This window comes from Fistularia commersonii, chromosome 1 (assembly GCF_037954325.1).
Source record: "Fistularia commersonii isolate RoL2024-O1a breed Wild chromosome 1, RoL_Fcom_v1.0, whole genome shotgun sequence".
NCBI lineage: Eukaryota > Metazoa > Chordata > Actinopteri > Syngnathiformes > Fistulariidae > Fistularia > Fistularia commersonii.
In genome coordinates, this window is record NC_141284.1 from 15,831,326 (window position 1) to 15,975,504 (window position 144,179).

The window sequence follows — 144,179 nt, forward strand, 5'->3', positions numbered from 1 at the left end:
TTCAGTAGTTGGAGGTGCAACGTCACTACTCTCAGGTGGTGAGGTCAATCACGTGGGGGTGGGGGTAGGGGTGGGGTCAAACGGTGACGTCATTGCGCAAGATGACGTCACTTTTCGAAAGTTTCCTCAAAATCATAAAATCCAGGGATTTAACAGACGAGGCTCGCCTTTTTGTGTACTGTGACCTTCGGGGAAATTTGGGGTGGGGGGGGGGTGGGGGGGTCCTCGAAGGTCGAACTCCGCCGGATTGCTGTGTTTTCCGGGTTCTGCTGCCGGGGAAGGGCGGCGCCGCAGGTGGAGGCGGCGGCGGAGGTCACCCCCACCAGCAGCCAACAGAGGAGCCAGTGTGCGGAGACTCCCAGGTGCCAAACACACACACACACACACGCACACGCACACGCACAACCCGCCGAAGGACGAAGCACGGAACGATCGAAACAGGGAAGTTGAGCTTCGAGCCGGAGGCCACCATGTTCAGCTGGGTGAAGCAGGAGCAAGGCGGACGCAACAAGGACGGGGAGATGTACCAGACCGTAACCGAGGGGCTGCAGAGCCTCTACACCAGGAAGCTGCTGCCGCTGGAGGAGACTTACCTCTTCCACGACTTCCACTCCCCGGCGTTGGAGGCCGCGGACTTCCAGAGCAAACCCATGGTGCTGCTGGTGGGCCAGTACTCCACCGGGAAGACCACCTTTATCAGGTACAGGGAAAAACGACCTTGTCGCGGGACATGAACGCACCGAACTGCTGCTTCCAAACCTATCCATTTAAACCCCCCGTGAAAACTTCCGTGGGAAAAAAAAAAAATCACTGAAAGCGGGAGAAATCCGGACGTGAAGCCGCCGGTGCTGCAGCCGCCGAGCATCCGTCTGGGTTAAAACCGGTGGAACCGATTGACATCTGCAGGAAGATAAAAGTGTTAGAATCGGACGCCCGGGAAGAACCGCGTCTCCCGGGAGCTCTCCGGATCGGAGACGGAACCAATTCAACCCTAAATCTTTCTTTATACGGTCCCCTTTCAATGCAGTAGCAGAAAAAACCTAAATTGAGCCTTTTTTCAACGGAGTTCGGCGCGTGTTACACTTAATGAGCTTTGGGTTATTAATAAGGTCTAGAGTTGAATTCTAGCGGTGTGCGTATTCGTACACACGCCGAATTTAACGTGCGTGTTTTTTGACTGTGACTGTTAAAACGACCCCCCCCCCCCCCCGCAGCAACGCATTTAAACAAATAACCATCACGACCACGGCGCGTCCGGTTAAAGTGCACCAAGGCGACGCACGTTAGAACCGGGTGACCCCCGAGGCCTGCGGGTGCGGGATGCGGGTCCGGGATGCGGTTTCGGGTCCCCGGAGCGGAGGGGGAGGTTGGTGGGGCGGTTCGGTGACTCAGGGTCAGCGATCCTCCATTGTTTCCTGGCCGCTTCTTTATTTTGAAGCTCCGACGGACACCGATACTTCCCGTGTCCCTCGGACCCGCAGCCGCCAGGGCGGAGGACGCTGCGTTAGAATTCGCCGTATTCCGACCGGAAAACGTCCGGTTTTAATCCCCAACCAGGACCCGCCTTTTCATCATTTCAAACTGCGGATTAACATCTTTTTTTATAAAAAAGTTGGGACAATGTTTCGGCTCAAAGATCCGCACATTATGAGGGAAGAATATATTTGAATTCATTGGGATTCGCAGCAACGCCTCACTGTCTAATTGTATATTTAATGTTTGGATCTGTTTAATAGTCGTACTACCGTAGTATCTAAATGTATTTGAAAATGAAGAAAAAAGTCTCAGTTTACTGAGAATAAATAATGTAAGACAAGATAGTTCTTTATTGATTTATCATTTAAGATAATTCCGATTTTCAATTTTAATTTCCTCTAAAAAAAATAACACATTTGACTTTTCAAGTGACTGATCACCACTTAAGTTCAAATTCAAGACTTTGTTCATCTTAATATATTCCTTTTCACAATTTCTTTTTCTACCAGTTATTCTGGGGATGATATTGCGGTCTTTAGGCCGCGCTCCCGGGCACTGGCAGCAGGATCCTTAGTTTTTACAGGACAAGCCGTGGCTCGTTCCTCGTCTCCTCCTTCCTGTCAATAACTTCACGTCAGCAGCAACTGCTTCAGTCGCCGCTTCTGCAAACCCTCCCTTCTTTTTGAATAAATTGTAGAATAGGAAGGTTGGTTCCGCAGAATGTTGTGTAATCCGGTTGCTGCCGCTCCATACTTTTTCCTCAAAGGTATTCAGTTTGTCTACAAACCTTTATTCAAACTGGAAATACAATGAAAGCCGTAGATGTGCAGCAGAAGCAGACCTGGCGGTGACATTTTGAGCCCCAACAGGTTCTCACCTTGTCACTCAGAATAATCTGACCGGCAGAGCCTCAGGGTTTTAATCCCCGTCTGACTGTCGGTGTGAAGATTTATTCCTTCTCTAACTGGTTTAGTTGTCAAGGCTGTCAGGGTGTGTGTGTGTGTGTCCTCACATCTCCTTCCCTGATTGATCAATCATCCAATCACCTGACCCCTCATGGCATCACCTTAGGTGTCGAAGGTTGCGACAAGTTAAAGAAACTAAGCACAAATAGGCCTCTTCAAAATGACTGACTTAATTTCATCAGGTAGTCTGTTGCTAATGGAAATAATTTCCCTGCTCAGTTTTCCTTTCTCTAGTTGTTCATCTCACTTCAGTCCTGTGTGTTTTTTCCTGGTTGTCAGAGGGTTATTAGGTATAAGTTCTCTCCAGCTTGTAGTTTTTGCATTTTTTCATTTGTTATTGACAGATTTTTTTTTTCAGAGTTTTGATTCTCGGGGGCCATTTCTGTCTCCGCCTGGCTTGTGGGGCAAAAAAAAAATGCCCCTGGTGGGAGACTGAACCACAGATATGGTGCAACAGGTTACCAACGTTTCCAAAATAAACTGAGAGGTTTGTACCGACGGCACATCAGGAAGGAAAGGTCAGATGTGGCCACTCTTATCACTCCTCTGCAGACTGTGTGTATGTGTGCGCGCGCGCGTGTGTGTGTGTGTGTGTGTGTGTGTGTGTGTGTGTGTGTGTCTCTGTCTCTGGAGAGTGAGTGAGAGAGAGTGCTGTGCACAAATATCCACATCGTGGCAGTGAACCAACCTGCTATTGGCTGCTGCTGCTGCAGAGAAATACAGTTGACTGTTGCCAAACTGTGTGTGAGTTTGAGGTACCGCCCTGCCCGAAGGAATGCTGTGAATCATGGGAACTAAAAGAATTCAATGAATCATGGGAGCAGGTTGCCAGTAAAGTTATTTTTTCTTAGATTTTTTTTTTTGTTGAAGTGCAAATTGCTGCAGATGGACCAACAGCTGGCCTTTGGATCCCAGACTGGCCGCTGGGTGGGATCTGATGGACCAGCTTGCATGATTGTTGGTAGAGATTTTAGTATCTTAATGGTGGCGTTTTAATTTCATTTTTGAAAAGTAGGAGAACCATAATGCTGATATATTATCTGACTATGTTAAGTTTATTTTCTAGTTGTTGCTGAAAGTCTTTCTTTGAGAAAGAAAAGTCCAATCAGCAACACTTTTACTGTTAAATGTAATGAAATAACCTAAAAAAATCAGCATGAAATAACCCCAGCATCGACAAAACGGTTTCAGAGGCCTGCAAGAAATTTCCAGTAATTATTGATAAACCACAGAGAGCAAAAGAAAACAAATATATAAAACAAACGAAAAAAAAACAATTTGAAAAAGAATCAGAAACAATGTGGAAATCAGCACGGCATAAACTCAACCATGACCTGAAAAGCAGCTGAAATTTCTCCGAAAATTGAAAAACAATGACCAATCAATAAACACGACAACAGTAAAGTCTTTAAAAGAATCCACAGCAAAAACTTGGACCTTTGGTTTTATTATCATTGATATAAAGAAAATGAACTCCCGGAGGTGTTGAACATGGACTTGGACGGCTTTAAACCTCTGAAGAACAATTCAACCCTGTGTTAGCAAGCAACACAATGCTAAGCTAACTCTGCCATAGAAGCGGGTCTTGTTATAGCTGGTTGGGTTCATCGTTTGATGTTTGACATCAGATGGCGTCATGTGACAACGATGTCGGTTATTTCCAGACTTCAGCTGCCCCCCAACCCCGATCGGTCAAACTGGACAACATTAACCGTCTCCGAGCTTTGAAGCCTTCTGTGAAAACAGGAAGTCACAGGACACCTCAGCAGCCATTTTTCACTTTTTCACTCTTCCTTCCTTCCAGTCTCTTACTCCATTCCAACCAGACAGTCAAAGTCAAGATGAAACGCCGGCTGGGTTTGGTTTTGGGGTCAAAGGTCAACTCTCACATTAAGAGAAAACTGTCTGAAACCCTTGACGTTTGAGACCACGTGAAAAGAGATTTGGGTTTTAACTTTTTTTTTTTTTTTTTAAACCGGGTCAAAGCTATTGAGGACAGGAGAGATAGAGCAGCAGGAAAGAAACAACTCGTACTGTCAGAAAGTTCACACTGTCGGAAAAACATTTCTGTTTAATGCATTGCAGAATCGTGTGAAAAACTTTGTTTTTTGAACTCAGAGACAACCATTTCACTTCGAGAAGAGAGTGATTTGGTGCTGCTTTGTGTTGTTATGAACTAACTTTACTAACTGAAACGAACTGGGAGCTAAAATATCATCCGAAACACGTAAACTAAACTGCCCTTCAATAACTAGATGTTAATTTTCAGCACGAAGAACAATTCGGGGCCAGCTTGCTATAAGTAATGCCCAGGAGCTAAAAATGTATACCATTTACCTTAAGGAAGCTTTATTAAAGGATTGCCTGATCTTAATGTTGAGCTAAAAGAACTTCAATGTTGATTTCAAACTATAAGAAACGTCTCCGACCTAATATACAAACTAATGTAAATAGAGGGCAGAATTTGAGATAAAATAGCAATGAGCTAAAACAACAACAAACTCTTCATAATTTGTTTATAACCTTTTAAGTTGACAAATGACCTTTTGTTAAAATAGACATACTTCTTACTGATGTGCCTGTCACCCCCTTCAGGTACCTTCTGGAGCAGGATTTCCCGGGGATGCGCATCGGTCCAGAGCCAACGACGGATGGGTTCATCGCTGTGATGTATGGAGAGAATGAAGGCATCGTCCCCGGCAACGCCTTGGTGGTCGACCCCAAGAAGCCCTTCAGGAAGCTCAATGCCTTCGGTAACTCCTTCCTCAACAGGTAACGCTCAAACAATTTTTTTTAAAACGCCTTCATGATGGGACAGCACAGTGTCTTCAGCCAGCAATATTCTCAATCACAAAATTAGTGATGTCCTTCATTTGTGGTATAAATTCGACACATGTCCAAAATGTCACATCTGTCATATCCGTCGGGTGAATTTGAAGTTCTGTCTTTGTGAGTCAGACGTTAATGTAGTTTCTAAACTTTATTTATAAACACATGAGTAAAATTTTAAGAAGCAGAGAGAAAGGAAAGTGACTAATGCCCCCCTCAAGCAAGGTTCTGCCAATTAATGGTCTAGTTCTTCTACCTCTGTGGCTGCTTGAGGACAGAGATGTTTTTTGTAAAAAAAAAACCATCATCAACTGGATGCTTTGTTTTCTTTGGGGAGGCAGAAATTTGTTCGTTTGATTGGTCGTCAGTTGAGCGCGGTGCCTCTGTCTGTTCTGTGGAAGTTGCTGATAGAACTCAGAGATGAAGAAGGTCTTCATCCATCCGGCGTGAATTTCCCTCTCCTTTTCCCCATGTTTGGTCCTGATCCTGCCGTCGTCCAATTAGCTCTCGGACAGTCAGGCTCGAGAGAAAAGAAGCTGTGAAACAGAGTTAACAGTGGGACAAATCTGTACGTGAAGGAAATAGTATTTTATTTGATATTAATATGTACATAGAAGCATCCATTTATTCATATCAGACTCATGTCCAAAAGAGAAAACACCTCCCCATTAAGAACATAGAAGGTAACCTTTGACTCTGCAAGTGCTTCTATTATTGTGAGTTTAAACCATGCCCTCCACCTTCCTGGAAGTAACCTCTTGATCCCCCAGACATGTAAACTGTCACATTCCTGGATGTCAGTTTGTAGCTAAAAACACTTTAAGCTTCCTGCATCCAGAAATGTTTCTATAGGTGGGAGCAGGGAAGCCGGCGAGGAGGTTGCGGGACCCTCCACTCCTCTGGTCCCGCTGTCATGGAGGAATCTGCACAATAACTTATTGTTTCCAGGGGGGAAATGTTTCTGCGTCACCACGTGTCAATACCAGCGCCACGCTGTTCCTGCTGCCAGCTCGCCGCTCGACTCGCACTGGGAGACAATTTATGCCCATGTGCTTAATTTAGCTTGCGGGGCAGTTGAGAGGTCAGACATGTTGACATCACACACAGAGATTTTTCAGTTTCATTTGACCTGTTTTCGGCATGTGACACCATCGTGGCTGGAACCCTGGTGGGAAACAATGCAAACACATTCCACTTGTGATTTCATTTTTATTTCAGTGTGAACTTTCAGAACCATTTTCCGATTAACAATTAATAGGAAGAAAGGTGGACCCAGAGGGCAGCCCTGTGGCACACCTTCGTTCAGTCCACATTGGGAGGTTCCCAATCTGTTCTATTATTATTTTCAGGTCCACGGTATTTACCAAAACCTGATTTTAATGGTTTCCATGTAAAGAAATTGATCATCAGTTCTGTCAGTACATTTTGAAAAGATTGGTAGACTTGATACAGGTATGTTGTCAGTCTTGATTTTGAACAAGTCAGAGATAGGATTAAAATCGGAAGTCCTCTGTTCAAACTATGTTTCAACGCCCCAGTTAGAATCTGCTACCAGAATAGATTCATTTTTTTATCAGGCAGGAAACTGCAGAGATACTTACTGTGTGTGTGTGTGTGTGTGTGTGTGTGTGTGTGTGTGTGTGTGTGTGTGTGTGTGTGTGTGTGTGTGTGTGTGTGTGTGTGTGTGTGTGTCCAGGTTCATCTGCTCTCAGATGTCCAATCAGGTCCTTCAGAGCATCAGCATCATTGACACACCGGGTATCCTGTCAGGGGAGAAGCAGCGAATCAGCAGAGGTCAGTGTGTGTGTGTGTGTTCAGTGTGTGTGTGTGTGTGAGCGCGCGCACGCTGTTATTGTTGCATAATGGTCCTTGAGATTCCCACACTTCCTCATATTGTACAAGAGCTCATTCAGTCATCACTCAACATGTTCGTCTAAAGTTCAGTGCAGCTGCAGAGGTCAGAGTTTGTGCGTGCACGTGTGTGCATCTTTGTGTGTGTGACAGAGAGTCAGACACAATTTCTTGGACATTGCTCTCTGAGTCAGACTGAACAAATTCAAGTCAGTGGAGTTGAGGCTCCGAGAGCAAGAGCGCTCAGTTTGTTGATTCATCAGCTTCACGGAGTGACTGTCAGACTGACTTCAGAGTCAGTTTGAAGAAAAAGAACATGATAGAAAAGTTTCCCTGACAATTCACCTGAAAAGAATACAAAAGACTTTCTTCTTCTTCTTCTTTCGGCTTTTCCCGTCAGGGGTCGCCACAGCGAGTCAACCTTCTCCATCTAACCCTATTCTCTGTATCTTCCTCTCTCACACCAGCTACCTTCATATCCTCTCTCACTACGTCCATAAATCTTCTCTTTGGTCTTCCTCGAGACCTATTGCCTGGCAGCTCCATTTCCAGCATCCGTCTACCAATATATTCACTATCTCTTCTCTGTACATGACCGAACCATCTCAGTCTGGCTTCTCTGACCTTACAACTCCTTAAAAACCTCTGAATCCTCCAGGAGGCGTTTCTGTTGCTGCCCTGCAGGTGACTCCTCTGCATCAAAATATTTCATCCAGTATTTTCTCGCTCGAATTTCCAAAATGATGACGTGAAAACCCGCTGACAGGAAGAACTTTTTTTTTTTTTTTTTTGCAGACGTAGAAATATGAAAAACACCATCTTGACTTAACATGAGTTAAAGGGTTAATGTGGACATGGAACTTGGCAACAGCTGCTGGTTGGTTCTAGCTGTGAGTCCGTTGTGAAACATCGGTCTTTGAGGAGAGGCGGGACACTCTTGTGAAATCCTCGATCCATCCTTTTTTTTCGCTTCCCGTTTAGCCGCCTGGTTCCTCTTGTAGGAGGCTCACAGCACCGCTCTTTCTGCCGCCGTGTATTTCTCTGTTATTGGTTTTTGGAAATGCAGATGTGAAAGTGTCAACCACGTTTATCACATCATTACTGTCAGAGTCCTTGTGGTCACAGATGTTGTAAAATAATTTCATACATTTCTTTTCCTGTTTTTCTTTTTCTTTCAAATCACACCTCGGTAGTCATGACACGTGGAGGGGACGTTTGCCACAAGCTGCACCCTGCTGGTCAGGAGGGTCAATGCTTGCAAAAGGTCGAGGGATGGCGTGTTTACCCACGTGTGTCAGACATTCGTCAAGGGCTGTGGGTCTCTGATGATGATCAATGTGACTGATTAGCGTTTGAATAGATATATCATGAGGTTTTGTGGAAATGCTTTCGTGATGTTATGAGAGTCAATTTAAAAAAATGATGTCAGTTGATGTTTTAGAGACAAAAGGAAGAATGAGAAGGGCCTTGAGTCCGAGCCCCGGTGAGACTGGTAGGGGGCGCTCTCCTCTGGGTGAGGGTGCGTCACGGTCGTCCTCCAGACAGGAAACAAGCGGAAAGTCGACAGACAATGTCGACCAGCTGAGGGCACTGTTTGTTTTGTCTCCAAAGCTGATGGTTCCTGTTGACACACAAACACTTGGCGTAAAACCTGCTGATGGGACAAGATGGAGCTCTGTGTTTAAACGGAGAGTCACATGACGTAATCTAGATCTGGTGTGGAGGGGGGATGGATGATGGGAGGGGCCCTAAGAAGCGACCCCAGGGCGTCTCCTCCATCTGGAAGAGGTTAGAGCTGCTCAGCTGAGAATGAATTCCTCCTGAAGATTAACAGACCAAACACACACACACACACACATACGAACATACGCATGTCAGCTGCATCATGTCACGTCAGATGTGACACAGTGAATGAACTGGGAAATTCAAACTGACATTTTGTAAACAAAAATTAAAACACCGCTCCCACCAGCCAGTCATCCGTACATCACTGGAAGAACAGCAGAAAAAAAATTCACCCAGACACTTCCCAACAATCACCCAGTGACTAACCGACAGTACCAGAAGCTAATGAAGAAAAGAACTGGAAACTACCCTTTTATCATCTCGAAACAAACGAAAAATCTCTCAGAAACCAACAAATACCCACAAACTAACCGTTGAACAACCAGATATTAAACAACCATTGACCAGGAAATAACCAACAAAGAACTGGAAACTAACCTTTTAGCAACTATAAATAACCAACAAATAACCATAAACTACCAGAAACAACCTCACAATTGTCCAGCATCAAATTATTGCAAAGTCACCAGAAATTAACCAATGATTACGCAAAAACGTACCATCGTTCCCCCCTAAACTAGCCAACACTTAACTGGAAGCTAATTTGAAATAAGCGATGACCCCCTATGAGTACTTTTCAGAAATTTCCCAAAGGATTTCAAGTTGATCGATATGTTTCTGATGTTTGTGGGGTTTATGGGCTGTTCTGGGGTTGGACACCCAGTCTGTCCGTCTCCCGCTGACAGCGGGCGGGTTGTTCTGCTTTCCGCTGTATCCTGACGGAGTCTTTGGTCATATGACGCGTCCGTCCGTCATGTTCCCTCCGTATTCACTTCTTCTGTCAGTACTGCATTCTTCACCCTCCATTTCCCTCCTCTTCAGCCTGGATTACCCTCCTCCTCGGTTTCAGGGTCCAGGCCCGGTTTCTGGTTTCACTGGTCCTGATCCAGTGAAGGAACTCAGTGACCTCGGTACCACATGACATCATGGCCCGGCCGCGGTAGGCCTGCTTCCTGTGTCAGAGAAAACTAAGCTAAAATGGTTGTTGGGAAAACATTTTAATAGAAATAAGGAAGAAATCTGTTTGAAATTCATTTTGAAAATTTTCACAAGAATTCGCAAGGAAATACTATTCATTGTTAAAAGCCGGAATCCTGAACAAATAAATACAAGTTAAAGAACAAATTAAAGCTCAAAATCGAAGTTTCTGACGGATCAGTTTTTCTGCCATCATGAAATATTTTGTTTCCTGTCTGGTGTACATGAAATAAATGGTCAGGATAGACACTGGTCATGTGACCCGTTGAAGGATGTCCTCAGTCCCTTGGTTTAACCGATCCGATTGCTTTTTCAAGTCAGGTTTTATTTCTTCGGGGCAAAATCACAACAACGTTCTCTCATGACACCTTCCATGTAGAACAGGTCACGACCACGCTCTTTTAAACTTCTTCTTTGCCTTCCGACTTTTCCCTTCAGGGGTTGCCATCGCAAATCAACCTTCTCGATCTAACCCTATTCTCTAAAGCGATTTACAGAATATCAACATTCCCCCATGAGCATGCACTTGGTGACACTCTGCCCTTTTCTGGGCAGAAACCTTGGACAGATCCAAGCTCAATGGTGGCGACCTTCTGCCTCGACCAGTTGGGGTAGAAAAAGAGAGAGAGGGGCAAAAGGATACAAAGTAAGAGTGTGAAAGAGACAGAGGGGGTATGAGGGTCGGGAGGGACAGGCACAAACAATCTAATCATGCCAATAACAGCGTTAGCGCTAACGGCTACATGGTTCTATTGATATGATACAATAATGGCTCCGGTAGTCCTGAAATAAATAATGGTGGATGCCTGGCAGGGCTGTTGGAGTAGATCAAGCCACGCCCCTTTAAACCTGCAAAATGAGAGGCCAAGACTCGGGAGACGATATGAGGTTACTGCCATGCATAGGGAAGGAGGAAGTGCGTTACTGTTGGGCCGAAGGCATTTCCCCTCAGAGAGGAAGTGGAGCAAGTGAAGTAATGCGCTAAACCTCAGCACAGGGAACCCTTGTGTCACCAATCAGAGGAGTTCCTTACGTTCCACCCCCGAGTCCGCTGTTCTGGCACACTCACAAACACACCTGCAGGTCAGGTTTTTGTGTGTGTGTGTGTGTGTGTGTGTGGAGGTGGTCCGCATTCTGACACCTTCACACATGATTTATTCATGACGACACAGCTCAGCTTCACACCGGGACGTGGACACGTTCCGCTTGGGTTTCAATGTCTCTGAATAAAAACGCCCGGTTTCCCGCATCACACTCCGGTCAGCAGGGGGCGGCTTTACAGCAGGAAGGGTCATACTTCTCATATTCAAACGATTAAACAGTCTTTAAGTTAATAGAAAACTATTGTTTGGAAAAAAAATACTTGCTGGATGGCAGGATTACTAGCTGTAGTAGTAGAAGTAGTACTAGCAGTGAGTTTTTGTGGTCTTGTCACTGACCTTGTCTCTTGGGTGTGTCCTGGAAGATGATCCCTGTCGCCCAGTGAAATAGAAGCCTGTATATTTGCTGAAGGTGTGTGTGTGTGTGTGTGTGTGTGCGCATGTGCGTGCATGCGTTGTTTTGTGTAAACTATTTCAAAGGTGACCTTTAATAAACGCTGAATCGGGTGCCACAGTCATCTGCCCATCAGCTTCCACACTGCACCTCGCTGGAGGTTCCATGTTCCTTATGCAGGTTATGAAGGAACCTAAAGCGACGGTAAAAACATGTGGATGTTTTCAAAAACATGTTGCTCGTTCCTCCGTTCTCCAGACATCGGGAGCGTCTGATAGGGTACCTTTGATTTTTCTCTCCGTGACCTGTGATGTCACTTCCTGTTTGATCTACAGCTCCGAACCCCACGGACACACGATGGTTCGTTGTCTCGGGCATCGGGGAGCGCTGACTGTCCGTCTTCTGACCTCTGGCAGGTTACGATTTCTCCGAGGTTCTCCGGTGGTTTGGTGAGCGGGTGGACAGGATCATCCTGCTGTTCGACGCCCACAAGCTGGACATCTCTGACGAGTTCTCCGAGGCCATCAGGGCCTTCAAGGGACAGGATGACAAGATCCGGGTCGTCCTCAACAAGGCCGATCAGGTTCGGGCGGGTCTCCTCTTCCTCGCCTTACCTTCATCTAGATCTTCTCTTCCTCGCCTGTCCGTCTCCCTCCCCTGATTTTCATCTGGATCTCCTCTTCTCCGTCTCCTCATCCTCACGGGTTCCTCTCATCTTCTTCTCTTTCTCATCGATTGTTCCTCACCAGCTCAGCTCCTCTTCTTCCTCCTCTCCTCCCCCCAGGTGGACACACAGCAGCTGATGAGGGTGTACGGCGCCCTCATGTGGTCACTGGGCAAGGTGATCAACACCCCGGAGGTTGTGAGGGTTTACTTGGGTTCCTTCTGGTCCAAACCTCTACAGAACACGGAGAACAGGTGGGCGTGGAGACGCCGTGGGTTCTTCATTCCCTCCCTCCCTCATTCATTCATCAGTGACTGAATGAATTAGTCTACTTTTTAACAGCTGACCCATTCATTCATCCACTCTTGCGCCGTTGGAGTGAATCTGTGCATTTCGGCTGCGCCCCCAGGCGTCTGTTTGAGGCGGAGTCTCAGGACTTGTTCAGGGACATCCAGAGCCTCCCGAGGAACGCCGCGCTGAGGAAGCTCAACGACCTCATCAAGAGGGCACGCCTTGCCAAGGTGAGCCAGGAAGTGACATTCCCATAGTAGGCTGGGTTTAACCCCCCGACCCGACCGGCTTGTTTTTGTTTTTCGGGGGGGGAATGCCCTGCAATGTTCTCCAGGCCGGGAGGTTATCTTTCACAAAGCTGGACTTTTTGTGGACTGAATCTTCTGGATTCAGATCGCCGAGATTTTTCTCCCTCAGCTTATTTTCTTTAGGTTTACTTTTTTGTCTCAGGAAATTAAATATTTGGAAAGTTTTGAAATGTAGAAAAAAAAACAAACGAAAAATTCTGCAGTCATGATTAAGAGATCAGACGACAATGAAATGCAGGCTGATGATTAGAGTTGTGATGAATACTGATCAAGGTCAGAGGGAAGAAAATTCATGAAAAAGGAAAGTAACAATGGCCTGGAAAGTCACCTCCAGCTGGCTGTTAGTGCAATAAACAAGGTGGTCACACACACACACACACACACACACACACAGACAGACAGACGTCTTCAAAACATTCCTCTCACAGTGCATGGTTTTAAACGGGAATATTACTTTTCAGAAACTGACATTCCTGTCTACTGCTGTGATTTGAGGTTATTTCTGTTATCCATTATCCTATTAGCCATGTTTGTAGTTCAATAGAGGCACAGGGCATCAATACAAGCTCCGACAGAAGAATGTGAATGTTTGATGAACGCTTAGCGGAACCTCAGAAGGTTAAGAACCGAACACAGAACAATTGTGTTATAGTTTGGTGATTAAATACAGTGGAAAAACAATTTCACACCGGATGAAAAGATTTAGCCCAGATGAAAGAAAATCCCTGGATCAAAAAAAAAGAAAAAAAATAAAGAATTGGTTTGAAATACAGAAAATTGCGGAGTTCTTAAAAAATGTGCAAAAAAAACCCCGGACGTGTTCAATTCTTCTGGTTAAAACTGTGCGTGTACACGCGCGTATGTCCGTGCACATGCATACAGGTCCATGCTTACATCATCAGCTACCTGAAGAAGGAGATGCCGTCTCTGTTTGGCCGAGAGAAGAAGAAGGAGGAGCTGATCATGCGGTTGCCTGAGATCTACAGCACCCTTCAGCGAGAGCATCACATCAGCCCAGGAGACTTCCCTAATGTCTCCAAGATGCAGGTTGAGCCCCGCAGGGGGAGGAACACACACACACACACACACACACACACACACACAAACATGAACACTCACAAAGGCACTCACACACACTGATGCTGGTTTTCCGGCTCGGGGGACAGAGATTGCCTGCGTCCAGCTGCAGCCATCAGGTGTCGTGACACCAGAATGAAAAACAAACTTTTCCAGGGATTTACAAGATAAAAGCAGCCTGTCATGTTGATTATTATGCTAAATAGATTTGGAGACCCTTGTTTTATAAACTTTGAAAAGTATTTCCTGTTGAATTAGTGACACGACTAAACAGTGACAAGCTACTTTGATGAGAATTGAACATAAATCTTTGAATTCTGGTCAAAATACACCCCGTACCTGCTGACCGTGACACTTAAATGACCTGGAGGTCAAAAAAGAAAAAATGAGCAGGTTTAAAAGAGCGGATCTGACGCTGGATCAGGTTTCAGGCTTTGGAACCAGTGATTTCATTTGAATGTGAGGTTGACGGTCAGGTCTGTCTCCCCCCCTGCAGGACATGTTGCAACACTATGACTTCAGCAAGTTCCCAAGCCTGAAGATGAAGCTGATCGAGTCAGTGGACAAGATGCTGGCCAGCAAGATTGCCGTGCTGATGGCCATGATCCGCGATGAGGAGTCCAAGGCGCCGCCCGCCATGGTGTCGGGCGGAGCCTTCGACGGCTCCCAGGACGGCCCCTTCGGCCGTGGCTACGGCGAGGGTATCAGCGCCGGTGCTGACGCCGAGGACTGGATCGTGAGCCGCGACAAACACCGCTATGATGAAATCTTCTACACTCTGATGCCTATCAACGGCAGGATCACTGGTGTCAATGCCAAGAAGGAGATGATGAATTCGCGGCTGCCGAACACGGTGCTCGGAAAGATCTGGAAACTCGCCGACTGCGACCAAGACGGCATGCTTGACGACGAGGAGTTCGCGCTCGCGCAGCATCTCATTAAGATCAAGCTTGAGGGTTACGAGCTTCCCGCCGAGCTGCCCGACCACCTCGTGCCCCCCGCCCACCGCAAAAAAACAGAGGATAACGGCAAGTACAACCACGCAGAGGACTAGCAGCCCCATGTGCTGCCATGGACAATCAAGGGTTAAAGTTCACTCAGAAACTCTTTTATTTTGAAAAAGTTTCATGTCTCCTTTGTTAATGTGCTTATTTCGGTTACTAATTCAGGCGCTTTGATTGTGAAGGAGCCTCTAGTCGGAAATCCAACTCGACCGGTGACATTTAAGCCTCCTGCTACTATTCACTCCATCGTCACTGTAAAATATTTAATGATAAGTTTAAAAACCAGTATAAACTTTATTTAAACGCACAACCAGAGGATTAAGATGTGACAAAAATGTGTATTCCGGCATTTAGTGAGACAGAAGAAGGTTGGTGTTTGTCAGCGGATCGATCAAAGTTGGGTCTATTTCCTCTGGAATATTTATTTTGTAGCCAAAAGCTAGGAATAATATCCCCAGGAAACAAATTTGAATCAAAACAGGAAGAGGATCTTAATTTTCAATATTTGCTCCTCTGGTCCTCTGCTGCCCTCTGCCGACCACAGGCGCTTGTTACAGAACGTAGGTTGTGATGGTCACAACCCGGGTCGACCCCTGGGTCGCGACATAGCGACCTTCCATGTCTGTGTACCACAAACAGGACTCGGCATCACACAGCCTTTGAAACAGCAGTGACCTCAGAATTCCGGCCACATTTAATTTTGTCTGATTTATCAATTTATTTGGTGAGTCCTGCATTCAATTCTGGGTAATTCATTTTTGTGTTCTTATTTGGCTTTTGCAGAGATTCCCCTACCAGTTCTTGACAGAAATGCCTTAACCCTTTTTATGGATAAGATTTTCTTGATCTTTCTGTGAAGCTCGTATTACTTTATTTTTGGATTTTCCCATTCAAATAAGGAAGAAAATAATTTAGAATTTAACAAACTATGCCAAAAGATCATCTCTGCCGGCCTTGTGGGGAATAATATATTCCTCTGAGTTTGATCATCTTAACTGTTGTCTCCAATCGACCCTGTTTGACAAGCTGATTATTGATCAGTGATAGATCTGATCAGTTCTCAGGGAAACGTTCTGGCCCTCTGGCTTCAGGAGGTTCACATGAGACAAAAACCAAAGATGGAAAATGAAAGTGCCTTTTCTTTTTTTGATCGCTGTTTTGTCCCAACGGGTTCCAGGGACCAGGGCCCATCCTTTTAGATACCCTTTAACTGAGAATCAGGATCTTTCCATGTCAACAGTCAAGAATCAAAAACTCCTTGTACCAAACTTGCTTTTATTGCTGGTCACTTTATTGCTGGTCCTTTTTGGTTCTGGATTTTCATTTCTCGCCAGTTACTGTTTGTCCACCCCCCCAGAAAGTTCTATGGAAAAAAAACAGTCTTCCAGTCCTCCTTTATGTTTCTTCCTCCTGAATGAGAACCAGTCTGATATCATTGAATAAGGACGCAGGGACTTTGATTAAACCATATCTACACACACCCTCTGTGTCTGTGTGTGTGTGTGTGTGTGTGTGTGTGTGTGTGTGTGTGCGCGCGTGCGTGCGCGCCAGTGTGTTTAAGCTTCTTTTAAAGGGATCCCTGGTTACCAAGATGTTATTGTTCTATGTGATCAATGTTAATATAAGGGTCAAAAACCCTTCCAGTTTGAACCCAAGAGAGATGTGAGCGAAGTCAAACTGAGCTTCAAAATGAAGACCAACAAAGAGGCAAAGAAGTGAGTCGGTCAAAGTCGTCAGTCCGTGCGCGGCAATTGCGTTGCTACGCCGACAGGGAGAGAGTGTCTGTCGTAAAGAGCTCCACTTTTTTTCATCTGCTGTTCACTTTAAATACCTCTGTGAGCTGCCACCTTACCGTGGTGGGGGGGTTTTGTGCATCCCAGTGATCCTGGGAGTTGTTGGAGGCTTGATGCCCCTGGAAGGGTCCCCAAAGGCAAACAGATCCCAGGTGAGGGACTAGACAAAGTGCAGCTCAGAAGACCCTCATAAAGAACACAAACTTTGGACCTAGTTTTCCCTGGCCTGGACGCAGGCTACCAGGGCCTCCCCCTGGAGCCAGGTCTGGGGGCGGGGCTCGGCCGGGCGGGTGCAGCCCGAATGATTGCCTTGGGTCCCTCTTCCCCTTGGCCCATCACCCACAGGAAGGGCAAGGAGGGTCGGGTGCAGTGCGAGCCGGGTGGTGGCCGTGGCCGTCCGATCCTTGGCTGAGGAGGCTGGCTCTTTTCATTGTTGAGGTGGCAGAGTGGAGCTGCTGCTGTAAGGAGGTCTGTGCCTGCCAGGGGGGCAGCCCTTGTACTCTCTGGTGGACCCCAGCGGACACACCTATTTCCAGGGCTGAAGTTGCTGAAGCAGTCGAAAAGCTCCTCAGTAGCGGGGCCCCGGGATTGGACGATGTCCGCCTTGAGTTCCTCATGTCTCTGGATGCTGTAGGGCTGTCCTGGCTGACACGCCTCTGCCGCATTGTGTGGATGTCGGGCACAGAGCCTCTGGACTGGTAGATCCGGGTGGTTATCCCCCTATTTAAAAAGGGGGATCGGAGGGTTCGCTCCAACTACAGGGGGATCACGCTCCTCAGCCTCCCTGATAAGGTCTATTCGGCGGTGCTGGAGAAGAGGGTCCGCCGGGTCATTGAACCTCAGACCCAGGAGGAGCAGTGCATGTTTTCGTCCTGGTCGTGGAACAGTGGACCAGCACTATACCCTCGGCAGGGTCCTCAGGGGGCATGGGAGTTTGCCCAACCAGACTACATGCGTTTTGCGGATCTTGAAAAGGCATTTGACAGTGTCCTGCGAGCAATCCTGTGGGGGCTGCTTTGAGAGTATGGGGTACCAAACCCCGTTATACGGGCTGTTCGGTCCCTGTACGATCGGTGTTGGAGTTGGTCCGCATTGCCGGTTGTAAGTCGGACCCACTTCCGTTGAGAGTTTGGCTCTGCCAGGGCTGCCCTTCATTCGATTCTGTTCATAACGTTTATGGACAGAACTTCTAGGAGCAGCCATGGTGTCGAGCGGATCCGGTTTGGTGGCCACCGGATCGAGTCTCTGCTTTTTGCAGATGATGTGGTTCTATTGTCCTCATAAGGCCATGATCTCCAACTGATACTGGAGTGGTTCGCGGCCTAATGTGAAGCAGCCGGCAGGGTATCGGCATTTCCAAATCAGAGACCATGGTGCTCAACTGGAAACGGGTGGAATGCCCTCTCTGGGTCAGGAAAGAGGATTTGCCCCAAGTCAAGGAGTACAAGTAAGTCGGAGTTGTGTTCATGACTGAGGGAAGGATGGAGCGGGAGATCGACAGGCAGATCGGTCCGGCGTCTGCAGTGATGCAGACTCCGTGCTAGTCTGTCGTGGTGAAGAGGGAGCTGAGCCAGAAGGCAAAGCTCCCAATTTACCGATCGATTTATGCTCCCTACCTCACCTATGGTCACGAGCTGTGGGTATTGACCGAAAGAACGAGATCGTGGATACAAGCGGTCGAAATGAGTTTTCTCTGCATGGTGGCCGGACTCTCCTTTAGAGATAGGTTAAGAAGTTCAGACATCTGGGAGGAGCTCGGAGTAGAGCAACTGCTCCTCCGCATAGAGAGGAGTCAGACGAGGTGGCTCGGGCATCTGGTCGGGATGCCTGCTGGCCAAAGTTAACATGAGCAACCTGTATACGTCATCAACACAGCATGCATTGCACTATTAAAACGATGGCAGCACCCCTGGGTTAAAGTATGTGTTATAAATTGCATTTTTTTGAAAGTAATTATGATTCTTCACACTTTTTTACTACACAACAGTAAAGCATATTTATGCCTGTTGGTCGTCTTCGCCAGGGTTCTCTTTTTTTTTTTCCTTTTTTGAATTATTAATACATATCTTTGTATTTCCTCAGTTCGACAGAATTCTAAAGTTCAAAAACCTCGGAAAAGTTCTCCCTCGGGATGACTATCTGGGGTTTGTGGAATGTCAGTACGTCACTGTTGGAAAGGAAAAGTAAAAGGTTCGCTGACGCTGCAGGTTCCACGGATGAACTTTGACCCCTGAGGTATGATCAAGTGCTGTTTCAAAGGTTGGACTCACTTTGTCTCCGGGGAACCAGGTGAACGTCTTGTGACTTTGGATTGAATTCTTTATCTCCACGTTGTCGCTCCAGAGCCGGACTGCTTGCCTGGGGAAGGAAGGTACTGTATTGCCTCCTGTTCTTGAGTCCCTGCAGACAGAGCAGAACTGCTTGGAACATTCTGTTTTCAGTCCTTTGGCCTGCATTTGAGGTTTCCTGTTCAGGAAGTGGGAATAGTTCCTTCCTGGACTCAAAGTGCAGCGATGAGAGGGAAATACCTGCAAAGCGGTGACTCTGCAGGGGGTCGAGACAGAAAAGCGAGAAGGAAAGCCAAACACCAAATTTTATGCGTGACACTTTCTCTTCGTCTTAAAATAGGGTTGTGCGGTGAATCCGGTCGGTAAACCCTGGTTTGGTGTCACTCAATCGTCATGACCTTTGACCCCGAGATCATTGGATCACTTACAATAAAAATAAAATTCTGGATGTAAAGTGCTGGAAGTAATTCAGTCAAATTGATACGGGAAGTGTACAAAAACAAAAAAATAGTCGTGTTGTTTTGTTGTGTTCAAAATCAGACTAGGATTCATCCAATTGAATGGATTTGGAACTAGAAGCTGCTGGAGTCTAAGCCAGTTCTCCACAACCTGGCAGGTTTGATTTGCTTTTTGGTTGATATTTAAAAAACAATTTTGGAGATTCCTTAGAATCAATTCTTCCATACCATCAGAAACTCCAAGATGAAAAAGAGCAATATTCTGAGGGATTGCAAGAAGTTACAAGGAAACCGTCTCCTGTTCAGTTTAATTCCAGAACACAGTTTAAATTCAAAACTGTCAAGTGCAGCATGTACATTTTTTTTTTTCTTAAAGCAATCAAAGTTTACTTAAAATTTTAAAGTGCTGCATTTTTTTGCAGTTCTCATAATGCATCTCCGCCTCTTCTCCTCCTCCTACCCTTCTTTCTTCAAACCCTATCGTGACATGTGATGACGACGTCTCAGCTTCCTGGTTCCTTGTTGCGCCGGTGCTGCTAAAGGTTCTGTTCTGTGAAGGGTATCTGAGTGAAGATGAATCTCCTGAATTCTCCTTCATTTTTTGGGATTTGTTTTTTTTCTTTATATTCCCGATGTTTAAATGACACTAAAGAGTTGTATTTAATCAAATGTTAAATTATTTTCAAAGTTGAGTGAATCCACAAAGGTTATTTGATGCTTTTATTCTCTTGATCATTTTTGGCAGAGTTTATTTGACTTGACATGTTGCCGTGGTAACTCGCAGAAGCCTAAGAAAATCTCTGTAATGGATGAAAACAAAAAAGCTATGACATGATGGCCTAAAAAAAGGCTGCAGTCTGTTGTAAAAAAAAATGTATAATTTGATTCAAACGGTGGTGATTTCAGCAACAAGTTGTGAAACCGTCTTTATGTCCGATTCAAGGAAATGAAGCGAGTAAACCCAAGGTTACAGAGGCTTGATGGTGAGGTAACGGGATCGATAAGTGCTTCATCGATCACAGACCCTGGTCTTCTGCTGACAAATATTTGTTGAAACTGGGTTGGCGGTCCGCCCCCTTCTCCATTAGGCTTCCTCTCCACTGAAAGGATCGAAAGCTCCTTGCAGAGCGTGTCTAATTGGCGGGTGTTTGGAGTCACGCCATCATCGAGCATTGAAATGGGCAGCAGATCAAGACAAATCATTGAGACGCTGTTTGGTCCCACAGAGGAAGAAGAGTTGGTTCCATTATGAGAATTAAATGTCCTAGATTAACAGTTGTTAAGTCCCCTCGCTCTCCTGATTCCTGGCTGGCTTCTCTTTAGGTTCCCCCTCTTTCTCCCGCAGTCCAAAACCAGTCAGTAGGTTCATTGAGGACTCTTGAATTGTTTTTAAATGTGAATGAGAGAGTGAATGGTTGCCTGCATGCCCTGGTTAGATCCTAAGGCCTATCCTTAGTGTCTGCTGTCATTGGCTTCGCCCCCTCCTATAACCTGCTACTCAGTTATTTTATTTTTTCTTCATCTTGACTTGAAGCACAGAACTCAATAAAGTTGGTGGTGATTGATGAGTCAAAACCTGGTGAGATGGTTTACATCCAATGGTTCCTTATAAACTGACCTCTGATGACCTCTAACCCCCGACCTCTGTCTGAAAGGATGGAGGGGGACGAGGACGGAGCAGGTCGGGTCCGGCAGCTGCAGGAGCAGAGGATGGCGGTCCAGAAGAAAACCTTCACCAAGTGGATGAACAGTGTGTTCTCCAAGAATAAGGTAAAGAACAGAGAACATCGTGCTGGAAAAACGTTATGCAATGCTGTGAGTCTGGAAATGAATTTGGAAAAAAAATAAGCTGACTTTTGAATGTTGAAAATGTAAGTACCTTGATGTTGATTTAGTACTTTTACTAAAAAGAGTAAAACGTTTTAAAGTTCAATTACATGGTTTATTACAGAAAACCAAGCCCAACCCATGGTTTATTACACAGTTATGAACATGCGTATGTGTGTATTTTGACAGCTGCAGGATGAACCTCCTCAGCCTTCTCCCCTAGTGTCTCATCTTCCTGTTCGGGGTCAAACATATCTTCATTTGGAGGCTGAAACTTTCTAAGTCTGTTTTTACCTCATTCTTTTTTGTCTCCCAGTTGTCTAAGGCTCAGTGCCATTGTTGTCGCCGTCGTGACCGTGGCCACTTAAAAGCTCCGGCCAACTCCGGAGGATGTTTCCTCTGAGAGACATCCTTTTTTTTTGCGTTGTGACCTCTGTGATTTGATTCCCATCCTCAGTCCAGCAGCCACTCGGATGGCACTTTTCCAGGATGTTGTGTAACAGACTGGAGTACCAGGATGAACGCAGAGGGTGGGGCACTTCCTGCCACAGGGAGCATTTTTCATGAGTCTCAAATTAAAATAAGAAAGGAAATGTTGCTTTATGTTGTTTGGTTTGAATTAATGAGGAAGAGTAGAGGGAAGAGGAGGACAAGCTGGAGGCAAGGGAGAAGCGGGAGGAAGGAGGAGAAGAAGGTGCTTCCTGTTTGGTTCACGTTGTCTCACAGAACTGGTTTAAAAATACTTACTTTATTATAATGAAAGATGTTTCCAATATTCTACTGTATTTTATTTTTTATTTTATCCAAAAGAACTTGCCATTCATTTTATTTTATTTTATTTTATTTTATTTTATTTTATTTTATTTTATTTTATTTTATTTTATCATACATATTCAGTGCTTCTTGCATGGCTCCGGACGCTGATCTAGTAGAGTGATTAAAATAATAAATATTTCAAAACTTTAATTGTAAGTTTCCATGATTTTCTCCCGAATGGTCATGGTGGTGGACTTTTCAAAAGCGGTCAACCAGACCCCGGATCAGGGTCAGGTGACCCAGGGCTCTTGGACCCTGTCAGGGCCGAGTAATCATACTTCCAGACGCAGTGGCGTCCTGTTGGTAAAGAGAGGAAGAGGACAGGAAACTATTGTCGGCCTTCAAATTAAAAGCCCACGGGTGTGTCCGCAGGAGGAGGCGGGGCTTTCTGACGTCTACACTGAGCTGCGCAGTGGCCGGCATCTGATTCGCCTGCTTGAGCTGATCTCCAGGGAAACGCTGCCGCCACCCAGCCGCCGTTCACTGAGGGTCCACTGTCTGGAGAACAACAGCATTGCCATCAACTTCCTGAAGAGCAAGGTGATCTTGACACACACACACACACATAGACAGTGACAAAGACTCACATAGACCCACACAAACACACACAAACTAAGACAATCACATATATATGGAAGCACCATAACAAACACAGATATTCACACACACGCACACAGAGTCACAGACAAACACACCTCCAGAGACAGACACAAATAGACAGACACAGACATAGAGACACATTCAAGCACACACACACATACATACACCTCGAGAACCTAGTTGTTCTGCTGGAAAAACCAAGCAGAGAGCAGTTCTGCTGGTTTAGCAATGGTTGAACTACAGAACGGCTCCAAGTTCCCCGTGGTTCCTCTCTACATTTTCTCTCCATATTTTCTCCTGGCTGGGGTTTCTCCGGGTTCTCTATCTCAAACCCACAGTCTAAAAACAGACAGTAAGAGAAGCGAATGGTTGGACCATTGACAGCTCGGTCCAGGTTAAGCCCCGCCCAGGAGACGGCTGTGATTGTCTCCTGCTGCTTTCAAATGCAGGTTTCCCTTCCTGTGTGGTCAGATTACACTTTTACCAATAACTGTCTCTCCCCACAGATTCGGGTGGATCTGATCGGACCGGAGAATGTGGTGGATGGAGATCGGACTCTGATCCTGGGTCTCTTGTGGATCATCATCCTGCGCTTCCAGATCGGACCCATCAACGTGAACGAGGTTTGGAATCCGACCTGCAACCTCTCCTCCTCTCCTCTTCTTTCCTCACCCCCTCTTCCTTTGGCTCTCCCTCAGGAGGGTGGAGCCAGTGTTGCTCATCGATCGGCGAAAGAGGCTCTCCTGATCTGGTGTCAGAGGAAAACGGCCGGTTACCGTGGAGTCAATGTGACAGACTTTTCCTCTAGCTGGAGGGATGGACTTGCATTCAACGCCCTTATCCACGCACACAGGTGACACACACTCATCTGTGCGAGTGCATAGGCACACACACACACATACGCACATGTTAACCCTCGTGCGGTCTTAACATTGTGTTTACTCCCCTTGTCCTACGGGCCAAAAATGACCCATAAGACAATCTTTGCACCCTAGTGGTGTACAGCCCACATGGAAACATAAACAAAAAAGAAGAATCACTTTTTCTAATTATGGGGTCTCTTTAGGAAAAGTCATATAATTTCAAGTTGGAAAAAGATAGTTTAAGGTGTTTTTTCTACAGCTAAACATGGTAGTGGGTCACTTTTGACCAGCAAGACAACACAAGGGTTAATGCCCCCTCTCCCCCCACCCCTAGGCCTGACCTCTTCGATTACCGGCGTCTCAGTGGCGACGACCCCGGACCCACCCTGCAGCACGCTTTCACCCTAGCTGAGCGAGAGTTTGGCATCATGCAGCTGTTGGAGGTGGAGGACATGGTGGTTCCTCAGCCTGACGAGAAGTCCATCATGACCTACGTGTCCCTCTACTACCACTACTTCTCCAGGATGAAGCAGGGCCAGACCGTTCAGAAAAGGGTTGCCAAGGTGAGCCACACCAATATTAACTACTAACGTATTTTCACGTCCATAAGGCGCACCGTACTAAAAGGCGCAATCTCAGTTATGTGTGCCATTACTGTATTTAACACATGATTATAGGGCACGGGTTTTATATACAATCCACGACCGCACTTCCCCCTTTAACATTCTCATGATGTCCTCTACTACGTCCGCCTAACAACAACAACACACACACAAGCATACAAGGTTGCGTACTTAAAAATAGAGCGGGAGCTAAACTGAGTTTGGTTTCACATTTTTTTACCGGTAATCGTCATCAATCAAACCCATCGAAGTCCTCATCCTCTGTTTCTGATTTGAACAGTTGCGCTAAATCTCCATCAAACATGCCAGGTTTGCTTTCTTCACTGTCAGTCTCTATCCGTGCTGTGCGGCTTCTCGGAAATGACGCTAGCTTTTGCGAAAGCTCGAACAACAGTGCCAGCAGACACGTTAGCCTGAGCATCTACAATCCATTCGCAAATTGTGGCGTAACTCGCCCGGCGCTGCCTTCCACTCTTAGTGAAACCGTGGTCTCCAAGAAGACTTTTCGTACCCCGTTGTGTGTATCGCTACCGTGCAGGTCCCCTTCTTCTCCACAGTGTGACTCACCGGGATATCGAAAGTGAACGGCACATCGTCCATGTGATGTGGCTGGGCTGGATGTTCTCAGGATTGTTAAAACAACAATGTTCTGCAAAACGCACATACCCGTTCTTTTATATACAATCAACGCCCATCCTTCCCCCTATAACGTTCTCATGGTGTTCTCCACACAGGGCGCACTTCACTATAGGGCGCGCCGCACATTTTGAAGAAAATCTAAGGCTTTTATGTGCGCCTTATAGTCGTGATAATACGGTATTACCTGAGCTATTAACTAGTTATTACTGCTCTCAGTATCTGGGTTACTTGGGTTCAACAACATCAATTGTTGTTACTATTGGTATCATCCATGTCTTATTGGTTTTGTAAAGTGGGCTCCCAGGGGGCAGCACAGTAATGTTAGTAATTCTTTATTGGTGTTACTACAAAGCAGAGGAAACTCTTGGTTCTAATCTTGAATCTGAGCTTTAATTATCTCATAAGAGGCATGAAGATCCAAATAAACCATACTAAACTAAACTTCAACATTTGAAACGGCATCAAGGCATTTTGATTTATTCATGAAAAAACACTTAGATAAACACACACACACACACACACACACACACACACGCACACACACACACACACACATGTTAAATTAATTAAAATGTTATGTAGTGGTCATTAAAATCTTTTTTACCACTTCATGTATTTAAGCATTGAACTCAGGCATTCCTCTGAGTCCTCAGAATATGAATGAGTTGAAATCAACTGCTGGCGAATCATTGGCCCATCACTGGCTCCACCAGCCTGTCCTTACTTTTTGTAATCCAGTTGGCTCCGCCCCTGTTTTGCAGCCTGGATTAGTGTGGGATTAGACAGGAAGTGGCCACCTCATAGTGCGGCAGCTCATAGATCCGACCTGCACCTCAGCTGATCGACAGCCATAGCTCAACCTACCAAAGTGGCATGACAATAACAAAGCAATAACACAGCTGTAACCATTTTACAAGACTTTATTCATTTACTATATTTCATTTTGTGTGATGTTATTTAACATTTTGAGTAACATGAGTCTAGATGAAATATGTTTTATAATATACATATATATATATATATAGATATATATATATACATATGAAAGGTGGTGCAGTTGTTAGCGCTTCAGCCTCACAGCACGAAAGACCCTGATTTGATTCTGACAAAGACTGTGTGGAGCGTCTTTTCACGTTTTCTCCATCTCCGCGTGGGTTTCCACTGGGTTTCCTCCCACTTCGAATGTTGTCTGTTTTTGTATTTGTCCCTCGACCAGTCCAGTGTGTGATAGGCTCCATCCCCCCTGAGTGCAGGATAAGTAGCAGAAGAAGATGGATGGATTTTGTCATATGTACATAAAAAAACCCATCAAGGGGAAACAGAAACAATCAGAACAATTGTTGCTAATGAACTGAATGCTACCATCAACAAACTGAATGCCATCATCAGTATCTGCTTTGATTAGCACATTAGAAATTCAAATCTGATTTTATGTCATATGGAATTCAAACAAAATTCCCCTTTTTATGACACACCATATTGTGCTGTCATGGCACCGAATTAGATACATTTTTATTTTTTTCTATAAAGCTACACCCGTTCACTTTCCTGCTTGAGTCACGTGCAACACAATGCAACGTGACGTTGCCTTGCGTCACATCAATGTATTCAAATATCAATAGGTCACATGAGAAATGCAAGTCAAGGACATGGACCTGTAGTGATTGGCCGTAGTCATGTTATCACCGCAGTGTTCCGCATGCTGTTTGCCAGTCTATCCTTCAAGGCTCACAGCCGCTAATCTGATCAGATTAAAGAGTGAGAGGCTACAGCAGGAAGAAGCAACATCACGGCGAGTAAATGGCCTGAATGTCAGCACGCCACTTCCTGCAGGTCCAGGATGGAGGTTCTGGTTGGGACGGGAGGTTCCATGTGGAGTTTAGAGTGAGACTCTGGATTTTTACCCATATTTGTTTGTATGAGTTTTGGGCTGAAGCGAAAAAGTAGCAGGCTGCTCGACACTATAGCATGAAATTACTTCAGCTAAAATCTGCTGATGTTGTGTTTTGTGTGAGATGGACTGCTGTTGGGTTTTGTTGTCCTGATGTCTGCGATGGTCTGGTTCTTGGTTTTGTTGTGATGGAGAGAAAACAGCTGTAGCAGGAGCATCCACAACGCGTTATATTTTGCTCAAATGTTCCCAAATTTTCATCCAAGAGTTCGACGCGGATAATTCCGGAAAAGGTCGGTAGCTGATCCTGTCTGCCATACTCCGATATCTGATGCTTCCTTGTTCCTGAGCTATGACATCAAGACTCAAAACTTTTTCAGATGCTTACATCATAACACGTATTATCTGCTCAAAAGCCACAGAAAATGTTCTCAATTTTTTTTTCAAGATAATCCCTTAAGTCTGCATGCCTTTTTGGGACACTTACCTTTTTATGATCTAATGTCAGTGAAATGATAATAACGCCTGTGACAGGATGTATCTTTGCTCACTGGACATATGAATCCCTATTTAATATTCTTTGCAACTATGAATAAATAAACTACTATGATTTAATCTCCAGCTATATATGCTGATGACATACTATTCTGTCTAACTGTTTCCTTCTGATCATTGACCAGTTCCAGCTGAATTCTGGTTTATTTCGATGATTTTTTTATATCACCAGTGGGGTGTAAGCTGTCTCTTAATTCCATCTCTCAACGGCCTTAATCCATCATTTCTCAGGAGTATCCTTAGAAAATACTCCCAAACCCTTTCAGTATTACCTGAAGCGTTCCTGAAGATACTGTTATTTTAATTTAAACTTTTGTTAACAGACAAGCAATAATCAATATCTTTATTAATCAGTGTGTTGATTTACTGATTCCATAGCAATGGATGTGTTTAATGATGTCTCCGTGTCCGGGACAGTAGCTATGTCCACACCCATTGATGTTCACAGCAATACTCAGCAAGGATGAGTGTCCTTTCTGCTATGGAGGAACCAGAGGTGTCGTGGAACACGGCAGGTGTGTTTTTCTGCACATCAGTCCGTTTAAATGTGATGTGGCAGGTTTGTTCTGGATGTCCAGAGTGTTATAGCTTGCAGCAAGGACGTTTGCTAGGTGTGCGTCATTTGTAAATGTTTACCTGGATCACTACTGACAACCCTGTAAAACGATCTATCGGCACTTAGGGTTTATCTTTGGAGGGTAGCAGGTGGTCTGAATATGTCAAGGTGGATCAGCTCTGTCCAGATGACGAGGGTTGTACATTATGTGGGTGGGGGGTTGCCTCAGTGGTCAGTGGATAAAGAAGCAGTACAGAAGAGAATGTTCCACATGGACCCACAAGCAGGTGTGTTCAACATCGTGACAATATTTGTGTTTCCATGTGTCACCCAACAGAGAGGTTCTGGTGTCATCGCATTGAGATCCATCTCAATCAAGAAGAACCTCCTTTGAAAGAAACTTTGTCCAAAATTGACCTTGAATCCAGTCTCGGGAATCACAGACAACAAGAAAACTATATTTTATTTGAATTTCAGGCCAAATTGTTGATGCTGTCACGCTGTAAGAACCGCTATGATGATTTCCTCCTCAGATTATCGGGATCTTGATGGAACTTGATGAGATGAAGGTCCAGTATGAGAGGATGGTCACGGACCTGCTTCAATGGATCAAAACCAAGGTCAGCGGAAACACAGAGGTGGGTTGTAGGTGGGTTGGACAGAAATAACAAATCTGTGATTTTGACTGAAGGTGGTCCAGTTGGACGACCGGAAGTTCCCCAACTCTGTCAGGGAAATGCAGGTACTGATGACATCTTTCAAGACTTACAGGACAGTGGAGAAACCCCCCAAATACCAGGTAGGACAACTTCCTGCTTCATCCGCATGTATAATGTTCAAAACCCTGTATCACCAATAAAAAATCCTTCTTCCCTGTTCTTTAGGAACGAGGTGCCATCGAGGCTCATCTGTTCAGTCTGCGGACCCAGCTGGTAGCCAACAACCAGCAGGCCTACAGCCCCCCCGAGGGTGAGAACACCTAACACAGCAACGATAAAACCAACAATTACGACAACACAAAGAGCATCATTTTCGTCATATACTTTTGTGATGAAAGTTCTGCTCGTTCTTCAACCCCCTTGACTGAATGAAGGTAAAACCCTCGGTGACATCGAGAAGAGCTGGTTTTTACTGGAAAGAGCCGAACACGAGCGTGAACGAGCTCTGCAGGAAGCGCTCCTGTGCCTGGAGAACCTGGAGCAGCTTGCGCAGAAGTTTGGCCGGAAGGTAAACCTTATCGATCAGACACGCCATCTTCCTGGACCGATAATTTCAAGGTGCTGTCCTGGTGTCCACAGGCAGGGCTGAGGGAGGGTTACCTGGACGACACGTTGCGTCTGGTCCGCAGGCAGCACATCCAGCGTCTGTCCTCACTGGATGAAGCTCAGGCGGCCGGCCGCCGTCTGGAGGCCTTGATGACCGATGCTTTGGCCAGAGAACCAAGGTTCTCCGCTCTGAGAGACATGGCCGAGGCCATCCAGCGGGGAAACTACCACAGTAGGGAGCAGGTCATCAGGAGGTGAGCGGCGTAACTGCACTGTGGAAAAAAAATTGACCAAACCAGGAAAAAAATTCAAATTCAAAAATAACGTTTTCTTGAATTTGCAAAGATTGAACCTTATGCACTAATACTGCTACTACTACTACTACTACTACTACTACTATTACTACTTCTAAGTCCTCTGCTGCTGCTGTTTTTGCTACTACTCCTGCTTCTAATCCTGCTACCACAGCCATGGCACCATTAAAACTACCATCATAAGTCCTACCGCCTTCTGCTACTGTTGCTACCATTACTCCATTTATACACCTATATAACTACAAGATCTGCTTCCATCATTATAAACACTGGTAGTAGTGCTATATCTACTGATACTTCATCGTATTAATAATACTACTACTGTCGCTTCTACGCTTCAAAAGCTTTGACTACCACTGGCACTAGTGCAAATACTACTTGTGGCTCTGTATTACTTAACCCATGTACTCAAAAGGGAGGAGAACATCAGCCGCCGATGGAAGGAGCTACTGCAGCAGCTACAAGAGCAGAAGGGGCTTCTGGGAAACACAGTTGAAACTCTTAGCCTCCTGCGGGACATGGACCTTCTGTCCCAGGACCTGAAGGATCTCCAGGTGGGTTCAAAAGCCAGCCAGGAAGCAGGTGAACCAGAGAATCATATGGACATACATACAGTAGAATCTACGATCTTTGCATAGAACTATTTAAATCTTATCTTATCTTATCTTATCTTATCTTATCTTATCTTATCTTATCTTATCTTATCTTATCTTATCTTATCTTATCTGAACATACCTGGAAAAGAGCTCAACAGCAATGAACCATCCAGGAAGGAACAAGTACTTTTGAAGGTGGCTGGGAATCCCTCCAAGCTTCACTTCAGTAGGCCTCTACATTAGATCAGGGCAGCTCCAACTTCCTCTGTCATCCATGGTGGAGGAATTTAAGGTGCGAAGTGCAGAGTCATAATGACATACAGAGACTCCCAGGATGAACAAGTTAGACAAGCAGGCATCCTCACAAGTGGGCAGCTGAAAGTATGTTGGAGCTATGTAACATCATCGGAACAGCATGTACAGGAAGCCAGGGTCTTGGAACTTCCCATGCCCAGCAATGGGGGAAGGCAGGATCCATGGAGAAAAGGGCCATGATCGGGGAGGAAATATGTAACCTGGAGGAAGAAGAATGAAGGGCGAGGGCAGTGAAGCTTGCAGCCCAGGGAGCATGGACCAAATGGGACCTACCCAAGAGGAAGATCACATGGGGAGATCTATGGAGACTGGAGCCTTTCTGCCTTTTCTCATTCATGCTAAGGTCAGTGTGCGATACATTCCTGACTTGACAAACTTGCACAAGTGGGGCATGAGGGTGGCGCCATGACAAGGTGCTCATGACACTCGATGACACTCTGGAGCAGGAAAGACACAAGAAACGCCAGTCATGCGGGAGAGCAATACCATCAATCAAGTTTGTAAGGGAGGTACAAAAGCCATCAACCGCAGCAGCGACAAGAAGCAACCCGCTGCAAAAATCTCAGTCATGGGAAAAGAAGGTAGACCTGAGGGGAAGACTGAAATTCCCCCAAGTTGTCCAGACAACCCTGAGACCAGACACGGTACTGTGGTCTGAAGAGGCAAAGAAGATCATCCTCATTGCACTTACAGTCCCATGGGAAGATGGTTGTGAGCAGGAGAGAAAGAGCGCCGAATACCACGATCTCTTGCGTGACTGCTGGGGGAAGGGATGGCAGCCTCTTCTCAGTCAAGGTCAGATGTAGCGGATTCCCTGCCCAATCAGTGTGGAGAATGGTCACAGCAATTTGGGTGACAAGAAGGGAGAGAAAGACGGCAGCTTGCAGGATGTGGGAGGCAGCAGAAAGATCCTCTTGCTGTTTATGGAGAAGGAGAGAGAGGAGCTTAGGTGGAAGCCAGAAGGAGTTGATGGGCAGTGGTTTGGCCACCACTGCTGACCCACCAATGTTGAGGGTGTTGCGGATCAGGGTTGAAACACCCAATGATCGTTGGATACCGCCTGATGACATCTACTCTCCCTGGCCAAGGCTACATTCACTAAAAGTGAATGAAGGAGAAGCGGCTTTGGATGTAATTGTAATCATGTTATCATTATCTTATCTGTCAAGTGTGGCAATGGTAACTGTGTGCTGGTTAACATCCCATGTGTGGAAACAAAGGGAAATTCTTTAATTTGAGTAGTTTGTGGAAGCAGACTTCGTGGTTGTTCTTGATGATGTTCCGGATGTCTCTGCACCCTCCGTCAAGGCCCAGGCAAGCTGCTCTGAGCTGGGGAACCAGCTAGCTGAGGTGGAGTCTCTCCTCCAGAACCAGGACCTGCTGGACTCTCGGATCTCTGCTCATGGAGAAACCATCACTGTCATGGGTGCTGCCACTCTGAAGGTACGGTCACCACCCCACCATCTGAACCTTCCAGGTGAAAATTGTCTTAGTCTTCTGTTCTCCACTCAGGGGAATGTCCAGAACAGTCAGCAGCTCCAGAATAGAGTGAGAGCTCTAGATGGCCAGTACAGATCTCTGGTGGCCCTCAGCAGCAGCAGGTCCGAGTTCTCAGTAGACCATAGAATTTTTTTTCTTTTAAAACAAAGAAGAAGACCATAACTTTCCACTCCCACTCCACCCCAGGAGGAAACAGCTGGAGGCCCAGCTGCAGTTGTTTGAGTTCTTCCGTGATTGTGAGGAGCTGGATGCATGGCTTTATGAGCGTTGGCTCAGGCTGAAGAACATCGGACTGGGACGAGACCTGAACACCATTCAGATGAGCCAACAAAAACATAAGGTCAAACTGGAACTTCAACAGGAGCAGAACCAGAACACATTAAAGTTTAAATATTCCTCAGATTCCTTCTTATTATAACTGTGGGCATGTTTGTACAGTGTCTTTTTCACCAAACACTGATTGCAGGTTCTGGAGGCGGAGCTACAGGCCCAGGAGTCACTGTTCCAGGGGGTTTTAAGTCAGGGTCACGACCTGCTGAGCAGAGCGAGTCCAAACCGACCGGCCATTGATAAGTGGCTGAAAACCCTGCAGAGGCAGTGGGCTCTCCTGAATGCTGACGCCAACGTGCAGCGTGACAGACTGGAGGCCGCTGGTGCTATCAAGCAGGTAAACGAGTTATGTTTGGTTGCATGCTGAATGTAGCTAATACTGCTGTATTACAGCAAATCTGTTGATCTGTTTTCACCCCCTCTGGACAGAATGTTGGCTCTTTCAGCCTGGTTCTAGAAATATTCCACAATTCATGTCCTCAGTCAGTTTTATGACTAAAGGAACAGAATGTTGATCCTGAATCCATCATTGTTTTTAATTTCTCTCTACTATTCCTTCGACTTGTTGATCAGTCAGAGCTTGCTGGGTTGACGGCTGAGATTCTGCATGTGATCTTGCTTCCTTCGGATGTTCTAATTTTCTCCTACTCTGGTGACCAGTACTTTGCGGACACCGAGGAGGCGAACTCCTGGATGGGCGACAGGAAACCCCTGCTGACCAGCGACGACCTGGGGAAGGATGAGTCCAGCACAGCGGCACTGTTACAGCGCCACCTGCGTGTGGAGAAGGAGATGGCAGGCTATGGTGCTGAAATAAGGCGCCTTTCGGAACAGGCCAAGAATGCAGCACAGCTCACTTCTCTGATGGTGAATCCAGGAAATGTCCGAAAAGTTATATTTGACCAAAAGCATAGGTGTTGATTGAGGCTGTCACTTTATGGATCAGAACTGAAGAGGAAGATATTTAAACGTGACTGAATCTACTTGGCATTAAGAGTACCTTGGCATCTGACTATCTTCTCTTCCTGTCAAGGCGGAGCCCCAGCAAACTAACATTAACCAATATAGCGACTCATCCGGCGGGGAGGACGCCCCGGACGCGGTGACATCAACATCGGGTGTCAGTGGTGGGCAGAGCCCTGTAAGCACCCCTGCCCCGAGGGACGAAATCAAGGCCAAGATCCGGTTCCGATTCAGTCGAGGTACAAGAACCTGCGCCTCCTTGCTCCCATGATTATTGTCAGTGTCTGAAGTTGTGAAACTTTAGTAATGAATTTTTTTCACACAGAATTCCGAGTCAACTAAACTCTTAGGTTGTGAGAGGGTTATTATTTTGTTGATTGTAAGTTCTGCATTGATGGACAAGAAATTTCAAATATCTATTTTAAGGTCAATTATTGTACATGAGTCTCAAGCAGGTAGAGAGCGGGTCAGCACTCTGACCTCTAACCCACCTGGTTCTCCCTGTTTGGGTTCTCCGTGTTCTCCAGGCTAGGTTCTCTTCAGGTTCTCCTTCTTCTTCCCGCTGTCCAAAAATAGTAGGTTAATTGAAAACTGAACTGTCTGTAGTTGTGAATGAGAGTGAAAGGTCGGATGATTGACTGGTGACCCGTCTAGGTTAAATCCCGCCTCTTTCCACAGTGACAGCTTGGGAGTAACTTAAGCAAAATGTTATGTCCATTAACCATCTCTCTGAGAGTAAATCAGTTGTCTACTGTGCACCTACAGGACAGTTTCCCTGGGAACGCAATGAAATTGTGACCATTGTCAGACCAGCTGAACTGAACGATGACCGCGTTCTGGCTAGAGACGGGCGGGGAAACCAGCAGCTCCTCCCACAGACGTACCTGACCCTGCTGCCTGCTGCGGTATGACCAGCCATCAGTAGCCTCTCAACTGCTGGTAATAAAAAATATGAACAAACAGGGATTTATATGGCATAAACTTCACCCAGGCTCCGCCCAACTCACTGGGCTCCAACCATGGTGCCTCCGAGGGCTCGAGCAGGACGCTGAGTCGGAGGAGAAGTCGCAAGATGCGCAGAGGCACCGCAGAGATCCAGACGGCAGGACTGACGGACCCCCATTACCAGAGGAACACGGTGGAAACCACACAGGCTGACCTGGAGCAGCTCCACAAGAACCTGGTCCACCAAGTCCAGGTGGAACTTGTGGTCTATAGGATGAAATAAAAAGCCAACATTTAACTAAATCGATTGTCTGCAACCAGCCAATGAGTTACAGTGAAATATTTTGAATATTTACTTGGTAAAGGAGAAATCAGCCTTGTTAGTGTGAAATCATTTTATTTATAAAATTTTATTTGATTTAACTTCATTACATTGATAGCAATCATATAAAAAGCTTTTTATGATCCTTTAAATAATACTACACTAATAGTTTCAATCCTTTTTATTTTCAGCCAACAGTCACATCTTAGAATTTATTTCACCTTACAAAAACACTGAGCAATGGTAATGAATTTTTTATTGGTCCTTATTACCACTGTTTGAACTAAAGTTTGAGGTCTGATATTTCCAGAAAAAGATAAAAACTTTGGAGGAAATGGTGCTCCTTCATCGGTTCTACAATAGCTGCCAGGAGTTTGAATCCTGGATGGAAGACAAGGAGAATGTTCTGAACACCTTCTGTGCTGACGAAGGGAACCTGGAGGTGGTGCAGGCCAAATATGAGGTGAAGTACATGGTCATGTGACCGCGACTGCCTGATAGCATGTTTTTGTTTGAGAAAATTTAAGACATACCAGCTGTAAGATTTTACCGTGGACCTTCAGCTGAACCCTCTAGGCTCCTCAGTCCTGGTTCACGAGCAGTGCGACTGACTAACTCTCACTTTCCGATTCAGAACTTCTTGACAGAGCTGGCAAGTGGGAGGGGCCAGCTAGACATCCTCATCAGGACAGCGGAGGAGCTGGCCAGGAGTCGGCACAGCAGAGAGAGAGACATCCAGGCCCGGCAGGAGCAGCTCTCCATCAGGTACCAGAAGAACCCGGAGGGATGAATCTTACTATCATGACTGTTTTTTCTGAGGATTTGGACCCTGGGTGTGTCCAGGTGGGCCAGCCTCCACCGGTTGAAGGACGAGAAGGGCCATCGACTTCTTAGCACTGCGGACGTTCGCTCCTTCCTGCTGAGCTGTCAAGACACCAAGGGGCAGCTCATGGACCGTTTGTCCCGCCTGGATGCTGTGGAGATGGGCTGCACCTCCTTCACGCTACAGGCCCAGGAAAAGAACCAGCAGACGGCGCTCCGGGACATCCAGACCCTAGAAGCCAAGATTGCATACCTGAAGAATGTGGCCAAGATGTAGGGGAACGGCTTTTGCATGTGCTTGGTCTAGTTTAGATGATTAGATAGATTAGACTTCTTGTGCTTACCCACTGATACTATATCCAATTTGTACATCTGTGTTATTCCAGGAAGCAGGACTGCAGTCCAGCTGAAAGTGCTGCTATTATGAAGGAGGTGGTGGCCCTGGAGGAGCTGTTGGAGCAGGTGAGCGTTCTACTCCCCATCTGTCCTTGACTGAGGGCTGGAACTTTAACCTAGCTTGATCCTCAGCAACTAAAACACCAATGACCTTCTCTTTTAAGGTGAAGTATCAGGCAGCTGGAAGACAGCACCTTCTGCAGGAGGCTCGTAGGCTGCAGCGCTTCCAGCTGCAGGCCAAGGAGCAGCGGCGCTGGGTGGTCTCAGTTGAAGAGCGCCTCCAACAACAGGATGTGGTTGCTGATGTCGCCTCAGTTGTCACTCTGCTACAACACCACCAGGAACTGCGGTTGGAAATGGAGGAGCAGAGGACAAGGTGAGGATTGGTCGGGGAAAGGGTGGAGCAAGTGAAGAAGAGCAGAGGAAGAGGAGGAGGTTAAGAGAAGGGTGACACATTTTATTCATAATTTAAAGTGTTTTTTCATTTGCTCGTTTGTTATTCGTCATGAAATTGCAGCTTCACTGCTGCTCTCCTCTCAGGTTGGAGCAAATGGAGGCTCTGGGCCAGTCCCTTCAGGGCCTCTCACCCGATGGAAAGCCTGGAGGAATCAATATTTTGCAGACCTTGGAGGAGCTCAAAGCTCATTGGTCCAAACTGGACGAGTTGTGGGTCAGCAGGAAGCAGTACCTGGAGCAGGAGCTGGAGCTCCAGAGGCTAAACCAGGAAGGGAACAGGATTGAGGCAGCACTGTCTGGACACGAGGCCCGGCTGCGGGTCCAAGATGTTGGGGTGAGACACTCTTATTCAATTCTGACAGTCATAATAGAAACATTTTGGGTCATGTTTGTTATGTTCCTGGATTAGGACTCAGTGGATGCTGTTCACGGTATCCTTGGCCGACAGGAGGAGCAGGAGTGTCTCCTGAAGGCTTTGGACCTACAAGTTGATAAGTTCACTGACTGGAGCCGGGAGCTGGTCCATCAGAACCACTTTGCTGCAGAATTGTGAGAGAATGAATCGGAATCATTGCCACGCCGACTTCGTCTTTGGTCGGAATGACGGTTTTAACTGTAATTCCACTGTGCAGTATCCAAGAGAGGAACCGCAGCATCCAGGAGGCCAGCAGGAGGCTGAAGGAGAGCAGCCACCAGAGGAGGAGACTACTCCTGGCCTCCAAGAAATACCAGGTAAAATGACACAGGACCGGTTGGCCAATCTCAGTGCCTGGAACCGGTGCCTGCTGCCGCCTGTGCCTCCCATGTTGTTTAGCATGGACAGAAAAACCTTGGACATGATACCACGGACTTGACTCTGACATTATGGTGACCCGAGGGGACAGTGTTTGGACAATGACTTGATTTCGATTCAACTGTGAAATGACCGTGACTTGCGGTGAAGGAGTTCCAGAGGGATGCTAGCGAGCTGCTCTTGTGGATGGAGGAGAAGTCCAAGGTGGCAGAGGACGAGTCGTACCGTGATCCAACCAACGTCCTGAGGAAGCTGAAGAGACATGAAGCTTTGGAAAAGGAGATGCAGGCCAATCAGGTGTGGCTGCAGAGACTTGTCCAGGTAGGTCCACAGAGACACACATGACCTGATAGAGGTGTGTCCGGTAGTTCTTAATGAGAGTATATGCTTGTGAAGCTTGGACAGGAAATGGTGTCTGAAAGAGACCAGGACAGTCAGGGTATCAGCATAAAGTTGTCTGAGGTCAGCAGCTGCTGGAGGACACTTGAGGCAAAGATGGCAGACAGAGGGGACAAGCTGCGACAGGCGGGGCAGCAGGAGCAGCTGATGGAGCTGCTGCAGGTCTGTTAGGTTCATGTAGACGAATTAAAGCCCTTCAATGTGTGTGACTGAGATCACGGATGCTTGTCTTCCCTCGGCAGGACGCAAAACTGAAGATTGAGGCTATTCAGTGGATGCTCAACAACGCTGCCAAAGGTCACGATCTCCGCTCGAGCAGACAGCTGCTAAAGGTGAGGTTGATGTGTGGACACGGGGTCCTAGCATTGTTGCTGCTAAATGCTAGTCTTTGTTGTTTTCATTTGAAGGAGCACCAGCAGCTGGAGCAAGATGCCAATGAGCTGGCAGACAAGATCAACGCCATCGTCAGCAGAGCCAAACACCTCGCGTCTAACCACTTTGACTCGCAGCGAATCCTCCAGGAGACTGACACTTACCTTACACTGTGAGTGCTAGCTGCTAACTGTTGATCATGCGGTTTATAACTGTAAGTTACCAGGAATCACCAGATGTTTGATGCATAAGAGTGTGTCAGTTAGAAGGAACTTTGAAATGCCGACCAGAAAAATTCACCGCCTATAGAAAATGCAATGCCATGAATAATGATTCATTAAAAAAAAGAAAGACCAAAACTAAATGTTTTATGTGTGTGAAATTAAAAAAAATGAGAGTAAATGCCATTATTCCAATACCAACAATGTGATATTTGCATGATGTCTGAAAGTATTCTGGCCTTGAATGCGACAGGAAAATAGAAGTAAAAGCTTTAGGATCTGAGGAAGGATCTAAATAGTCAAGTATCATTTATTGTAAGTAATGTAGCTCATCAGTTTTTCCAGGCAGTCCTGAGGTTTTGCTCTCTTTTCTGCAGTTTCAAGTCCCTGCAGAAACCTCTGGATCGGCGTCGCGCTCAGCTCGAGGCATCGGTTCAGCTTTTTGGATTCTACCATGATGTGGCCCTGGAGCTCAACTGGATTTCAGAGCACCTCCCTGCCTCGGCATCGACCAAATATGACAAGTCTCTGGCTGGCGCTATCAGCCTGATGCAGAAACACAAGGTACGGTATTACACAGGGTGTCGTCACTTAAATTTAAATATTTACATTATTTGATGACATTCTCCTGTGTCCTTTTCGTGATTCTTGAGTCTTTTAAGCCTTAAAAGACCCAAGAATCCATAAAACCTTCTCTGACATTTATTGTCTTGTTTCAAAGATTCATTTAAGGACAATTAATTAAACAATTAATTTAAGTCATTTTGTTCTGGATATGTTGTCCTTTTGTTCTTGATTTGAATGGAGAAAAAAAAAGATTTTTTGTCCTCATGCAGGAGCTGCAGGTAGTGCTAAATGCTCATCGCAAACACCTGAACCAGGTCCTGGATTTTGGACAAACCCTGGCCAAATCAAATCAATCAGATGGGGAGGAAGTCAGTAGACGGTACAGTTTTGTTTTTTAGGTTTTCTATAAAATCAACAGTCAGAACGACTAAACGTACCCTTCAGATTTTCAGTGTCATTACATTACACAAGCTAATTAACCAGAGAATTGAGTCGTTCCTATTTTTTTTTTGTTTTACAGGTGCAGTCACCTTAGCGCAGAGTGGGAAGCACTTGAGGATTCTTGCATCAGGAGAGCTGCTCACCTGAGCGAGGCTATCACCAGAGAGCAAGTGTGTGATTAAAGATGTTTGCAGGGAACGGTAGAAGCATACAAACGCAGAGTCCTGAACCTTGTGTCTGTGTGTCTCCAGCTACTGTTGGACTGTTCTGAGCTTGAGGTCCGACTCACAGAAACTCTTCGCCTGGTGAACAGTGACGACTATGGCAAAGACCAACTAGCCACACAGAGTCTGATCAGCAAACAGCAGGTGCGATACCGATATAGATGTTCTGGGGTTGGAGATCGAGTGTTAGCGCGTTTCAATGCATAAAGCTGAATAATCCCAAAGAAGACAAACCATGTTACCCCTTGATGCTGCTCTCTGATTTCCTCTGATTGTCAAAGTCTGGGAGGGTGAAACCATTCTGAATGTGTGCTAAATCTGGATCCATGTCCTCACACTCCTGCTGTAGGTGCTGGAGGGCCAGCTGGAGGTCCTGGAGGTAGAGGTGGAGGAGTTGGGGGACCAAGTTGATCAGGCTGTGCAGAACTGGAACCTGAAGGAGCTGCAGCGGCCGTTCAGCCGCCTGAGCAGCCTGAAGCAGCAGCTGCAACACCAGGGAGCACTCAGGTATCCCACTAGAAACCTTCATACATAAACATCTAAGAACTAAGACACGAGGAAGACCGTATATGTCCATTCTGTGGCTAGTTTCACAGTGTTATGGTTGAATTAAGCCATCAGCGGTTTATATACTGTTTCCACAGTGAAGTGGAATAGGTCCTTTTTTTCTTTGACTGACTGAACTGATTCCCTATCTGGCTGATAAAAGTGACTCACCTGAAATGCGGTGATGCAGTTTTTCAAAGCAATTATAAAATCACGTTCAGAATCCAAATCACACATCGGCCGAGGAAACACATTGTTCAGGTTGATTTTGTCTCCTTTCACAGGGGTCAAAGGTTAAGAGAAGTGTTCTACCTGCATGAGTTCAGGCGGGAGTCATCAGAATTCGAGGGGTGGATGAATGAGCAGAGACAGGCAGCCGAGTCTCAAGATCTTGGCAATGACTACCAGCACGTGCAGGTGAGATCTTCAACAGAATTCTGTAGACAATAGAAATATCCCTGAATTAAGGCTCTTTCCAATGTTGGGTCAGAGACATGAGCAGGAGACGTGAGAAACAAGATAATCTGAAAAATGGAACAACGTTGCGTAGAGTAAAACCTTAACCTTAATTGATTGGACTCCTTTGTACCTGAATCTCTCAAGTCATGGAAAAGGAGATTTCTACAAGAATGATAGTCAGGTTGAAGTAAATATTTGTTTTCAATGGACGTTTCAGCTTCTTTGTGAGAAGTTCCAAGGTTTCATGAAGCAGCTGGAGGTTGGAGAGGAACGCCTGCAAGTCTGCAGTGATTTGGCATCAAGACTAATCCAAGGCAAACACCCACAGGGCAGCACCATCAGAGACACACTGCAACAGCTCAGGTGTGTCTGACTTCATCTCCGTGAAGTTCGCAATAATTCTAATTACCCAGCTGTAATTAGCTTTATTAGTTGTAATTAGCTCACTCTTAGCTTTGTCAGTGGCTAAGCTCTGAAAGATGGTGCTTCTCTAATATCATTATTTTAATTTCCTCCGTCACTTGTCAGCTATGTTGTCTTGCTTTTCAGTCAGCTCTTCTCCCACAAAGATGGGATAAATGTCCTGCTTAGTAGAAAGAAATGACCCGAAAAATGTCAAGTATATAAAATGCGCCAGTGATGAGGTGGAATGTTATGACAAATTTGAAAAATCTTTATTGGAATCCCACAAGAAATGACCTGAACAGGACTGAGCAGCAACGCTACCTAGCTCGCAAACATGCTTTCTGGTTTATGTTCAATCTGTGTGGTTACATTTCTCTATTACTTGCAAAATAAGAAAAGTCCTGGTTCCACAGAGACAGACATCTCAGTGTTCTGGGCTCAGATGTTTTGTTTTGCCTGCATGTTAGCATTTTAGCATATTTTCATCTGTTCCTCACCTTTGGTTTCCTCTCCCCTCTTTGGCTTCTCATTTCTCGGCTGCAGTGTGTGCTGGAAGGAGTTGAGGAGCGTGGCCAGGACCCGGCAGGACCAGCTGCTCAGAGCGGAGGAATGTCACAAATTCTACCAAGACTTGAGTGATGCTCTCATGCTCATCAAGGTAGATTTACCTCCCCTTGTTGCTTTTCCACGTGGTTCCACCCTGGTTCTTCAAGATGCTCTGCCATGATCTCTGTAGGAACGACAGAAGAGCATTCCGGATGATGTGGCAAAGGATTATCAAGGAGTGATGTCACAGCTAAGGAAGCATGAGGCTCTGCTGCATGAGCTCGCCATCACTGAGCAACAGGTAGAATCCATGGGCATACAAACAAGTAACATTGAGGGCTGAGTTTTCCCTTCCGCTTAAATCTTGAACTGAGATATAATTTAATCTCTGCCTGACTTTCAAGATGTAATCAGAGCGAATCGTCTTTTTTTTCCTTTTGTCTTTTCCCTTCAGGGGTCACCACAACAAATTCTCCATCTAACCCTACTCTCTGTATCCTCTTCCCTCACACCAACTTAATTTTCTCTTTCACCGCATTCATAAATCTTCTCTTTGGTCTTCCTCTAGATCTTCTGCCTGGAAGCTCCAACCCCAGCATCGTTCTACCAATATATTCACTATCCCTCCTCTGTACATGACCAAACCATCTCAGTCTGGCTTCTCTGACCTTATCTACAAAACATCTAACATGTGGTGTCCCTCTGATAGACTCATTCCTCAGCCATCTTCATCACTCCCAGAACCTCAACATCTTTATCTCTGCGACCTCCAACTCTGCTTGCTTGTCTTTTCTTCAATGCTACTGTCTCCAAACCATACAGCAATGCTTGTCTCACAACTGGCTGATATTCTTCTACCGCATAGTACCCCGAATACTTTTTTTTCCACCCGTTTTAAACTGCTTGAACCCATTTCTTCACCTGATACCAAATCAGGAGAGTAAATGGTTCATTTCAGAGTTGGGACCCTCTGCTTGAGACTAAGGCCTAACATATTTACTCTTAGGCCCACTGTACATATGCAAAGAGACACATATAAATGAGGGACCTATGGTGAAATATCCTGCTCTGTCTATGTTGTTGTTAATCAGTTCAGAAACACACAGAAGTACTTTTCTATTCATGTTATTATACCACACTAAACCCAGTAGGTTTCTGTCCAAAATCTAAAACAGTATTTAAAAAAATTACCCAGTTGTGGTTGTCATGGTTACTACTTCTTGGATTCCTGTTCCGGTGGCAACGATATTAATGAGTCACACAGGAAATGAGTGTAAAACACTTGTGTTTCAGTTGCAAGAGCAGCTGGACACTGTCGACTCCATCCTGGATCTCTGCTCACCTCAGTTGAAGCTCCACCTGCAGGAGGTGCAGCAGGAAGTTGTTGAGAGGTGGGAGGATCTAAGGGTTCACACAGAGCAGAGGGAGGCAGAGCTTAAGCTAACATGCAAGAGATACTTGTTCCTGAATATGGTGAGTAAAAGTCGATGAATGGATGGATGGCTGAACTGATGACTGATCAGGTAGAAAGATAGATAAATCAATTGATGTGTAGACTGTGGGACAGATGAACAGATGGATGGGTAGGGTGGAGGGGTGGGTGGACAGATTATTGGTTGGACAGAAAATTCTATTGATGCTGTCCAGGTACAAGACTACTTCCTGTGGTGCAGCCAGTTGATTGGTTCAATGGCAGCAGAGGAGAGCATCAGCGATGTAGCAACAGCCGACCTCCAGCTGGACCATCACCGGCAGCTGTGGGCTGAAATGGAGGCCCGGAAGGAAATGTATCAACAAGTCCTGGACCTCGGAGAGGAACTGCAGAATCAGGATGGGAGACACAAGAAGGAGGTGAGGAGGAAAAATAGGTCCTGTAGAGAGGAAACCCTATACGGGACATTAGTTGCAGTCTTTGTAATAATACCATGTTAAAATATATCACACCTATAAAAAAATAATCAATACATCATAGGGTTCTTCTATCTGAAACATTTTTATAGAGAAATCTCTCTTAGGCATACCATTTGAGGGTCATATCTACAAACCATAGCAATGCAGCCTCTGTGGGGCACAAGCCAGTGCCTTTCTGAGCTGGTACCAAGCCCAGACAAGAGAATTTTGCCAGGAGGGGCATCCGGCACAAGATGTATGCCAAAAAACAACTATGCAAATCGAACCTATGTTTTCCATACCGGATCAGTTGAAGTCCGGGGTTGGCAACAACTGCCATTGGTGCCGAAATCTCACAGGGTGCCAGGGGAAATTTGGCTACTGTAGGTGCAGCATCAAAGGAGGTCAAAGAAGGAGAGGTTGGGTTGCGTGTTTGGAGAGAGAGAGAGAGAAGAGAAAGGGAAAGAGTCTAGGACTCAAGAGTAGGGACTTTGGGACAATTACGATAAAAGCTGGAGATTTATTTGACATGATGTAGAGAAGGAAGGTGGATAACTGAATATTTTAACAAACAGGGCACCAGAGAAATTGGGCTACTGTTGGGTTGAAGAGGAACAGGAGGAATGTGTGTCTAAGTAGAGAAAGGAGAGGAAAAGCAAAAGGCTAGGACTGAGAGTAGTAACTTTGAATGTTGGGACAATGACATGAAAAGGTAGATTTGGTTGCCATGATGCAGAGAAGGAAGGTGGATATGCTGTGTGCAGGAGACCCGTTTGAAAGATAGCAAGGCTAGAGGCTTAGGAGCAGGTTTTAAGGTGGACTGTCATGGTATTGACAGGAAGAGAAATTCTTCTTCTCCTTTTGGCTTTTCTCTTCATTGGTACTCATACACCTTCATATCCTCTCTCACGACGTCCATATATCTTCTCTTTGGTCTTCCTCAAGACCTCCCCTGCCTGGCAGCTCCAATTCCCACCAGAGTTGTGTCGTCCGCAAACTTCACCACGTGATTGGTGCTGTAGGTGGGTTAGGAGTCATGAGTCAGCAGGGTAAAGAGCAGGTGACTGAGAGCGCATCCCTGGGGGGCCCTTGTGCTGAGTGCGATGCTGCTCTAGATGTTGTTGCCAACTTGAACTGCTTGTAGCCTCTCACAGAGGAAGTTCAGCAGCCAGTTGCAGAGGGAGGTGTTGAGCCCCAGCTTTTGTAGTTTGGTGATCGCCTGTTGTGGGATTATGGTGTTGAACACTGAGCCGAAGTCCAGGAACAGCATTCTCACATAAGAGTCTTGGTGTCCAGGTGGGTGAGGGCTAGCTGGAGAGCTGAGCGGATTGTGTTCTCTGTGTAGCGATTGGCCCGGTATGCAAACTGGTCGGGGTCTAGTATAGGTGGGGGATGGTTCTGATGTGTTTCATGACAAAGTGTTCAAAGCACTTTATGATGATTGGGGGTCAGTGGTATGGGGCGATATTCATTGTAACTGAATGGGGCGGGTATCTTTGGCACGGCTATGCATACGGTGGATTTGAAGCATGACAGGACAGCTGCTTGCCTTTAAGAGGAGTTTAAGGTGTCTATGAAGGTGTCTTAAGAGGAGTTTAAGGTGTCTATGAGGACATCCTTCCTCTGCACAGTCCTTCAGCACTTGACCAGGGATATTATCTGGTCCTGCTGCCTTGCGGGTATTGATGGTATAGAATGTTCTCTTTACGCTGGCAGCAGACCTCTAATTCCTGCACCAACTTGTCCATTGAGGTCTGGACCAATTAACCCACTTTGGAAATATACTACATTCCTTCAATTTACTCACTCCAGAATTGATTCTTCTCTTCTAACTAACATCCCACCTAAGGGGCATAATTACGAAAAACATTGAACATCACATCTTCACTTTAGTGGGCCCGGACGGAACCGGGAGGCCGGGTGAGGAGCACTCGCAAACAATACTTGGTAAAAATCTAATAATAATGTATGTAACTCCCTTCCAGAGATTTTGGGTTGTTATAGCCAATGTTCCCTCTAATTTTTCATATGTCTGGGCATACAGTCAACCTCCCTGAGCACACAGCAATTTACATGAGTTTACTTTTAATATAACTCATTTGGCAGAGCACGTGCACAAGTACTGTCAATGCCGGGATTGGCTGCATAGTGTAATTGCATTGTATCGTATGATTGGCTGGACACCTATCACTCACTGAGTTACACAGAAAAAAAAAGAAGTGTATATCTAATTAATTTGCAGTGTGCTCACTGCGCTGGATAGGTTTTCTTGTGCGCTGAGAGTGTGCAAGGAGTTGCGCAGCTCAGAGGGAACATTGGTTTTGGCTAATGTTATTGGTAAAACCAAATCATATGTATAGAACCTTGGCATGTGCTGGTTCACCACAGCAGTGAAGTGGTCTTGTCCTGCAGGTTCGGGACAAGTTGGACGCCCTTCAGGACAGGCGAGAAAAGATGGAGGATCAGTGGAACCAGAAAAAAGACTGGCTGGAAAGAGTTCACCTGGAGCAAGTATTCTACCGGGACGTGAACAGTGTGGACAAGATATCAAGCTCTCAAGAGGTGATCTAGACAAGCCCAAGACATTCCCAGTTCCTGTCCTTGTTTTGGATCCTTGCGAAAACCATTTGCTATTGTTCCACAGGTTCTGCTGCAGAACAGTGTTCTGGGGAACACTGTGGACGAGACAGAGGGTTTGATCAAACAACACGAAGCCTTCGAGAAGCTTTTGAGTTCACAGGACGAAAAGGTCTGAAATATTTGTACAATATTGAATTCACAGAGAACTATTATATGAAAAGCCAGGGACAAAGTGTGCACTTAGTGCACTTGTGTGAGGAGCACAAACTTTCAGAAACACTGGTGCAAAACTTACTGAAAAACAAGGACAGTTTCTCTGTGGAGGTTCTCAGTCATACAGGTCATGGGGAATTCTTTTCAAAATCTTGTTGTCGTGGCAAATGGACGAGAGGCTTCTCCAGTTCAAATCCAGTTGCAATGACAAGAAGATTTTGACAAAGACATTTTGGAAATACAATATTTTAGGGTGTTGCAGTGTTCAAATTTTCTGGACTGTTGGTCCACAGTAACATGTTTCGGGTTGTGATCCGGTGAAAGACTGGGTTCTTCTTTTCTAGTGTCTTTATGGTATCTTTGCCGGAGTATCGCCAGAGGAGCCTCTTGCCATAGTGCCAGCCGGGATTGGCTTTGGCCTGTGAGCTGGATAAGAAGTATAGATAATGAATTCAGGATGTAAAAAGCAACAGAAAAATTTGTACAATTAAAACCAAGTTACAGAGCAACTCAGGATCAAGATTTTAGATCACAATGATGTAACACAGAGTGTTACTGAAAAGTATTCATTTTACAAAACATATGCAGAACATAGAAACCAATCAAATGTGAATTTTGCTGTGGATGTAAAGTGATCACCCCGCTTTGATTGGTCCAGCTGACGTCTCTGAAGGAGCAGGCAGAGCGACTGAAGCAGAAGCTCAGTAAAGAGAAGACCTCCAAGGTCCAGACCAAACTAAGTGCCCTCCTTAAAAGACGAAGTCACATAAAAGACATGGCTGCCACACGGCGAGAGGAGCTGGAGCTTCACTGGATGCTGGGCATCTTCAACCGGGACGTCACTGAGGTATGGCTCAACTTCATCCCTGTTTGCAAAAAAAACATTGCTGCAAACTAGAGGAAAATGGAATTGATAAATCTACAGGAAAGCTGGAAATTTCAGCAAGAAACAACTTGAAAACTCATGATGAAATTACTAATTTCACAGATGTGATGTTTTATGTTCTGAATAGAGCATTTTGTGTCTGAACCCTGGCTTGTTTGTTCACTGTGTTTTCATCATCCTCCCTCAGGCGCAGGAGTGGGTGTCAGAACGGATGCAAAAACTTGTGGAGAATGGGAAGGTGGACCTCAGCAGCTTGCAGACCAAGCTGAAGCTCCTCCAGAAGCACCAGGTGTTTGAGGCTGAGATCCTGGCTCACAGTGAGATCATCGCCTCTGTTCTGCAGGTAAGACCAGCTTGGCAGGTTTGACCTACCGTCTTAGACGAGGCATCGGTGTCCTGACCTGCATCTGATCTCCAATCTTCCAGGCTGGACAAAAGCTGGTGTCCTTCCACCATCTGCGCTCCAGGGAGGTGAGAAGGAGCGTCAGTGCTCTGGAGCTTCAGTGGGAGCAGCTGAAGGAGGCTGTTGCCACAAGGGGAAAGGTTCTGGAGGATAGTCGAGATTTCCTGGAATTCCTGCAGAAGGTGGAGGAGGTGGAGGCCTGGATTCGACAGAAGGTGAGATATGATCACCCAGGAAACAAAAAGACAGTGTTAATGTTGTTGGTAGTCTGTTTCCGGTGTTTTTGTATTCTTCACAACCCATGACATGACTTTTGTCTTGGACGCAGGAGGTGATGGTAAATATAGGAGACTTGGGGGAGGACCACGAACATGGACTTCAGCTGCTAAAAAAACTCAGCCAGTTCAGGGGGACAGGAGACGGGGTGAGTAGAGCCTCAGAACATCTGTTCTTGTGTGCCTTCTTCAGTAACCGCAACCTGGATCCTTCAACCACTCTGGTCTGCATTACCCAGAAGTGACAGTGGAACTACAAACCAACCTGGAATGATGCTGTAACAGTTGTATCTTTGATTTGCGAACGTAAAAAGCTCTTCTCGGAGAGGTTTACTGAAAACACAAATTAAGATTATTTCAAAAAGCAATGATTCAGAGATGGAATTCTCATTCACCCTGGAGGCATGTTCCATATGCAGGAAGTGACAGTAGATGACGCCCACATCAAGGCTATCAACAGGCTGGCGGCAAGACTAGAGAAGAGACAGAGTGCTGAAGAGCTGGTTGCCATCAGACAGCGGCGGCAGCATCTCAATGACAGGTATGGTTCACCTTGACCTCCAGCTGTGCTCCTTCATCTGGCAGCCTCATGCCCAATGCTTTTATCTCCTTCAGGTGGAGTAAGTTTCATGGAAACCTCAGCAGTTATAAGAAAAAGCTGGAGGGGGCTCTGGTGGTCCATGCTCTGGTCCGAGAGCTGGAGGAGATCAGGGATCGAGCCAATGAGAAGGTCGGTCACCCCCTTCCTAGACTGTTTCCCCAGTGATGAGGACGGCTTGGTGTCGGTTGTTGACGGAGGTGTATGTTCTGTCAGATGCTCCTGATGCAAGGTCAGGACTGTGGATTTGATGTGGAGAGTGTGGAGAACCTCATTCGACGGCATGAGGAGATGGAGAGAGAAGCCGGGGTTATCCATGATAAATCAAAGGTCAGAGTGTCTCTTCAAGTCAGACCTTTTTATCAATACAAATGAATGGTTCACATTTTTATTTCTAAGGAAAAATGGTTGACATGAAATTGTTGGCTAGATGCAAACCGTTAAATTATTTATCCAGTCTTTTATTTATTCGCTCATAAAATAACCATAACTACGGTATAAGTCTTATAAACATTGAAAAATGCCAGAACTGTGAGTGTCACACACACAAAGTCACAAACACACACACAAATGCAACATAAAGACAAGATTTGCTCTCAGTTTGTTCAAAAAAACAGTAAAAACTACAACTCTGACATCAGGACTACTGGTAAATAGTGGAACCCAGAGAGCAGGATCAAGTTTTTGAACTCTAATGTGTGAAAATTACAACAGCTCCTATTTGGAGAGGCAGTAGGACTAAGTTTTGAAAAAAAGAAATAAAAAAGTCAAAAATGTCCTTGTGGGCAATGTGAAGGGTTGTTACCAATTCAGGTCATGGTGTTCTGCTGAAGGCCTCATGATCACATCCTATAATATAACAGCACCAGGAAATGTATAGTTGTCAGATTATTGGAATGAAGTTGATCAGGCTGTATTTTCTCTGCAGGCTCTGGACAAAAATGTCTCACTTCATCTGATGGCTCAGTCAGAGATGAAGGTCAAGCTGAGGAACAAACAGAAGGAGGTCCAGATGGTTCTGGCGGTTCTAGACAAGGAAGTGAACCTCAGGTGAGATAACCTCAGAGAAAATCGAGAAAATTTCACATAAACTGTGAGAAATGAGCAGCAAAGAGGTGCCCTACAGAAAGAGGATGCCAGGTGGTTCACTGGGTTCTCCATGTTCTCCCAGTGACTGCCTGGCTTGTGTGTGTGTACTCTCCATGTTCTGCTACATGGGTTCTCTCCAGGCCCTCTCCAGCAGTAAGTAGGTTAATTGGATATATTAACTATGGTACTGTATGAGGAAGTCTGGAATGGCAGAGAAATATGTTAGTGGTGCAGGACATGTATGAGAGCTATGGGACAGTAGTGAGGTCTGCTGGAAATAAGAAAATAAAAAACCTGAACCATCGTGTTCCACATCAAGCCCAATTCGTCAACGTGGACCACAGAGATAAACTTCTCGGACAATGTTAGTGTCTGGCAGAGGACTCTCACACTCCTCCAGGTTTCGTCAGATGGAAGTTCCAGACATACCTGGACTCCTGGAAACTTCTTCTTCTCCTTTTGGCTTTTACCTTCAGGGGTCGCCACAGTGAATGAGCCGTCTCCATCTAACCCTATTCTTTGTATCCTCCTCTCTCACACAAACTACCTTCATATCCTCTTTCACTTCATCCATAAATCTTCTCTTCGGTCTTCCTCGAGACTTCCTGCCTGGCAGCTCCAATTCCAGCATCCGTCTACCAATATATTCACTATCCCTCCTCTGTACATGACCGAACCATCTCAGTCTGGCTTCTCTGACCTTCTCTCCAAAACATCTAACGTTTCCTGTTCCTCTGATAGACTCATTCCTGATCCTATCCATCCTGGTCATTCCCATTGAGTCCCTTAGCATCTTCATCTCTGCGACCTCTAGCTCTGCCTCCTGTCTTTTGGTCATTGTAACTGCTTCTAAGTCATACAGCATCGCTGGTCTCATCACTGTCTTGTACACCTGCCCTTTCATTCTGGCTGATAGTCTTCTATCACATAGTACTCCTGACACTTTTCTCCACCCATTCCAACCTGATTGAACCTGTCTCTTCATCTCTTTTCCACACTCTGCGCTGCTCTGGACTGTTGAACCCAAGTACCTTAAATCCTCCAACTTCTTGATCTCCACTCCCTGTAACCTCACCGTTCCACTTGGGTTCCTCTCTGGAAACAAGAAAAAAAATTAGTAGTATTCTGTTATGGTGAGTCCATGGATATCAGTATTTGTCACGAAGGACTCAAGTTTTCCAAACATTTCCACACAAGGTGAGGTCCTTGAAGAGGGAAATATGAATGGGACATAGTTTGACAAACAGGTAAATCATTTGAATCTGATGGGGAAACATTTGTTCAGGAAGGAGACGCTCCAGGACGCCCATCAGCTGCAGCTCTTCAAAGCCAACCAACGCCTCCTGCTGGACTGGACTCTCAAGCAGAGCAGTGGGCTGACAGGAAAGGGCCTGCCTAAGACCAGAGCTGAAGCGGATCAGCTTCTTGTAGAGCACAAGGATCGCAAGGTGAGGTTGCTTCTGGTTCATCCAGTGATGGGAACCTCCATGATATCAAGATTCTACTCTTTGTGTCTTTCCAGACGGAGATCAACACCCGTGCTGAGCGCATCGACTCAGTGATTAACTTTGGTCTGAGTTTGGCCCGGTCAGGTCACCAGGCCAAGACTGAGATCCAGAAGGCTCTGAAGGAACTGGAAGAGGCCAAATCTGGACTGGCGCAAGCCTGGCGGGACAGGAACACTACCCTGGAGCAGGCAAGAACACTACAGGTCAGTTTGAGTAATTTCTTTTAATATAATTTCAGTCACTTTACTCACAATCGACTGTTATCTTCCTGGAGCTAAAACCTTCATTTTGTATGCCCCCCTCCAAAAGGTCTTCCTGGTCTCTGCAGATCAGTGTGATAGCTGGCTCGCTACTAAGGAGGCGCTCCTTGCAAATCATGATCTGGGGGTAAAGTTTGAATTTTCAGAACAGTGGTTGAGTGTTGGGTGAAGGGTTGGTGAAAAAGGTTTCGTTTTCTGATGTAGAACTCAGTGTCTGAAGTGGAGGCACTGCAGCGCAAGCACCTGCAGTTTGAAGAGGCTCTGGAGACCCAGCAAGACCAGGTGGACCACGTGGAAGCTCTGGCCCAAGACCTGATTGGACAGGAGCACTTTGACGCTGACAATATCAGAGCCAAGAGCTGTGCACTTGTTGCCAGGTAACCACAGACCAGGAGGCCGCCAACAGGAGGTGGTGGCTTTTTTCTTACTGCAAAATTTACTTCTCTCTGATACCAGCATTGTTCTTGTGTTAAATTGATTCCCAGTGGGGGGCACCGAGTGTTAAGTCTAATTATTGTAACATCGTTGAGGCTGATGGAACCTCATTTCGGTTATGATGGTTACATCATGATGCGTCCACAGGCGGAACAAGCTGCAGGAGAAAAGTCTTTATCGTCGTGAAGCTCTGGAACGATGGATGACGCTGCAGCAGTTTCTCTCCAGCAGCTTCCAGGTAATGGGAAACGCTGAGCCTCAATCAATAATTCAGGTTCTTCTTCAGGCTCCCTCATGAACCCCAAACTCCAATAACTCACCAATACCGTAGTGTGGTATTTTTATTTCTGTAAAGTATGTATGTTTGCATGTGTGTTTTCCAGGTGTGTGTTTGGCTGAATGAACGTAACACCGTGGCCCTGGACGAGAGCTGGAAGGAACTGACCAATCTGCAAGCCAAAGTGCTAAAGCAACAGAGTTTTGAGGCGGAGATTCTTGCTAACCGTTACAGAGTTGATGCCCTGATAAAGGTTGCGCAGTTTTCTCTCCAGACAGGATTTTTTTTTTTTTTATCATTATGATTTGGTCTGACAGGAGGTGACTCTTCTATTCAGGCAGGAGAGAAGTTGGTTTCAGATGGTCCTCTGGCGGAGACAAAGGTTCAAGCTCGACTCAAAGAGCTGAACGATATCTGGGACATCCTGATCCAAAATTGTCAGGAGAAGAAGACACGCCTGCGGGAGGCGTACCAGGTGAGCTAACAGCTAGCAGTCTTCTTCTTCACTTGTTCCAACTTGCTTGAACATGTTTTTCCAGCTCTTCTCTACAGTCTCCATTGCTTTGGACTGTTGACCTCATGTACTCAATATCATCCACCTTATTTATCTCAACTCTTTGTAGTCTCATGGTTCTACTTGGGTCCCTCACATTCACACACATTATTCTGTCTTGCTCTTGCTAACTTTCATTCCTCCCCTTTCCAGGGCATACCCCCTTCCACCTGGTCTCAATACACATCACAATGCCATCTGCAAACATCATAGTCCAGAGATATTCCTGTCTGATGTCTTATGCCAGACTGTCCATCACCTTTCCAAATAAGATGGGGCTCAGTGCAGATCCCCGATGTGGTCCTACCTCCACCTTGAACTCCTCTGTCACACCTCACCACAGTCTTACAGGTTTCATTAATGTTCTGCACCACAGTAACATACTTGTATGCCTTTCCAGACCTCCTCAAACAATACCACCGTTCCTCTTACAGCACTTTATAATCACATTATATGCTTTTCCTTGATCTATGAAGGCAAAGTGCAGCTCCTTCTGACCTTCTCTGTAAATCTATCAAATTTCTTAAAGCAGATGCTGCATCTATAGTGCTCTTTCTTGGCAGGGCCATACTGCTGCTCACAAATGCTGACTTCTGCTCTTTGTCTAGTTTCCACTACTCTTTCCCGCAATGTCATTTTATGGCTCATCAAATTTACTCCTCTATAGTTACCACAATGCTGCACATCTTTGTGGGTACAATAGGTACCATCACACTTCTTCTCCATTCCTTAGGCATCCTCTCACTCTCTAAGAGCTCCAATGATCTAGTCAAAAAATCTATTGCCATCTCTCCAAGATGTTTCCCTGCCTTTTGAATCTTCGTTGTCTTCGATGTCCTCCTCACTTCATCTCTATTAATCTCTGCTACATTCTGGTCCGCAAGTCACCTCTTCACTGGTGTTTATTTTCTCAATCACCTCTTCAAAGTACTCTTTCCCTCTGCCAATCACTCCTCTAACGTCTGTTAATACATTTCCTGCTCTAACCTTAATCACCCAAACATGCTGTACATCCTTTCCATCTCTATCTCTCCGTTTTGCCAACCTGTATAAATTACTTTCCTTCCTCACTTTCCAATCTAGCATACAAGTCATCACATGTCCTTTTTTTGGCCTTTGCCCGCTCTATCTTTAACTTGTACTGCATCTCCCTGTACTCCTGTCAGCTTTCCTCAGTTCCCTTAATCTCCCACTTCGTCTTTGCTAACCTCTTTCTCTGTATATACTTCTGCACTCCCTCATTTCATCACCAAGTCTCCTTATCTACTATCCTTCCAGACAACACACAAAGTAATCTCCTAGCTGTCTCCCTGATCACATTAGCTGCAGTTATCCCGTTTGGAAGGACCTCCTGATCACCCAGTGCCTATCTCCACTCCTTCCTGGAGAGAGACTACTCAACACTCCCTTTTCAGCTTCCACCATTTTGTCCTCTGTTTTGCCTTTGTCCCCTTAATCTTCGTTGACAACAAAGATACACTATATGGCCAAAAGTATTCGCTCACCTGCCTTGACTCGCATATGAATAAGTGACATCCCATTCCTAATCCATACCATTCAATATGACATTGGTCCATCCTTTGCAGCTATAACAGCTTCAATTCTTCTGGGAAGACTGTCCACAAGGTTCAGGAGTGTGTTTATGGGTATTTTTGACCATTTTTGAGGTCACACACTGATGTTGGACGAGAGGGCCTGGCTCTCAGTCATCCCAAAGGTGTTCTATCGGGTTGAGGTCAGGACTCTGTGCAGGCCAGTCAAGTTCCTCCACACCAGACTGTCATCCATGTCTTTATGGACCTTGCTTTGTGCACTGGTGCACAGTCATGTTCAAAAAGGAAGGGGCCAGCTCCAAACTGTTCCCACAAAGTTGGGAGCATGGAATTGTCAAAAAATATCTTGGTATGCTGAAGCTTTCAGAGTTCCTTCCACTGGAACTAAGGAGCTAAGCCCAGCTCCTGAAAAACAACCCCAGAACATAATACCCCCTCCCCCAAACTTCACACTCAGCACAACACAGTCAGACAAGTACCGTTCTCCCAGCAACCGATGAAGCCAGACTCATCAGATGGAGAAGCGTGATTCATCACATTCGTCAGAACGCGTCTCCACTGCTCTAGAGTCCAGGGATGGCGCGCTTTACACCACTGCCTCTGACGCTTTGCATTGCACTTGGGGGTGTGTGGCTTGGATGCAGCTGCTCGGCCATGGAAACCTATTCTATGAAGCCCTCCGCGCACTATTATTGTGCTAATCTGGTGGCCACATTAAGTTTGGAGGTATGTAGCGATTCACTCTAAAGAAAGTTGGTGACCTCGTCACACTATGCGCCTCAGCATCCACTGACCCCGCTCCGTCAGTCAGACCTACCGCTTCGTGGCTGAGTGGCTGTCGTTCCCAAACACTCCCATGTTCTTATAATACAGCTGACAGTTGACTGTGGAATATTTAGGAGTGAGGAAATTTCACGCCTGGATTTGTTGCACAGGTGGCATCCTATCGCAGCTCCACACTGAAATTCACCGAGCTCCTGAGAGCGACCCATTCTTTCATAAATGTTTGTAAAAACACTCTGCATGCCTAGGTGCTTGATTTTTTACACCTGTAGCCATGGGAGTGATTGGATAACTGATTGCGATTATTTGGATGGGTGAGTTCGGACGCTGACTCCCATCATGTTCTGTTATACATGTGAATCCATATTTTACATATTCTGCCGACCACTGTCTTTTTGTGCTTGACATAATTAGAAGAAGGGATTAAAACATTGAGAAAGAAATCACATGATAGACCATGTGATTCACATGATAGGTGTTATCAGCACCAATGGTGGTAGTTGTTTACCTGGGCCTTGACTGATCTGGAATGGAAGCCAATTTGATTTGCATATTATTTTGGCACAAGTTTAATGGCGGGTGCCCTTCCTGACACAACCCTCGTGCCCTGGTTTGTATTCCCCTTGAGGCTACATTTCCACCACCTTTAGGCTACATTGAGCTAACAGCTGGCAATCAGGTTTGATAATACTTAGCAGGGATGAGCATCAGTTGGGCAGCATAAGCTTTGCCAACAGCTGGTAATAACAGGTGAGATTGAAGTTTTGGTCCACTGGTCGAAGACTTAAACAGGACACAGACCATGTTCCTTCAGACTCCTTGCCCCTTGACCACCATGTGACCCCGAAGAGAATATTTAGCCAAGTAAGTCCTGAAATATCCAGAACATTTATCATCTCAAAAAGAACATAATTCACACGGAACTTCTTGATATCTGTGACCCCACCAGGGGACACATCCGCAAAGCATATTTGTTGGGTTCCTCAAAGTGTTCCTTCCACAACCCATTGCTGTGGTTGGGTCCAACCTCTGGACCAGATGACAACAGGTGAACTTCCCTGAAGTTCAACACCATATGCATAGGGTCTTCCAGTAAAATTGACCCTCACCACCTTTAAGTTCGCTATGTCCAGTTGAGGTCTCCACCCAAAGACTTTGAGAGGACTGTTGTGTTCTTAGTTTCTGACGGTTTTTTATGCAAATTTTTATCTGAGCTACACCTAATTCCTAAGATGGATGCTAATTTAACAAATTTATTGGTGATCTTTGGGGAGCATCTGGGTTGATCAACTTCTAGTTCTTGAAGATTCAGAACAAGCGAGAAGCAGAATTAATGGTGTTACCCAGCAACAACCTACCGGTACTTGATTTAGATCTGACTGAATTTGTGGTTATAAATCCAAGGGCAACCCTGTGTGTTCTCCAGGCACTGCAGTTCCAGCGCTCATTGGATGACACGGATGAGTGGGTGGAGTCCGTGGAGAAGGAGCTGGCCAATGATGACTGTGGAACTGACCTACCATCCATCAACAGGCTGCTGAAGAGCCTGCAGGGACAAGAAGAGGAAGTGGACGGCCTGAAGAACAGACTGCAGGTAAAAACCTTTCAGGTTTTCTGTCATGTTAAAGGTTGGTGTGCCTGACCCAAACGCAAGGACACTCAGGAGGTAGGGGCTTATTGTCGAGGAAGGTGAATGGGGAACGGTGCTGGGGCAGGGTCGTCTCCGAGGTAATGCCGTGGGGAACTGGCAAGGAGAGGCGTCAACCATCAGGAACGAGGAGCTGGTGAGGAAGTGCAGGACCAAGAATCTAGGGAGCAAGGAACTTGGGGTGGTGTGGTGCCGGAGATAGAGCAATCGTCTTTGGAACTGAACATTCCTGGTTCAATTCCCGGCTCCTCCTAGTGTGTTGAAATGTTGTTGGGCAAGACACTTAACCCTTGATTGCTCCCGTGGTGCTGGTCGACGGCATGCCTACTGCTCATGGTTTATCCATGATGGGTTAATTGCGGAGAACGAATTTCCCCAAGGGGATTAATAAAGGATAAATTACAACATCCCAAAATCTGGCTGGTGGCAGGCTCCTCTTATCCTCTGCTTGGTGAGGCCTGATCAGCTGCAGGTGTGCTGACACCCCCAGTTGGGCTCAATCAGGCTCACTGGCAACTGGTGCTGCACCCAGAGCCCTTGGCCCCTGCTTCAGGTCCAGGATGGCTGAGTTGGCTTCAGAGGTCCACAAGGAGAAGCTATTTGACTGATTCCGTATGAAACAGCAGTAGAAATTAGCAAACCCTAGGAACCTGTTTGTGGAATTGGCCAGTCCAGGACTGCTTTCATTTTCACTGTGTCCGTGCGAAGCTGTCTGTCCTCAAGGATGTAACCGAGAAAGGCAATTTAGGGAGCACAAAGCTCACATTTCTCGGCCTCGACGTAGAGGCCGTCCTCCAGCAGTCCCATTTGTCCATGCTGACGGTGGTCTGAGTGAGGGAGCCAATGTTTGGTGGATATACCTCTAGGGCCTCCCTCTCCAGACGGGAAATATTAGAGCCGACTGGGAGGTAGCGGTGCCCCAGGGAGAAGATTTATGGTGCAATTGTAGGGGCAGTGAGGAGGAAAAGAGCCTCATCTTTGCTTAACTCCGTCTTCGGGAACAAGTCAACCGGTCGGCTTCTTCGGGATTAATGGGAAGCGGGCTTGGCGGGATGGCACTCAGCAAGCTACAGGAAAGGCAGTTAGATGACCATGATTATACTCTAGAGCTCAGACCAGTTAAGGTGCGGGTTGTGGTGCTGGAGCCAGTTGAAGCCAAGGAAAACATGAAAAAATGGAAGGATATTTGTTCACGGTGGTATCTGGAAATCAACTAAGGGCTTGGATATGTGGGTGATCTGAGGTAAGGCTCTACCATTAAGGGCAGAAACGGTTCAATGGTGTGGACAGGGGTATGGTTTCGATGTTTGACTCCTGGACCAGAGATTAATCGATCAGATTCTGCCCACAACCAGAGTCAATGAGTGCAGGACAGGCTTGTCTCCGGGGGAATATCACAAGGGTCTCAGGAACCAGGAGCTGGCAAGGAGAGACGTCAGGGGTCACAGGAAGCACTAGAATGCAGGGGGTCATAGACTTGCAAGGAACAACCAACAATCGGGCACCAGAGGGCTGGTGGCAGGCTCCATTTATCCTTCACTTTACGAGGCCTCATCAATCATTCACCTGCTCAATGAGGCTGCATCCAGAGCCCGAGCCTCCGATCCCCCCCAACATCTTGATTCTTTTTCCATCCCCAATTTTCAGATGACAAGATGTTTACATTGTTCCTAATATTGAAAAATTCTGAGCAGTTAGTAAATAATTACGAATCTAATTTGGAGAAAATATTGTTTATTAATTATTGCATCCTGCAAATACATATTTGTGTTGTTGGAAATGATTTCAAAATTGAATGCCGTTCTTAAATCCTTATTTGTTTTGGAAAATATTATCAATCTCATCGCTCTTTTTCAATCCAATTTTCTTTGTTTTCTAAATGATTTCTAAATTTTAATGTGATAGTATTTTGTATATAAATAATCTATATTCAAGCTTTGATAAACTTTCTAGCAGGTTTCCATTTTGGTACCAAATTCCTGATCACTCTCCCCCTTGATATTCTGTCTAAAAATAGTAATTTACAAGAAAAGAGAGGAAAAAATGCAAAGATCAAACTTCAATCACAATTTAAAAAAAGGTACAAAATAAAGGAAACGGCAAATTCTCTCTTGAACATAAACAAAATACAGTATGTCTGAAGAAGAGATTATCTCTGTTGGACAAATTTATTACAGATTATCTCCATCTTTACCTGCAGGGTTTGCTAGAGACGGCGAACACCTTCAGATCACAGGGGAATTTCCTGGCCGAAGAGCTTCAGACCAGAGCGTCTCACACTATCAGCAGGTGGAGGAATAATCTCTCGAACGCCTGGCACGGGTTTTTGAGCCTCATTGACACAATTGCAGTGACACAGATCAGATTGGCTCTGGAGTGGAAATTCATTAGATGTGTTTAATATTGTCTTCCTTCATAAATACTTTGAGGCTGTTCAGTTTGAACTCTTGTAGACATTGGATATTGCTTCTCTTTGGTGTCTCCTCTGTCAGGTACAACGGTTTAGCAAAGCCCCTGCAGCACCGCAGGGAGACCCTGGAGGCTTGGCAGGTTCTCTTTCAGTTCAGCAGAGACCTGGAGGATGAGGTGGCTTGGCTGAGCGACCGAATGCCGGCCATCACAGCCAGAGATTGGGGAAACTCCGTAAGCAGCTGCCAGCAGCTGCTCCACAAACACCAGGTATCAAGAAGATTTCAGATTCTGATCTGCCTCTCCATGTTCTCCCGCTTGCGTTCTCCCTGTATGTCCTCGCCACGTTCTCTTGCCTGGGCTCTCTCCAGGGTTCTTTGTCTTCCCCCCGCACTTCAGTAACACTCAGTGTGCTCAGTGGAGACTCTAAATTGTCTGTAAATTTGAATGAGAAGATAGACAGCGGACCCATTCAAACCCGGCCTCTCACCACAGTGTCAGCTGCAATTGGCCCAGGCCCCCCTGGGAACCTGTAAGCAGGATAAAGTGGTATAGAAAATGAATGATTAGATGATTGAATGAATGATGGTTATTTTTGGTTTGTCTATTTGGAGAGAGTTGCTTCATTTGTGTTTAATGGAATTTAGAATCAGTCCCCAAGGGGTAATTGGAGGGCATGTGGAGTAGCATTAGGATCATCTTATGTTCTTGATGTCTCAGAAAATGTTGAAAATAAAAGGTTTGGTTTTTCCGAGGTTGTTGCGCAAGAGATTTCAAGCCGTGCACCATTGGTCCAGGCAGTTCAAGACACAGGGCATAGCCTGGTAAGAACTGTTGCTGGTGTGTTCATAATGTCAGAGATCTTTCACATCCAGGTGACGAAGATGCTCCTTTACCTTATTGCTTCAGGTGAGAGCCCGTCACTTTGCATCTCACGACATCCAGAAGCGTCTGGAGGAGATGAAGAGTCTCCATGACGACCTGAGGATGGAAGCAGAGAAAAAGGGGAAGCTCTTGCAGGTGGCGCTAAACATCCACACCTTTGTTGCAGAGGTAATGGCTCAGGGTTGGACCGATGAAAGCTATGGTTAACCTAATTTCATGCCAAAGGAAAGAGCATGGAGATAAATCTCAAAATTAACTGTTTTGTAAGAAAACATGCTTCTGTGCACTCACATGACTGTTGTTTAACTCTGTGTGTGGAGGTGTCTGAGCTGGAGCTTTGGTTGGAAGAGCAACAGGCAGTGGTGGAGTCCCGGGACTGTGGGAGAAGTGAGGAAGTGACAGAGGCTCTGCTTAGGAAGCTGGACTCTTTGGAAGTGGAGATGGATAACCAGAGGAAGACGTTGGAAAAGCTGCAAGAGAGCGGAGCATCACTGCAACACGTGGGACATCCAAACAGGTAAAGATCAGGGTGTCCCTCAGTCGGAGATGGCAGGGTCTTCTTTAAGATTTCTGACCAAATTATCATGAACACCCAGATAGGTGACCCAACTGGGGAGTATCAGACAACCACATAGGTAAAGTCAAAGGGTGGAGGGCAGGGTTCCTTGTGTCAATGATCTTGTTTTGATCTGTTTGTCAAACAGGACTAATTTGTACAAAACAGTGGTCAGATCAGTAATGCTGAACGTTTTTAGAGACAGTGGCATTGAGGAAAGAACAGGCGGCAGAGCTGAAGATGTTGATGTTCTCCTGCCAGGAATTAGTCCATCAGAGGGACAGCACATGTTAGATGTTTTGGAGATAAAGTCAGAGGCCAGACTGAGATGGTTTCTACATGTACAGAAAAAGTGTAGTGAATATAGTGGTTGAAGGATGCTGAGATTGGAGGTGCCAGGTAGGAGGAGCACAGAGGGGGATATTAATGGATGTAGGAAAAAAAGGACATTAAGTTAGTTCGTGTCAGAGAGGAGGATCCAGAGAATCGGGTTAGATGGAGGAAGTTGATTCACTGAGGCAACCTCTAAAGGGAGTGGCTGAAGGAAAAAGAAGTCAAACAAGGCCAGTGAAGGGTTTGGACATTGTGGAGGCCATATGGGTAATTTCGGCAATTCATGATTATTTCAGTTCATACTCTATTACAAATTTGATTTGAAAGACATTTCATGATTGATTAACGCTGAAAATGATTGGTTGATACGCCCAGTAGGACCCTGTATCGATTAAAGGTGTTTGGCTGGATGGCAACCAGCAATTAGAGGAGTTTGAGCTAAATGGCCCGGGCCTGGAGCGTGCATGATTTTCTGATCATTACCCAAAATGTTTCCAAACATAATCAGAATTGGTGCTTTTACAAGAATGTGATGTGATCGGAGTTTGATCAGAAAATTACCAGTTGAAGTCTAAAATGTGAGATTGAGGTGGCAGGTGAGATTCAATATGGTTCCATATAGTAATGATGTTAGCATAGATTGACCTTCTCTTTTCCTTTTTGACCAGATCCTTGAAGATTTGTGATTAAGTCATTTTAAAGTCGAGCCTCAGCCCTTTTTTCCTCTCAGATTTGGATAGGTTATGTTGGAAATCTGTCAGACATACTAGATCCATTTCAAACCACATTATTAGAGAAATGCTGATCAACAGATTGATAGTTTAAAGGTACAAAACAGACTTAAGCAGGCTGTAACCCAGGTTCTATGAGTTTGTAAGTCATGGCTGTCAAAGAAGCAGCGGATATTTTAAGTGGCATATTGCAGAAATGGATAATCTATAAAAGTGACAAGATCTTTAGGGGAGTCCTCAGATTTTTGCGTCTCTCTGCCCACTACCATAAAGGTCACGTTAAAGATCTTTCAGTACTGAGACCTGCAGCTCAATAACTTATATTTTGATTTTTTTCTCAGCCACCTGGTTAGTCAGTGTCTCCCAGCTGTGACGGAACACTTCCAGACGCTCCTCCGACTTTTTGGCTCACGCCGTAACATCCTGGAAGACCAGTTACGAGTTTATGTGTTTGAGAAAGAGGCCAAGGAGCTACAAGCATGGCTGACCTCCAAGAAGAATTTGGCAGAGTCAGGGGACTGTGGACAAGACCTGGAAGATGTGGAGGTAGTGTGACCATTTTGGAATTACTTCTAATGGGGCCTATTGAGTTGCCATGATGATTGACATTTCCATCCCTTTTCCCCAGGTTCTGCAGAAGAAGCTGGAAGTTCTGGTGTCAGAGGTTTCTGGTCTGGGTCGCAGCCGTCTAACCTCAGTGCAGCAGCTGGGTCGAGGGCTGCAGCGGGACAGTCAGGTTCGTAGGAGGGACGACACTCTCAGCGAACTGTGGGAGGATCTAAACAACAGCATCAAGACCAGGGAACAGGTATGGTTCGATCAATGGTACGACGGTGGATGTCAGAGGGAAGAAGTGGTAGATGTTCGGTTTGTCCTTTAGAATCTGCAGTCGGCAAAGGAGATTCATCAGTTTCATCATGATGTCGACGAGCTAAAGGGCTGGATGGGTGAGAAAGAAGCAATGCTGGACTCGGAGGACCAGGGCCAGGACCTGCAGTCGATCCAGGCTTTATTGCAACAACACAAGGCTCTGGAGGTAAGAAGCATTATGCCAGACAGAGATAGACTGAAGCCAACCTGATGATGGTCTACTGGAGGAACGTGTTTGACTTGGGTGACGTCCTCAGCATGAAGTCATGAGTCCTAAAAACCTGGTTCAAGTGACTAATTAATGGATTGTCTAAATGATGATTGTCACAGCCAGCAATTGACCTTATGGCGACCAAGCACCCAATTCATCAATTGTGCGTAGAAAAGGTTCAAATTTCTCGCGTTTGATGTGTACGACAAATTTTCTGCCGCACAAAAAGCCCCCAAAAAATCCTTACTTCTCAAGTGTGTGGACAGCTGACGTGCGCACTCTTGTAAGTAATCTCTGTTGATAAATCCCAGCTGCTTGAAACGGTAGCGGCAATCCCCTTAAGAAGGCATTAATGGATTTTTTCCTTTTCTGAAATCACTGCAAAGAGGGAGAAGAAGAGCAATTTCACTGACATGGAGATTGAGGTTCTTGTAGAGGAAGTTGAAACGAACCACAAAATACTATTGTGATGATTTAATGCAGGTGTGACAAACAAAAGAAAGAACTGAATGTGGGAGAAGGTGACATACACAGGTATTTGTGTTGGATCTCAAAATTGAGCAGCGTCGGAAATTAAAAAGAAATGGTGGGACATAAATGTCAATGCCAAAAAGTCACAGCTCAAACATTGCCTACATGTTAGAAGAACCATCTGAATCCCAGAAAATAAATTTGAATTCTTATAACACTCACCAATCAGCCAGCCACCCGCAACAACTCCTGCTTGGAGGCAAACACCCACTGAGCTGTTCTGCAGAATGAATGAGTCGTGCATTCCTCCAGGCTACCAGGACGAATTTAACAGACCTATTTCGATTGCGGATTACTAGCTCGTTGAGTGAATTAAATCCTTTCCTGTTCATGTACCTGAGGTCATTTTGTGATGATGATATTATGGCCTACGCACAAGCAGGATCCATTACGAGTTGATGAATCCTATACTTTGCGTGGAAATGTTCATACACACACGTTTGATAAATGAGGCCCAAAACAAATGTTCTTCAAGGACATCATTACATATTTCTCAAGTAATACAAATAAAATGCATGATACTCAATATACAAGACAAAATACTTACAATAAGTAAGTTGGCTGGTGTCAACCACCTACAGGACAACTAGATCAGCTGCAACAACAGTGTTAATGCCCAACACTGGATTTGGTAAGAACTGGAGTTGTTTTTGTCTCCCCTCAGAGAGATCTGGTGCTGATATCTGAGGAGATGACCAAGACCAGAGACCAGAGCTGGGCGCTGAGCCGACGCCATCCTAAGGCCAGAAGTGCTGTCACTCAGAGGCTGGAGGAGCTGGAGGTCTGCTGGACCACCATCCAAGACAAGGCCTCCAAGCGCCGAACTAGACTGGACCGGGTCTGGAATGTGCAGAAGTACTTGTCCCAGTGGACTGAGCTCATGTAGGTTGTTTATGTGTTGAAAGAATGTAGGGGCATAGTGTACTAATAAAAACTCCCAACAAGGCGAAGTCTGATTGCGATGAAACTTGTTTTCTGTTTTGAAATTAACCCAAGATGATTAGGGTGACAAAACACTGAAAAATGTACTCGATAATAGTTAAATGGGTCATTTCACTGGTTGAGAATCTGTGACCAACTCCTTACTTGCAGCTTTGTGGTTTTGCCACTTTGGGTATTTGAGTCAATGTCTGGATCCTAAACTTCCACAAGAAAATGAACTTTTCTCACCTGAACCCAAGAACATAGAAGATCATCTGTGCTCTGTGTCGCTGTGTTTTCAATCAGGGTTCTGCTTAGGGAGATGTTGTCCCTGGTCAGAGGGGAGGTGCAGGGTGGGGAGAGAGTTGACCTGGAGGAGCTGCTCAAAAAACACCAAGAGTATCGAGTCCAGATGGATCGGCAGCTCAGCAGGTCACAGGCTGTCAAAGATGAAGGCAGGCGCCTAATGGACCAGGGAACCTTCATGTCTCAGGAGGTGAGCGAGTTCACACCTCCGCAACATCTGGACCAATCAGGTCTTCTTACTGACCTCTTGGGCTCCAAGTTCTCAACTGTTTAAGGAAGAACCTTACTTGGTAACTTTGACCAAAGTTTTGCTTGTTTTTGCTTATCTTAGTTGTTAGTTGTTTCAATAGCTCACATGTCAACTTTAGCTTTATGCTAATTTATGTTTCAGCGCCAGTTGGTGTAAATTCTTGAAATTCTTTTTGGATTTTAGCTAAAATTTAGATTGAAATGTTTGCTTCTAGCGAGAAGATAACAGCAGGAAACAAAGATTTTTTCAATTTGCGGCATATTCCATAAAGCAACCTTTTTTAGAAGACGTTTCAGCCCTCAATAGTGGTTTACTCTGCCATCCCAGGTGGAGGGCTGTGTCCATGAGTTGGAGGAGCTGGAGCTTCGGGTAGTGAAGGTGTGGGAGGACACTAGGCAGCTGTATGAGGAAGAGCTGGAGCTCAAGCGCCTGCAAATGGAGCTGGATCAGGCAGAGCACTGGCTGAGTGCCTATGAAAACACTCTGACGGCCGATAACTATGGAGTAAGTTTACACCCTGTGGTGGATGAAAAATACGAGTCCTCCAAGTTCAAGAAAACTGTAAGGGCTTCCTGAAGGGACCTGGAACTGAAACAAGCCCAGTTGACTTATGTTATTGTTTTGCTCTAGCAGTTTTGCCGGAACTTGCGTTAGGCAAGACAAGCTGTCTTAACATCTCTGGGCACTCTGGTTCTGCCAGGAGTCGGTGTCCGATGTCATGGAGCTTCTGAAGAGACAGGAGGATCTGGAGGCCATGATTCAGGCCCAGAGCGAGCGCTTTGCTGCACTGCACATGAAGGAGACCCAGGTTTGTTGGGTGGTTGTCTAGAGGTTCACGATGTGATTTGACTTAAAATGTCTTTTAAACTCAAACATTTCCTCAGAGAGAGAAGAGACTGAGTCTTGCTGGGACTGAGGACACAGGCCTCCAGAGCAAAAGCACTCCTGCCAGAGTTTCATCCCTTCGAAGGCCTTCCAAATGGATTTCTTCCTCTAGAAATGGCCTCCCTGGAGCGGGCAGTCAGCAGGAGTCAAACAAAACCATTTTGACCTCTGCCAGTCCCCCACTAAGTCCATCTCCTCTCCTGGTATCTGGGCCTAGAAGAACAAGTCTCGGCAGGAGGGTACCGACATGGGAGACGGAAGAAGATACTGGACCCGCTAGTTCTCCCTCCAGCTCTGTCAGAAAGCCAAGTGGAAGCAGGTTCACAAACTTCATCCCTGAAAGTCCGACCCTGAAATCTCCTCGGACCCCTAGAACCTCCACTTCTTTCTTCTCCCAAGAGCCCCCTGGCAAAGATATTGATCACAAAATCAAACCTCCTCTGCTGTCAAAGCCCAAAATCTCTTCACCAGGTCAAGCGCTGGATCCTGAGAATGAGTTCAGCAGTTACCAGACGGGACGTCAACACTCCCCTGACTCTGTTCCATTAATCAGGCAGTTAGTTTCTCCTACAGAACCTCCATCTTCACCAGTCCAGGAGACAGTGCCTGAATCTTCTGCAAGACCTCACCTGGACAACCTGCTGACCGGGAATCAACATGCTCGCTCACTGGCGTCATCCACTGCTAAGCCAGTAGCACTGCCTGACTCACCATCTGTGCCTAAATCCTATGTGCCTCAGGATCCAATGGAGGAGGAGGATTCATCTTTACCTCTGCAAGGGAGGAAGTTAGAACCTCCTGCTTTAGATTCCAACCTGTCTGAGGTAAAACCAGACTCACAATTAAAGCTGGAATGTAATTGTTCTATTTTTGAAATGAAATTTGCTGACAATTGTAGAACTAAAATGACATGAGGTTCTCTCTCTCAACCTGGGAACATTTGCTAGATGGGAATGGAAGGAACACTTGAGATCAAGGTAAAACAAGGGGGGAACAAGGTAAGAACCACCTGGTCTCATCATACAGCAAGTCAGGAGTTTGGAGGGTACCATGCTAACGTGAAGCTAATGTTTTGTCCATTCAATATTTTGGTCAGCTAAATGGAGCCCAATATTTTCAAGGCCCTTCTCATCCTCTCAGTATGAACTCTGTTGACATTTGTGCTTCATTTTTAAATATCTCAAAGAGGTGAGAATGATCAGTTAGACGTTTTCTAGGATATTTTCTCCAGAAGAAGTAGTGGGATCCCAGTTGGAGAAAATCTTTGTTCTGGTCTTTGTTGTTTTTTCTTGTTTTTTTTTTTACAATTATATGCAAAACTGTCATGGACTTTGAATAACGGTACTATGGCAGGAAAAGGTAGCGAGTTAGTCAACATGATGCAGAGAAGGAAGGTGGATATACTGTGGGTCCAGGAGACCAGATGCAAAGGTAGTAAGGCTAGAAGCTTAGGAGCAGGCTTTAAGTTGTACTATCATGGTACTGACAAGAGAGAAATGGAGTAGGAGTTATCTTGAAGGAAGAGTTTGTTAGGAACAATCTCGGGGGAAAAGAATGTCAGATAGACTTATGAGTCTGAAACTGGAAATTGAAGGTGTGATACTCAATGTTGTTTGTGGCTATGCCCCACAGATGGGATGTGAGTTTGAGGAGAAGGTGAAGTTCTGGAATGAGCTAGATGAAGTGATACAGAATATCCCCTGAGAAGAGAGAGTGGTAATTAGTGCAGGCTTCAATGGACATGTTGGTATAGACAAGAGACGGGATGAAGAAGTGAGGGGCAGGTTTGGTGGTAGACTTTGCAAAAAGGATAGAAATGGCTGTAGTGAACAGACAGGAACATAGAGCAACTTATAAGAGCGGCGGTCAGAGCATGCAAGAAGACAACATCATGTATAGATGAGGTAACCTGAGAAAGATCAGTGGCTGCAAAGTAGTTGTAGGTGAGAGCGTAGCCAGACAGCACAAGATGGTGATCTGTAGGATGATGAAGAAGACAGGCAGAGGAGAGGACAAAGTGGTGGAAGCTGAAAAGGAAAGAGTGTTGTATGGTTTTCAGGGAATAGTTGAGAAAGGTTCTTGGTGGTCAGGGAGAGCTTCTAGATGATACAGCTAGTGTTATCAGGGAGACAGGTAGGAGAGTACTTGGTTTGTCATCTGGAAGGAAAGTAGATAAGGAGACTTGGTGGAATGAGGAAGTTCAGGAGTATATACAGAGAAACTGGTTGGCAAAGAAGAAGTGGGACACTGAGGCGACTGAAAAGAACAGACAGGAGTACAGGGAGGTACAGCATAAATTAAAGTTAGAGGTAGCAAAGGCAAAACAAAGGGTGTACGATGACTTGTATGCTTGGTTGGACAGCAAGGAGGGAGAGAATGATCTAAACAGGTTGGCAAAATAGAGATAAAGATGGAAAGAACATACAACATGTCCGGGTGATTAAGGATAGAGAGGGAAATGTACTGACAGTTGCTAGAAGAGTGATGGGAAGATGGAAAGAGTAATTTGATGAGTGGATGAATGCGGAAAATGAAAGAGAGGCAAGAGTAGAATAGGTGACTATTGTAGACCATCAAGTAGCAGAGTAAAAGTGAAGTGAGGAAGGCATTGTAGAGGAGGAAGAGTGGAAAGGCAGTTGGTCCTTATGATATACCTGCGGAGGTGTGGAAGTGTCTAGGAGAGGCAGCGGTAGGGTTTCTGACTCGATTATTCAACAGGATCTTAGAGAGTGAGAAGATGCCTGAGGAATAGAGAAGCGTGATGCTGCCCATTTTTTAAGAAAAAGCGGGATGTGCAGAATTGCGCCAACTATAGAGGGATAAAATTGATGAGCCATACAAGTTTGATTCGCTGTGGCGACCCCTGAAGGGAAAAGCCGAAAGGAGAAGAAGAAGAAGAAGAAGAGTGCAAAAATGCCGTGAAACCAAACCATGAGAGATTTCAAAAATCTGACATTTTCCCAGAATCTAAAACCTGATTTTTAGACTCAACAGCATACGATCACATGACCTGTCTAATCGGCATGTGATTGGCGGCTGCAGGGTCTGGACCACTGGGAAGAGGTGTTTGCCGTCCTGGACGGTGGGACCCTGAGTCTGTTCAAAGACCAAGCAGCGGCTGCTGAGGTAACAAAAAATCTTAGCACAACACTGTCGGAACATCAACAAAAAAGGTTTAATGGTTAGCGCCTTGTTTGACTGAAGCACATGTTATTACATAGAAAACCTCCAGGTGGCCTCCTATCAACATGTCAGGCGCTGTTTGCAAGGAGAACCTTCACTACAGGAGGAAGGAGAACACCTTCAGACTGATGTGAGGCACAAACTACAAAATACACACACACAGAAAAATGCAGATACACACAGAGACACATGTGGTTAAACTAACAGTGTGTGTGTGTGTGTGTGTGTGTGTGTGTGTGTGTGTGTGTGTGTGTGTGTGCGTGCGTGCGCCAGCCTGGAAGATGGTTCCCAGCTCCTCTTCTCATCATCATCCCCAGAGCAGCAGCTTCTCTGGATGAAGAAGCTCCAGAGATTCAATGAGTCTGGAAGCAGCGACTCCAATGACATAGGGTGAACACACACACACACACACACACACACAAACACACAAACACACAAACATCCTTTGTATCTGTTTCTCGGAGAGAAACGACTGTTTGGAACAAATGAACTGAAATTTTGATATAAAGGTATTTCATATTTGAAAGAAATTGAAGAAAAAAACGGTTAAAATACAAAAATTCTGAAGTTGAAAATAAACAAGAAATGTTTCAATTATTTCAAATTAATGACCTGATTAACAAGTTCAACAGCTGACACAAGATTTTGAGTAAACAGATTTAATTACTGGCAAAAATGAAATCAATATTTCATAACACCTAGAAAAAGCTTTGAAAATAGCCTTGAACTTTCTGGAATTATGTAAAATATTTTTTTTTCCATTGTTGTTACAGGAAAAAATGTTACGTCTGAGATTTTTGTACTTTTATTTTGAAAGGAAGCTGTCTTTTCTTTCATTCTCTGTTTGAAGTTCAGGACTTTGACTTTTTGTCAGACTTTATTATAATCACAACATTTACTGCGGCTATCATTTAAATAACTGTTAGTGACACAGATAACAGTTTTAGAGCATCCTGGGGAGGAAAGACATCAAAACCCTTTTAGGAGAAAAGAAAATTGAAGTGACCCATCAAAATATAGATGAAGTAAAATGAATTAATTCATTAGACAGTGAATAACTGCAATGATCAGAAATGCAAGGTCACTTGATGTTTACTGTCTGCACCTTTGCTCTCTCACTGCCCAGGAGAGCATCTTCTGTCAACCTGAGCCTGGAGAAGCTGGCTGACGGAGAGGGCGAGTGTGGGAGCACAGAGGGGCTGCAGCCCCCGAAACCCCCCCACACCTACTACGACAAGCACCCCTACCCGGATGGCAGCAGCGGAGGTCAGAGGTCACAGCACTGTTTGAATTACATCTAAAATCAAACTGAATGATTAATTTAACATTTGACCCAAAGAAAAAGATGTTTGCCTGTGACCACTGGGGGCATCAGCGAGCCTTCTGAGCCATGACCCACTGCAGCTAAACCAACGGTGTGGTTCTCCAGGTCTTTCTGGCTCCCAGGTCCACCCAACCTCAGAGGCTCACCACACTGCTGCGACAGCGCCCGTGTGAACGATGACATGACCGGCAGAGAGAGAGAGAGAGATCGAAGAAGGGAAAGTGATCAGCGCCTGTCGATACCTTGATTGATAATGAGTGGTTAATCGAACAGAAAGATGTGGGCTTTGGCAGGAACCTATGGTGTCAAACAAAATTTCATTTTTCATCTGTTTTTCATTACAAAAAAAAAAAATTTAACAAGCATTTTAAAATGATTTGAAACAGAAATGTCATTCACTTAATTTCAACTTTTTCATTATTTTTATTTGCTATTCTCAGATTGTTTATAGCTCACTAATTATTGACAGTTCAATTTTAGTTGCATTATTTCTCTACACTTTGTGTAGAATAAACAGGCAGTTTATAATATTGAGAACTTTCACAACAAATTGATTAGAGAGATATTTTCTAAATCATATAAAGTCTTTATGTTCTCTCCTTTTTCTGGTAAATTATCAAGATATTGCCAATTGTTTACTGGATCCATTTGAAAAATAAAACAATGAAACTTTGACTTTGAAATTAAACGAGGTTTAAATCAAATTGCATTGGCTCGACCCATTTCCGTTCGGTTCATTGATCGTTTGGACGATTAAATCAAAACTTTCAGCCTCTGAGATTTTCCACTTCTGAAACTCCCCTCAGCTACCGGACTGCTGTCTGTCGCCCTCTAGCGGCCAGCCGAGGAATGGCAGGCGGCAAGTGGGTTCTCTGTTCTGCATGTTGACAAACGGAAGACCTCAATTTTTACAAGGTCATCTATTGTCTAAATGTTGTGTGAACAACATTCCCAAAACACCACCAGATCATTTCAGCCGAAAGAATAATCAGAACCAGGAACTGCCCATAGAACCATCCCAGCTGAATACCAATGTTCTTTTGATGTTGTTATTGTGCCGAGTGGAGGTTGTGATGACATTTGACAACAGCTTTGTTTTTAATATTCCAGATGCGAGCATCCAACAATGTCTTTAATAAAAGGTAATGTTTTCCATTTCCCTGATGTTTGATTCACTTTTGATGCTACAGAACCTCGTTCTTCACTTGTTTCTTGGTCCTGCAGTATTTTGTAAGTTACAAACAAACAAACAAACAAACAAATAAATAAATAAAGTAAATTAAAAAAAACAAACAAATGAAATAGATTTAAACTTAGAGAAAAAAATATACAACAAACTTTGTTTTCCCTTTAAAGAGCATGAACCACAGTGGAACAGAATGACTACTTTTATTTCACATCATCATCATTGTCATTATTATTTTTATGATTATTATCAATAGTATTAGTAGCAGCAGTATTTTCTGATTATAACTGCAGCCTCCTCGCTCCAGTAGGACGCAGCTCCCCTTCTCGGCCACACGGCGTCACTGTTGGCGCGCTAATGTCACCGCTCCGTTCTGACGCTTCCAAAACCAGTAGAAAGACAATTCCAAACAAAATAGAATAAAAACTTAGACTGCTCCACGTTGATGTCTTTTCGTTTTTCATTTAAAAGGGTTTGAAAACATGTTTTTATTTTATTTTATGTGTTTTTCCTCTTCCTCTTCAATTTTTCCACCCATCTTCATTTTCTTTCACGTTTTACTAAAAACAAGAGAACAATATGAAATGAGAGGAGACAGATTCAGAGTATACAACAGAAACCTTAAATTCAATTGTTGAAATTAATCAAATCAAAAGAAACTATATTTTTCAAAATAAAAGATGAAAGTAAAATGGAGTTTAAATCTTTCTCTTGGACCTCAATTTTCACTGTTTCCTCTTGAGCCTTTTGCTCCTCTTCCTCCTTTGCATTATCTCCCTCTTCTTCCTTCTCTATGTGTCCATCCATTTGATTCCTGTCTCTTTAGACTGGTAATGGAAACACGAATTTCTTGTTGAATCCTCCTGCTCATCCTTCATCTTCATTCTCATGCTGTATTTACCTTTATTCCCATCCTCATTGTCCTCTTCCTACTCATTTTCACCCCCATTAAAATCTGACTGTCATTTCAAGAGAATAGCTTAACTTTGTCCTTATATGGTTTTATTTCTTCATTTGAAACGATTGTTTCATTTTTATTTAAAAAATTAAACTTTCATTTGATTAAAAACAAACATAAAAAAAATTCACGTCCTTCAAACGGGATCTAAGCAGCACATCCTGGAGCTTTTGGGTGGTGGGTCTTTCCTAAAATGTGGTCGCAGATTCTTCTCTCGCTCTCTGTTTTTCTGACTTATTGAAGAGAGAAAACCTCTCCAGACACAGAACAGACATGAGACTCACTGTGTGACCCTCATTGGCCCAGAGACCTGCTGAGGCCCCTGGAGAACCTTTGGGTCCCAACACCCAGGGAACCTTTAACACCCTTTGACATCGGTCTGAATCCTAAGAACTCTGTAAGGACTGCAGAAACATCACTTGAATTTTGTTCAAGTTCTAGTACTCTATGTTCTTGAACACATGGGACGTATGTCTTGGCCTCCTTAGAACCCCTAAGGGATTCAGAAATGTGAAAACAATTTGTATGGGCTGTGCGGTGGGATAGTGATTGCCACTTCCGTCTCACAGCAAGAAGGTCCCCGGTTTGATTGCAACAAGGGGCTTTTCTGTGTTTGCATGTTCTCTCCGTGTCTGACTGGGTTATCTGATCTCCTCCTTCAATCTAGAAAATTCAGTAGGTTCATTGGAGATGCTAAATTGTGCAGAAATCGTTGGTTGTTTGTCTCTATATGTGGCCCTGTAATCGACTGGCGGCCAGACAAAGGGCGAACCCCGCCTATCGCCCAGTGACAGCTGTAATAGGCTCCAACGACCCTGAGTGCAGACTAAGCTGTATATATAATGAATGAATCTAAACCACTTGTATACCATTCCAGTGACTGAGCTGGTTTAGAAATAGAACTCTAAAGCGAACCAGTGGCCATCAACCCTAACAATTCAAGGACCCCCTTGATAATCATTGGACATTGTTGGAACCATTGGTTAGAGTTCACCAGGAAAACTAAAGGAAACTTTTATCCTGGAACCCCTGATGGAGTCTCTGAGACTCCTAAGGAAAGAACAGAATCTTTCAGATTTCTACGATAAGAATCAGTGGAAGCTCTAGTGATCACTCAAGATTCCAGGAACCTCACCTTTTTCAAACATGACAATTAATAGCCGAAAATCTCAGGGATCCACCAGACCTCTCTATATCCCTCTTCAGGACCTCCTCAACAGGGCTTTTTGAGCGGTTAACAACCTAATGAAAAGCCCCTCAAATCAATAAAAACCAAAAAAAAGTATAGTAGAATCTTAACCCTTCACCCTAATAAAATCCTGGAAACCCTCCATGTGGAGAACCATCCCAAGAACTTGTCCTCCTCTAGGGTGAGGTTTCCCAGTTCCTTGAGAAGTCACAGGTGAACAGAGATGGAACATTGGCCTCCATGTAGGAAGGAAGAGCAGCTGATTTGAGGTTCAAGATGTTTTCAAAAATTGATCGTTCGTCTTTAATTTGAAATCAAATTCAAAGGAAAGACCTTTTTTGTTCAGCTTGCTGTTTTCATTTGTCATAATTATTAGTTTTTGTATTGGGATGTGAGTGGTGGAAGTAGTTGTGTTAGTTGCTGCAACAGTAGCAACTGTGGTTGTCATAGTGTCATAGTAACAGAAATGTTAGTAATACTTGCACTGATAATAATAGTAGTGGCTGTAGTGAATACTTTCTTCCAGAAGAGGTACGAATGTGACTCATAAGAGAGAGGTAGTGGCACACAGGTAGATAACATCTTGTGGCACCTGTGTAATCTGAAGGAGATCAGTGATTGCAAAGTAGTGCTAGGTGAGAGTCAGTGACGTGCGGTGAGGTTCATGACTGGTGAGGCACTGACGTCATCACAGTCAGATTTACAAACACCTACAGAGTAGCTTATTGACATGTTTTGTTCAAAATATCATATCAGCATTCTTTACATATACAAACTGTAGCATAGAAAAAAAACATGTAAAAAAAGTTATTATCTCTAAGCTTTACTTATAAATGAAGTCCATGCGTCGCTTCCTCTGAAGCATCGATAACTTGCTTGTTGAAGTCTTCTGTTTCTTTCTTCAGTTTTAAAAGTCTGTCTGTCTCAATGGAAATCACTGCCAGTGAAGACAGTCGTCCTTGATCGGTCCTGTTCCGACTGTATGTTTTGAGTCTTTTCGGTGCGGAGAATGAGCGCTCCACCGATGCTGCTGTTTGAATAGGGTTGAATGAGATCCTTCTGGGCCAAAAAATTGAGAAACTGCCCAGGAGATTTACATTCATCCCTCACTGTTTGTGAGCTATACAGCCAGATGAGATCAGCAAAAAAAGTAGTTGGATGGCTACACTTGACTTGCTAACTGTTTACTGTAGCTTGCTATTACTAATTCTATTATTCTGTAGCCGAGTAGTAAGAATGATCCCTGGGTTCACCGGTGCCCCCTACCATGAGGCACCGTCACTGCATGCCTCACTTAATGTCTCTTCGCAGTCGTTTTATACTTACAAGAAACACGTTACAGTTGTTGACGAAAAACATTCGACACATCAGCTAAACTATGGAAATTTAGCTCATTTATTAAAAGTGTTTTTTTAATAGTGACATCCACAGAGACAGCACTATGGTCTCAGTGCATAGCATGCCAGCACAGTTAGCAGAATCATTGCGCAATCCATAGATCAGCTGGTTGCTGCGTCCCCACACGTCTCTTCTTCATATTCGAAAGGTAAATGTGAATTTTTTTTGGCAATTTTGAAAAAAAAAAAAACAACTAAAAATGGTGAAGCTACGTGGAAAATAACTTTATAGTACAAATCACTGGATAAATATAACCATTTCATTTGTTTTTTTCATTTGGCATTTTTTTCTTTCCATGATGACAGGTGAGGCCCGGGCTCCCCTGCCTCTACTGACTGCACGTCACTGTTGAGAGACAGCATAGGACGGTGGTTTGTTGGATGAGTCTGGTGACAAGAAAGATAAAGAGGACCAAGGAAGAGCAGAGGATAAAGTGGTGGAAGCTGAAACGGGGGGAGTGTAGTGTGGTTTTTAGAGAGTAGTTCAGAGAGGCTTTGGGTGGAAAGGAGGTACTTTCAGATGACTGGACAACTGCAGCTAATGTGGTCAGGGAGACAGTTGGGAGAGTTCTTGGTGTGTTGTCTGGAAGGAAAGTGGATAAGGAGACTTGGTGGTGGAATGAGGAAGTGCAGGAGTATGCACAGAGAGAGAGGTTGGCAAAGAAGAAGTTGGACACTGAGTGGACTGAAGAGAACAGACAGAAGTACAGGGAGAAGAGAAGACAAGACAAGAACAAAAAGCAAACAAAGAAAGTATGATGATTGTATGCTTGGTTGGACAGTAAGGAGGGAGAGAATGTTTTTAACAGGTTAATGAAACACAGAGATTAAGATGGGAAGGATATTCAGCAGACTCAGTTGAAAGGGGCCAGAAGTGCGATAAGAAAATGTAGAGAATGCTTTGGAGAGTTGATGAATGAGGAAAATGGGGAGGGGGGGGGTAGAAAAGGTGGCAATTGTGAACCACAAAGTACTAGGGATTAGTAAAGGTGAAGTGAGGAGGGCATCAAAGATGCTGAAGAGCGGAAAGGCAGTTGGTCCTGATGATGTACATGAGGAGGTATGGAAATGTCTGGGAGAGGATATCTGGAGAGACAGAGAAGTATGTTGGACTGGTTCAGGACATGTATGAAGGCTGCGGGACAGTGGTGAGGTGTGCTTTAGGTGTGACAAAGAAGCTCAAGGGTGAGGTGGGCCTACACGAAGGATCAGCTGTGAGCCCCTTCTTGTTTCCAATTATGATGGACAGGCTGACAGATGAGATTAGACAGGAATCTCCATGGATTATGATGTTTGCAGATGACATTGTAATCTGTCGTGAGAGCGAAATCTAGAGAGGTGGGGGTATGCTCTGGAAAGGAGTTAGTCGCAGCAAGACAGAAAACGTGTGTAAATGAATAGACCCAAGTAGTACGGTGAGGCCACTACAGGGAGCGGAGATAAAGAAGGTGGATGGAAATTAAGGACTCCAGTCCAGAGCAATAGAGAGGAAAGGGGCTGAAGAAACATGTGCAAGCAGGCTAGAACATTTGGAGAAAAGTATCAGAGGTACTATGTGATTAAAGAGAATTAGCCAGAATGAAGAACAATGTTTTGGAGATAAGGTCAGAGAGACCAGACTGGGATAGTTTGCCTATGTGCAGAGGAGGGATAGTGAATGTATTGGTGGATGGATGCTGAGGTAGGAACTGCCAGACAGGAGGTCTGGAGGAAGACCAAAGAGGAGATTTATGGATGTAGTGAATGAGGACATGAAATTAATGGTGACAGAGAAGAGGATGCAGAGGAGAAAGTTAGATGGCAGATGATTCACTATGGTGACTCTTGAAGCAAGTAGCCAAAAGGAAAGGATGAGGAAGTGGTAAGTAGTAGAAGTACTAGTGCGCTGATAGTAGTACTAGTAGTAGTAGTGGCAGTTGCACTGAGTATTTGGAGAAGCAATAATGGCTGCAGCGATGGCAGTAGGGGTTGCAGTGATAGCAGTTGTAGAGGTAGCAGATGTATGTTCTGGCTGATATCTTTCTGTCAACTTTGAATCATTTCAAGATTCATGATTCCAAGTGTTTAATGTCATATGTTTGGTCTGGAAATGTGTTTCCCTGTGCAATGAAATCGAAATTCTAATTTTGCTTTCCACACTGAGTCCAGATAGGTAGTGAAAAAGGTGCAAATGCATCCAACCAAGATGCATTTGCCCCTGGTTTTGAAGCTTTTTATTGTTATTTTGGTTTTTGATGATTTTCTGTTAATCATCTTCATTTACCGTATTTTGCAGACCAAAAGGCGCACTGTATTATAAGGCGCAATATCAATGAACGGGTCTATTTTCATACAAAAGGTGCCGTGTTAAAAGGCGCGTTATAAAACATGTGGTACATAAAGCAAAACAAAATAGTCAGTTTAGTCAAACTTTATTCATCTCATTGTTCTTGCTTTGCTCCCTTGGAAACTGTGTTTGGTCTTCTTCACTTGGCGCAGTTCGCTTGCTGCTTGCTTCCTCCACTTCCGTACCATTGATTCATTAATGTTGAATTCTTTCGCAGCTGCTCTATTCCCATGATGTCCCTTAACAGGTGCCATTTTTTGGGAGGCCTCATACACACAAATGTACAGTAATATTCTGTTGAAGCACAGTATGTACCGGCATTACAAAAAGTGGCGGAGGCAAGCGTACTACGTACTGTTCTCTGATTGGTTTATCGTTGCCAGTTATCGTGGACACCTGAAGTTAGTGTGAGGTTGGAACAACGTTATATTCCAGCACTACATAATTAGTTATCTAACGCTGTCTGACGTTGCAATCCATATTCAACTAAGGACAGACTTTATTTAACGTGCCTGTGTCGGGTGGGAATAGTCCGACAAACAATCAAGCGAAACGGCTACGTCGCTTACCAAAGTCACACTAAAACATTTTGACAGATTTTTGAGTGCAGCGTAACACATGAGATGTGTCATACATAAGACGCACCGGGTTATAAGGTGCAAAGACGATTTTTGAGAAGAAATTGTGTGAAAAATACAGTGTATCCAACCCGGAACCCCACCCGCATGCCTCCAAGACTTCCCCATGCCCATGATGCACCTGTCGGCATGATGCACCTGTCGGCACGTTTTTAGTAAAAAGTTCAGTATGAGGTCCCAGTCAGAGGTCAAAGGTCAGATCAGGTTCCAGGTGGAGGACAAAGGATAGATCGGCTTCCAGGTGTTCCAGATGTTCCAGATGATTGGGCTCCAGTGGCGTCTTAACTGACAAATACCGCCTTAAGAATTGCTAAAGGAGCAGTGGAAGTGTCAGGATAAACCCTTTAAGGTGGAATAACATCTTAGCAGCTTCCTGGGGGTTTTATTTTGTTGAGTTCACAGCTTTTGGGGTAAATATCAACGGGAGACATTTTGATGACGAGAAGCTGTCGCATGGTTAATTACTCCAGTGCTGAGAGTATAAGTACACAGGTTACTTACTGATAAAAACCCCACGGTTACTATTATATGTGACGAGTAAATGAAGAAAAATAAATAAATAAATAAATATTTATTTATTTACTTTTCATTTGATCATTCACTCATTTGTTGACAATTCTGCTTAGAGCTGGCGGGTGGAGTCATTCCGAGCTGTCATCGGGGAAAGAGGCAGGGCTTAACCTGGATGGGAAAGCCATTAATCATCCAACCACTCACTCTCTCGTTCACACATATGGCCAATTTACAGTCTTCAACTGACTTCTACCGACTGTTTTTGGACTGTGAGAAGGATACAGCGAACCTAGAGAGAACCCAGGCAGGACAACCTAGAGACTCCACCAGGAGAGAACGCTCTTGCTGTGTAACAGTGTCTTTCCCTTCGCCTCACCATTAAGAGAAACAAATCCAACAAAGAAAGAAAAATATTCATCTTCAGGCCATTTGAATTCTGCTGCTGAGACTGGAAGTGGCCGTTACCATGCCAACAACACAGGCAACACTGTCAGTGGTGATGTCAAGATGCTGCCGGATGATCAGCTAAATTTGTGAAAATAGATTTAAGAGTTAATTAAAAATAATTTCTTCTTCTTTTCAAAGTAAAATATTTTTTTTCTGCAAAATGTCCAATTTTGCAACGGAAATTTAAACTGCAGTAGAAGTTTAATTTGAAAGGATAATTTGGAGTGTTTGGATCAAGAACATCTGGGACGGAACCCAGATGGAACCCAGACAGGACTGAAAAATGAATCATCATCATCACAATTTTCCTTATTAACATATTCATTATCTGCTTTATATGACAAAAAACTTAAAATGATAGAGACTTGCCACACACACACACACACTCACACACACACACAAATATCAACCCCACCCACACACACATCAACCCCACCCACATGCCCATTAACCTCACTAAACCACACACCCACCCACCCACACACACACACACACACACACACACACACACACACACACACACACACACACACACACACACACAACAAACGCATGACCCTCCCACACACACACATATCACCCAACACCCACAACCACCATCCACAGACACACACACGTTGGGCCTTACTCACAAAGACACACATCAGCCCCCATGCTCGCGCATAGTCTACCCCCTCTACACACACACACACACACACACACACACACACACACACACACACACACACACACACAGGTTACTCCCCCTTACATGTCAATCCCCCGCCCAACTCCACAGATCACTGTACGGAAGTGTCTGATATAGATCTACAGTTACGCAGCAGTTACTCAACAAAACACCATTCACTTCTAATCCTTAAACTACCGGAAGTCGCAGAGGCAGATGTTGATATTTGGCTAAATGGAGGTCATGACATCACGTGACATAGAACCTGACGCCACATGACGCTGACTGACGTCTTGTTCACCAACCGAGTTTCAGTTTACGTCAAAAAATCCGGGATTCCCATCAGGAACTGAAGGGTTCCGGTGGAGCCTGGACGGAAAGGATCACTCAATCAGTTATTGACAAATTATCAGGTAAAATAGAAAACCAAACAAAACAAAACAAAAAAAAAAAGATCAACTGTTTTGGATGTTTTGGATGAGTTTTTTCTTCTTTTTTTTTAATTTACGTAATACTAATAGCAATAAATAGTATTATTATTACATCATTATAATTATTATACTCTAATCTGATTTTCACAATTTTCAAAAAAAAAACAAAAACATTTTTCACTAACTAAACAAGAAAAAATCATGGAACATAAATCAACTCATTATCGCTGTGTTTTTATGACAACGGCTGTCCATGTGACCCTTGCGTAAGGCGTCACCGGTTTACGGTAGCGGGCCTCGGACGGATCCGCCGGGAGGGGCTCTGCTCCCGGGCACTCCTGGGTCCCGGGCCCGGTCCGGTGCTTCCTAAAGCAGCACCGTCTCCGCGGGTGTTGGACCGTGTGACACCGGCGTGACCTCCGCGTGGCATCCGTGACCGTGTCCGTTTGACCTGAGCCTCTCCTGCGCTTGTCCCCGCCGTTTTATCTTTTCCTTCCGATTCCCCGTTACCGACACGGAGACTCGAGACGCCGCGGGAAAATATTAGCGTAAATACGCGTGTGTGTTTGTTTTCAACGCTGCAAGAAATGTCCTCGGGTCCCACGCGTGCATGTTTTCCCTCTCAAGAAAAACAAACAAATCTGTCAAAACCGACGAATTGAGTTGACATTAAAAATCAAATCGAGTTGAGGAATGAATTAAAAAGGTTTTTTTATATTACTATACGAGTTAAAAATGTAAAAATCTGACAATGTGTCAAATACACATTTGATTTTCATGTAATCACAGCAGAATTCGTTTTTTACCTGAAAACGTTTGCAAACATTCTTTCATCTAGATTCCATTTTACTGAGAGAAAAGGTGATAATATAAAGCTTTTCATTTAAAATTTAGATTTTTATCACGACTCTCACATGAAACGTTTTTTTTTTTTTTTTGGATAAACGAAAATCCAGCAGAAACAGACTATCACAATCGTTTCGAGAAATATTTTTTTAAAGTATAATTTGGATTTATAATTAGTAGTCGCCTTTTTGTAGTAGTAGTAGTAGTAGTAACAGTGCTTGTGTAGTTGTTGTTGTTGTTGTTGTTGTTATTGCAATGTAATGGCTGTTTTTGAAACGGAGCAGACTTGAAATATTTGCTTTGAAACACAGCGTGTTTATTTTCGGTCAGATATTATTTAACACCAGACTCTTCCCCGGTCACCGGCGGCCGAGGAAGACGCTCTGTTGCGTGTTTTTTTTTTTTTTCTCTTTTTTTTTTTTTTTGGCCGCCGCAGCGACTCGGGCATCTTTTCCAGCGGGGTTGGCGATGCGCGTGTGCGCGCGCACGTCCCGTCTCCCCGGCTTGCCGATTGGCTGAACGCACGGCGGACGCACCCGGTGTTTAACGTCTCCTTCCCGCCGGTTGGTCGAGCAACGCGAAGGTCCGGCCGTTTTTTCTTCTTCTTCTCCTTCTTGGTCTTCTCCCCAAGCCGCGTTCAGTGGCTGCGGCTCCTTAATTAATTGCAGCTATCTGTCTCTTACCCGGCGTGTGTGCGTGCTGAGTGCGCGCACACGCGTGTTTCACCTCTCCTCCTCCGTTCCTTTTTTTTCCCCCCCTTCCTCCCTAAAAAAAAAAAAAAAAAAAAAAAAAAGCCAAGATGAAATAGTTGAGTTGGGCTTCATTTTCCTTCCTCCGTCATCCCCCCTTCCTTTCCTCCTTCCTTCCTTTCCTCCCCGTCGGTTCACCGGCAGACACCGGGCTGACTTGAAACCCAGCTGCGGCCGTGTCTTCGTTCCTCCCCGCTCGCCGTTCCTCGGTTGTTTGTTGTTTCTTTCCCCCCTCTCTCGCTCCCTCCTCCTCCTCTTCCTTCTCCTCCTCCTCTTCTTCTTCTTCTTCTTCCTCTTTTCCCCCTACTTCTTCTCCTCCTCCTCCGTTCCCGCTCTCCGCTGCCCGGTGATGTTGGACATGGGCGAACGGAAAGAGGTGAAAATGATCCCGAAGTCGTCGTTCAGTATAAACAGTTTGATACCGGAGGCCGTGCAGAGCGACAACAACACCCACGGCGGCGGCGGCGGCGGCGGCGGCGGCGGCGGCGGGGGGCTCCTCCACCCCGGCCAGCAGCACCAGCAGCAGCAGCAGCAGCACCTGCACGGTCACCGGGCCGCCGCCGTGATGGTGGCGGCGGCGGCCGCGGCGGAGGACGCCGAGCTGAAGGCGCCGCTCGGGGCCGCGCAACAGGAGGGCAAAGCGGAGCAGAAGGGCGAAGCGGAGACCGGCAGCGAGAAGGAGAAGGCGGACGAGAAGAAGGACGGCAAAGAGGCGGACGGCGGCGGGAAGGACGGCGAGAAGAAAAGCGGCAAGTACGAGAAGCCGCCGTTCAGCTACAACGCGTTGATCATGATGGCGATCCGGCAGAGCCCGGAGAAGCGGCTGACGCTCAACGGCATCTACGAGTTCATCATGAAGAACTTCCCGTACTACCGGGAGAACAAGCAGGGCTGGCAGAACTCTATCCGCCACAACCTCAGTCTCAACAAGTGCTTCGTCAAAGTCCCGCGACACTACGACGATCCGGGTAAGGGCAACTACTGGATGCTGGACCCGAGCAGCGACGACGTCTTCATCGGCGGCACCACCGGGAAGCTGCGCCGGCGCTCCACCACCTCCCGGGCCAAGCTGGCCTTCAAGCGGGGCGCTCGCCTGACCTCCGGCCTGACCTTCATGGACCGCGCCGGGTCCCTCTACTGGCCCATGTCGCCCTTCCTGTCGCTGCACCACCCGCGGGCCGGCAGCACCGTGGGCTACACCGGCGGCCCGTCCGGTTACCCGGCGCACCCCATGTCCTACGGCAGCATGCTGACGCAGAACGTGGCCGGCGGACACTCGTCGTTCCCGCCGTCGAACGGGCTGAGCATGGACCGGCTGGTCGGCGGGGACCTCCCGTACGCCACGCACCACCTGACGGCGGCGGCGCTGGCTGCGTCGGCGGTGCCGTGCGGCTTGTCGGTGCCGTGTTCCGGTGCCACCTACTCCCTCAACCCGTGCTCCGTCAACCTCCTGGCGAGTCAAACCGGCTACTTTTTCCCGCATGTGCCGCCTCCGTCCGTGAGCGCGCAGAGTGCCGGGAGCGGCGGCGGCGGCGGCGGCGGCGGTGGCGGCGGCCTGCAGCGCGCCTCGGCCTCCGGTTCCCCGCAGGCTCCGTCCGCCTCCGCGCTGCCATGTGACTCCCTGCGGCCGCTGCCCGGCTCACTTCCGGCCTTCTCCTCCGGACTTTCCGGTGGACTCTCTGACTATTTCACGCACCAGAACCAGGGATCGACCTCCAACCCGCTCATACACTAACCGACCCTCCCTCCCTCCCCCCCCATCCTCCTCAGCGGGAGTGAAACCGACTGTAAGTTTTACACTGAAGGTTGAAAACACTGTAAAAAAAAATAATATTATAGAAAAAAAAGGCGAAACGTTAAAAAACGAGCAGCTGAAGTTTCCAGGTATTTTTTAATATTATTATTATTATTTTTCTTCTTCTGCTTGTGTGTGTGTGTGTGTGTGTGTGGGTGTGTGAGTGCGTGCGTGCGTGAGTGTATAATACCGTGCGTGTTACGTGGCTGACTTTACTTTGTGTCCTTGTTACCGAACGGAGGCGTTCATTTTTATTTTATTTTTTCTATCTTTTTTTAATTTTCGATTTGAATTCCTTCGATAGAATGTGTATTTAAATAGCCTTGATTCGGAGATTAAAAGATGAACTTAAAAAGTTTCAATCGATTATTAATGACACTATCGATCACTCTGCCCCCGTGTCTTCAGTATTATCAGGTATCACGTGGGTTCAAAAACACGGAAATAAAGGAAGCTGAATTTTAATGAATCCACGTCGCGACTAGTTTTCTTCTCCTTTCTTCGTCGTCGGTTCTCTTTCGTTCTCGCTATTGACCAGACCAAAGACCGGGTTCCAGCAGGTTCCGTCGGTGTTCCACTGCGTCACGGGGCCGGAAGGACCGAATTGCCGGTGCCTTTTTATTTTCCCGACCCGAGAAATGTCCGTTTGAGCCAGTTTGACTTGTGTTTTCCATTTGGATTTCTGTATTGTTCCGGTGGAAACCCTGGAATTCTCGGCGGTGCAGGTAGAAAAGAAGGACGCCTGTTTCTGCCTTAAAATACCATGCTTTTGGCTTTTATATTTTGGTTTATGCGGAAAAAAAACAAAGAGAAACAAACCCCTTTTTCACGGCTGTAAAACATAATAATCATTATAATTATAGGAATAATAATAATAATCAAAATAACATTAAATAGATGAAAAGGAAAAAGGATAAAAAGCACCAGTTCTCTTCTCCTAATTGTTTTTTGTCTCATGTAAAGGTGGTGACAGAGAGGAAAATATCTGTTTGTAATTTTAGGGGCTTAATTTTCCTCAAAACAGGGAGAAAACGTGTAAAAACGACCTGTTTTTTAATTCTTTTTTCTATTTTTTTATAATAATTTGAAGTGTTGCCTCTCTTTCTCTCCCTCTCTCTCTCTCTCTCTCTCTCTCTGGGAACGATTGTCTTTAACTGTCGTCTCTTTGAAAAAGAACAGACTTTTTTCATGGTTGTGATTTTGTGGTCTTATTCTTATTCCCGTGTTTTGTCGCTTAAAAACGTTCACAATGAAGAAAAAAAAACCAACAGAAAAAAACATGTTTTAATCATAAAAAATAAACAAATAAAAGAATAGGTTACATTCATAACCAAGGCGGGTCCTTTTGTCTTTTGTCCTGCTTCCGCCCCGTTTTGACCCCTTGACCTGCCAAACACGCGCATCCACGGCGCATTTTTACGCCGTTGTTCTGTTGAATTTGCGGCGAAAAGGGGCTTAAACGTGAAATTTTCCTAACTAGATTTCTGTGTGAACGTTAACGTCTGATACTCTGCAATGAATGTGGGACCACTTGACATTTCTTCCCGGAAATCAAATGACACGCGGAAACCCGAGGCTCTGCCAATTTATATTAATCTGGCGCTTCATTTAAAAAAAACAAACAAAACACCCAATGTTATAAAATTTGTGCAAAGAAAGGTCCGAGCTTTGCTGGTAATTTTCTTGTTGGCTTTATTTTAATTTCGGTTTTATTTTAACCCAAACATTCAAATGTTATACAGCTTATTATTTGCAGTTTTTTCCACTCCACTTTTCTTTCCACAGAAACTGCCCGATTATTGTTTTTCTTGCTGACGGAAAGGAACTTATTTTCTTTTCAGTCAAAACATAAACCACGAAACTGAAAAAACACAACTGTAATTTCCCCCGGCGGCATCTTATGGCGCCTCCAGAAGATTTTTGATCTCAGTTCCCGCTGAAAGGGTTAAAATGGACTTCCGCTCCGAGGGGCAGAGACCTCTTTAAAGCACGAAGAAGAAGAAAAAGAAATAACTTGAATTCTGAATTTCTCTTTTTTTTTTCTTTTTTTTTTTCCCCCGAGAAGAAACCGAAGGTGTTGCGCTTCAAAAAAAAATATCTGAAATGTCGGTTCTGTTATGGAATCCACCGCCATTTAAAGGTTTTATGCTTTAGATCCAATTGATTTTAAATGAAAATGTATAAAGTTTAAAAGGGACTTTCGTCATTGCACATTTTCTGTCCGGATGCTTTTATTTTCCGGCAAGTCTCGGTTCGTTTTTACCCTCTGTCCGGTTAATTTTAGATGTTGAAGATCGGAAAAGAATGTGTGCTTCGAATAGGTGAATTTTTGCCGCGTTTCTTTTTTCATTTTACATTTCCTCTCCCTCTCTTTTTACCACCCACTCGTTTCTTTCCGGTTTATTTCAAAAAGGGAAGAAACTTTATTTTGTCGATTCATTACCTGACTCGTTCTTCGTTTTAATTTCAGTTTGAACCATTTTTATTTCTGCTGAAAGTATTTTTTAAATTTGTAATTTTTCATTTTTTTTCTTTAAATTCAGAAAAAGAGGCATATTTAAAACGATTTCAATAAATTCGTGTTATGCGTTTCCGTGGCCGGAAACAACTGACATCTATCTATCTATCTATCTATCTATCTATCTATCTATCTATCTATCTATCTATCTATCTATCTATCTATCTATCTATCTATCTATCTATCTATCTATCTATCTATTCATTTATGTATTTAAATATTTATTATTTACCTTATCGCACCTCTTTCTGGGTCACGTGGGTAAACATGACACGTTGTTACGCAAAACAATCCCGTTTTCCAGAAGGAAAATAACAACAATACGACTGGAAGGACCCCGATGGCGCGCTGAGGGGTGGGGGTGGTGTGTGTGTGTGTGTGTCTGTGTGTGTGTGTGTGTGTGTGTGTGTGTGTGTGTGTGTGTGTTATTATTTATATCTTTCAGTTTAATCGCACTCTGAAACGGATTCAGAATATCAATATATTGTTTGAATTTTCCAAATTTTAATTTTTACAATTTATCAAGGGTTCATTTTTTCGTCCTGGGAGGTTCTTCTGCAGGTTCTGACATTCAATGGTTCTTGTCTCTAAGAAGGGACATCAGACAGGACTTCAGGTTTAGATATCTGAATCCCTTCATTCCTGTCGTTTAATTTGCTGTTATTTAAACTCCTGGCTTTTGTCCAGTCCTCCGATGTGCTCCATCCTAGAAGTTCAGAGGTCAAAATGGGATGTATTTTTCTTTTTAATACATTTATGTAGTTAATTTCTTCTTTAAGGGAAATGAAAAACCCTCATCTTTTTCACCCAAAAAGTTTTTACTTCCTTATTCTGTGTCAAAAGAGGCTTTTATTTTCATTGTCCTGTTTTCTGCTGAAAAATTATAAAATAATTGTGGATTTTTTTTTTTAAGCAACTAAATTGAAGCTGAAAAATCGAAAGCAGAATCCATTTTTTTCAAAAATGATATGTGATTATTTATTAGGTTTATTTTGTCAGATATGCACTAATGTTTGTTAAAAACCAGCTGTAGTTCAAGTTTCAACAAATGAAAAAAATGCAGGATTTTGAAGAATAAAAAATAGAGGTAATTTGAACATTTTGGATCTTTTGGTTTTAATAGGCAGTAAATACGAACACTTATGTTTAAGATAGAAATTGATATTCAATTAATTCAGAAATAAAAAAATTAAAGGATGACAAATTATTTTCCTGTCACCAGCAGGAAGCGCTGTGTGGCTGGTTCCTCTGAAATTGAAATTCGACATCTATTACTAGTTATAATTAACACAAATTGAAATCAAAATAAAGAAAAAAAAATAGAGTTTAACCTTTTTTTTTTTTCTTCATTTTTATAGCTGAAACATCGTTAACATTTTGAACTCTATGTTACTGTTTTTTATGTCTTTTTCCCCAGTGGAAAATTGATTTTTTTTTTTTGTTTGTTTTTATTTACATTTAATATAAATGACCAGGAATTGATAATTAATGTCTCGCTGTAATGCACGTCTTTATACATTAATAACATAATTCAAATGAAAAATTAAGTTCATAAAGAAAAAAGAATAACCTTGACATAAATGTATTTTGAGTGCAGGATACGTGGCAGAAGTGGGATGGGTCGCTGGTTGGATGGATGCAATATTGTGTTAAAGCTGTCAAGATAACGATTGTCAAAATGCCATTCATCTTTTGCAGGAAGTGGTGTCACAGGATGCAGCTGTAATTAATTGGGTTCTTTAAATTAATTGTTTTTTAATAATCCTGTAAAAAGTGTCTTTTTTTACAGAAAGAAAACAGGAAATGAAAAGAGGATTTTCAATGAAATCAGAAAATGAAATGAAATTTCAGTTGATGAAAAAGGAAATTTTATCAAAGAATATATATAACACAAAAATCAGAAAATAATTAACTAATGTTTAATTAATTTGCAATCGACAGAAAACATCAATCAATCAATCAATAAGAAATTTTGAATGACTGAGATTGAGAGGAGTAAAAACTTCACTGAAGCACAATAAAATGGGACTTTCTCTGGCTAGTAGACAGGATGTTAATCTGGATTAAAACCAACAGATTTAGTGGAATCCTGCTTTTATTTTGAAGAAAAACACAAGTGTTTGACGGAAACTGAAACTAAGACGCGAGAAAATCACCTGACCTTTGACCTCCAACTGTTAGGAGAGTGAGTGTATATGTGAGTGAGTCCTCTCTTGAGGAGAAGGAGGAGAATAGAAGGAGAAGAGGAGGAGGAGAACAGGAGAGTGGAGGAGAGGAGGAATGGAGAAGGAGTCTGAGCCGGATGAGAGGAGGAAAGAAGGCGAAGGTTAATCGTGTTTTCCATTTTCTTTGTGTCCTCTAAAAATATTATCTCTGAGTTTTTAAAATAACTTGGATCAATTGATTTTAATTATTTGAATAATTTGAATCTCTAATTAATTCATTATTAGAGATTCACTAGTGCTTGAATGATTAAATGGTGTCAGAAGTGTTGGGGAGGTCGGCGGTGTGTGTATCACACTCACAATGTGTCTGTGTGGGTGTGTGTGTGTGTGTGTTGTGTGTGTTGGTAAACTAACTACTAGCCATATCTGCTAAAACTTTTGCCATTTATGACTGACAACTATCTTGCCTGGTAAAAAGGTCTGCAAGTTTGGAGGCTAATATTGATTTGTAAGGAAGATGTTTGCTAACAGGTAGGCTAACCTGTCTGCTAACTTGTAAGCTAACAACTTTGTAAACAGTTAACAGCTTATCTGTGATGAAACGTTTGCTCAAATAATACAATATGTTCTCAACTGGAAAAGACCTTGAAAAACATGCAACGTCATAGATTAGCTTCCGTTCAGTTCTCGAAGGGAATCTTGGAGAACCATTTGGTTCCAGGTGACACATTTTTACACAAAACGCTCGAGGACTGTATCCTCAAGCATTTATTCACAAAGATATTTTTCAGTGTGTGCGTGTGTGTGTTAGCGTGAGTGTGTGTCAGATCAGTCGACGACTGAACGACAAAAGGCGACTTTCAGCAGCAATTTGTTGTTTTGGAAGTGACTTGAAGGATTTGAACTGAAAGACGAGACGCGACAAAGAGCCGCCGGAACCCGATCCCTGACCCAGATCCTATCAGACCGGGGGGTTGCGGGTTGAGCACACAAAATGTAGATATTCTGTTCTACCTTCAGCAATGTGCTGAGAAAGTTCTGAAAAGTTGTCAACTTAATTTCATGATAATAATTCTATAGTGTGGATTAAAAATAACATGCCAACTATTCTTATCATTGCTGTAGTTGTTTACATGTCTAATTTGAGGTGCTATAAATGAAGTATTACATAATGTTTGTTGCGCATTTTTGGAAAGATTTCGGTCATGTTTGTGAGAAACTGTGGGGTTCCCCAGGGTTCCATCCTCGCTCCTCTACTTTTGTCTGTTTCAATTTATTTTCCTCAGCAACCATCTGTAAACTTGGCGCAGCAGGGGAGTCGCCTGCCACCAGAGGGGGCGGTTGGGACGACTGACAGCTATGTCTGTTAGCATGTTCAATAAGATGTCTGCAGCTCATGTCTGCTAACAAATGAGCTAACATCCTGCTTTATCATCTTTGTCCTATGAATCCTCCTTTCTCTTCCCATCTTCTTCATCTTCCTCTTCCCCCTTCCTGTCTTGATCCGAAATGCAGCCGATTATTCAATTGATTCCAAAAGTCTTACACGTTATAATGTTTAAGACTCTTCATTCGGTAAAAATTCATCACCAAAGTAAGACAACGCCTGAGTTAAAAGTCTGAGTTTTGAGGAAGCTTATTATTTGAGAGTAAAAGTAAGACCTGCCCAATGAAATCACAGTTCCAAATACGCAGTCGGGGCAGCGGGAAACTGGGACTAATGATAGAAAGTTGTTGTCAGCTGTCAAACTTTCATCAGGCTCCGCCCACAAACTCTACCCCCACAAATATGGTATGCCTTCTTCGGGAAAAACCATGTAACCACAGTGATGCGACCACCACAGGTTCAACTTCCCGATGTCCCGCTCAGATGGAGGCATGCACGACTTGTCCCGCCCCCCGATGATGTCAGGGCTTGCATGGGCCAATCCGTGATCGTTGCCATGGTGACGAGGAAGCGGGGTTTTTGTGTTTAACCAGGTCACTAAACATGTCTGACTAAAACCGTCTGAGGGTCTTTAAGCTGCTGCCGCCATGTGACCTCGGAAACACTCGGAATAATGAGGACGTGTGTGTGTGTGTGTGTGTGTGTGTGTGTGTGTGTTTGTGTGGGTGAGTGAGAGTGTGTGTCTGTCCATCAACCACCATTAAAAAAATGCAGACAGCCTGCCCTCTCTTGAAGCAGCTAATCTGGATTTGATTGGTCCAGATGAGGCGGGATTAGAAGGCATGAAGGCCTTGAACTGACTGGTGGAACCAATTTCATTCATTCACGTGTTTATTCATGTATTTATTTATTCATCACTTGATTTTTAAATATGATTTATTCTTTATATTCTTTTTTAAATTTCTATGTAGTGTTATATTTATTTAACAGATTATTATATTATATTATATTATATTATATTATATTATATTATATTATAGAAACTTGTATTTTTTTTGTATAAATATATCCGGAAAAAATAATGAATAATAATGATAAAATAACAAAATTAAATTAAAGATGTAATTATTTATGTATGCATATGTCGATACAATATACAAAGAAAAGTTAAGATGTAATGACATATAAAAATGTTTCATACACATCTAGTACAATATCTGGGTCTTGATGTGAATACTTTATCGAAACTTTTGATTCTTTTCCTTCAGTGACAGTGTCTTCTCAGGACTTTCGCTCATAAATGCAATATTTTTCTACTTGTACCTCAGAAAGTACTGACAAATGGCTGAGCAAAATGAAAAAAAACAAGATCTTGTGGCTCCTTGAGGATCTCTCTTCCACCCTCCCACCCCACCCCCACCCTCTGCAACTTAACGCTTTGTTCCCTGCTCAGTGCTTTAAGTCCTGAGGTATTGCACCGTGGTATTGTAGTACTACATAAAAGCGAGTAAAATGAAAAGACGAGAGCATGGCACAAACTTTACCATAAAAAGTCAGACAGTGCTGGTGAGCTGGTGGGTTTTGGAGAGGAAGGCAGTGGGGGCGGGGTGAAGGGGTAGGTAGTGGGGGGGGGGGGGGGGGGGGGTCCATGTGAACGAGGTAGAAAACACTCGACGGCTCGTGAATAATCGTGGTAATGAGTGTGTGCAGCCGCTGCCTGTCGGGTTAAACAAACTCACCAAATCCGATTGTCAAAGTGCAAAACGGTGTCGTTTCAATTTGGCCCCCCTTCCTTTCCTCCGCCTGCCGCCCTCGACCTCCCCCCCCCTCCACCAGCCCTCAAAGTCCTGCCAATTACAAGACACGACAATATTTTCTTATACCCGTCGTGATCTTTGCTTCTGCTGTTTTAAAGGAAAAAAAATGGCCGCCGTTGTCTCCGGATTAGGGCTCTGCTAAACCCGGCTGTAAAGGGGTAGATTAACATTTTTTAAAACTGTTTTAAGATATGCATATTTATATAGCTTGATAGGTATGTGTCCAGTGTATTTTTTATGTCTAACCCCTTGTTTTCTTTAATCTGTTTAATCTACCGGTCCTCCATCATTTTCTCCATATAAAGTTATATGCGTCTCTTCTGCGTTTAACTGAACTTCTTATTTAATAGAATAAAGCAGGATTTGGGAAAACTGACTTTTAAAGAACATATTTTCTGGGGGATTGTCAGTTTTTTCAAAATAAAAGCCTTGCTGGGGATGAAAACATTGAGAATTTTCACTTTTTTAATCAGTGAAAAGTTGGGAGCTATCTTTGGATTCAGTCCTGGCCCTGATTCTGTTCTGGTTTCCAGGGAACTGAGACTCATAGGGGTGGGGAGGTCAGGGGACGCATACCCAGTTCTCCAGACAGGACAAATGTCCGGGTTTCAAAATAAAATTCAAAATTTCAAAGATACTATAAAAAAGCTATTTTCAATAATGTAATATAGAATAGTCTAAAAGTCAGCAATACAATTATGTTAGCCACTGTGAGGTTACCATAATATTTTGCATGAAAATACAAGACTACAATTACAGATTAAGTTGAAAAATTAATCAAAAGAATCTTTAAAATATTTTAAAACTCATTAAAGCATAATGAAAAGAAATTAAATCAGAATATGTGACAAACTCTCAAATGTTTGGGTAAAAATTAGTTTAAAATGAACAAGACTTAAACTCTAAAAAGATGTGGCCAAAAATAACTCCACAAAAAACTTCAAATTTGGAATAATTCTCTTCAAATTATTGTCATTGCCATGAAGTTAGAGGAAAGTTCAGCAAGAAATAAGCTACAAAAATGAAAAGCAAATCCTCTCTAAAAATATTGAAAATAGTTCTATAATAATAAACAAATAACGAAAAAATCAAATCCATTATCTTTCACTTTTCCTGCACCTATCTTCGCTGTCATTGGTGCAAGAGGCGTGGTCCATCATGCCAGTGGATCCCGGGCCCACATATGGAGACAAACAACTGTCCACTTTCTCATTCACATATCTGGCAATTTTCTCAATTTATTCAAATTAACCTCCTGAATGTTTTTGGACTGTGGGAGGAACTGGAGAACCCAGAGGAGACCCACGCAGACATGGGGAGAACATGCAAACTCTCCTGAACCGGCGTTTGTGCAGTGAGGCAGCGCTAACTACTGCCCCACCATGGTGCTGAATTTACAAAACTTTCAAGATGAAATTATGTTGAAATTACAATTAATCTCTAACCAGAAAAAAGAACACCCCAAATAATCACCCTAAAAATTTGTGAAAAAAAAAAAGATCACAATGGGTACAAATAATTGCCAAAACTCAGTAACGAAACTTGTCCAGGTTTTACTAACCCTCTTGAACTTTTAGAACTTAAGATGTTTACAAAGGTGGTAAAAATTTTAGCAAATATTTCCAAAAATCAGAAACAAAATTGCAGTGAAAACATAAAAAATAGATGACCGCCAGCTTCACAGGCCCTGTGAAGCATCTTAAGAAACCCCTTAAGGAATGCCTTAAATAACCCCTTCACTAACCCCTTATTAAGATTAGAAATCATATAGTGGAGTAAGAGGGAATGACGTTGTCAGGAGACCAGTGGACTTTGGCCGAGGGTTCTGGTGATGGAGGCAGTTCTACTCTGAGTTCCTGCAGGTTCCTGAAGTCACGCGATGCGGCGGGAGGCCGAGTTTGAAGGGCCGCACTCCAGCGGGGGCTTTTTGTGTCAAACTTGTTTCCGTGGCTCTTTTAGACTAATTGCTTGTCAAAATGGCGTCTGACGGCTCGTTAACCCTCCAGGCCCCGGATGCTGCTGGGCCGGGCCGGGGGGGTAACCAGCACTGACAGCCACTGTCACTTTTCACGTCTTTTCTTCTCCTCTATGACTGCTGTCGATCAGCCAGCAATGACCTCATCACGCCCCCATTAATCCTTCCATGTCCGTTCCCTGCTCTTGAGTTCTTTACGACTTGCTGAATTTTCTGGTGATTTTCAGCTTTTGAAGAGAATTCTCATATCATTTCTGTTTGCCATGGTTATGGATAGAAGTTGGAAGCTTTTTTTGAAATTTTGCAATTCTGCTGATCTCATGTAACTTTGTTCAGTGTATATGTAGATTTTAGGTTGTTTTTGATTGTGTTTCATTGTGGAAAAATTGTTTTATGAGTTCAGAGGTTGTATTTTGTAAGTCGTAAGTGGTTCTACAAGGCTCTGGCCAAATATTTTCTCAATGTTGATGGTGGACATTAAAGTTACAACTGAATGTTTAAATAACATCATGGTAAATTATTTTAACAGCGTCCATGAAAAATACAACCGTGGCATCAGCGTACAATGGAATAGGTTCACAGTGACAGGAAGTGAGAGTTTTTACACCCAAAACTCACAAAAAAACATTCATTGATGTGTTTTTTTTTTAAACGATTTCAGGATTTAAAAAAAGTTAATAATGAAATTATTGAAAATGAGTTTACATTATTGTTTTCATTTGGACAAAAAGGATATGAAAAAACCCTTTTTATTTGATTTAGGAAAAGGACAAAAGAAAAATATATCAAGGTAATAAAAAAAATATTTATATACATGTATACAAACATGCATATATACATATATATGTATGTAATACGTCTTTTAATGAAAATGAAAATTCAGTTTTAAGATTCTATAATTATATACAAATGTCACGTGTTCTTTATCTCGCACACACTTGCAGTAAATTGTTTTTGTATTTTTGTCATCATTAACTAGCCAAGTCTGCTCCACAACTTTCCTCCCAGTCAGTGCAGAGGAGCATTACGTCAAAGATTAACTTCACAGACATTCCTGTATGGTTGTGTGTGTATTTATGTAAATCACAACACATAACTTTAATATTTTGACATATTCACTTGTTATTAGATGCATATAAATATTCAATGTAATAAATATCTTGATAAATATACAATCAGTTATATATCAATCACTTCCTATTCAACTGAAGAAATAGGAAATAAAGATTGAATAGAAATGAATTTAAAAAGGGTAAATTGAAATGGGGTTTGAAAATGAAAAAAACAAAATAATTTACAGTAAATATCATAAAACTACAATCAATGGCAAAGAATTATTGATGGGATTTGTTTTTATTGTAGTGATCAATAACTATAAGTCACCAAAAAAAAATCAAAAATGAACAATTTTAAAAATCAAGAGTTAAATTCCTAAAACAAACCAACAATAATTCATCAGATAAATCAACAATGAGTAGCTTATATTACAATGTTAAAAAAAAGGAAAATAAATTGAAGATACCAACAATGAATAATAACAACACAAATCTACAACAAAATATAGGAAATTATTATACATTTACGAATAACAACAAATAACTTACTATAAAATCAATTTTTCTTATTTTACTTTTGGCTTTTCCTCTGCAACAAGGTCGCAACACAGAATCAAGCACGTCCACCAAACCCTATACTCTGTTGCCTCTTCTGTCACGCCAACTCACTTCATGGTCTCTTTCACTACATCCATAAATCTTCTCTTCTGTATTCCTCCAGATCTCCTGTCTAGGAGTTTAACCTCTGCATTCTCTATTCACCATATTCACCATCCCTCCTCTGTACATGTCGAATATCATAACAAAATTAATTATCAAGAAATCATCATTACAAATTAAAAATCAAATCAAGAAAACAATTTTTTTAAATCAATGACAAAAAACTCAAAAGATAAATGACCAAAAATGTCAGATAAAACACTTCACATTTCAAGTTTTAGCTTAAAAATCAACAAAACAATTACTTAATTCAGAATAAAGTATTAAAAATGATTAGTTTAATATCAATAATTGAATAAGTTGGCTCAACAAGCTAGTGAGAAAAGCCCACTTGGTGGTGGGACTGAACCTGAACCATCTCCAGTTGGTGGTAGTGGGAAGTACGAAGGACAAACTGGGAGCAATCCTGGACAGTCCATCCCACCCCCTGCACGATGAGCTGTGGCTGATGGGCAATTTTTTCAGTCAACGGTTCATCCTACCTTGGTGCAGAACAGACGCTCCTTTTTGCCCACGGCCATCAGACTGTTTAACAGCTGTCTGGATAGCACACAACCCTAACCGGCCGGAGGTGCTCACCTTGCGCATTCACCTGTCATGCCTTCACTGTTGTCTTATATTTATGGTATTTGAATTTCCCTCATGGGGGATCGATAAAGTTTATCTTATCTTATGGTATGGTATGGTATGGTATCGTGTCGTATGGTATCGTGTGGTATCTTATCTTATTAAAAAGGCCAAAACGTAAAAAAGTATAAACCAGCAATGCATTAATTAGAAAATTATCAATTGTATAAAAATATACTAACATATATATATATCCTATAAGTTTTATAAAAATAAAAATAAAAAGTCCCCTAAAACAAAATCTCCTACTTAAATAAAAAGAATTACATTAATTGTTATATGTTTATGAACAGTGAATATTGAAAAATTGGCAATAAATCAATTAAAAAAAATGCAACAAAAATATCAAAGTATTAAGAAAAATGAAACTGCTGTTTAAAAAAAGGCGCAACATTTGTTTCATTGTCATAAAAAAATGATCAAAAAGATAAAAAAACTGATCAGTCTTTCATCATAAAACATGTAACGAGAACAAATATAAAAAAGATGGAAGAAATAACAAAATATTGAAAAATGAAGAATTATTAAAATAATTCACTTTGCTAAATAAAAAAGCGGCGCAGTAGTTAGCATTTTGGCCTCACAGCTCGAAGGACCCCAGTTCGATTACGACAAGGGGACCTTTCTGTGCGGAGTTTGCATGTTCTCTGCGTGGGTTTTCCCCAGGTCCTCCGGTTTCCTCCCACAGTCCAAAAACATGCAGCAGGTTAAATCGGAAAATTGCATCAGTGAATGTTACCAGTCTTTGTATGTGGCCCTGTGATTGACTGGCGTCCAGGGTGTACCCTGCTCACAGAATTTTTTGTTTTATACTCGAGTTGATAAAAACCAATAATAAATTATTTAAGAATTCAAATACTTTAATAAATAGAATTTTTTCCTTAAAATTGAACAATTACATGAACAAAACAAAACCTGAAAAGCATTTAAAACAGATTTTTAAATTGGTAAACCAATCACAAGAATTGATCTCAAAATAATATATAGATTTACGGTAATTCGTAAATACATAAAACCCAAAATAAATTTCTTAAAATTCACATTCAATTTTTGTGAATGAAATTTAACCAACTTCAGCCTTTTATGATTTAAACGTTCCCAGAAAATCATCAGTGTTTAAAAAAAAAAAAATTAAATGAGATGAGTAAAAAAAATTTACATATTGAAACTGAATTATTGCCAACAAAATTTAACCTTAATTCATTAGAAATGTATGATGCCGTCCTGTAAAATGACTAATGCAGAAGTTTAAAATGTCCAGAGGCTTTTACTTTAAAATTCAGCAAGAATTACCTCAGTGTACAAGAAAAACAAGGAAATGATGCTAAGATGAAAGGCCAATGATGTCATTGAATCCAGACCAGCTGACTGTATTGATTTTTTGAAAGTGATCAGCTTCTGCCTGATGTGTTGTATTTTATTTTGATGGTTTCCTGTCAAGAGTGCGGGCTCGTTGAAGGAGCCGCTTTCCTTCCTGTGAAGAAAAGGAGCTCCTCTTCCTTGCGGCGTCAGAAAGTCTCTGGGTCGTAAACGATCCTCCACCGGAAACAAAGACTCACCTGTTTCCTTCCAGAGCCGCCCAACACACCACTGCTCCGCTCCCGTCGGGGGGGGGGGGGTCATGCCACTAACAGGTACCCCAACACACTTCCCACCGAACCTCCTCCTTAGGAGAGGGGGAAGGGAGGGGCAGACAGAGCAGCCTGGAGGAGCCGGGGGTCCGGTGTCTGTTAATGTGAGATACAACTAATTAGTCCATTATCCCCCCTCCCCATAAACTGGAGCCACTCAAAGCTCATTCATTATTTATCACAGAGAGGGGGGGCTTGTTCAACATATCAAGATAAGTTTCAAACACAAGCACACAGTTTAGGCGGTTCACTTGCTATCAATGATATGATTATTGAGCGATTATTACAATGTTATTCGCACGGCAGCTGTTTGATCAAAGTGGTTTGAACGGATGAATTGTTTTCATGACGCCGCCTTCGATGATTTTTGTTTACATTCAGAAAAAAAAGTAATTCAGGAACAAAAATGAATCAGCGGGATAATTATTTACATTAACAGTAGGCATCAAAATATGGGAGACACTCGGCTTGAACCCTGCCCTTTATGACTGTTTTCTGGACTTTGTGACGGACAGACCATGGTTATCAAGATAGTTAATAGGACTTCAGCCAACACCATCACAAACCCGGGCACTCCTCAAGGATGTGTCCTCGGCCCCGTCCTCTACGCCCAGTTCACCCACGGCAGAGTTAAGCTCGCTGACAACAGTGAGATAGGACACGTCGGAGATGTGGGACACGATGAAGGTGGCCAGTCTGGTGTCACAGTATGAGGTGTCTGGTGTCGCAACAACCTCACCCTCAATATGGGCGAGATAAGAGAGATGATAGTTGACATGAGGAAGGCGACTTTACCTCATTGGCCACTGTTCATCAAGAGTGTGAAGAAAAGAGCAGCTTTAAATACCCGGTGTCCACATCAACGAGGACTTCACCTTGTAACTCAACACAACACGGCTGGTTAAGAGTGTTTGAGAGCGGCTGTACTTTCTGAGGAGGCTGAGGAAGTTGCCTAAGATCCTCAGCAAATTCTACAGCTGCATTGTTTTTTTTAATCTATTTTTATTTCTCCTTTATTTAACCAGGAAAGTCCCATTGAGATTAAAAACCTCTTTTCCAAGGGAGTCCTGGCCAATTGTAAACTTTGACCCGCTGCATCACGGTGTGGCACAGCTGCATCACCGCTTTGGACCGCAAACACCTGCAGCGAGACCCCAGAGAAGATCTTCAGGACTCCACTGTCCTCTCTATGGAGCATCTATCACCACAGCGTCCACAGGAGAGAAGCCTCCACCCTTAAGGACCACACCCCCACACAGCATGGATGGTTCGAACCACTAACCTGCACACAAGTGCAGAATCTAGAACAGGGATGGGCAAACCTTTTGGCTCAGGGGCCACACTGACTTTTGAAATTTGACAGATGGCCGGGTCAGCACAAGATACAATACATATTAATACGCATATGCATTTGTTAACATTACACATCAAACTCGTCTGACATTTGTCTGAACGTTGTCTTTGCTTTGAAAATGAAACCAGCTGATGCTCTGACGTTTGCTTGCATTTCATGCACAAACTGATTTTTCCCTTGTAGGTTCACGTCAAGCTCATTCACGTGTGTCAGTATGTCCACAGTAAAGGCTAAATCACCAAACCAATCTGTGTCATACAGCTCGGTAAAATTCCCAAGTAGCTCCAAAAATGGAATAATCTCCTGCAGGAGTTTCCACATTCACTGATCCAATAATTCAATCATTCACATCAAGTTTGAATTCTGTTCCAATCTTTGGCGGGCCGGACTAAAAAGACCAATGGGCCGGATGTGGCCCGCGCGCCGTAGTTTGCCCCTGATCCAGAACCTCAAGAACAAAATTCCATGATTTTTTTTAAAAGTCTGACCTGCCCAGAAATGGAAAAACCCTGAAAAGAAACTGATGATCAGAAACACAGAAACAAATAAAACGAATTAATCGAATATGACTAAGATTCACGAGTGACACTAAATGCTGGTTCAAACCCACCAAAATACAGAACGTGTGTATCGCCGCGTTTCTTTATGATAACCGAGCATCACTGACATCCTCACCCATTCTATTAGGGTTCCTGGAGTTCTTTTAGGGTTCATTCTGACCGTGTGCAGGAACACATACACAAATGGTGAAACTGAGAACTTTTTGTAAACAGAAAAAAACAAAAAAAAACAAAACAGGTTTTGAGAGTTCAATATCATAAAAACAGTTCTTCCTGATTGATACTATTGTTTCTTCTGTGTGTGTGTGTGCGCGCGCGTTTACGTGTGTGTGTGTGTGTGTGTGTGTGTGTGTTGGTGTGTATCTTAGCTCGGTGCGACTTTTCCCAACAGTGTCTCAGAGTTTACAGACACAAAGACGAATCCCGGAGCTCCTGCAGCCTCCTGGGCCTCTGACTGTAACTCTGTCAGCGACTGCGTGCGTGTGTGTGTGTGTGCATGTGTGTGTGAGAAAGAGAGATCAGGGGAATTCAACAAATCTCTGACAATCTGTCACTGTTTATCTCTTTGTTTAACCTCCTTCCTTCACCAATTTATTTCTGCTCTCTGCTCATTATAAATAAAGTTTTTTCTTTTCCGGGTCACAACATGATCAGAAAATCCTGATTGATAGATACGAAGGTGAGTAGTGTCTTCAAGGGCGGCTTCTGGGTAACAAGAACAAATTCCAAATGCCAAATCCTTCAAAATCAGAAGCAGGAAAAAAATCAAATGTAGATCGAAAAATATTGGTGATAAAGAGGCAAAGAGTAGAGCCTCTTTTGAGAACTGATCAGTTAATGGATATTCAATGATCCTCAATCAGAACAAGGCCACTTATATCGAAGATCAGGTCCCCTGAAAGATCAGTTAAAGAAATATAAAGAGTTTAAAACAAGAGGAAGAAAAAACATTTCAGAGGAACAGAAAAAGTTGGAGGAAACAATATCGATGTGTCTGCTTCTGTATCTGTCTCTTTTGATCTCCGTGTGTGTGTGTGTGTGTGTGTGTGTGTGTGTGTGTGTGTGTGTGTGTGTGTATGTTTGTCCATTTGCGTGAGCAGTCACACCTCCACAGCCTCAATACCCTGAGCACCATATTACATGTTGCGACTGATGTTTGTGTGAGCTCGTGAATTTTCACGCCCCCCCCGAGCTAGTTTTTTCTTGTTCTCTGCCATTGTTCGTCCTTTGCTGTTTCCCATGATGCCTGTGTGTGCATGTGCATGTGCATGTGTGTTTAGACAACGTGCTATTGTCATGATCAGAGAATAGGATCCAGACAACAAACTGCTGGTGTGTTTGCATCTGTATCTGTGTGTGTGTGTGTGTGTGTGTGTGTGTGTGTGTGTGTGTGTGTGTGTGTGTGTGTGTGTGTGTGTGTGTGTGTGTGTGTGTGTGTGTGTGTGTGTGTGTGTGTGTGCGTGTACCTGCTACACTATGTAAAGAATAATTCTGTGATGTTTCTTAGTTAATGTTTCATTATGTCAGACAGGCCATGGGTGCATCATCGTACTGACATTAAACTAATCAATTAACTTCATTTGATCTAATCAGAAATTTGTCTAAAGAGGCCTGACTACAATACTTAGATATTGATTTTGGTTTCAGTGTAAGTGATGCGGAGAAAATGATAAGATGCAATAGAACACTATCGGCAATAAATTGAATCAAAGCAAACTGGAAAGACATTCAGTGAAGTCACGGAAAAAAAATTTTGCAAAAAAAAAAAAAAAAAAATCCCTGAACATCTTCAGCATCTTCTTGACACTTGTTTTGAAAAGTCACAGGAAATTAATTGAGACTCTGGAAAATATCAAACCAAAGTTAGCAGAAAAAATATCGCTGGGTACCAATTGGCCACATTTAAGAGGGAACCTGTCTCCCTGGAGTAAAATGCCGGGGAATGAAGAGGAGTCTGGTTACAGGATGAAGATTAGTGATTTATTTTCCTCCAATAAGACGAGTGTCTTTATTCTTCGCAGTAAATAAAGACAGGAGGGGAAAAAAATAATCTTGTAATATTTCACCGGAGAAACATTAATTGTTCTCACAGGCGTAGTGGCCGCAGAGCACAGCGGTGGCGACAATGCCACCACGGCGTGCGGGTCGATGGCAGTGGGGGGAGCAGGGGTATTTTCATCGTGCAATCGATGCCTCGCAGCAGAAAATGGAGCTTATTAAACAGCAGGAGAGAGAAGGAGTCGCTTTCCGCCAATCAAACGCTCGCTTGCCCATCTCCACGGCAACCATCTCCAGGCCCGATGGCTGGCGGGCGGAGGGATGAGATGGGGTTGCCGGGTGTGGATGCACATGTGCACATACACGCTCACACACCTGACACAATATTCAAAGTTATTAACCTTATTATAAGATTTTGCTGATTTTCATATAGTTTCTGATACTTTTTCCATGAATGATTTGGAAACTGGTTATTTTCTGGGGGAGGTAATTCGCACACAATGTTTGTGTACAAATTAAAAAGAGAACTTTGACTCCTGATGGAAATACCGGAAGAAGCTTTGTTGAAAGAAGAGGTGGAGGAGGAAGACGGGGAAGGATAAAAGGAAGAGGTGGACCAAAAAGAAGAGGAGCAGAGTGAAGGAAAGGAGGAACCCTTGGAAGACGGGAAGGACAGGAGGAAGTGGAATAAGGGATTGATAAACAATAGTTGAGGGAGACAAGAAGCCAATATTATGAGCCGTGGTGATAAGAGAGACAGAAGAAGGCCTCACACCATTAGACAGATTCAGGAAGGGAATTTATAAAGCAACTTTACAACAGGAAGTGACTCAACAGTTTATTTTCCTCGGAAAAACATGTTTTTTTTATTATTATGAAAACTCGCTGCTTCCTGTTATTACTTAAAGGGAAACGAAAGATCTTTGAAACCAATCAAAGTTCATTTCCCACAGTAGAGTTCAATCAACTGAGATTTATGCACACACTCACACACTCACACGCACACACGGTTGGACAGAAAGGAAACCAGAGGATGGTTGAACAGCAAATAGTGTGCGCTTCTTTATCTATGTTTGTGTGTACAAACAAGTAAGTATGTACAAACTACTGCATGTTTGTGTTTTGATGTATGTATGTGTCTTTCAGTCTTAATTAAATCGTATTTTCCGAGGCAATATTGAACTGAGTCTGCAGATCCAGTAGATACAGTTGCCTTGGTTACTGATCTAGTACATCTGCAAACATACACGAGTGTGCGTGCTCTCTCTTTCACACACACACACACACACACACACACACACACACACACACACACACACACACACACACACACACACACACACACACACACACACACCAGTGTGGAAACATGACAGCTGGCGACCCTGGTGTCTATTGCCCATCAGATTCTGATTCTTAGACTGAGTAAAGGGAACGTCATAATGGTGATGTCACCTGTCCTTCTGTCCTGCCACTGTCACTGTAGGTGATCTCTAGACCTGGATGTGAGACTGTGGGTCACCATGGCAACAATGCATTGTGCAATGGAACACTGATGGCCTGGTCAGGTCCTGGTTTCGTTCTCCACTAAATCAGGGTTCTGGAACAGAAACAGGATGGAGCATAAAACCACTTCTCATTGATTCAAACACATCTGACACTGTCAATTATTTTATTCATCATCTACACTGCTCACAGGGCCAGGGGCAGAGCCAATCAAAGACAAGAGAAGGGCAGGTTAACCAAGATAGGCCACTTGTCAGTCATTTAACTATTTACACCTACAAACAACTCTTCTGACCCTTCTGACTGTTTTTGTACTGTGGGAGGGAAACAGGAGAACCTGGAGAGAACCGAGGCAGGAGAACATGGTAAGAACAGAGAGAACCAAGCGGATCAAAACCTGGAACCTTCTCAGTGTGAAGCCGCAGTTCTAACCTCTGACCCATAGGGTCGATTAGTTCTTAATTTTGAGAAGAAAATATGATGATGGTTTTGAGGAGGTTTAGTCATACTGTGTTCTGAAACCTGTTTAAAAGGCTCTAAAACTCAGAATAAGATCACAATTTCAGAGTGATAAGGAGGTTTGTTTTGTCATTGATCCCCCTGCCGCCATATTTTTTTGTCGGTTCTAGGTCTGTGACCAGTTACCAGGTAACAGAAGCTCAGCTGCAAGTCAAGTCCTTTTCTTGTGTTCCATCGCAACAATTGCTACAGTAACATTTCCACTTCTGTTACTGGTCTTGAAACGTATGGAAACATTGTGCGAGGATGGCAGTCCAGTCCAAGAGACTGGAGGAGGAATCTGGATTGGGCACTCAGTCTGGTTTTATTGGGTGACTTGTTGCTTCATGAAAGGTGACAGTGGCAAATGAATGTCATTGTTCTTTCTCCCATTCAGCTGAATAAATCCTGACGTCAGTTCTCAGTCGGTTGCCGGTATGTTAATGTAGGCAGGTCGGGGTTCTTTCATGTACTTGTCCGATCTCTGTTGGACGCTCTGACCTTGTGCTGCATGAATCTACCACTTAAACTTTGACGTTAAATTACAGACTGAAAAAAAAAACCTTTTGTTTCCGGAGCTTCACTCTCGACAAACAGCGTCGGCGGCTACACAAACTGTTTGCGAAAAGCGGCGTCATCAAGCCCAAATAGCAGTACTATCATCCTCGCCATCAGCCGCACTTAGGATTCTCTCCCGGCGCCGTCTGACACCCGTCTGACACCTGAAGATGGAACATCCCGCCACTTTTGTCGGAACAAATGTGTTTCGTTATTTGTCGGCGCCATTAGAGAGTGCACTTCTTCTCGCATTGTTACGCTGCGAGTATTCATATCATCATATCACTCTCTGCCTGTCGTGGACGAGGGGGGGGGGTTCTGTGTGTGTGTGTGGGGGGGTAATGCATTAGCGCCGCTTGGGATGCATCGAGTCTGACAGAAGATATTAACGCCGTGTGTCTTTTGTCAGAGAGCTGTCAGTCTGTCAGGGCGGCAGCCTGTAAGCCGCGACAATGATGTGTATGTGTGTTAATGTGTGTGTGGATGCGTGCCTGTGGGTGCATGCATGACAACTCTTGGTGAATTCTAATGACAGTGTACCAAACCGGCGGCGAGGCTCTCCTACAACATGTCTGCGGTCATGGCGCCGACCTTCAATAACGTGATATTCATCAATATTTGGTTTAAGCTCCAGATTTTGATCCTTCTGTTCCTCTTTTCTCTTTTGAAATTTCCAAACAAATTTTGTCTCTCAACAATCTCTAATTCTTTGGAACCAAGTTCTGAGATTAAGACCAGGATGTTTCTCTGACAAGAAACCTAATTTTTGAAGTTAAACATTTTAAAGAACGATGGGCCTGTTCGAGCTGGAGGAGACTCACCTGCTGAGCTGATGGATTCTGGGAAACGGAGGCTGGGGAAAGATTCCTCCTTGTCTCACTCTCACAACGCTGACGTTGCCGGATGGGAGAGGCGTGGCCACTGCTCACCGTGTGAACCTGGGATTTATCCATAAGGTGGAAAGGGTAGTTTAGGGGTCAACATGGAGGAAGAGAAGAAGAAAAGGGACGCCAGATGCCCTCATTTGTCTGTTTTTTTTAAGTTTCTTGTAAACATTAACAGGATCTATCAGGTGGCGTTTGTCGCACACATTCAGACACACACACACACCCCAGCACATACAGAAACACACGCCGACGCACGCTCACTTCCGCACATGCTGACACGCACTCTGCCACACACACACACACACATGCCCGCATGCCCACAAACACAGACACACACCAACACCCACTCTGACACGATAGAAAACACACTCCCCCTTCAGCTGAGTGCGAAAAAAGCTGATTTCATGTTTATTTAAACGCAGCTGCTTTTAAAGCACAATAAATCTGACCAGACATCGCTGACGGCTTCATTATCGAGGTTGTCCATCGTCATTGAAGGTCAATTCGAGACGAAATAAACAAGAGAAACGTCAAAAACAGAAGCGAACAAATGAGCGAGAGGAGACAAGTGGGGGCCAAAACACTGCCTGATCAGAATAAACACCTGAATCCTGCAAGCTGAAAGAAGCAGGAGGCTAAAATAATGCTAAAACACACTACCAGAGGGTGGAATGAAGCTTAAATAAACAACCGGGAGCTAAAATGTAGCTAAAACAAAATATCAGAGGATGAAATGAGCCTAACAGAAACTACCTTCCGTCTGGTGATTCAAAAACTGGTAGTAGATGTTAACAGGATCAGTCAGGCTGTCTTTGATGCAAAACACACACGCACACACACACGCACACGCACACACACACACACACACACACACACACACACACACACACACACACACACACACACACACACGGCTTAACTTGACAGAAAACACACTTGTCCTTCAGCTGAAGGACAAACAGTCTGATTTCATGACCCTTCAAACACGACCAATCTGTGACGATGTTAACAGTAAGTTAATTTTAACAGTCGTGTCTGGAGCCACCCAGAGGTCACAATGACCAACTACGACTTTGTAAAACAGGCTAAAATGTGAATGAATTGACACAATAGCGTGATAATTAAACTCAACAGGAAAAAGTAAAATAAACAGCTAAACACTTAAATGAAGCAGTCATGAGAATAATCATTGAGAGGTGAAATGAACCAGAGAGAAACTAGTGGAAGCTAATCAGAGAGCGAAAAGCAAGTTAAAGAAAAAACCTGGAGCTAAAACAAAATACTTGAGGCCAAACTACTTATGAAAACTGAGTAAAGTAAATCTTCGGGGCCTGAAATGGAGCTAAAACTGACAAGTGAAAGTTGGAATAAACATCTGCCAGCTAAAACAAAGCTGAAAAACCTGAAGCTAAACTTCAGCTAATAAAGCTAATAGCAAACTAAGCGCTAAGATAGGGTACATAAAACAATGTGAAGTTCAAAGCTAACAGGAAATAGGTAAGAGCTAAACTCCAAAGCCAACAGGAAACAGTTAGAAACTAAAATGTGGAAGGAAACTTCAGCAAGCTGATGGAAAGGAGAGAAGCTATAATGAAACTGAAATTGAACAGAGAATCAATACCGAACATCTCAATGCAAAAGCGAAGGTAAAATGAAAACAGCAAAGTTGTAACACCTTTGTTGTCTGGACGCAGTGTGACCAGAGAAGCCTGACAGTTTGCAGCCCAACTCAACTCAAACCTGCCCAATACAATAAACACCCACCCAAATCTTAACCTGGTCAGAAACTGGGTAAAACCATAACATACGTAATGGGGAAACACGTCAATAGCCTACAAAGTTATTTAGCCGCATTAAAAAAAAAAATGTACAGACGGACACGTAAATCGACAGGGCAACCACAAAATATGAAATAAGATCCATGGTAAACACTTAACAATAAAGCGTGTTCCTGAACAATAGGATTATATACCACTGAAAGAAGCACATAGAAAAATTGGCATACAATGAAATTACTCAATGAACAAATTCCACTGAATGCACCAACAAATGCAGATTCCTTCGGAACAGCAAAGGATCTAACGTTGTTGTTAAATCACACATCTTGACTCGTTTTTGGCGTCATGCATTTTCAACTTGTTGTATTGTGCTCCGATTTCTGTTACAATATTTTTGCAGCGAGCTTTGGAAGTCATCGTCAGGGACTGGGGCCGTTCATTCCTTCCGGTACATGTTTTTGTATTTTCCGCCACTTTAGCGTCACGCTGTTCGCCAACTCCTAGCTTGTCGAGAGGCGGGGCTTCAACTTGACTTAACCAATAGCAAAACCCGCCGTGTCGAGGCCTCCCATCACACTAATGACATTGGATAGAACTCACGTCAATCATTTTTTGTTTCTCTTGACCATAGTGTTTGGGCTTGTTTTGTAAAATGTCTCTCCAAGCATTTTTAAAAATCCGCCTCATGTATACAAAAGAAGCCTTGATAATATTTTTTTCTCTTACCCAAAGTAATGAAAGGAAGCTCGACTGGCAACACTGCCAGGAAGTGATGTCATAACCTTGAGGTTCAGGGAAGGGGGCCTTGTCGCGTCACGTCACCTCGTGTCTCTAGCCAAGTGAAAAATGGAGTTGAATTAAAGCAGGAGGTGTCATCGTGCCACTCCTCACATCTTCTTCTACAAATTACCAATTAAACATCCAATAATTGCGCCGTGACACGTTTCCCGCTCGGGCCAAGCGTTGAGTTTTAAAGGTTTGTGTGCACAGAACTACGTGCATTATTATTGCTAATGTGAATTTACACGTGAATACATTAACGCTCTCGCACCCTGCCCCGAGTGTGTGCACGTGTGTCGCTGTGTATGTGTAAGTTTAGCCCAAACGTACGCACACATAGACGCACAGCACAATCGGAGCATTATTATTATTATTATTATTATTATTATTATTATTATTATTATCATATTGAAAAGTTCCGGGTGGACAATACAGATTTATTCTATTCTATTCTACCCTGCTCTTAATAATATCATAAGTGCATAAGTGTTGTTTTTAATACTGTTATCATTATTTTATTCTTTTTCTTCACATATAGAATTTTCAATCGATTTCTGATCAGTAATGAATCCATATCATTGAACTTTTGGTTCTGTTATCTTGGTTTCGGTCTTTAGTTGTTAATTAAGTTTCCACCTGATCTTATGGTGATTTATAAATAAAACAGCTTTGATCAGGTGGGAAAACGTCGGTTACCTTTTTGTTTGACTCATTACTCTAATTGTTTGTAGGTTTGAAGTTGTTTTCCGTTTGGTTTATTTTCAAGATGTTTTTCATTTACTTACTATTTCTTTTTTTTCCCCCAAATTTTGTTAAATAAATTTGTCTGCAGCTTTTGCAGTTTTTGATTTGGAAAGAAAAATCCCGGGTAAATGTCAGCCAATTTCTATATGTAGGATTTCATCTGATATTTTTAACATTTTACATTTTTTTACCTTTTTCATTCATTCATCATTTGTTGCCTATCCTACTTTGGGTCGAAAGGAATGCTGGAGCCTATTCCATCTGGCGAGAGGCAGGGTACACATTGGACTGTTCACCAGTCAAAAATAAAAAAAAAAACAAAAATAAAAATCAACAAAGCCCTGCAGTTTTGGTGGTTTTTATTTTTGTTTTTCTAATGTCTTCATTTTTAGCAGTTTTTTTTTTTTTCAAAATGAACATTTTATTTTGAAAATATTATGTCTCTATTTCAGATAGCTACTTTTCATCTTGATTTATTTGGGTTATTTTACATCTTAATGGAACATCTTGTTTTTATTATTTTTGGAGATTTTTATGTGGCGTGCGTGTTTCCATTTGCTATTTACATACATCACACACACACAAACACACACACATGCAGTTCTTGACACATTGATACTTCACACACTTACTCATGCAGAGAGAAAAAGTGTGTGTTCATGATTGAAATGTGGGCAAATATCAGATCCCACACACACAGTTCAACAACAGATGAGACTCAGTGTATCTGTTGCCGCCATGTTTTCCTGATAAACACAATCCATCCTCTTATGTCTTCTTTCCTTTCCTTTCCTTTCCTTTCCTTTCCTTTCCTTTCCTTTCCTTTCCTTTCCTTTCCTTTCCTTTCCTTTCCTTTCCTTTCCTTTCAATAAAATACATAAAATGTTGGAATGGTGTATAAAAGCTAAAAAAGAAAATAGATAAATGATAACAATCAAATAATTGAGTAAAATAAAATCAAATTGTTTCAAAACATGACAACGGAATCGAAATATGGCAAGGATATATAATTAAATTCCTAGTAAAATTTGAAGCAGAAGGCAGTCTTCGGTGGACCATTAGGCCCTGACGGCCTGCGCATGCTTGTGCCTGCATCCGTGTCAGTGAGGGTGTACACGTGCATGTGCATGCCACACGGCCCGGGCTGTGCGTCTTTGTGCGTCTGATCCTCATTATCCGGCTGCGGGAACGAGCAGGACGGAGGAAGAAGTTAATTTGCGATGGAAGCTCAGCCTCCTCCTGCCTGGCCTTTTCTCCCTCCTTCTGTTTGGTGTCAGCAGGGTGAGGAGGGTTGTGTGGGGTGGGCTGGGGGGGCCTACATCAGTGATTGTGTCTCTGTCTCGGCGGCAGTAATTGGAGGGAGCGGGTGAATCGAGCCTCTCCAGCTCTGAGGGTCTAATTGCCGTGAGCTTTAGAAGCACCAAGTGTTGGTTTAAGGGCCCCCGACCTTTGACCTTCTGGCTAAAAGTCCCCCGTCCAGCCCCCCTTCCTCCTTCTCTGCGGCACAGCAGCTCCTTGTCGAACAGGTTTTGTCTGCTTTGTCTAATGGTGACGAGCTGAGGAAGGATGGAGTTCGGATCAGCAACCCTCCAGAACCAAAAGCAGACCCCTGAGGAGGGGAACCATGGAAATAACATCAAAAACGGCACTACCAGTTGAAGGAGAAATAAAGAGTGTGAAACAGGAAGGCAGCATTTAGCTTCACTACATAATAAATTATAGGACAAATTTAGGATTTCATAAAAAAAATCCAGCAAACAGATCCTGAAACTTCAAGGAGGGGAGGGCAAATTATCTGGAAACCAAAGCAAAACATATAATAAAAAAAAAAAAAAAAAATACAGCAAAAAACCTAAAATAAGGTGGATGGAAAAAAAACTCCAAAAATAAAAATGAATTCACTGATAAAGAAAGGCAATCAATTTCTCAAACATCAGATAGAGATTTTAAAAAGTGATCTTAGATATTCCAAATACATTTGGAAGATGTTTGATGGGTTGGCAGGAAATTCCTTCCGAAGTGTTCCCCCCCAACAAGAAATGCAATGTTCAAAAATGACAAAAATGCATTGCATGTTTCAAAAATGATCAAATATTCAGAAAAGTGTGTGTTTGGACTTTAAACAGCCAGGCGGCATGTTTTTAATCCACTGTGTGTGTGTGTGTGCGTGTGTGTGTGTGTGTGTGCATTTGTGTTTGTGTGTGTGTGCGTGTGCGTGTGCGTGTGCGTGTGTGTGTGTGTGTGTGTGTGTGTGTGTGTGCGTGTGTGTGATTGTGTTTGTTTTTGTGTATGTGTGTGTTTGTTTAAACCAACGCCTGATAACGCTTTAATCCCTAATTTACTCTCATCGGTTTTATTTCCTGCTGCTCTGGAATCCTTGGGCTGAATCAGGAAGAAACTTAGACAATAAAACCAGAGACAAGCTGAATGATGGTTTCCGATCAGTATTTTTTTCAAATATCTGTTATAAATTTATATATTGGATATTATTTGTAGTTTGATATGTATATCATCTTGTAGTAGTCATCTACTCAAGATGTAGATCTAATAGCTAATTTACTGGAAAATTGATTAAGTTTTGACCATGGTTTTTGTCAGTTTCAGATCTTGCAGATGAGATTTTTTTGAGGATTACTTCATATAATTCCAGATTACTCATCTTATCCAGATTTTCTCAGATTTCTCAGATTATTCCCTGCCGGCACACAAGTGAAGATTCATTGCTTCAAATGCCACCTTGCAGACGGACAGATGATCCTTCTTCTGGCTCTGCTTTAACCAGGTCTTGAACTTGATTTGTCTCCAGTTACGGGAGTCTTAACTGGGATTTGTCCTGAGAGACTCCGGGGAGGGTGTCTGTTTAAACATTCTATGTTTTCCATTTCTTTTTTTAACCTTCAGTTTATCCAGTCTGTGTTTTTCATTTATGAGAAGGCTGTGTTTCTGCATTTTCACTTTGATGGAATGTGCGGTTCAGGCAAGGTTTTTAGCAAACCTTGCCTGATGGGTCCGGGGAAAGGAGATGCTGGGGGAAGGAAACATCTGCGCCGCCCATGTTTGTTGTCACTGAAGCACTGGCAGAATCGGCACAACGTCGCCGCGAAATATCAGCCAGGTGACGAGACGCTAATCGGGTGTTTTTCTTCTTCTGCTGGGCCGATAAGCCCCTTCAGGGTACAGAGAGTATGGCGACACTAATCCTCAGCACCTGCATGACGTGACCCCCTCGTGACTCCAGGCGCTGAACACACCTGAGGGGGTGGGGAGGGTGGAACTATTTATTATTATGACTGCTTAGTGTAAACTGTTTTTTTTATTTCTTTTTTTTATAAAAAAAAGTTAATTGTCTCTGAAATGAGATGAGCATCGCCACCTTAAAACTCAGTCCACCTTGAGTGACTCCATGCTCGTTTTACCAAAGCTAACAGAGCTCACGTTGCTAAAACACAATTATATGTCCACCTGCTGCATTTGTTCTGGCAGCTGACTGAGTAAGCTTGCCACGCCAGCCTTTTTCTCCAAATGCAGACAGATGGGGTGCAGTTTATTTTGAAAGAACAGGTGAAATTTTCTTTCAGGACAGGTGTATTTTTTTTTGATGAACATCTTAATAGAACTAAATGATATTTCCTGTCGGGGTTCGCTGCTACTTTAGGACATTGTAGTTTGATCTTGGGGCTGTAGTTTCTCCACCGCAACAAAAAAAAACAAAACAATTAACTTACTCAGATGCTTAAGCCTAATCAAACTAAAATATGTACATTCCCTGCCTTGATCAGATAAAAATCCGTCTTTTTAATGCTTAAGAACCAGTTGATGGACATTCCTCCACGAAATAAAGGTTGTATTATTAATAATATTCCAGTGGTTCTACTCCATGTAGCTGCTGCTTCAAGGCTCGTGGTCTAAAAGCACATACCGACAGACAGTGATGAGTGTGTTTAGCTGGGGTGGGGTGGGGTGGGGGTGGGGGAGGGGGGAAGTAACCTTAGCTGTTGATGATGGTGGGGGGGGGAGGCGGGGAGGGGAGGAGGTGGAGGAGAAGGTACAAATGACTTGAAGAGAGAGAGAGAGAGAGCAAGAGAAGGAAGGAAATTCTATCCAGGTTGGACTCGCCCTTTAAAAGCAACAGCACTATTGTGCCAGTGTGTGTGTGTGTGTGTGTGTGTGTATGTGCATGTGTGTACACGCGTGTGTGTGTGTGTGTCTGTGCCTGTGTGTGCGTGTGTTGACAGGATGGCAGGTCGTTATGAATCATCCCCTTCTCCCCTTCTCCTCCCCCCCGCAGGGCGACATCAGCCTGAGAGAGGCCTGTCATGTTCAAGAGAGGAGCGCTTGTTTTGTTGTACCTGAAGAAAGGAAACACTGTGAAAACATACACATGTACTTAGAGACGCAAAGTATGTAAACAAGACGGGGGGGCCGGCGGGGGACACACACACACACACACACCGGCAAGTCAGTAGTGGCGGGGGAGGCCTGTTAGAGTCAAGGGGAAGATGCTTTTGTTTTGTTTTTGTTATTCATTCTGCAGGTTGTGTGAAATTGATGCGTAATCAGAAGCTGAAGTATGTAAACAGACGGGCAGTTGGGTTTCAGCGCAATCGGAGAGCAAACGCACCACCACTGCCAAGGTCACGTGACCGACAGATCAGAATGACACCCGGACTGGGGGAAATCGGCTGTCCATCAGAACTGAGGTACTGTCTTGGAACTAATGAAGTTAGGTTATTTTTTTGTTTATGTTTATCTATATTTATGTAACTGATGAAAAAATGGTGGTGTGGGCTGATGGTGCCCAGGTCACGTACACACATCCAGGATGTCTCCATCTCATTCCCACGAAATGCAGAGAAAAACAGCAAACAAAAAGGATCCGTTTGTTTGTTTGTTTTTTTAATGACAGGGGAAAGAGTGAAAACAGAAAGACGAGACAAGCGTTTGTTTCTGCTTCAACAAAGAGTGTTTGTGTAGTTCTGCTGAGACACACATACACACACACACACACACACACACTAGAACAAAAGCCCTGATTAATTCCTCAGATTTCAGGAACACCTTCCCTGCGGTGAGACGATGCAGGTCAAAGGTTGACTGTCGGGACACTGAAATCACTCAAACAATTTTGTTTTTCGAGGTTTTCAGAATAAAAGCACTGACTTGTGATCCGATTAAATGCTATTTTATTCGTCTTCTTTCCCTTTCCCAGGTCATTTATTCGAAAATCCTGCATTACCAAGGCAACAGTCATCGTGAAGGAGGCTCCAGGGGTGAGTATTTCAGCTTCTTTTATTTTAAAAGTCAGGAAAATCTTTTTTATACAAAACCAAAAGGTCAAAATTCTGAGTTTTTATATTTCATGTGTGTTTTTTCTGTGTCATTTTCATTTTTGTGTAAAATGTGTGAGATTGGGGAGTATATTTTTTTGGAGGGGGGAAGGAAGGATTTAGGCCAAATGTTTATTGTAAACAACAAGAGAAAACGGTGAAGGATTTGTGACAATGGATAAAAAGAAACAAACAGGATATGAAAGAGAAACTCACCGGAACCCTGAAATGTCATCTTTGTCTTCAAGCATTGAGGGAGATACAAATGGCATCATTCTTTTTAACAAAATGGAAATTTAAAAAGGGTTTGTTTCATTGACTTTGGTCTTTTATTTCCATAAATCAAATCTTTGCTTTGAAAATTAAGTTGTCTTTTTTTCCACAGGGAATGAGTTTCCTCTCAAGATCGCCCTCCTACCAAATGTGTGTGTGTGTGTGTGTGTGTGTGTGTGTGTGTGTGTGTGTGTGTATGTCTAAGAGAGAGAGAGAGAGTGAGAGTCATCTATGTCGGGACGTCAGTACATACCTGTCTTTAACTGATAAGAACCACTCCGTGTATGTGTGTACATTTGTGTGTGTGTGTGTGTGTCCTTGTTCCAGGCTAGCCAGTTTCCCAACAAATCAAAGTAAAGGAAGAGGTTTTTCTCTTTATGAATGAAAGCTTTATGTATGTGTGCGTGTGTGTCTGTGTCTGTATGTGTGTGTGTGTATGCGTTTGTGCATGTGTGTGTGTGTCTGTGTAACATCATCCACCCACACTTGTCTCATCATAATCTTAATTCTCATGTTGTTTTTCAGGTTCTCCAACATTTGATCTTAGATGCAACAAACAATCAGGAAACATGTAGAAACACCTGGAGATACCTGGACATACCTTGAGTCCTGGTGAAAGTCCAATTATCATGGAATATCTGGACTAACACCTGGATAAATCTGGATACTACTGGAAGTCCCTCCACCTCCTATTAGCAGAGCATTTAACGGGTGTCGCTTTAACTGGCTTGAAATGAAGGATCTGCACCCTGATGCGCACGTACACACACGTACTACGTATACTACATCTATAAATACTGAGAAAATCATAAAATAAGAGTAATAATAATTAAAAAAACAATGACATCCTTCTTCTTTTCCTTTCAATAACAATAATGATAATAATACTTAGTTTAAAAAATATGACATTGTGTAACTACAAGAAAAGATATGATGGACCTTCATTGTCAAGGTCTCATTTTTTTCTCGATTCTGTTTTTTTAGAAAATGAGGAGAAACACTCAAACTCAGTGAAATCCTGGACAATTTGGCAGGAAACTCTAACCCAAGTCTTTGCCTTATGTCTTTATCTGATGCACCTGTTTGAGCTGAAGGGGTGTGTCTTTTGTCATTCAACAAACCAGCCTCCCCAACATCGCTGCGACCCGCCCCGCCCCCTCCAACAGCACGACCCCTGGATCCTGCCCCCGCTTCCCAACAGACCCGCCCCCGGAACCTGCCCCTGACCACGAAAACTCTTTGATAAGACCCAACAATGTGGACACAACAATTGAATCAAACAAACTTTCATCAGACAGACTGGCTTTTGTCCTGTGGCTGGATGGATGGGGGCTGCAAGGGGGTTGGGGCAGATGGGGGAATCGATTTGATAAACTATTCTGGGATGCTGTCACATGGCTCCCCCCAGGTCTGAGGAGATCTCTGACAGAATCAAAGTTCAGGCCTCAAACTGACCTGAAGGATATTCAAATGTAGTTCTTGAAGTTCTTCTGTCCTGATTTGGTTCTCTTGCAAAAATATATATATATATGTACATAAGTGTAGGATCCAGCTAAGAGTCACAGGTTTCAGAATCAGGACCAGGGGTTCTCAGGAGGCATTACCTTGTTGACAGTAAGACCCAACTCAAAAGTGTTATGTCTCCATGTGGAATGTAGACATGCAAAGTCCTAAAAGTCAGAGCGTAGGCCATAATGCTTGAAGTCCGATGTTCGACATAAAAAACAAAGTTCAAGGACCGCCAATAAGAATGACCTTCCTTTCCTGAACTAAGTTCAAACTCAGTCCAAAATATATCCTGTTCGTAGAGAATGTACCCACAGGGAGAGACAAGGGAAGTCCAGAAAATCCTAGGTCAAAACTAGCACAGTAGGTTACTGAGCTACGTTCCTTTTGGTCCTGGTGGGGTAACATTTGATCTCAATCTGAAACTTTTCCGATTTTGCCACTCTATGACAACATATCTAAAAGAAAGACCGGAAATAAATCAGTTCAACCTCGAAAAGTCCAAAATCAATTTATCTGCAGGGTCTAAAGTTTGGGCTATTGTCAAGACCAAAGGGGTTTGAGCAAGTAGTTAGCAGTTGGAACTATTTGCTCTCAGCTTGAAACATTTCTGACTTGCCTGAAGTTCAGGTTGTGGAAAGATCCCAAGACAGGATCAAACCTGTCTCTGAAGCTAAAAGTCCAGAAGAACAAGTCAACCCAATATATTCATCTCGGACAACCTGTCCGTCCAAAAATCCCAAAAAGACAAGCAGTTCCAAATAGACACTTACCAGATTGTGTGTTCTAGGTGCCAGGATAAAGCGGTTCCAAGTCCAAGGTCTACAATCCAAGCAAATGGTTGGAAAGTTTCAAGTCAAGCACAGAAGATGATTCTGGCACGGTTGGAAACTGTCAATTTCAAAAGGTCACAAGTCAAAGATTTTGAGTCAGAATGAATCAAATGTGGTATACTTCATGAGACAAATAGAATCAGGAGGAACCGTTCATGGCCGGCAAAACCAAGGGAAGTCCACAAATTGTAATATTCTCCATGTAAGATGCAAGAGTTCTGTGGTACACCAGGGAGGTTCAAGGACATAACTGGGATTTAAAAAGGAATGTTAAATCGATTGGGTTCCAACTAGACTAACAACTCCTGCATCCTCAGGGTCTGAGGTTGGACATTAAGGTCGTCGGTCAAAGACCAGAAGTCTGGCGTTGCAGGTCCAGAGTTCTCAAGTCAAGAACTGTAAGAGTCAAAGAGCAGTTGAAAAGTTCGGAGTTGAAGAAATGAAGTCATGACCAAGAGGATCAAGTCAAGCAAGTCCCAGGACCCATTTTTTCTTCACTATGTTAGACAATTTTAGCTGTTATTTTTGTGGATCTTGAAGTTAATGAGGTCTTTTGTTGAATCAAGTTTGGGGCCAAAGTTAGTTGAGTTCTGTAGGATTTGAGACAGATCTTCATCTTGTTTGTGATGGCTTCCAGGTCATCTCTTGAATATGAAACAGAATGAGAGATAGAGTGAGGAAGTTTAGGACAACCAAATCTTTGGATCCAAGGCCAAAAAACAGAAATATTAACCTCTGGCATATTTCATGGAACACAACCTCCTTTTCCTACTCCATTCCGCAAACAACAACAAAGAAAGGCAAAAAGAAAAGGAGTGGGGCAACAGACAGACAGACAGACACACACACACACACACACACACACACACACACACACACACACACACACACACACACACACACACACACACACACACACACAGACACCCTAACACTCATGATCTTTTTCTAGTTAAGTTCAACCGGCCGACAAAAAGCTCAAAGCCGTAGACGAAGAAAACAGCAGCCCCATTATGTCCCTGCCCCCCCGACAACCCCTGACTGACACAAACACACACATGCACGCACACAGGCATGCACATATACACATGCTCACCTCTGTGAATGTTGGCTGGATCCCAGAGAGGTGAGAGAAACGCTATTAGCACCCCAGGCATAATTACAGCGACTCAGGTGACATCTTACCCCGGCTGCAAAGAAAGAGAGTGTGTGTGTGTGTGTGTGTTTGTGTGGGTTGAAGTTGCCTCGCAGGGGAGGAAAGTTGGACAACAAAGGAGATGGAGGGTAAATTTGAGGGAGGAGAAGAAATGAGCCGACATGTCGACATGTCGGCGGCCTGAATTTGATCCACCTGTGCAGGTGTGTGTGTTGAAGTGTTTGTGTGTGTGTGTGTTGGTCTTAGTGTATGTGTGTCACAATCATGAGATGGAATTTGCAACGATAGGCATGGGCTTGTAGGTTTGCGGTTGAGTGTGAGTGTGTGTGTGCGTGTGTGTATGCGTGTGCGTGTGCAGGTGAGATTTGACACGGTGTTTTTACTTCCCATCTTGTCGTCACCTTCGTGCCATTTGAAGAATAAAAGGCCTCATTAATTTAACCCTTTCTGGCTCCAGGGTGATGAAGAGGAGCTGAGTGAGGATGGAGATTCTCCAGTTACTGGATGGAGATGAATAAGTACTTTTGCAGCTCAACCTCTAGTGCAACGAGGTCCAACTTTAGTTGCACAAAGATACTTATATTTTTTCAACTGATAAAAATAATTGCGATTCATCATATCTGAAGTTGAAAACCAGGTGATCGGATTAGCTCATGCTAACACTTTGCATGGATATGTATGATTTTAATTGTGCAAATCCAGGCACTTTGAGTCACAAACTTTTTTAAACATCCATTTTTTTTTCAAATCATAGACTTTCCTTCATGAATGCAAATGTCTTTCATAGATGGATGGATGAAGAGTGAATGAATGAAAAGTCAAGTTTCTGCATGTCTGACAATGTAAGGTACAAAGCTGGTTAAACATTACACGCTAAGGCTTTGGCACCTTTTAGGGTTAGAATCCTCGGCTGTAACCATCTTGCCCCTGCATGTTGTGTGTGCGTGTGTCTGTGTTATTACTTGCAAGGAACATAAATATGTGTGTATTATTACCGACGATGAACAAGGTGTATATATTGTTACTTACAATGAATACAAATGTGTGTTTTCGCCGTATTGTCATTGACAATGTACATAAATGTGCATGTGTGTGTGAGGGATCATGTATAATCCTGGTGTGTTGTATCTTGTTGTGTCACTCACGCACACACACACACACACCAGACACACACTGACTGATGGCTGCTGCCTGATGATTGTAAAGGCTGTATTGTTGGTTTCACCTGCTTCACGTATTAGTGTCGCGCCTCGGGCGAGGGGGGGGTGGGGGTGTTGGAGGTCAGTGGGAGGGGTCGTGGGGGAGTCGATCTCATCTTTCCGTCCATGACTTCAAAGGGTGAAGTATGAATGGATGGAAGCAGGCTGTGGTTTGTTAATAGAGACACACAAAAGGAGACACACACAGACACACAAAGATCAGGTGAAGTGTCCTCGTCCACAGGAAGCGGTGCCACCGGCCTCCTGGCCCACAGGTGCCGCTGCACCAACATTTCTATTACCACAAGAAAACTTTGGAGAAATTAATTTTTCTTTTGATTTTCTTTTTCTGGTATTTCATTCTGATTTTGTCTTTATTTCTGGATCAATGCCATGCCTTTAAATCACAGCCAGTGATAAAAATGTACAGGACTATCTCAGAAAATTAGAATATTGTGATAAAGTTCTTTATCTTCTGTAATGCCATTAAAAAAACAAAAATTACTTTTTCATGATATTCTAATATTTTAGGATTTTTGAGTTCTCTTTAGATGTAAGCCATAATCGGCAATATTAAAATAATAAAAGGCTTGCAAGATTTAGGTTGATTGGTAATGAATCCAGAATGTATGACATTTATGTGTTTGTAATTGCATTACAGAATATAAAGAACTTTATCACAATATTCTAATTTTCTGAGACAGTCCTGTATACCAAAAACATTAAAAATAAGATATGTGCTTCAGCATCCTAGAGAAAAAATGTGTAACTTTTATTCGTCTTTTTACAAGTTACAAATATTTCTTACTCAATGCCATTTTGAAATAACAGAGAAGAAACAGTGAGAGGATTATTTATGTTTTCAAACAAATGTAAATATCAGTTTTTTTTTAACTTCCTGTTTATAATCCTTTTTCACCTTGGGGGGATTTTAACGCCGTATTTTTTTGATTTTTTTCGTCTTCTATTTCTATTTCTTCTATTTCTATACAAGGCGTAAAAGCCCAGCTCCCTGGAAACAATCCCGATAATCACATGGTGGAAGAAGCTGCAGCCCCGAGGGGTGCCACCTCATTTGCATGTCACATGACTCGCTGATTGTACCTGTTGGTTATGTGATAAAAGTGAAGTGTTTCCCTATGCCTTGAGAGTCGCTCTTAATATTTCCATCCAACAGGGGCAGGGAGAGTTATCCATGCACAATAAGGCTAATTACATCAATGCCAAGAGTGCATGGTCACATGACAGCCACATGTGACCTGAGTGGTGCAAAGGCCAGATGAAAAACATATGCAGCTCATTCTTTTGGGATGAATTACAAACATAGCAAGAGATGACATAAAACAAGGAGTACAAAAATTTTAAAAATTTCAATGAAGAAGTGAAGATGATGATTCTGTGCCTCAAACTCCTGTGCTTTTATTTTGGAGTTCAGACCTGAGCCTGGAGTCTGGGGCTCAACTTTCACATCTATTCAGTAATTAGTTTACAAATGAATCATTAAGTCTGATTGTGTGTCTGTAACCGGATTTGAGCAGTGCAGTTCAGTGGGCACCAATGAGTCTGCTGTTAGTTTTCGGTTACAAACTGAAGTACGCGGGAAGGAAATACTGTGAGTAAACTGTCGGGATATGTAGAAAATTGAGAAAAAACTGAAAAGCTGTCAAAATTTCTCAAAATTATTTAAAAAAATGAAAACACGACATTTTCAGTCTTTCCCTCCAAGTGTTTTTCCATTCAGTGTTCTTCGAATGAAGGGGGCAGGAAAATGCAAGAGGTGAAAGGAGGATGAAGCAGAAGGAAGGGAGATGGAGGACGAAGGAGAAGGAAGGAGAATGACGGAGGAAGGAGAATCAAGATTCTCTTACATTCCACTCTGTTGACGGTTCTCATCCAGAACAATTAGTACCACTTATTTCTCAAGAGCCTGAACTTCATCACTTCTTGGTCTGCTCTCTTTTTACACCCAATTACTCTCCATCCTCCTCTGTCTCCCTCTCTCTCCCCCTCGCTACCTCCCCTTACCTCTCCCGCTCTTTCTTTCTCTTCCTCCCTCCCTCCCCTTTCGATGCTATCTGCAGTCATTAGTACAGGAGTGTTTAGCAAACAGCAGCTAAGAGCAGTTTGACATTTGACTCTGACGGACCTCGTCCTCCTGTCTTTGTCTTCCAGGAATGTGTGTGTGTGCGCGTGTCTGAGGGTAGAAAGTGAAAAAAAGGTGTGTGTGCATGAGTGCCCTTGTATGCTCGTCCTGGTGGGAAATGTCGAGAGGCACCTTCAGACCCAAGGAACTTTTCCGACGCTGTAAAAAGTGGCTGAAGAAAAAGTGTTTAATTTTTAACAGCCTAGTGTCAGGTGGGTGCAAAGGAACCCCCAGCTGCTACAATTCGTGTATAATCATGTTGCCATAGCATGACCATTGTTAGCATAAGCATTCGCTTCTGAAACAGAATCAAATACCTAGACACCCAGGGCTCAAATCATAAACTGATGGGGTTTTGAACAGGTTAAAATCATGTAGTGCCTGCCATTAGCATCAGGATTCACTCCTTCAAAGTAACTGGAGAAGAGAAAGACACCAAGGTTAATCCACGACACTTAGAGGAGGACAGGAACAACCCTGAGGACAACAGGTTGTCACATGTTTTGTCTCTGTTAAGCATGTAAAAGACAATGTTGTTCATGCATTAGTATCTGACACTGACAATGAACCAAAAACAGAACAAGATACATGTTTTCTAGCCTTAGAGAACGGCTGTTGTGGTTTCAGTTGCAGCACAGATAATGGTTACAATGTTGTAGCACACGATGCAAGAGTTGCAGCCTGTGATTGGGCAAGAGGCTGAGTTCCCACTGGACTGGTCTGGACTGGAATCTTTTCGCTTCAAACACCTAACATCTATCAAACTCCATGAAAAAAAGAAAATATGGACCCAACTGCACATAACAACAGGACGAACCCCGATAGCCAGTTGCCAAAGCCTAATTCCAGCCAGAGCTGGCTGTCTTCAGGTACAGGAGGCTTACCTGTGTGTAGCCATATTTGCAAACGAGCTGGCTCCAAAAGCCGATTCTTTGACGTGAACAAGAAGAGAGTGCTCGCGTAGGCAATAGCCAATACTTCAGTTGTTTGCTGAACATGTGGGCAGTGGCAGGAGTCTGTTTTGATGGGCACAACATGTGACCATTCACATGCAAGGACAGACTAGGATTATACCATTATCCGAGATAAAGAAGGGGGCAGATGCTCTGAAGACAGGGTATTGGTACGAGCCAGGTATACTGAGGAACAGGGGGAACAGGTAGTCGGATTTAAATACAAGCGCATTGGCAAAAGCAAAAAAAAAAGATCGAAACCAAAAAAACAGCAGACTGCATTTCAATAATATTTGAGACTGCTAATAAAATGTGACAAGTGGGAACTGGGTGGCACAGATGAGGCATACCTCAACTTACTCCCAAACTTACTGCTGTATTCTGAGATCTCGACTTGAAAGAAAATGCAAAATAAAATTTGTTAAAAAACAACGCCCATCTGACTTGCTGGGAGTTCAGCCTCTTTGCATTAAGGCTGTGTTCTAAATTCTTTTTGTTCTGTAAAGACTACAAATGGATGCTGGGCCCCCTCCAACCAGAGTCTCCACTCCTGCAGAGCAGCTTTGACCGCCAACAACTCTCCGTTCTCTACGTCACATGATTCCTTTCCACCGCCGAGAGCTTCCGGGGCAGAAAAGCCAGGGATGGAGCTTCTTGTCCCTCCAAGCGCTGTGAGATAACTGCTCCCACTCCCATGTAGGAGGTGTCTATCTCCGCCATGAACTGCCGACTGGAATCGGGAGTCAAAAGAATGGGAGAAGAAGGGATGTGAGTTTTGAGCCAGGATGGCTTCCCTAGCTTCAGGAGACCACTTGAATGCTACCTGAGGAGATGTGAGGCAGCTATGGTCCAGACATTTCTAATAAACTGCCTGCAAAAGTAAGCTAACACCAGGAATTGGTGAAGCTTTTTTACACCTATCAGATGTAGGCTGTTTAGCCACAGCAACTTTGGCTGTGTCCATGTGTATCCTCCCAGGGGCTTCAATGAAGCTAATGAAAGAATCCCTGCATGAAACTCACTCTTCTCCACTTTTACATGCTTTTCATGTAGACATCGGATGTGGACATTGGTGGGCAGGTATAATGTGAAAATATCATCCAGGTACACATACACTGAATGATCCAGAAAATCTTTAAAACATCATTGATCATAACTGTATTATCTCTAGGGTGTTCATTTGCCGAACAACATTATTAAATAGTCATAATGACAGGGTGTTAAATATGTGCTCCACTTACCCCCCTCACTGAAGTGGACCAGGTGGTAAGCTCAGCTCAAGCTCGGTAAATATTTTTACCCACTGAACCTGATCAAAAGCTGATGTCATAAGGTGATACTGATTTTCGATGGTAACTTTGTTGAGCGGGCCATGGCCAATGCATGGCCAAAGAGAACTATATTCTACACGCACGAAAAAATATCTTGCTCCTGCTTGAGACAAGGAGGGGCAGCTGAGACTGACCTTCGGGGAAGCTTCAACATAATCCTTCACAGCTTGTTTTTCTGGGCCGTAGAATGAGTATAATCTGCCCTTGGGGATGGGGGCCCTTGGGACCAGCTCTGTAGGCCAGTTGTACAGCCAGTGAGGAGGGAGAGCAGTCCCCTCACTCCTACTGAAAACTGTTCCAAAGTCATGGTAACAACTGGGAATGGAGGTCAAGTCGGGATTTTCCGAATCAGGGTCAGGAGTGACAGCAATGATACCTCTATCCCTTGTTGAGGTATGACCCAACTGAAAATATCTGCCCTTACAACTCTCAGCCCAGCCCAAAACTTCCCCATTAGCCAATCACTGTGAGGGTGATATTTTTTTCACCGCGGAAATCCCAGGATAAGGGAGTGCTGGGTAGTGTGAAATAAACAAAAGGCAATGAGTTCGTGGCGATCCTCAACTATGACATCAAGAGTTTCAGTCCAGTGGGTCACCTGGAAGACTGGACGACCATTGAGAGCACAAGCCCCTACAGGCTAGGACAACCGCCCATTCATGATGGTAAGTTTTTGTGCCATTTTCCAATCTATTAAACTCTCATTAGCCCCCAAGTCTGTAAGAACCCCAAGAGATAAGATAAGGCCCTAGTTGACATCTGTTATTGAGTGAGGTGAAAAGAGGATGGGGTAACTGTTAACTTGGGGTCTGGTGTTCACTAGTTTGCCTTTTTTTCTTGTCGGACATACGGCCTGAAGATGGCCCCGCTGCCTGAAGAAGAAGCACCTGCCCTCCTGCAACAAGCATAGACACTCCTCTGGAGACAATCCGACTCTCTCCAACAACATGGGCTCCTCAGCCCGGTCCCCTGGGGAACTTTGCAACCGCAACGCATGACTCTAGGAAGAGCAGACTGCAAGGATACACCTACACCCTTTCAGGCAGTAGTCTGTCCTAATGGCCAGGGCTATCAATCCATCCGAATTAAGGGCCACAAATAAGTGCTGGACCACTGTTTTAAATAATCCCAATTTACTGTAAACACTTGAATAAAGGCCACCCTTTCAATCATTTTTTTAAAAATCTAAGAATTTGGCCCTGCTAGGGTGCAGGATGGAGTTATTTAGTGGACAAGATCTGGAGGGGCACTGGACCTAATTTTCCAGTAAACACTATTACACTATAAGGTAATTACAGTTTTGTTCATGGACTCACAATGACCCACCCAGACTCCCAGAAAGAAACAACGCTGACTTTGCTGAACATGCGGGATACAAAAGGTGATTGGTGAGCAGTCAGGCAGAGTGGTGGTTGATGTCTGAGATGTCTGAGACACGGGTGTCAAGAGGTGGGGGACATGGGACTGTCCTCTAGGTGGTGTCTTGAGATGAACAACGGCTGGAGGAAGAGCTGACTTCTCAGTGGAGAACCCTCAAAATTATTGTGGTGCTTATATTCTGATATTTATGGTATATGTGTGATGATGAGTGGGCCAAGCTTCTGGTATCTGAGAGAACACACACGCCCATCTCTTACTGAGGACACTGGTTTCTTTTAAAATAGATAGAAACAGTCCACCTGCACTGTGGGATGCTCTTGTGCCCCCCAATGGTCGACTTTGGAGCTGCACCACGATGAGCAAATTGACATCCTGGATACTTGAGACTGAGAAGATCAGGCCATGAAGTTAGTTCTAAAGCCTCAAACAAAACTAACCAATAAATCAGAAAAATAATCCCAAACTAACAGGCAGTAAGGGATTGCAAAAGAGCCAGGAGAACCATTAATAAACTCTGTGAAAGGATCTTAAGAAAATCAGTTTTGAGAAAAAGGAAGTATAGCAAGAACATCTGAAACCAGAGAGAATATCCAAGTTTGCTATTTCAAGGGCAAAAAAATGAAGTAATAAACCAAGACAGAAAAATGAACAAAACTGAAAATTCCGTTGAGATTTAAATGTAATTTTAAATGTATGAAAATGGCAGCACGCTCAGTGATTAGTGTTTCTGCCTCACAGCACGATTCTGGTTTCCACTGTGTTTTCAGTCTAAAAACATACGTCAGGTCGATTCAGGAGCAAGTGTATGACTGGTGGTTTATCTCTATATGTAATCCTTGGATTGGCTGCTGACCAGTACAGGCCAAACCTTGCCTCTTGCTCAATGACAGCTGGGACACCCTCCAGCACACTCGTGACCTTGAGCAGAATAAGCGGTAGATAACGAATGAATGAATGAATGAATGAATGAATGAATGAATGAATGAATGAATGAAAATGGGTGGCACGATGCTGCAAGGCATTTCGGCCTTGGAGAATGGATATCCTCATTTAATTATGAAGGGGCTCATTCTCTGAGCGCTTTCCAGATACTCCTGCCGGGATTCTTTCCAGGTTTCTCCGTCTTCCTCCGTCCTGACCATAGGTATGAATGACAGGCTAAGAGAAATAATTATAAAAAATCCTCTTTTTTGTCTCCACTAGTCTTTGATGATCTTGAAACAGGAGCAGGATTCAACTTTGAGCTCTGTAGATTGAATGATTTTCCTTTGGAACCTGGCAGACCTCTGACTGGCTCCTGCTGGAACATCAGTTCTCTTTATTTCTCCTGTGACTGATCTTCATCCTTCGTCTATGTGTGTGAGATGCTGTGAAGACATTCCCCTGCTTGGAGTGCGGAGAACATAAAGGCCCGCAGTGCCGTGTTGTTGTTGACTTCCTCCAGTTCGTTGCTTAAAATGTCATCTCTTTAAAAGCCATCAGGAACCATCATCTGGAAACATCAGGCACGGCGGCGGTGGCAGCAGCGGCGGCAGCGGTCCCGCTCCCTCGCTGTTTCCTGTATGGGGGGTGCTGGCATTTTCCAGCCGCCCGTCTATTTATTTCCGCCTGTGTTTATTTCGTCCACATTCCATAAAAACATGCAAATTAGCTTCACATCAAGGTATGATATTTCAGAAATGTGGAATAAATTGATACCCCCCCCACCGCTTACTCGCCTCATCCCAAATTGCATCCCATTTGTCTGCTTGTTCTTGGTGCTCTTAATTATGGTCTTATGTGGCGGCATTTGGCTGGAACAGTGAGACGCCACTCAGAGCTGCCGCGCGGTGAGCCATGTGAGTTGTGACAGAGAGGCTAAAAGCTTATCCTGCGGGGGGGGGTTTGGTCCGAACCTGGGTCACAGCTGGACCTTTGACCTCCTGACGAGGCCTTGCATTCCTGATTGGTTGGCCGACAGGAATGTTTCCCCGTCATGGTTCTCAAATCAGTAAAGGTGTAAATAGTTTAACGACATGGATTACAATATTAAATAGAATAGCAACAGCCAGAAACAACAATGACGATGGCAAAAACAACGAGAGACAGCAAACCATAATGGCAAAGGAAACAGCAAAAACAAAAACAAAACAAAAACAACAAAAGCAACAGTGTCAAGTCAAGTCAAGTCAGATTTTATAAACAAAGCACAAAATCACATCCAAGTCGTCTCATGGCCCTTTCCATAGAGGGCAGGTCTGGACCACACTCCACTCTTTAAAGAGATTTACAGAAACCCAACATCCCCCCATGAGCAGGCACTTGGGGACAGTGGCAGGGAAAAACTACCATTTGCCAGATAAAAACCTTGGACAGATTCAAACTCAATATAGGCGTCCTTCTGTCTTTACAGATCAGTGTAAAAAGAGAGAGGGAGGGATATATGATAAAAGAGCAAGAACAACAAGAGTTTGATATATACATATATACATGAATTACTGTGCAGAAATATGCAAATTGTAAGTATGCTTGGTGGCAGCCTCCCCCCCCCCTCCACATACTTGGGGGAGGGGGGGGCAACCCCATCTGTGCCCTAGATGATGCCTGCTGTGGGCACAGATGAGGCATGCCTCTACATACTCCCAAACTTCCTGCTTCATGAAAAGCCACCCAAATCTCTGGAGATTAGTGGATATCGTGGATAGACAGATAAGTGGTGAAGAATGAGCCCGATGGACCACTTGTGGACGCATGAAAATTGGTTCAAACAAGGGGGGGTTGGCTGGTACTGAGGGGTTTGCAGGGTTGCTTAGAATTGAGGAGTTGGACAAAGGTTGAACTTCTCCCCTGGGCAGACAGGGGCAGCGGAGTCTATGACCATAGGGGAGCTGCTCGAAGTTCAGGTGTAAGATGTGGGACTGGTCTGTGAGGATCTTTTTGGCTGTTTTTAATATTTGAGTGTTATGGAAGCAGGAGAGAGGTCTGAGGGGTTGGTAAATTATTTTGGAGTAGACCAAGGTGGTGCGCTCCGGGCAATTTCTGTCGTGTTGGATGATGAAATGGAACCAGCGGGTGAAAGAGAAGGTCATTACGTTCTCAATGAAAGCGTGGAGACCTAGGTCTCTATCTGGGATCTCTTGACACTCTCAAAGCAGGTGAGAAAAGAGTTGAGGTCATTGGGGACTGATGTTGGGTTACTCCCTAGAATTCAAATGGGTGAACGACTGGGGAATGACTTTTTGACCTACCACAGCAGGGACAGGTGGGATTCAAGCCTGTGTGATGTGTACCTCAAGCTTCTTCTGCTCCTTTTGGCGTTTCCCCTTCAGGGGTCGCCACAATGTATCAACCGTCATTTACCCTATTCTCTGTAGCCTCCTTTCTCGCGCCAACTACTCTTCATATCTCTCACTACGTCGATTAAGCTTCTCTTTGGTCTTCCTCAAGATCTCCCGCCTGGCAGCTCCAATTCCAGCATCTGTCTACCAATATATTCACTCTCCCTCCCCTGTACATGACCGAACCATCTCAGTTTGGCTTCTCTGACGTTCTCTCGAAAACATCTAACATGAGTTGTTCTGATAGACTCATTCCTGATACTATCCATCCTGGTCACTCCCAAAGAGATCCTTAGCATCTTCATCTCTGCGACCTCTCGCTCTGCTTCCTGTCTTTTCGTCATCGTAACTGTTTCTAGGTCATACAGCATCGCTGGTCTCACCACTGTCTTGTGCCCCTGACACTTTTCTCCACCTATTCCAACCTGCTTGAGCCTGTCTCTTCAACTCTTTTCCACACTCTCCACTGCTCTGGACTGTTGGCCACAAGTACCTGAAATCCTCCACTCCCTGTAGCCTCACCGTTCCACCCGAGTTCCTCTCATTCAGGCTCGTATAATCTGTCTTGCTGCGACTAACCCTCATTCCTTTTCTTTCCAGCGCATACCTCCTCCTCTCTAGATTTTCCTCAACCTGTTCCCTGCTCTCACTACAGATCAGACTGACATCTGCATCATGGTCCATGGATATTTCGGTCTAACTTCATCTGTCGGCCTGTTCATTACCACTACAAACAAGAAGGGGCTCAGAGCTAATCCCTGATGGAGTCCCACCTCCACGTGGAACTTCTCCGTTACACCTACAGCACACCCCACCACTGTCCCACAGCTAGCATACATGTCTAACATACTTCTCTGCCACTCCAGATTTTCTCATACAATACCAGAGTTCCTCTCTTGGCACCCTGTCATATGTTTTTTCTAGTCAGGCGAATGTGACAACATCCAGAATAGCTTTATCGTGATGTACAGTATTCCTATGATGTTCAGAGCCCAGAATGATGACTTCAATTTTGTCAAAGTTTAGTGACACAAAACTAGTTGCCTTCCAGATTTTTATGTCCTCAAGACACAAAAAAACTTTTGGTTTCCATCCAACTTCAATGGGAGGTACAACTTGGCGTCATCCACATAGAGGTGCAAATTTGCTCCCACATAAAATTCCCTAGAGGAAGTAAATATAGGGTCAAAGGTATCCAAGCACAGAACCTTTCTGGTTCATATCTTTTCACTCCTGGCCAGAGATGAGTATGTCAAGTTCTGGAAGTATCTAGTCATGCACTCACTTGCTGTCTTTTGTGAATATTTTTTTCTCTTGTACTTAGCATTTGACAGTTTCTTAATTGGTACTTTCAACATAGAGATTCTTATGTTGATACTTTGCTTCATGCTTCAGTTTTTAAAAGTTGCATTTTTCGATGTTCTTTTTTCCTGTTAAGAGATTTTCTGCTTACCTTGTTAAGGATTTTGATTTGCTAATTTACAGCCCTGCATTTAGGTTTGTCTAGTCATTGTGCCTCACCATAAGAGCCTTTTTGATAAAGTTTGATGATCAATGGTATCGAATGCAGACTTGAGATCTAAAAGGTAATTTGTGACATTGACCAATGCCTGCTTGGTGCGATGACGCATTCCATATGCTGATTTGAAAACTTCTTACAAAGAAAGTGATATGATAACTTTGCGATCTCTCCCTCAATAATCTTCAAGACCAATGTGAAGATAGAAATGGTTATTTTCGAGTTACCCAAAACCTTTAAATCAAGACTGGGCTTTTAAAGGAGGGGTCCAATTACAGCTACCTCTGAATGGCCTGTATGAGATAAACTGATAATATCTAGGAAAGCATTGCTCAGAAAGGGAAAAAATGGTTTGAGCAGCTTGGTTGACAAGGACCTAAAAGACATGTAGTCAGTATACTCCCCCACGGCATTGTGGCATGTTTCCCCACTTTGACACACGCAAACACACACACACTCAGGGACAGGCACAAACTTATACATATAGAGGCACACAGACACCCAGACACACATGCACTCACAGACATACACATACACACTCACAGATATACACATACACACACATACACACGGACCAGGTTTGTTTGCTGTGATCAAGAAACACAAACGTCATCGATTCTCTGCTGAAACACACAAACACTCACCAACAGGCAGCAAACCTTCCACCTACTGTACACACACACACACACACACACACACACACACAAACACACATATATATACCACACAGACCTACTAAAAGCTGATTGGTGGATTAGACAAGGTGACTAAAAGCGGTGAGGTAATCTTCTCCCATTATTTCAATTACCAGGCTAAACGCAGCAATCAGGCATAATGACGGCTGCCGGGAGGAGGCGGGAGCAGGGGGCCGCGAGAAGATGGAGAGAATGAGAGGGGGAAGCAGAGGCTGAGTGAAGGAGGAGGAACAGGACACAAGGTGACACGGAAGAAAATGGGGGTTCGGGGACAAGGGGAGTTAGAACCTAACACAGGGATGAAGGACAAAAGGAGGAGGATACAGGAAGGGGGCCAGAGTGAGTGATGTGAGGGGGGGGGACATGTCGAGCTCGAGAAAACGATAAAAAGGAGAGAGGGTGAGGGAAAAAAGGGAAGCTAGAGGGGAAGAGAGACACTTGGGGGGCTCGGGGAGACGGATAGGTAGAGGGGGAGAAAGGTGAGGATTATACAGAAGGAAGGAAGGGGGAGGGTTGAAGAGGTGAGACGACGGGGGAGCTAAGGAGGAGAAGAGAGGGGGGAGAAAGCAAGATGGGAGGGTGGGGGGAATGATAGAATTTCCAAGAATGAAGGAGGAGACAGCGGCACAGGGTAGGGGAGGCAGTTTGAGTGGACTGGCTGAAGGAGGAGGAAGAAAGAGGGAGGCAAGGGGAGAGAGATAGGATGATGTAGAGAGAGGGAGACAAGCAAGAATTGGAGGGGGGGAGGTATGGAGGAAGATTTCGGGTGACAGAGAAGAGAAAACACTTGCATTGATCAGGTAAACAGAGGAGACACAACCAAGGGGAGTGACGGAGGAAGAGGAGGAGGAGGAGGGGGAAGATGGAGAGAAGGGGGAGTATAGGAAGGATTGACCAAAGGAAAGGGTTGAACAATCAGGAGAGAGGGGGAGTCAGAGAGATAAGGATGCTTTCTTTCACGTTGAATGGAACATTTAAAGATATTGTAAAAAAAAAAACATTTCTCTTTTGAGTCATTATTTTTACTTCGACAGTCAGCGGAGGTTGGGAAACATTAGGATCTGTTGCCCTGACAACATTCCTGGAACGTTGTCAGAACGTTAATATCGGGGATAGGGGTGGGGGTCTCATGACATGAACATTCCTTAAGAAGAGCCAGTAAGTGTTCTGAGAAACACCTGCGGGAACAATTTACCAGCCTCCGTTCTAATTACGTCTCTGGAAAGTCGTTACTATGTTACAACTCAGCGCTTAGTCTCAGTTATAAACAGCATTGATTATTTCGTGCATGTTTCAACTCAGATGTCATTACAACCATCAGATACTGCAATGGTTACTATTTAATTGCCATTTAACTACTTCTAAGGTTGCTGAGGTTTCAGTTGTTTTTTAATTAGAAAGTTTAAAATGTGATTTTGCATGTAATTAACTTATGATCTGCATTAACTTGAATGTAGTCGCATTTCTACAAGAGGATAATCATCAAAAATAAGTATTACTAAATATTTAAATCGTCATATGCAACATTCCTTTTGTTACAACTTTTTTTCAAATAGATGATAACATGAAATTAACACTGTGAAAACAATTCATATTCTAATAATCTAGTTATAAAGAACTTTAAGTTATGTTTTATTATTTATAAACCTTTATTATGAAATTATTATCATCTTAATCATGCCATTAACAATTTCTCAACAATGACAATATTTTGAAAATAAAATAATGCATTTCTGTAACAACCATTTACTCTACCTATTTTCTAGTCACACATCTAGACAATTTAAGATTTACAATGAACCTACTGCATGTATCAATCATCATTATTTAATTATTTAAATAACTGAATAAATAACCATCATTATACAGTAATTAGATTAGATCATGAAAACAAATTATAGATAGAGGGAAAAAGAAACATTATATGTATCATATTCAGGAAAAATACACCTGAATGATATATTATTGAATTGGTTATATGTATCAAGGAGTAGACTAAGTTTAAGGAGTAGCTCAGAAATTACAATAATCATTTCAAGATATATTTGAAGGGTTTTCTGTTTGAATTTTAAGTTTTTGATTCATAGTTTTAGTTTAGTTTTTTTTAGAAAATAACGATTATTCCCATAACGAGGGGAATAATTTAATTTTGATTTTTGTAAATTACCCAAGGGTTGAAAAAAAAAAGCTTAAATGATGTTTCTACAGTGTTGTAAGACACTATTATACAACTTTGTGTGCCTACTTCTTCCATTTGGCCCTTGTTAATATTCTGAAGCAAGTCAGACAGACTTTCATCTCCATTTGAAATTCAAATTAATGATGTGTGAAAGTTAACAAAAAAAGCATTGTGTGTGTGTGTGTGTGTGTGTGCGTGCGTGCGTGCGTGCGTGCGTGCGTGCGTGTGTGTGTGTGAGACCGTGCCTGGGTGTGTGTTTGCTCACAGGTGAGGAAGGAGGGAAAAAAATCATCTCCATCAGCCATGCAGGTGTTTGTGTCTTTTCTTGCTCAGACTGCAGTTGCTGTGGTAACAGCTAGTTTGGGGTGTGGGTCGGGGGTTCGGGAGGGCGGGAGATGAGACGGAACTTGTGAGTGACATGGTGCATGCTGGGTAACCATTAGTCTGAGCCCGCCACCCATCTCACACACACACACACACACACACACACACACACACACACATACACACACACACACAACACACACACACACACACACACACACACACACACACACACGGAGTTCTCTCCATCACACATCAAATCCTTGCAGTTTGTACAGTGGTTGCGTTTGAAAGGTGAAGATATTAAGTTTTGGCATTAGAAAGAAACAGCGCTACATTTAGAAACATTAAAAAACTATTCTTTAGGACCATCTATTGAATCATGATTTTACTCATGTACAATGATAGCTAGTGTATTTTATATATATGTATATGTATATGTATATATAAAATACACACTACTATGTATTTGTATACATTCATCTGATATAGAACACTGGTTACTTCAGAGACAGAAACTTTGAATAGTTTGACATACCTGCCATATTGGCTCTCCGTCATCAAATAATGGTTACCGTGGTGATATGATGAGCTTGTGGTAAGGTTAGAGGTGGTTATGATGATGAAATGTTGAGATGTTGTAACGTTACAGGTTGTTACCATGGTGATATGATGGAAAGTTGTGGTGTCAGATGGTCATTGTGGTGATGTGATGAGTTGCTGTAGTATTGGAAGTGGTTACCATGGTGATATTGGTTCTATTTGAAGAAGTAAGTTACAGTTTATGAAGAAATATGGTAGGTTGCAATGGCATGGAGGCGGTTGCTATGGTGACATGGGGAGGTTGTGGTTCCAGAGGGGGTCACTATGGCAATATGGTTGGTTGCTAGAATGTTAGAGGCAGTTGTAAAGACCTTTTCACACCAGAGTTAAAGATATAATGAAATCCCCAATAACTTCAGATCAAAACATCAACAAAAAATGTTTTAATGCCTTGTTTTGTTACTAGCTGCTAGGGTGCATCAGGTGTTTAACTGAAACTTTAAGCCACATGACTACATAGGCACAATGCAGAGAACTGATCCATGTAGACGAAAGATTCTGCAGGGACAATCTTGCAGGTCAAGCCATCCTTGACATCGAATTGGTTGCTGGGGTTAACAACAATGTCCCCTTCATGGGTATAATAATCATGATATAATCCTCTCTGCGTATGCCTGTAGCCCCGCCCCCTCCCCTTCCCCCGTCTGTGACGTTTCCCCGACGCCAAGACAGTTGATAGTTCTCACCAAAAAGACACACTCCCACGTGTGTGTTTGTGCGTGAGTCACTGTGTGTGTCCTCGCCATATTTATTTGAGACTTGTCCATATTTGTCTGTGTGCAGGCAAGTGTGTGTGTGTGTGTATGTGTGTGTGTGTGTATGTCAATCTTTTTTTGTCTCCCAATGTATGTGCATGTGTGTTTGTGTGTGTGTCTGTGTGTGCATGAATGTGTTTCACTAGCGTGGGTGTGTGTGTTTTTAAATATATGCGTGTGTGTGTGTGTGTGTGTGTGTGTGTGTGTGTGTGTGTGTGTGTGTGTGAAGTGTGAATTGAACAGAGCTGCGACCAGATGGGCTCTGTAGATCGGGTTACCTGTTTATAGAGCAGCATCTGTCCATCCTGTCAATCAAACAAAAAAATGGAGGTGGGTGGATAAGGGAGGGGAGCGGGGAGGGCAGGAGGGCTGGGGGGCTGGGAGGAGTTAGATGGGGAGAGAATAAAATGAACCAAAAAATCAAGGCCAAACAGTAAATTGAACCCTCTTTTATTGTGCAAACATGTTGTATATATTTTAAAATAGAAATACAGAGATCAGGTTTTCTCATATTTTATAAAATATTATATCCTTTTATATATAGAATGTTTTGTTCAACCCCCCACCCCCACACACACACTGCCCAGTCCTGGCCCTGAGGCTGGATACCAGGCTGGCCTCTGGTTGTGTCTACGAGGTAGCCCGCTAATTAGCTGTCTCAGCTTCACCTCTGTGAATTAGTTATTAGCATCCGCTAGCAGGCCCTGGCATTTAACACTAGCAATTATTGGACATGGGCCGGCGAGCCGGGTTTGTGTGTGTGTGTGTGTGTGTGTGTGTGTGTTGGGGGGGGCGGTCCCTGCTTGGTGCCATGTTTTGGATAATGATAGATGCTCATATGCAGGTCAGTGAACGCACCTTCAACATCCCCCTCGTGTTTATCGCAAACACTTCCAGTAAACAGGATGGTAGAATGACTGGTTGCTGAGCAACTAGTGATGACGAGCAGAGACAGTGTCTCTGCTCCTGCAAACAAACAAACAAAAAACAACAAACAACTTTCTGTCTCCGAAAGTTAACTCTACATATGACTGGCTTTGTCGCCCTGAGAGATGGGGGAAATTACGGGATAATGAATAGAAGTTTTCAGGCATTTTACTTTGTGGTTAAAGAAAGGTGGTTGTTCACATGACCATCTTTGCGGCGCTGCCTGTGGCCTCATGGCCAGCAGAATGGGATTCATCATGATTTATATAATCAGGATTTTACCTGCAGTTGATTTTTATTGAAAAAAAAAAATCAAATGACACAGGATAGGTTTTGTTTTTAAAAAATACGGAAAAAAAACAAAACAAGAAGGAGGTTGCTAAGCTTCATCGGATGAATTCAAGCTTCTATTACTGATAAAGTCACTCTGGAGAAAAAGATGCTTGGTCAAATCAAGTTTGAAAATTGTACCGATTCTTTGCTCTGCAGCGGCAGATCAAATCATGAATTCATTCATGCATTCTCTACACCACTAACCATCTACCATTGGGCAAGAGGCAGGGTTCAGCCTGGCCCAGTTGCCAGGTGATGTCCAGGCCACTTAAAGAAACATACCAATCACTCACTTTCTCATTCACATAGAGGTACAACTGTAAAGTCTCTCCTACATGTTTTAGGACTGTGGGAGGAAACTCACGAACCTGGAGGAAACCCACGCAGACATTGGTAGAACGTGTGCCGTGGTCATGGTCACATGACCCTCAGCTGCTTTCGAGTAGGTGTTTCCTTCACTGACACGTCAGATAAAAACATTTTCAATTTTTCACTGATTCTGGTTGACCTGAAAGGATAAAATGAAATGAAATGACGTTCGACAAAAATGTTTTGATTCTACGACTATTTTATTTTTGTTGTAAGTTAATGAATATAATAATGACATTCCTGTCTTTTCTTTTCTAATCAATTTGTTTTCACAGCATCTGGTTGGACTGAGGCTGGGGATAAGGTTGAAAGGTCACACATGATGCATCTTAACTTACAAAGGCCACACACACACGCGCGCGCACCCACATGCACACACACAGACACACACACACACTGATACTCCATAGAAGGTGCACTATCAGTTTACACGAGGGAGATTTTAAGGATCACTGGACAACTTGCTCTCCCACTTACACTTCACACACACACACACATACATACACACACAAGCTTCCTCGTAATGAAGACTGAAGCTGTCGACACGACGTCTCAACATGCACACACACACACACACACACACACACACACACACACACACACACATTCCTGGAGCTGCCAGACGTCACTTTTCAAGCCGACGACCTTCGTTTGACTCGTTCACTTTCATTTGTCAAAAGATTCATTAGATTTTCCCAACAAACCTTTCTGATAAAGTCCAACACACACATGCATGCACACACACCCAAAGTGAATGAAGAGCCGATGCCTGTGAGTAAGAACGTCCACAAGGAGGTTCGAGACAAAATGGATGAAATAAAAAGAATATTGAACATCGAAGCGCAAGCCGTTCCATGCGCCCCCTGCAGGAAAGACTGGATCAAGGATGATTGGACAAGCTGTTGATAGGTGACAGGCAATAATTTCTAAACTACACCTACTTGCCGAACTTCTACCAGAAAAAGAACAAAATCGGACTTATCTGAAAAATATTTCAAAAATAGAAAATTGAAAAGTAGCCATGAAAAATGGAGAATTTTGAAATATAGTGTGGATTTGGTTGACTTTCAAGAAGGGAAACCTTCAGCCCATGAGAGCATCGTGGACTGAACCTTCAGAAGCCTCTGTTCAGTCGGGTTGGAAAAATGACTGGAAAGAACAAACATGTGCCTTCCCACGTGCGTTGAAGGTGAAGACGATCTGTGAGGATCTGGTCAGAAGATGGGAAGCTAGACCACATGACTGCTCAGCCTGTGTGTGTGTGTATGGAAACACTTAGGCTTCCCAGTAAACACTCATCTCTTATTAACACACCACATATCGAAGACCCGAGGCTACATACATTTGCACACACACACTCGTGTGTGTGTGTGTGTGTGTGTGTGTGTGTGTGTGTGTGTGTGTGTGTGTGTGTGTGGTCGGAGCAGGGTAATATCAGCTGACGGATGGCGGTGACGACAGGAAGGTCCTGAAGCAGCCATCATTAACCCGACTGTAAACAGACAGAGAGGCGGGGGGTGGGGGTGGGGGCTCATTGATTAACTGATTGATTATCATCATGTTACTGATGTCAGGTTGTCACGGTGACAGAGTGCAGCTGGCGAGGGGACGGCAGGGTGGTGGTGGGAAAAGAGAAACCACAAGCTTCTGAGACAGATTGTTTGGTCGACGGGACAGACAGGCGCCCCCTGGTGGTGGGAGGCTCTTCACATAGCATACAGTATGTCCGACTGGGCTTCGATGCAATACTGCAGGCTTTGAATATTGTGTTTCAATTGTTTTTTGTGCTTGAATCCTTTTTGAAGTATCCTTTGTATTAAAAAAAAAAAAAAAAAAAAACAGTTGTCGATATCTGCTAAATTTTGAATTTTTTTTCCATTATTTTTGGAGTCTTGTTTCTTTTTTCAGTCTTTTCACTAACTGTGTCTCCGCTTACACACACACTCACACACCCTCCTGGATGGACTGCACATTCACACACCCACACACACAGATAGATCACATACACACACACTCGTCGACACGTGTGTGTGTCTGCGGTGTTGACGTCTGTCTGTGTGTGTTGTGTTTGTCCACAGCGAGGTGTGTGTTTCTGGTCTCTTGCATCCTGCCGGCGGTGGGTTCCATGTTTCTTGTGTCTTGCCGCTCGATGTAAATGTGATCAGCTTGTCTCGGAACACAGCTCCTTCAAGGAGAGAAGAAAGGAAAACCGGAGGCCGAAAATATGGCGTCGGGTTTCGGCCCTTTGGAAAAAAACTCCTCAATTTGATCAAAAATTGATAATATGAGCGAGAGAGCGGCTCGGCTTTCACATGATACACTCCTTTAATGTGGTTAACACACTCACACACACTTTAACACACTCTAACACACTGAGGGCTTGCGGTAATGGGACTCTGCGTGTCTGTGTGTGTGTGTGTGTGTGTGTGTGTGTGTGTGTGTGTGTGTGTGTGTGTGTGTGTGTGTGTGTGTGTGTGTGTGTGTGTGTGAGACCACAGATGGATGTTCAACTGATCTTTGTCCATATTTCCTTTTGGTGGAAAAAAGCCGAGGATGAAGCCAAATGTGTTTGTTTTATGGTATTTGGCCACTTAAATTCTTCTTTTTTCTCTAAGCTTCTTCATTAGTGCTAATGCTAATGATCGTTAGCACCGGCAATCGCTGTTCAGCAAAGCAAAAGAGCAGGGTGTTGGAGATTGGAGTTGACATTATTCCTTTTTTTCCCAACTTCCTGTTGAGGGCCTGAAGTATTTCCATATTTCTTCAAGCCTCTGCTCCATTGTTTTATTCCTAATTTTGCTTCCTCAGCAATGATAAAGTTTCTTGTTCAATTCAAAAACTGTGCTGTTTGTTGCAAAAAATGATTGACTATAACATCATTTTATGTCAGATGATAAACAAAAAAAAGTAAATATTTACTTCATGTAGCATACAATTTGATCATTTTATTCTTATATTAATTATTATTATTATTTTGTGATGTAAAATGCAAATCAAACTGATGACATAATATTGTTTTTTTGTAACTCTTTTGTTTAAATGGTTTTGGTTTGTAAAATTTGAAGACAAGAAATCAGATTAGTTGTTTCTTATCTTAAAAGACCTTCCCTGGATTCAGAAGTAAAGATCATTCCTGTGGGGTCACATGACCAACGTGCTACTTCACTGACCTTTGCCCTCCACAGATGTCACGCTTTGATTTTCCTCCGTTGCAGCTTCATTGGTTTCGTGTGACTCCATTTTTATTAGTTTTTTTTTTTTTTTCTACTAACCGCTCCCCCCTGTTTGTTTCCTCGCACATCATCTTGTTCCTTCTTGTATCAATATTGTTTCTCTGTATCTCGATCAATAAAAAAAAAAAAAACTTTACCGAGCCAATCAATTACGACCCCACTTCATTTTCATAACTGCACTCTGTCGCTGTCACCGCGACAGCAGCCTGCAACTGCCAACCACCCCTCCCGGTTGCATTAAGTCCAGGATTGTTCAGGGGGTGTCAGGTGTCGGCCTGATGGGCGTCTCCTCGCAGGAAAAATCTCAGGCCGGATAAGTTTACGTCTAAAATCGATAACAATATTTTCTATGGAAAACAGGCCCCCGCTCCCCCCTCCGCACCAACACCACTTTAAAAGCCTCACATTCATATTTAATGGTGGCGTGGCGGGCAGCAGCTAATACGCCGACAGCTGTGGCGAGGAGACTTGGCGATAGAGAGGAGGAAGGAGGAAGGAGGAGGGAGGTCGGTGTCTGCGGCTAATTGGCTCCTTGGACACGACACTTGATCCACATGATCCAATCAGAGGAGGCCTAGATGGGCCGGAGACGGTGGGGGGGTAGGGGCGAGGAGGGTTTGAGGAAACTGGACGCCACAGCCTCAGAATCCACCGCAGAGGCAAGTCTGGACAGTTGTTGGATATAAACAACAACAACCACGACAATCATGTGACATCAGTTGGCCTCCATACAGTAGGAGGTTAACTGCGATGCCATTCGAAGTAAATCTCTTACAAAATGTAACTGTAAAAATGTGACAGCAAAGGCAGGGTTAACCCCCCCCCCCCCCGTGACATCATCACTTCCTGTTTGATCCTTTGAACAATAAAAAAAATCCAGAATCCAAGGATGAAACTCCTTAAAGATTGAAACAGAATAGATCTAACTGGTGTCCAACCACATTCAACTGAACTGAAATGTCATATAACCTGAAAACATTGTTAAGGGAACCACCTGACTGGCGACCAGGGAACAGAACAGGATTTTAAAAGACGAAAAAAAATGAAGAGTTCAATAATTTACAAGAATAAAATGTAAAAAAATGAATACGGCTGGAAGGATGCACTTAACACACACACACACACACACACACACACACACACACACACACACACACACACAGGCACGCACGGTTCCACCTCATCAGAGAACGAGAAGCTTCCATTCGCTCTGTCAATCACTTCTAGACGCTGATCCTGGAAAACAATTTCCACCCGCAGTTTGTCACAGAAACGGCACGATAAAGTTTCAAGTGTCTTTCTAATCACATTGGAAGCCTGTAGTTATAACTTGGCTTCTGCTCTTTCAGACCAAACTGCTTACAAATCGAAGGTGATCGTCTGATCATCTGACCCAGCCGTCGTCATGGCGATTTCTCTGTCCTTCAAATTAGAGACCAAAGAGATGTTCAGGAACAAACCCTTTGACCTTTGACCCTCCGATTAAAGAAAGGTTCCTTGGGTTTGTCCCCCCAATGACCCGTGGTCACACACAGGAAGTGGCCCTGCGGGTCCACACCAGGCCAACAACCCTTTTACCCCTCTCTCCCCCCAGCTAATTGGTGGCTTTGTGTGTTGCCGAGCACCACCTCTGACTGTTCGCCAGCAGGAGGCCTTGCTTGTGTCTTAGCGGCTGCCAAAGTGCACACACTTGCGTTTGCAGGTGACCCCCCCCCCCACACACACACACACACACACACACAATCAGCTCAGCACGTTCATCCTCAAACATTACTGGACTCATCAGGTCAAAGTGTCAAATAGTTGAAAGCCCACTGATTCACAGCTGGAAAGCTAACAAGCTAAAGTGCTGACATGCTTTTGCCGCCAGGTGACCGGGCAGCATGTTGATCCTCACACAGGAAATCTTACTCATCCTTTCGCTCTGTTCATCAAATGTTGCAGAATCATTTTCTATTCTTCTATCATTTTTCTTCCTTTAAACAGATCCATACTTTTTTTTTTTTTTTTTTTAATTAAAAAAAAAAAAAGTCCTCAAGGTGGGAGGTAATCTCGAATCAAAACTGTAGCCCGGTTCTGTTTCCTGCATGGAACCTGAAGGGGTTCTCAAGCCTTCTCCGTCGGGAAATGCAGGAATTTAACACAGAAAGTGTTAAAGCTCAGAGGGTCTTAATCCTCTTAATGTCTGTTTCTCCTCCGACACGTTAACCAGTCCTTAATCCTCTGAACCCCCCCCCAAACGAGTAGAGCGGAGGGGGGGGGGGGTGCAAGGAGGAGACCAGGATGGAGGAAATTCCAACTTGACATTTTTTTAATTCCAAAATATTTTCCTGGAAATCTCACCTTTTTACTGGGAAGTTTCCAGACCCTCAGCATCCTTCTGATCTCTGAACCCTGATCTCTGACCTCTGACCAGGAAGTAGAATCTTCATTTAAAGGAACATATATTGCATACTTTTTTTTTTGCATTAATCAATGCCTATACAGATCACCATTTTTCCCCTCAAATTCTGTGCGCAGGAACCCTGAATGTCAGAGGCCTGATCGGCCCCAACAAGACCCCAACCTGCACACCCCGTTCCCCCCATCAGGATTTACAGCGACCTCTGACCCAGAGACACAGCCTCATCCATAAAGCTCCGGTGTCGAGCTGAAAGTGAAGCTCGTCTTTCCTCCAGACTCTCCACGTCAATCCTCACGCTGCAATTAGATGGAGCCCCCTGACACCCTCCTCCCCCGACAACTTCAGTAAAGCGTTCTCATCTCTCCGAGTCAAACACCTGAAGGGACAAATCTTGGATCAGAAGCTGTGCCTTGTTTTCACGTTTCAGTCAACACTGTATATGTGTATGCAGTTTCTGGGTGCAGGTGGCCCCCCAGATGTCCTATTTAGAAGACACAAGTCATAACATACCTTCATTATTAACAGAAAAAGAAAGAAATCCATAAAAAAATGTTTTTTGTTTTTTTTTAAATTGATAACTATATAGATTTTTATTTCTATACTGTGATGTTTTTTTTTTTTTGGTGGATTTCTCAGTTTTGTCCTCCGCTTTGTAGTTATATATACTAGCTTTGACCTCATTTGTTTGTTTTAAAAATTTCCAACTGTCAGTTTCACTTCCTGCTTTCAGAAGGAGACTCGGAAAGTGAAATCTACAGCTTGACAAACAGGGGCACGTTAGCCCAGAGTTAGCGGCACAGGACAGGACTGAACGTCCCAAACTTACCCAGCTGAAGCAGGAAGCCCAGCGTCCTCTGAGATCCAGGCCCTCGCTGATCATGGGACCTGCTGCTTCATCAGCTCTCATCCCCTTCACCTGAGAAGACAGAGTATCGGTGTCTGTATGTGTGTGTTTCTTTGTGCGAGTCTTGAAACCCAATGTGGTTTTGAACTCAATTCTGTTTGACCAACAGGAATCCGGATAAAATAACATTTCAAAATAAAGTTCAAATATTTTGAATTTGATTCGATCATTTATTTTAATCAGTTCTTCAACGTCAGTTAAATTAACACCAATAAAGTACAGAAAAAAATATTTATATTTTATTAGAAAGTTCTGGATTTTAAAAAGATATGTACAGTTTTTGAAATGCTGATGAAAACCATTTCAATTTGGCACACTGTTTTATCATCGGGAAGTCTGAATTACAGTATAAAAATTCAATATTCGATCTGGGTTCTGTGTGTGTGTGTGTGTGTGTGTGTGTGTGTGTGTGTGTGTGTGTTTGTGTGTGTGTGTGTTCTTTCCTGGTTCTCCTTTCAGAACCCCTTCCTCCCTCAGTCTGAAAACAGTGTAAAAAATAAACAAATAAGTGAATAAATAAATGAGTTAATAGTGACAAATGGATCTAACAACTATATACGGCCCCGTGATCAACTGGCCACCAACTGAGGGTGAACCAGATCCTTAAATCATCATGAAAACTGAACAAATGGACAAGAAACTATTGAAAAATATCAAAGATACTCAATGTCAAGGAAAAGATGGAGCTAATATTGTTGATTCATGTGCCAATACTCATCAAACATGAAGGGAACAAAAGTAACCGCTCTTACTTTTATAGCTTCCCTAGTTCTTTGAGCTAGAAGAACCTATTAGCGCTTAAAGAACTTTAAAAGAAACTTTTACTTTTTGGCTCTTTCTTCTGTCTGCAGTCTCTCCTGGTGAAAATGGAGAAAGAATGAAAACAGGAAATAAAGACTTGTATTCTCAGCCTTATTCAAAACCACGGTCTGACCTGATGTCATACTGATGACACATTCCAGTTTTGCGGCAGAACTTCAGAAAGCAAGTTCTTCACCTGTCGTTCGACTGTCACCTCAGCACCTCTCCCTCCCATTCCTCCAGCCGGTGGTGTAACTTTATAGACTTTCCACGTGATCGTTCCCAGTTGTATGAGAACATATACGTCTCTTTGGTGAAGATCCATGAGTTCCTGCCTGTTTACCCAAATCCAGGTTCAAAGGATCTCCCAAGTGTTTCCTTTAGCTGTGAGTCATCACATTTTTTAAGAATGTGCGTGTGTGTGTTTTTTTTTTTTTGAGAGTGTTTCTGCTTCACTGGCCAATCTGTTAAAAAAGCAAACGTTGCTAATTCCTCGTCGCTCTCCATTACCTCAGATTCGTCCCTTGAGACGAACGCCACTGACTGATGGGTCCAGTGTGTGTATGTGTGCGCACACGTGTGTTTTGAGTGCTGATGGATTATGGGAAACCCTCTGGACGGTATCAAACCAAAGACTCAACAACTGCTCAACACCTTGGACAGTCCAAACACAACGAGCCCTGAGGTTTGTTTTAGTCAACTTCATTGCCCAGATGGGTAGACTCAGTGTCTCATTTATTTTGGGCGCTAAAAGTCTGGGAACTGCAGACGTCCTGAAGGAGTGTCATCGATTTAAAGTGCCTTTTCAAAGAGTAATTAAAATACAAGGATAAGAGTATTTATTTTAAATTTTTTGGAAGATAATTTTTGTTGTTTTCACCCACAATGTTCATATTCAGTTTTGGGGCTGAACAATCTTCAATGATTTTGTTTTCTCTTGACCTGTGGACTAAGTTCAGTTTTCAATGAACTCGACATGTAAAACCTGATCGGATGACTATTTGAAGAGAAATCAGAGGAATCGGTAAATCTGTGATGACTCACCGCAAGCACTGTGACTCCACACACCAAGAGTGCTCATGAAAAAAATAGAGAATTTATTTTACCTAGAGTACAGAAAATGTATCAAAGCGTGACTTTTCAAGCAAAAATACACTCTTCCTCAGATGCTTACCAAAATATGTTTACATATTCCAAACATGTTCATGTTCCAAAAGGAACGCTAACATAGATATTTTAATGTCAATCAGTCGTGAAAAACTGTCTCTTTCAAATAATGTTTGTGTTGAAACACAAAGCAGAAAATCGATTAAAAGTTTGGTCTGGCACGTCAGCGTCGAGCACAGGCAGCATGAGAAGAGGAAACCCAGTAACTGCAACAACAAAAATTAACATTTTTTTTGGTAGCAGTAACGGAAAAAAGCGATCATCAGGGGTCCCAGACTGGAACCCTGAGGGACGCCGCATGCTGTCAGCTCGAATAAACCCTTGAGTCAGTAGACCACTAAAACGAAAAAAAAAAAGACAAATGATTTGGTTTTTGACTGAACAATCTCCGACGGTGTCGGGCCTGTACCGCCATATCCGACCCCTGCTGACCAGGGTGTTCTGTGGACAGGAAGTGGACATTAAGTGAATTTAATAGCAGGACTGGGAATAGAGGGAATAAAATGGCCCTCATCAATATTGATGGTGTTCTGTTAATTAGACTTCACATCTCCGACTCACAGAGACACGCTGAGGGCACTGTGATTGGACCGCCGCCACTCTGTGCCTGCGTGTGTGTATGTGTGTGTACGTGTGTGTCTGTGTGTGTGTGTGTGAGGACAGACTGAGGGCACTGTCATTGGACGGCTGCCACTGTGTTTGTGTGAAGCAGTGTGTGTATGTAAGTGTGATTGTGTGCTGACAAGACAGTGTGTTGAAAGTGAACCAGCATGTATTTGTACTTGTGTATGTTTCTCGATGTATGTGTGTGCATGTGTGTGTGCATGTGTATGTGTGTCTGTGTGTGTGTGTCCAGCATTGAATGAATCCAGCCAGGTCCATCTGTTTGGCAGGAGACATGATTGTGAGGCCATCTGTGCTCTTGCAGTGTGTGTTTGTGTGTTGGCCCTGAGGTGGAGTGTGTAAGATGCAAAGGTGATAAGAGCATACATAGTCACACACACACACACACACACACACACACACACACACACACACACACGCACATACACACACATAGATCCCAGCTTGTTCTGCATGAGAAGTGAGAACTTTTGTTTCGTCATCATTTCACCCTGGGTTGTAGTTAATGATGTGTGTGCGAGGGTGTGTGTGTGTGTGTGTGTGTGTGTGTGTTTGTATGTTCAGCTGCTGAACTGTCCAGCTGAGATGGAAGAACAGGAAGAAGAAGAAGCAGATAAGGATGCATTTTCAGTGAAGCTTCCCGTTCTCCAACGTGGTTCTTGTGCATTTGTTTGTGTTTGCCTCTAGCGAAGGTCACAACCTCCGCGAGGAACACAATCGTCACATGATGAAAGGTTTCACAGTTTCTCGCACCCCCGGAGGGTGAAGTCGAAATGAAAACATTCAAATGAGTTCTAAACTGCGTCCTGATTCTGAGCAGTACATAGCTCCTCTGTCTTCCTGTCTGTTTCTGCAGCAAGCAGTCGAAGGTTTCCAGGGAAACGCAGCAGCAGCTGCAGGACTTGCGGACCGCTGTCGTCCTACTGCTGCTGAACATCGTCGAATTGACGGTGTCAAAACACACACAGGGAAAATACAAGCGTCACAACA

General features: G+C 43.7%; 3 protein-coding genes and 1 long non-coding RNA gene across 4 annotated transcripts; 3 read left to right on the forward strand and 1 right to left on the reverse strand.

The window, feature by feature from the left end:
• The first annotated feature begins 268 nt into the window (after positions 1-268).
• Positions 269-16,262, forward strand: ehd4 (EH-domain containing 4). Its single transcript, XM_086151118.1, has 8 exons — positions 269-700; positions 5,037-5,213; positions 6,967-7,064; positions 11,855-12,021; positions 12,223-12,356; positions 12,512-12,623; positions 13,584-13,748; positions 14,275-16,262. The coding sequence occupies exons 1-8, from the start codon at positions 471-473 to the stop codon at positions 14,830-14,832; spliced, it is 1,641 nt and encodes a 546-aa protein (XP_086007244.1). The 5' UTR covers positions 269-470; the 3' UTR covers positions 14,833-16,262.
• Positions 16,263-20,977: 4,715 nt separating this feature from the next.
• On the forward strand, positions 20,978-70,370 carry sptbn5 (spectrin, beta, non-erythrocytic 5). Its single transcript, XM_086151131.1, has 79 exons — positions 20,978-21,091; positions 22,337-22,504; positions 23,071-23,187; positions 23,266-23,417; positions 23,762-23,990; positions 28,225-28,311; positions 28,383-28,490; positions 28,576-28,660; positions 28,785-28,918; positions 28,990-29,210; positions 29,686-29,824; positions 31,490-31,624; positions 31,694-31,782; positions 31,868-32,021; positions 32,148-32,348; positions 32,672-32,878; positions 33,045-33,213; positions 33,740-33,879; positions 33,966-34,172; positions 34,552-34,704; positions 34,876-35,006; positions 35,085-35,336; positions 35,450-35,525; positions 35,624-35,835; positions 36,000-36,249; positions 36,325-36,464; positions 36,548-36,647; positions 36,859-37,029; positions 37,105-37,269; positions 37,350-37,439; positions 37,515-37,651; positions 38,078-38,264; positions 38,537-38,646; positions 38,788-38,878; positions 38,960-39,076; positions 39,282-39,439; positions 39,763-39,895; positions 40,155-40,300; positions 40,886-41,000; positions 41,079-41,189; positions 42,182-42,361; positions 42,536-42,739; positions 45,191-45,340; positions 45,423-45,527; positions 46,230-46,418; positions 46,645-46,800; positions 46,884-47,075; positions 47,189-47,284; positions 47,555-47,676; positions 47,751-47,865; positions 47,950-48,063; positions 48,662-48,783; positions 50,108-50,270; positions 50,345-50,533; positions 50,640-50,717; positions 50,795-50,967; positions 51,173-51,263; positions 51,409-51,555; positions 51,640-51,777; positions 55,618-55,785; positions 58,040-58,128; positions 58,332-58,518; positions 59,004-59,072; positions 59,158-59,301; positions 59,454-59,650; positions 61,095-61,299; positions 61,382-61,561; positions 61,634-61,789; positions 63,030-63,247; positions 63,593-63,782; positions 64,170-64,346; positions 64,543-64,650; positions 64,727-65,551; positions 65,675-65,725; positions 67,770-67,853; positions 67,949-68,040; positions 68,184-68,300; positions 69,037-69,176; positions 69,340-70,370. The coding sequence occupies exons 1-79, from the start codon at positions 20,978-20,980 to the stop codon at positions 69,405-69,407; spliced, it is 12,090 nt and encodes a 4,029-aa protein (XP_086007257.1). The 3' UTR covers positions 69,408-70,370.
• On the reverse strand, positions 58,753-59,463 carry LOC147237574 (uncharacterized). Its single transcript, XR_015106520.1, has 3 exons — positions 59,425-59,463; positions 59,145-59,229; positions 58,753-58,778 (listed from the first exon to the last, which is right to left on the reverse strand). It is a non-coding gene; the product is annotated as an uncharacterized LOC147237574 (long non-coding RNA).
• A 10,116-nt stretch (positions 70,371-80,486) lies between the features above and the next one.
• Positions 80,487-82,339, forward strand: foxg1a (forkhead box G1a). The gene has a single exon (XM_086153531.1). It carries the CDS (start codon positions 80,931-80,933, stop codon positions 82,314-82,316), a length of 1,386 nt encoding a protein of 461 aa, XP_086009657.1. The 5' UTR covers positions 80,487-80,930; the 3' UTR covers positions 82,317-82,339.
• Positions 82,340-144,179: the final 61,840 nt, after the last annotated feature.

Excerpts from the sequence above, each read along its gene's own strand:
- ehd4 (XM_086151118.1), top strand. The coding sequence starts at position 471 with ATGTTCAGCTGGGTGAAGCAGGAGCAAGGCGGACGCAACAAGGACGGG. Across the intron at positions 5,214-6,966 it reads GGTAACTCCTTCCTCAACAG|GTTCATCTGCTCTCAGATGT; the intron begins GTAACGCTCAAA and ends GTGTGTGTCCAG. Across the intron at positions 12,022-12,222 it reads TCCTCAACAAGGCCGATCAG|GTGGACACACAGCAGCTGAT; the intron begins GTTCGGGCGGGT and ends TCCTCCCCCCAG.
- sptbn5 (XM_086151131.1), top strand. The coding sequence starts at position 20,978 with ATGGAGGGGGACGAGGACGGAGCAGGTCGGGTCCGGCAGCTGCAGGAG. Across the intron at positions 28,491-28,575 it reads AGAAACCCCCCAAATACCAG|GAACGAGGTGCCATCGAGGC; the intron begins GTAGGACAACTT and ends CCTGTTCTTTAG. Across the intron at positions 42,362-42,535 it reads GATACTTGTTCCTGAATATG|GTACAAGACTACTTCCTGTG; the intron begins GTGAGTAAAAGT and ends GATGCTGTCCAG.
- foxg1a (XM_086153531.1), top strand. The coding sequence starts at position 80,931 with ATGTTGGACATGGGCGAACGGAAAGAGGTGAAAATGATCCCGAAGTCG.